The sequence below is a fragment of the Galendromus occidentalis genome, unplaced genomic scaffold (genome assembly GCF_000255335.2).
Source record: "Galendromus occidentalis unplaced genomic scaffold, Mocc_1.1 scf7180000077477, whole genome shotgun sequence".
NCBI lineage: Eukaryota > Metazoa > Arthropoda > Arachnida > Mesostigmata > Phytoseiidae > Galendromus > Galendromus occidentalis.
Genome location: NW_003805465.1, coordinates 2087551 through 2229560, shown reverse-complemented (window position 1 = coordinate 2229560; position 142010 = coordinate 2087551). Strand labels below are relative to the sequence as shown.

General features: G+C 52.9%; 4 protein-coding genes across 4 annotated transcripts; 2 read left to right on the top strand and 2 right to left on the bottom strand.

Annotated features, from left to right (window-relative positions):
* The first annotated feature begins 48227 nt into the window (after positions 1-48227).
* LOC108864489 (protein O-mannosyl-transferase TMTC3) lies at positions 48228-76674 on the top strand. The gene is made up of 16 exons (XM_029111984.1): positions 48228-48269; positions 48311-48613; positions 49617-49835; positions 49993-50101; positions 50428-50511; positions 50874-51039; positions 51177-51426; positions 51598-51746; positions 65182-65265; positions 68351-68488; positions 71558-71786; positions 73928-74083; positions 74596-74756; positions 74938-75061; positions 75359-75544; positions 75833-76674. Exons 1-16 carry the CDS (start codon positions 48228-48230, stop codon positions 76088-76090), a joined length of 2658 nt encoding a protein of 885 aa, XP_028967817.1. The 3' UTR covers positions 76091-76674.
* A 13459-nt stretch (positions 76675-90133) lies between these two features.
* Positions 90134-93658, bottom strand: LOC100897602 (pre-rRNA 2'-O-ribose RNA methyltransferase FTSJ3). Its single transcript, XM_003745074.2, has 9 exons — positions 93579-93658; positions 93256-93442; positions 92979-93165; positions 92618-92781; positions 92264-92466; positions 91127-92136; positions 90815-91023; positions 90486-90716; positions 90134-90360 (listed from the first exon to the last, which is right to left on the bottom strand). The coding sequence occupies exons 2-9, from the start codon at positions 93433-93435 to the stop codon at positions 90178-90180; spliced, it is 2367 nt and encodes a 788-aa protein (XP_003745122.1). The 5' UTR covers positions 93436-93442; positions 93579-93658; the 3' UTR covers positions 90134-90177.
* Positions 93659-99624: 5966 nt separating this feature from the next.
* Positions 99625-108375, bottom strand: LOC100897453 (acyl-CoA:lysophosphatidylglycerol acyltransferase 1). Its single transcript, XM_003745073.2, has 7 exons — positions 108018-108375; positions 102221-102406; positions 101958-102098; positions 101353-101514; positions 101042-101191; positions 100749-100915; positions 99625-100575 (listed from the first exon to the last, which is right to left on the bottom strand). Exons 1-7 carry the CDS (start codon positions 108078-108080, stop codon positions 100254-100256), a joined length of 1191 nt encoding a protein of 396 aa, XP_003745121.1. The 5' UTR covers positions 108081-108375; the 3' UTR covers positions 99625-100253.
* A 14409-nt stretch (positions 108376-122784) lies between these two features.
* LOC100898569 (uncharacterized) lies at positions 122785-132755 on the top strand. Its single transcript, XM_003745163.1, has 6 exons — positions 122785-123058; positions 128323-128560; positions 130725-130888; positions 131467-131567; positions 131729-131870; positions 132403-132755. The coding sequence occupies exons 1-6, from the start codon at positions 122950-122952 to the stop codon at positions 132753-132755; spliced, it is 1107 nt and encodes a 368-aa protein (XP_003745211.1). The 5' UTR covers positions 122785-122949.
* Positions 132756-142010: the final 9255 nt, after the last annotated feature.

The window sequence follows — 142010 nt, the reverse complement described above, 5'->3', positions numbered from 1 at the left end:
CGCGAGAGCTCACTTTTCATCAATCTGGATTCCGAAGATGAAGACGAATACTATAGAGGACACTGATGGGATTGAAAATCTGCTCATCCTGTGCGAGATGAACTCTGTCCAATTGCCGGGGCTCTCTGACCGTAAATACGTCGTGCACGCGTCGAGTGAGGTCAGTAGAGGCTATCGAGCCAGATCTTCGAAATGTACGGTTGTGGGCGCCAACAGTCACGTGATGTCTACAGATCGTCATTCAAATCATGATGATTTCCGACGAGGCATCGGGCTCGACATAGGCATTATATCTCAATCAAACAAATCGACGCTCTATCGTGAGGAATCGTGTGAAATAAACTGTGCAAGGACGAATACGTTCAATGCGACCGATGGCTGAGACGGAGGCACCGAGAACTTGTGTCTGACTGAGTGAACTGGAATCAGCAGCAGCAAAGAGGAAAAGTCCAATTGAGAGGCGGAAATCTCCTCCAGAGTTTTAGCCAAGGGCTTACACAAACTCCGACTGCTCCTGAGCAGTGACGGCTAACGACAAAGCACGGCTGAACGCTCGAAAAGTCCCCTTCGTAGATTTCTTGAAGCGTTTAAGCGAACAGTGTAGGAGTATAGCAAGCAAAGGGGGTTCGGCATGGCTCAGCTGGTGATTCCCAACTTAACGTTCCCACCGAAAAAAGTTCGTGACAAGATTTTTATTGACTCGGAGGAGAAGAAGAAGCAGAGGCAGCGGCTACATTCATTGACTTATGAAGCAAGCGCGCAGAAAAGAATTTGCATTCGAACAATGGATGCCGGTCGGTCGCTTGGCGGGTCGGTCGGTTGGTCTGTCTGTCGTCCTTTCGTTCTCCTCTGTGCCCTGGTGCATCGGCCGTTTGCTTGCTCGACCGCATTCGCGGCATTTGTTCTGCTCTCGGATCAACATTGACGATATTGAGCGTTGTTGCTAGTTCGCTCGACCAGAAGAACAACATGGTAGCGGGGTACACATGCATTTACCGGATATCGACAAACGGAGGCATCTAACCACTTATTGCGAGAATGCGGCTCGAGTAAACGCGCTGGAATTCACCGAGTGAACGCTTACGATTCCGGATGTTTCCGCGATATCACGGAGTAATGGGCGGGGAACATCGAATCGTTTCGAATAGCCATGGAACGGAAAGCGTACATTTGGGAGGATCATGTATTTTGGAAGTTCCCGAAACCGCTCCCATTCTGGGCTCTCGAGGCGTATTCTGGCGCCGCCACCGCGCTGTCGGTGTCATTGTTTACAGTAGACGAGCGCTTAGTTAGCTCGCTCGTTTGCCTGCTCGTCGCACGACAGCTATGTATGTACGAAGGTGGATCGAGGGAAGAAAAAAAGGATGAGTGGCTGAGTGAGTGTTCTGTTTCTTTTCTCAGGAGTTCATCCACGCGAGACAGCTGCTCGAGACGCGCCACAAACGTTCTATATTAGTGTCAGTTGCAGCATCGCAGCTGCGAAAAGCTAATTGAGGTTGCTCGCCTCCCTACCCCTGTCGGTCGAAGAAAACTACGACGACGCTTGCGGTGGCGGCGACTAGACCGACCTCGACGTCGTCGAAAGCAGAAGCGGCGAAGTATCCACTGCGCTTGCAGAACGAAAGGCATGAGGAGAGATGACGACAATGCACACACACACTCGCGCGGTCTCCTTCACAAAAGGATGAACTGATGGGATGATCTTGAAGAAAGGGCGGCTACGGCGAGGGAGGAAGGTTTACGGGTCCCTGGAAATGAAGGGGCCACGCGGCAGCTCCGTCAGCGACTAGACGCTACTGTGAGGACAGCAAAGTTAGGAGGAGGAGGAGGAGCAGGTGAGAAGACTAGCGTGGGGGGAGGGAATAGCTCACGCTTCTGAGGCGCCGACTGCAATGCTCCGGCTGCAAGCCAGGGAGATCATAAATCTTGAAAAAGGTGATGAATGAAAGCGGCGGGAACGTTCACGCCGCTCCCGCACTAGCCGTCCTCGTTGCCGGCCCGCATCATCCGGACGCCGCTCTTCGTACGACGAGGGGGTTGCGTTGCTTGCGGTTCCATCTACCCGAGAGGTTAAACGCTACCCGTCGGCACGCTTAGCCTGAGCCGACCTGATTCGTTTCGGTCTCGAACTTCCTGCCGGTGTTCGGGACATCGCTCTCATGCCCACCGTAGAATCAGTTGTCGTCGTCGCGACTCGCGACGGATGCAGAGGCCTGAGAGGGAACGCTGTGCTGGCGACAGGACGTCGGGACGGGGCGAGACAGTGGCTCGTTCACCCGCTCAACGTGACCCCGGGGGAAACAGGAAAAAAAGACGCAAATGCAGTGATTCGGAAGGAGTTTGCTTCGTTCTCGGGGCAATTGCTGCTGCTGCCCTGGCTATTTTCACCATTTGGCCAACCAGCGAGCGATTCACAAAAAAAAACATTTTCTTGGCTGCTGTTTCAAGCTCGGTAGCTCCCCGCATTCTTGTTCCCCCTCCTCCATCCTCCTCCGAGGGGACCTCCGTTGTTGCTCGCCACTACGACTTCCACTGTTACTACTGCTAAGTTCCCAAGCCCTCGACTGCGTCTAAGGAAACTCAGACGACAATAAGCGTTCCGCGAGCAGGAGCCGCTAGGCTTCACTGAACGTTCTCAACGGCCGCGTTCTTTTCGTGCTCCGAGCGCTCTTCTCGTTGGCATGTTGTCCCTGGACCCTTTCCTTCCGCAAGCAGCCTTGAGCAGCCCTCTGCCATCTGCGGGCTCCCGTCCAGACCGAGTCTCGCTCGACCGCCCGAATCGAAGGGAAACAAAATCAATCCGATGAATCAGGACCAAACTCAATGCACACTTCTTTCTGTGGCTCTGCGTCGAATCGGCTGGGAACGAACGCAATCATGAACGAGGAAAGAGGACTCGGTATCGAGCAGAGCATATTTTCTGAATCAAACTGGTATAGTCAGGTTTTTCGACCTCAAGCTCGAAAATACGCTCTTGAGGGGGAAACATCAGGAGAAAAGTCTGGACGGAAGATATGGCCACTGCTGTATCAGCAGCAAAATGGTTGAGCGACCCAACTTCAAAAATCAGCTCGATGGCAGCTCCTTCGTTCCGTACCCCAAGTATGACCGTTCCGCCCCCTCGCCCTCCCCGTTCTCCTGAACTCACCCGCTTGCTCGGCTAGCCAGCTGAATGGGTGGGTCAGGTTGAATTCCAGCATAGTTGAGTGCATACGGATAGCAACAGAAAGTTTAGGCCTCCTCTGAGAAATGCATTAGACCGCCGCTGGCGACCACAGCGGCGACTCTCCTTCGAGGGCAGAGGAAATAGATGGCAAGTGAGCGGACCCGCTCGCCAGCCGATCAGCGCACTAAACAACCGGCGGTCGACGGGAGGAGGGAGCTGGACGATGGCTATGGGAGGGAAGTGCATCCGACAAAGAAAAAAAGGCAATTGTTTAATAGTTACCCCCATTGAATACCATTTGCAGCTGGTTCAGATGCTCTCGCCAAGGGATCGGACTCCGGCGGGGACTTCACTCTGGCCTTCCTCCCTTCTAGTGGGAGCGGAAATGAGCAAAGAATTCGTTTCTTGTCCTTTGTCCTCAACCCTCGATGGCCCCGCAAGGATCGGACTCGCACCGTCTGGTCGAGCACGGAGCATTCGAGAGGGATTCCTCTCTCTCAGCGGGAATCACGACGCTACTTTCCGATGGAGATTTATCCCCTCGAACCGGAGAAAACGTGGAGATCCTCTTGCATCGGTGATGAAAACCCGCGGGACCGACGTACAGCAGCTGGGCTGGAGGTGCTCGATACGATATGAGAGCTCGGTGCCAGAGCGACAGAATGCTCTCGACCGGCACTCAAATAAAGTGGCTTGAGCCTTACGAAGTGTGTCCATTTGATCTGCGCAATTGTCCGATCAAGAGAGCAAGCATCCGCAATGAATAGGCAAAGAGCTCCGGGTCGATTCCCCGGTCGACGCGCGTGGCCATTCCACATGGTCACGACAATGTCCACTCGATATTACCGAGTTTTGCTCTAGATCCCTACAGCTATCGGAGCTGGGAGAAATGTTCCCGATTCGCGTTCATCTATTCCGTCGTTCGCTATGACATTCGATCGCGTAATTAGCTGCAATGACGCGACCAGAGCGGAAATCGGAAGATCCCCCGTCGGCTAGTGCTCTCCCTGCCGGACTCTCTCCGGACCCTCCCTTACGACCCTCTGAATCTGGAGAATGACGACCTATCATCAAGATTGTCGGTGCCGAACACCTAGCTTTTCCATGTGAAATTCGCATGAGCCTGTATACTTAATATCGACCTCCCCGGAGCGAGACAGGAGCAGCCCTGGAGAGGAAGGAAATTTCGCTCTCTCATAGATCTGCGTTCTCAACCAGGAATTCGATCCCAGTAAACAATTAATTGCGATAGCCTACCATCGGCCGGAAGCTTACGTTTTGTCGGAATTCCTCAAAGTGGGAGACGGCCGGAATATACGATTCCGGAGTCTGGGGGTGATTTGCAGCATGGAACGCTCTGGACGAAATGAGACGAAATGCCTAATTGTTGCAGAGAACCGATTCCAGACGGGCAAACCGACGGTTGGAACGACCAGGCGCAAATGACGCGAAATCGGACGTCCTGGGGTCGAGAGCCGCCAACGAGGCGTTCCTCCCAGTCACCCGTGAAATTTTAATGTTTTCTCGCCAAACCGAACGGACGGGAGAGCAGGCCACTGCCTCCGCGAGCAATGGAACGCTGCCGAACATGATCGCATGCGGTCGTTGGAGGGACGGCTCGGCACCCTTCTCCATCGGAATACCTCTATGGCTCTCCGGGCAGCCCCTTCGAGGAAGCCCTCCAGGGAACCGTTCGCGGAACCCCATCCGGGAAACCCTCGAGAGTTCTCCCCCTCGCGGGGTGTATTCCGTCGAGTTGCTTTTCCCCGAAAAGTCGCCGTTTCGAAAAATGCCAGTTCTGCAGCCGCCATGCGAAGTGCCGGAGAAAAAGTGTTATGGCATCGTTTTCGCGCGATTAAATGCCATCGAATTTTCGGAGCACCCGAACCGCTCATTCTGCTCTGGAGCAGAGTTGTAACTCCGAAGCATCGACGATGGTCCGACAATGGAGTGCGGGTAACTCTGCTCCCTTCGAGGATTTGATTATTCCAGCAGCTCTGGGCTCTCCGAGGCCGAGTCTTCGCTAGGAGACTGACCTCTCGTTGGACGACTCTGTATTCGATCTCGCGTTCCGTCCCTCCACGTGTCGGATGCCAGAAGCCCTCATTCTGATTGTATCTTTTTCTGAGAGTCGGCTATAAAAGTTTCACGGCGCTCCTGCATTCTTCATCGTAAACGTCATCTTATGAGCATTACGGTGCGTGTATAATACACATGGGCTGTCAAACATCCACTCCCTCTTTCCGTGGCAGGGGAGAAAATAGTGACCGATAGAAGATACTGACCGAGTATCTTCTCTCTCATTCGCAATTTTGTCAGATCTAGCCTCCGTCTACTCGAGGCAAATCGCATGTATCGGACCGGAAGCGAGACTAACATGTATGCGAGGAGGGGGACATTCCAAAAGAGGAGAGATGCGTTCAAGTCGCTCAGAGCAGCATTCGAAACACTTTGAGTGAAAACGTGAGGGAAAGTTGAGGGAGCTCGAGAGCGAAATTGAAGAATCTCGGGCAGTGTACAGCTCTGGCGGAGGGCAACTCCCGCCGAATAAAATAACGCCAGGAGTATCCCTCACAAACACGGTGATATAGACGGTCAGGAAGGGGAGGAGGCTCTGTGAGCGGAGTGCAATACCCTCAGCAGCATCACTCCCTTGAGTGGTCGAGCGTGCTGTTATGCGGGTGGGTTTATTTGCCTTGAGCTCGACTTCATCTATCGCTCTTTGCTTCATTCTATTCATATTTTCGCTCGTCTGCTCGCTCTCGGTGCCCGAGCACCCACACCGAGCCTCTCACCAAGTCTTATATTCGTTCTTTAAGGACGGTAATTCCTTGATTCCTTACCGCTCGAGTTTGGAAGTAGACGGCGAGGCGTTTATTTTATTCACCCTTCTCCATGGGAGCTCAGAAACCACCGCTTTCTGAGCAGCCAATCCACGATCCTAAGCTACGCCATGGCTTACCGATCTTCCCTCAGAGAGCCTGCCCGTATCATTTGGGCAGCTCTAGTTCATCCGAGTCGCAATTTATAATTGCCCTGAGGTTCGTGCGGACATCGGAACGATTGCGAGAGCGCATGAACTTTCGGGGGATCCTCTTCCGGCATCCCCGCGTGATGTCCAGGAGGGTACAATCTCCCGACCGGCAACCCAGTCCCTGTCCTCGAAGGAATGCCGAGCGCTCTCTTCCCTGATTCATCGCAGGAGCTCATTCTAGATTTTCGACCCTGTAAGTACGGAATACTGCGCGTGAGTGAAGCGCCCGCCTTGGGAAAAACAATCCTACGATTTACCGATTCCGCGCGCTTCCGCCCGAGAACGTGGTGTTTCCAGTGCCGCAACACATGTATAATATGATATTCTTGCTTCTCATTTCGTATGATAATTAAAATTCGACGGGACCCCGTCCAGCCGCCGAGGCTGATTCCGTGAGGCGGGAGCTGCAGCAGCCTGACATCGGGAGCGTCAGCAGCAGTCGCTGAGGAACATCGTGTCTCATATCTGGCGCCAGAGTGAGCAATGAGAAAACCTGCAATAGAGGCAGCCGAGCCCACCGCGAGCTCCACGGCAGCAAACTGACGGTCCCAACGAGAAACGTCTCCCGCAGGCAGGGTGCATACGTCACCGGGATCGGCAAGGTCTGTGATGAATGCAGCGGCAACAAAAGAGCTCATGCGGTAAATGCAGAAGCAAGGTTTCGCTGACGGGGCGGCGGCGAGCTGCCAATCGTTCTCGATGAGTGCAATGAATATCTCAAATGACAGTAGGAGTTCCTGAGGAGACATCTTGCATTCGGTTACTGCGTTGGCAGGCGGGCTGATGTCCTTCCTGAGACACTCCCAGGCGCTGACAGGCTGACTCAGGCGGCTCCGGTTTAGGTCGTGTGAGTACGCGTTATCTTCGAACGAAGCACGAACGAGCAGTGAGCGACTTCATTTGTCTCCACACTCGAGATAACAATGCTCGTGGCCGACCGGGCAGCCGCCCGTCCGCCCGCCCGCCTGTTCTATGGTTCGACTGTCTGTGAGACGACCCCGAGCGAAATAGAGCGAGTGTGTGGGGAGTACCAACTCACCAATCTTCCAGCAGTCATCCAGTCAGTCAGTCAGCCAGTCGGCCCACCAAGCGAGCTCCATCCGCTCATGGCTCGTGACCATATATCGCCTCGTTTCCTCTCGGACACTTCTCTCGGTGTTTCCCGGACTCTTCCCTGCTCCATGCGGGTTCCGCCCCCGACCAACGGGCTCGCTACCGAGAGAGTTCTGTTTGAGGAGTCGCGGTGGCGCGCCGCTCATCGCTGCCACGGGAGCGGCACGACAACTACTACAAAGTACTTCATCGCTCCATGAGTTGCTCGTGCCGAGCTGAGCCGTTCTAACGAACTGCGATGTCATCCTCGGCACTAATGTCGTATGACCTACTCGAGCGGGCCAAATCCCTACGCTGATCCCTACGCGTTTCTGTCGGTTCATCCCTTTTTGGACGAACTGTCGGACTACGGTGCATGCTTCAATCCCTATGCTACTCCTGTGAGGAATTCGAGGGGAGCGTTCTGCCCCATTCAGGGGCCTTGTTTCGGTTAAAGCCGCCTGTCCGGATCTCGATGGGCGTGTCGGCGGTCGTGAAACGACGTCGGGGAGTGGATAAGTTGCGAAACCACGGTAGGATGAGGGAAGCCCGCATGTGCGAAACTTTCGGAATTGTGAAAATCGTTTCATCTTGGCAAAACTCGATACCGGACAACCCATCTGAGCCGCTCTGTGGGTTTGTCAAGGATCGACTCAGATCGTAGCCCTGGTGAGAAATCGCCTGCGATCTCGGAGGAGGCATTCGTGCACACGTTGCAATACAATGTGTTGAGTGATGAATCATCGCTCACGGAGCCGTCCTTGCGTGAAATGCGATCCGCGGAGAGCAGCGAAAAAGCCCCGTTCGACAGAGTTGCGTCAAAGCTCCTACGGAGCACTTCCTAGTTTTTCCTCTTTCGATGAGTTTCCCCGACGCATTATACTCGTGCTCGACGTACTTTTTCACTCTCCTTGTCTCCCACTCAGACGCTGTTCCCCCTGCGCCGGTCCTAGAAGCGAGAAGCCATACATTACGACGATGGGTGATTCGTTTGACTTTCACCTGGGGGGTTGTTCCCTCCTGTTCCCTTCTCCCTCTCTCGTGAGCTGTGTAGTTTTTCAAACTGGATTGCTCGGCTTGTAGACAACGGGCGAGATCCGATGTTTCGTCTATTCCCATTCCACATGCACCTGCGCCTCATTTCTACGGCACCCTCTCCTTTATGCTGAGGAATCGCCACGAATCGACCTGAATCGCACGGAAATCACTCGATCTGTAATCTCGTATACAGGGGTCCCAATGAGTCGTCTTGAGGGCTCGAACCGGCGTCTTGTGGAAATTGGCGGGTTGAGAACATCGATCTGACTGGGTATCTGAGGAAATCGAGTCCGATTTTACTGCAAATCCGAGGGAATCGGATGCGACTTCCCTGCTGCCCGCCCATCCGTCCGAGGTCTTCCCACGCCTAGGAGGACAGGAGGACGAGAGATCTGGTTTGATATAAAAATGTTCAACAAACACTCGACCCCCCTGCTTCGAAACACAGGCTCGCGGAAGCTCTGATTCCGCCCCTTGGGCTCTCGACATCGTCGTCATGCATTCGGCGTAGTGTAATTCAATAGCAGGAGGCCCGATTCGGGCGAAGAGCGGGCACTCCGAGGAACGCGGCGGTGAGGAGAGCGGCGAAGGAAATATTATACATATCTACCACTAGGAGCAACCACCAGTTCGGAGAGGATTGTTTGGCCATCTGTTCAACGTTTTGCTCCTTCTCAACGAGGAAAAGCCACTCCGCCCGACGAGGGTGGTTGATAAGGTTTGTGAGGTTTCGACCGAGATGGTGAACGAGCGAATCGTCACGGAAGGCGGTGAAGCCATTCGCTTGACCCGCGGAGTGAGTCGAAAAAATCTGAGCGAGACGAGCCATAGGGAGGCAACATACGACTCCTGTCCTCCTGAGCTTGTGCCCTTCAAAGAGACAGTGAGAATGAGCGGAGCGGGGATGGAGCAAAGCAGAGCAAATCACGCGATCGGCTTTGATCTCTACCAACAGAGCGATCGGCGACCCGGCTCCGAGTGCCAATTATAGAAGTCTGCTTTCGTAGCTTCTCAAGTCCAAAGCGAACGAATCTCGGCTGCAACGTCAGCTTCCGGCTCGTCGGGGTGTCTCCGTTCACTCGCGTCGAGGTCGAGATCTGTCACCGGAGAGAGGATGTCGGCAATGATTGGAAAAAAAAACTAAACAACTAATTCGAGCTTTCCTAATTCCAGGTAAATATCGTATTGATCACGATTCCGACCTTGGAGATACCCGTGCTGAGAGCTCCTCAGCAGAAGGCAGCAGAAGAGCTGCGAATCACGGTACAGGGTTTGGAGAGTGAAACTGGGGCTCAACACCACGAGAGCTGTGTGCGACTTCCTGAACTTCCGTGAGAAGTCGACGACGGCCTGAGTGTCGGAGTTGAAGTTTCAAGATCGTGGATACCGAGCGGCGATGAGGCCCTTGAGCCAAGTCGGGGTGAATAGCTTACAGCAATGGCATCATTTGTGAGAGCGAGCTCGAGAGAAAAATCAGTAGTAAGAAGAAGAATTGTGTGTTCGCGCGCACTTCTTACGCCTCTTGAATTTCCATCCAATCACTTTAATGGCGGTTCAGCCTGATTGCCGCCGCAGGCGACGGCAGTAGCGGCGCAGGTAGTTTGGGGGGCAAGAGAACCGAAGATGGGGGCGCGGCTCAGGGAGTGAAATAAAAAAAGACGAAACGAGGGGCGACGAATCGAGAAACAAGGACGAGACTGGAAGCAAAAATTCCAAATAATTTCCCTCGTTGTGGCGTCGAGAGAGACCTCGTTGTTCTTGTGTGTCTTCTTTTTCCTCATTCGTTTTCATCCCGTTCTCGTTGTCCTGTGCGTCGTCGCCATCGTCGTCGTTGTTGTTGTCGTCGTCGTCGTTGCTGTTCCTCCCCTTCGAGTGCTTGTTTCTTCCTGCACGGGTTCGCGATGGCTGGCTGAGTGGAAGATTGGGGAGGGATCGAGGGGACGCGGAGGAGTGCCCCGCCCGTACGGAGCGACTACGGAACGGCGGCAGGGGACGGAAGCTAGGAAGTCGACGGTCGGGATGGCTGGTTCCCTCGTTTTCCCTGCTTGCTCGTTGTCCCAACGCGTGACTAATGGTGTGGAACCTCGACAGCGGCGACGAGAAAGACGTGTTTGTAAGTACAGTCTATCCTTGTTCGCTCCTCCTTCCGTGAGCTCCCTACGTTGGAGAAAACGACGACGTCGACGACGACGACAACAACATGAACGACAACATCGAAGACGACGACGACGACAACGATAGAGCAGAGGGATAGATATCTGAACAACGTCAGGAAAAGAGGAGGAAGAGAGCGCGGGATTTAGGAGCGGGAAGTCAACACAACCGCCGACTTCATCGCACCGAGCAGGAATTGATGGAGGCCGACGACAATCGGCATTAAATCAGCTCGTATTTTCCGAGGCGGCGCTCTCCTGTCGTTGTTAGCCAACGGGATTCCGGGATTGCGTCACAGGTTCCATCAATTACGTGTGCTCCAGTCGTCGCCTCGGTCTCGATTCGAGTACGGCGAAGTCGGAGTTCCTTTGAGGGAGCTGGCGATGAAAGAAGCAAATGAAGCAATGAATGAGGGAATCTTGCCGGAATTAGCTTCCGAATCGTATGAGATTCTCGAATCAAGTCTCATGCACGAGTCTGACGAACTAATCCGATGGAGCATGAAAAGTTTCCCTGGAAGGACGTTGGGAGTCGAACTGAGACTTTTTGGGACCTCAAGGGAGTTTCCAACGCAGAGAGGACCAGAGGATAAAAAATCACAGTTTTCCTCTAGGACGTTCTGTCGGAGCGTCTCCATTTTGTCGCATTCAACTCGGTCCCATTCGGTCGGAATCGCTTGTTCCGTGGCAGGGTGGGGACCTGTGAATCAATCGCGAAGCATCTGACTACCTTCGATTTTCTCGACGACAGACTCCGAAAGCCGAGGACAGTCGTTTAATAAGAAAATGGAGAGTTCGAACCGCCTCCCGAAATCGACGACACATCGGCTAGGATTGATGCCTGAGACTCGCTGAACAGAGCGAGCGAAAAGCGGACGAGAGAAGAGGCGGCGCAGGGAGAAGAATCAGGTGAACGAATGACCCGAGGGCGATCGTAGACAGCAACAGAATTGAAGCCGAAAAGACTCGCGAGGAAGAACACGCTGTCGGAATCAGTCTCTATCCCTTTTGCCGAACGGAGGAGGGGTGAGGGGAATGGATCGGGAAAGACAGGGAGAGAGAGAAAATTCGTCTCTACCGCGAGAGCAAGCTGGGCCCGGGGGTGTAAGTCGAGGAGTGAGCGCTAGTCCTCAAAACATTACATCCAGAGATTAAGTAATCCGAGTAGCTCGAAACGGAAAGTGGGAACTCGAAGGAACGCCTATCTAGTCGGGTAGCTCGCGGAGCGACCGGCGAGCGGTCGACGAGCTCGCTGAGAGCCCGGATGGGTCGGCACGATGGGTCGACGGTACGAGCACAGAGGCCATATGAGTGGCATCGGAGCCATTCTCAGCTTGCCCGTCGAGCAGTCCTGCTGTCTGGCTCCTGCAGTCCCTGGGGACGGCGTCGAGTAATTACTCAGCAGAGCCGGAAAGCCTTCCTTCTTGGTTCGTTCGTTCGGAATGACCGAGCTCGGAATTGAATCACTGTCGGCCCTGGTTGCCTTCCTGCCTAACTGGTAACTCGCTCGCTTATTAGTAGTCGGCTTTGCAAGGGTCTGCTCGCTCGTCCGCTGAAACATAGTATCGCTCTGCTGTTATCCGAAATGTTTATGACCTCTACTGCCTAAGAGACTTGGGAGCCGCGGAGTTGACGGCGATACGGCAGCCCCGGCTCTCGAAAACGCGTTCGAACCCACGAACGTCCCGTCCAACTCATTCCGGGCCGCCTACGTCCGAGAGAATCATACCGGAGGACTCATGGCTCTCCATATCTTCTCTTGTAGAGCTTTCCTTCCCTATGCCCCCTGACGTCTCTCTCGCGAAGTATGACGACCCCCAGTTCAGCCGGTCTCCGGCGCCCAGACACGTGACACGTTCATCGACACCTGGCTCTTCCCTGACGGCATCGCTCGTGCATTCCGGAGACGCCGGATCGAGACAGAAGGGCTCGATGATGAATGATTATAGAGCGACGATGGCGGCGAATCCATGCGTCACATTAGTGCATTTTGTTTACCACTCACGGAGAGAAACGCAGAGAGACCGAAAGCGAGGGGGAGTGATTCATATGCACGCGAGTAGCTTGCTCAGCTGCTCCGCTCGTAGGCGTATGGCAGAGGGCGACGGCGGCGCGAGCGTTGCTCAATAATTGCGCAGCCCTTTGACAGCATCTCACGTCGGAGCCCGCCGAAAGCGAAGGCACAGAAAACGATCTGCAAGTCATGCTTGGATCAGGCATTCATCCCGACGTGACCGAAATGGCACGCTCAGAGCAAAATTGCTTCCGATCTCGGCATAGGGGCTTTTCGACGAACATTTTCGAGCACGGAGCCACAAGCTACGCGCTCGGCCCTGACCGCTTGTTGTCTTCGGGCGGCTCTGAGGGAGTCCCTCCGGATGTATCTCCTCGAGGTGCCGAGGCTCCAGATTTACATCCAGCCCGGTATTCGCTCTCACGAAGAGAGAAAAGGAAACGGAATCGGATATAAATAAAAACACCGATTCGCTGGCCCAATCATCGACGAGTCAGAGTGTTCTTAGGTTTGGTCTGATTGCAAGGAACGTGTTCGTTCTCTCGGAGACCCATAATTGGCCATAATGTCCGAATCACTCGAAAACGATCAGGAAAGGCAACTCGGGGAGCTCAGACAGGAACTGAATTGACAGCTGTGGCAACTACGGGACGCAGCTCAGGCCATCAACTTCAATCAGGTGGTGGGGTTGAGCGACGAGCTTCGTAAATAATTCCATGCGTTAAAGACAATCTTCGCTCCGTGTCTGTCGTACTAGGGAGAAGACTGTAGTTCTTTAATGATGTGTCCTGGTACGGTGTAATTCCGAACAAGATGAGGCGGGAACAGGTGGACAAGTGGGAGCCGTGTTAGAACTGCTCAGTGGCCAATGAAGAGTGACGAAGCAAAATAAACTCCGCATCGGTCGTGTCGGTCCAGGTCGTCGTTCAGCCAACCTCTCTTTGTACTCACCGCGTACAACAGGTCGAGGACACGGAGCAGCCCGAGAGTGACACGACGCTCGGGATGTGGATGAGATCGCTTCGTTCATACATATTTCACTAAGCAATCGCTCCGAGCAGCGCGGGCTAGCTCCCATCCGTCCATTCGGGTATCAAGGCGCCTGGTCGCCGGGAAAAAAGTCCCGCGCTGTTCCCCCCGTCTGGTCGGAGTTTTATTTTTCGCGGACGAAAATCCAGGCGTCGGTCTGCCGTCCGGGCGAGCTCCGACTTCTCCGGTGTGATTATCTATTTTTCCCTCCTCGCAGGCGGCTTTTGTTTGAGTTCCTCCTCAAGCTGCTCGGGACTAGGTGGAAGGCATTTAGCGATGCTTTCCGACTGGTCGGCCTGGCTGCCGGTCGGTCGACTATGAATTATATATGAGCCTGGCCGGAGCTTCCATCGTTGGAGCAACGGACCCTAGCTGCTTCTTGTTAGGCAAATGCACTTTGTATACAGATTAACCAGGCACCAACCCACAAACCAACCGAGCGAACGGGCAGGGGACGTACGGACAGGCGGGCGGGCGGGCGTCGGTTGGGCAGTCGGCCGAGCGAGCAAGTGGCCAACCGTCGACCTACACACTGCCACCGCCACAATAATATACCGCCAAGGCGTCCGCCATACCTTGCAGAAGAACAGCGTCGAGGAAAGCAAGCAAAATGCACATGGATAGCGGTGTAGGGCTCGCGGCACCGATGCGCTCATAGAACCGCCATCTAAGCAGTAATTTGGTCTGCCTTCCGCAGTTCTCGCGCATTTTCCGCGCCACTTAGGCTCTCAGTTACCGAGGATGAAGAGCAAAACGGAATGCCTCCTGTGTGTCTTCCATCAGCAGTGAAAACTTCGAAAAAGTCCACTTTCGGCAGTTCTTCCTCCTGCTTTTCGTTGCCGTCGAGTCCGTGGGACGCGTTTGTGCTCGAGGCCTGTGGGCAGAAAGATTGACAGCTGCCATCGGAACGGCCGTACAGCAGTTAGATATTGTACCAATCATCATCATCATCCATGCCGCCGACACCGCTCCGTCGATGATGATTACCATGATTATAGCTCGATGAATAATGAACTCGTGGGCAGAAGTATGCATCGACGTACGCGTAATCGGCATTCGTTTCGCTCGCAAAGGTATCGGCGATATTATCGCGTGGAGAAGCATTCCTTCTCCCGTTGGGGCAGAGGGAAGTTAGCCCCCACGTCCCGTCGAGCTTTCTCATTCCTCTATGCCTGGCGATCCGACGAATCCGATCAACTGGGTCCGGCTCCCAATTCTCAAAGTGACTCGAATGTGTTACGATTCGAAGCGATAAAGCCCTGGCTGCATCCCCGGAGCGATCGGGAGCGCGGCTAAAGTCGCTGTGGATATTCTACGGATCTTCTGCATAAGTATACGAAGAGCCGAAGGACCCCAGGGCTATTTCCCTTACGCGCTACCTGTCGATCTGAGCTCTCGTACCGCTCATCCTACTTTCTTATGACGGCGTATCTGATCATCATCGTCTTTTCTGCAGAAAGATGATGCTTACGCCTCGGGCGACGTGGGAATATTACGGGGCTTTCGAGTGCATTCAACTATTCCGATTGAGTCGACGAATAGAGACGGGAAAAAACGTAACGGGGAAAAACTACGATCCTGCCGCCGCTCGTGTTCGTCGGCGGACTTTCGTCGACCACGAGACGGAACTTCGACTTCGGCGAGTAAATTATGAATCGCTGCATAGAGCGCACCCGTTGCCTACCTTAATCTTTCGAATCCAGCGACGGGTGTTCCAGTGCTGGAGGCGATGTTATGCCTGAACCTGCTGAATAAGTGCTGACTGCTGTTCGGAGTCATCGGGGTATTTGTGCTGTAGCTTTGATCCCCCGGCCGTGGGGTCGTAGCTTCCCGCGGTACTTCCTGGAGAGAGTTCCCCGAAGCGGAACCGCGCCTTATTCGGTAACGAGTCGCCGAAAACTGTTTCGTATACAAGTTGCTTTCGGGGGAGTCATCAGACGTCATTGGGCCCGTTTGTCACGACTCCGATCGATTCGTCTCTCTTCATTTTTGGTGGGCATCCCCGCAGCACGAATAGAGCTCGCGAAAATAACTCTCGGTCAACTCGCGATCAAGGTAGGACAAGTCCCTTTGCCTGCTGCAACTCCGCACATAGATCCATAATTGAATGCAGACCTCGACTTAGGAATAATCGATTCGCTCGATGCTCCCGCGGCAGGCGTCGAGATCGTGATCAATTAGTCTCTCGTATGGCGTCCAAGCTTTTAGCGATGCAAACAAATTGACGCGGTACCCCAATGATTACCAGGTAGGGACCGCCGTCGACGCGCCGACCGACGGGCCCGCGGAGGACATGCTTGATGAGTCTATCTCGCTCCGTGAATCAAGGTACGGGCTCGTCTAAATTCGGAAAAAACGTTTGGACTCTCCGACCGGTGATAAATCCGAAACATCTTTCGGGAGACCTAACATTTTGACGGGCGCGCCGAGCGGGACGTTTAATGCTGGACGTATTCAGTTTGACCTCGATACACAGTATTCGTATAGTAGGCTGCGGCGCCGGCGTAAGGTAGCGGTCGTTCCAGACCGATATCAGAGAGAAAAAAAAAACACTATTAGACTGACTGAGTTCAGTTTCGCGCTCCGTGGGTCGGGGAGCGTGAAAGCGGGGTTAAAAATGCGCGCATGCTTTACGCGGCAATCCATCAAAAGCGTGTACGGCATGAAAGTGACGTGAAAACGCGAGAGTCTAAAGTATTTGGATATATCCCTCGCGTGAGATGACGCTCAGAGTTCTCTACAAGCTCTCGGGACGTGCGGTGTAGCCCTAAAGTTGGATATTCTTTGAAAATCTGGTCGAGGGAGGAAATCACCAGTACACAGTACTTGAACCGATGGCGGTACAACGGCGACGACATCACCGCAAAGGCACTACTGGTCTGTACGTTAGATTGTTGGAGAATTGTTAAGAGGCAATGAGTCGGAAAGCTCGCTGCTCCTCCTTCTCGCTCGAGTTCTCTCTATTCGTCACCGCGACGGCTTTGGTTCCCATTGTCAGTTGTGGTGACGGCGGTTACGTTTTCCCTGCTGCGGCTCGGGAGAGAAAATAAGAACCGGCAGTCGGTCGCTCGTCACATGCTCGCTCAGTTCCCTGCCCGCCCACCCGCTCTTGAGGGAACGAGGTCGGACCGCGCTCGGTCGGGACCGCGTGCGTGCTAGCGACGTGTTGAGAACAAGATCTTCACATTGCACAAAGAAACTGTCGGAGCCGCGGGCAAGCAGAAAAAAACCCTCCTGTCCGTGACCTTATCGCCATCGCTGTCGTTGTTGTTGTCTCGCTGGCTCGGAAGCAGCGGCCATGAGAGATTTCTCCGGGAGTTCTTCAATCGCCTCTGGATTGGCTCATTACGAGAACAAAACCAATCATTTTCCGGCGGCGACAAGAGATTCAGAACTCGTCCGTTGCTGCAAATTGCCAGGCTAAGCGGTTGAGTGGGCATGGTGACACTCCGTCGGCTGGGGCTCACGTTCCGAGCACATGACCTTCGAAGGCTGCGAGGGCTGTCTGGGGCTCACGTGACATTCGCCGGTGAACATTCAAATCATGTTTCCATGGTTTCATAATTCGTCGAAAGTGTGTGCTATCATCTGGCTGCCCAAAAAACGAGTGATCTATCCTTTGACGCGGATTGTGTAAGCCCTTCATGGATGGCGCTCAGGCCCCTATGCCAACGTATTTTTTTTCCGGTTTGAGTATCATGACAGAGTTTCATTTTTTGGGGGCGTTCACGATTGCGTGGGTCCATCGTCTATGATTCCAAGCTCGAGATTATGTCACCTTTCGGCCGAGCTAGACCTCGCCAATGATTACCGCAGACACCCCGAAGCCCTCGCAGACGAGCAATGCTGATTGTAATCAGAAGTCTCCACTATAAGATGCAGAAGCATAAGTTGCTCATGATTCGCTGAGGGGTTCGGTCTCCCGTCGCTTGTAGTATTGGGGTCAGGCCTACTCATTCCAGCGTTGAGGTCGGCGCAAGAGAACTGTGGAATCTTCTCCGAGAAGCGCTGTTGCTGCTCCCGCAGCTGCTGCCACCGCTTCTACAGCGTCAACTTTTCAGTCTACCCGAGCTGGAGTGACACTCCCGCCTTATGTGGAATGTGAATTTTTTCTTCGCTGTTCGCAGCAACGTTCAACACTTGAGCCTTACGCTCAGACTGGTGGGAGAAGTTTCGAAAGGAGCTTCTCGCAGGAGAATAGAAGCTGGTCATTGGGGTGTTGAGGCCGTGTAGTGGTGAGAACAACGCATTGACTGCTGAAAAATTGGGACGATTTTTCCTGTGGGTCGAGAGAACTGCTTGCTGCTCCGGGTCTGGGTGTGTGTGTGTGGAAAAGAGCAAAGACAATGCCATTTGTCAGTAGACCGCTCTCGCCGCTGTGGTTCTCGGCTCTTGTTCTCTGATGTAGGATAGTTTGCTCCGTTGGTGTGGTCGCTTGCTGTTTCGTAAGCTGCCCCTCCCTTGATCGCAAAGTGCCCCTCCCTTGAAAGCGAGTTGCTTTCGAAAATACTCTGCTAGGGACGCAACTTTCTTGCCGCTCACGGCGACAACGAGCGTAGGTTTGGGGTGGTTGCCCGGAACCACCCACGGCACTCAGTCATGTATTCAAACTTGATATGGACCAGCCACGGCAGGGGTACGCGGATGTTGCGCCCTGGACGATCGCGAGATTTCTGAACCAATTCCTTAGTCAGCAGAATCACGGTCGCGGTAGAATTCCGAGAGATTTCGAATGCGATCGGAATTTCGCCTTTTGCTCTTGGCTCTGCTCTGTCTTGTCGTGGATGGCTGCCGTTTTCCCGAGAATGCCCTCACTATCTTTGCACGAACGCTGCTGAGGAAAGGAGGGAGCGAGGCCATTCATTCTTATCAGCGGTCCGGTAGAAACAACGGGCGAGCAGAATCTACGAAAGAAGCGGGTCAGTCAGGGATTCTCGAGGAAACGATGAGTAGCAGACGAGTTAGAGGGAAGTGGAAATAACGAAAGGAGTCGAGTTTCAACAGATGCGATAAAATCCGGAATGAGCTCCGTGAGGGCTCAAATCCGACTCGACGCCGCTTACGGGGAAGGAGGAGGAGGTAATGGAAATGGCGCTCGAGGAGGTCTTTCCAAACTCGTTGACATTTCCCTCTTGCCCCCAACTTTAGCGATATTAGGTGAGACGAGATATTTCATGAAAATCATCGATCCGAATTTCGGTCGAGCAACGAGGCAAATGGAGAGTCCGTGCCGAAATTCGGGTGAAGTCTCTCCGATGACGTCCACCGCTCCCGTCAGGGCGTCGTTCGCTTTGATAGGAGGCGTTGTCACCCGTCAGAGGGTCCAAAATCGAAACAATGCGGAGAGGAGGAGTGGATGGATGGTGCCAGGCAGGAAACGGGTGTTCGCTCACTGATTTTCCCTCGAGCGCTCCGGCATCCTTCCGTTCTAGGCGCCTGCCAGATTCTTGGCATCTCCACATTCGATCTTCGGCTCGCCTGGCGACACCACCCGGCCGACGTCATCGTTTCTCTTGTCCTCCATTCGCTCCGTTTGTGCACTTGAAGAAAAATGTGTCACAATAGTCGCAGGAAGAGTGTCGAGCTCCTTGACCCTAGCTCTCTCGGGTCTCCATATTTCGGTCGCGCTCTCCTCAACTCTCGGTCGAGCTCGGTTATCTTCACTGTCTCATCTCGTTGCATTTCGATTCTCCTGATTCGTGTCATACTATGATGAGCCTCAACCCTGAGCGCTGATGAACAGCAACAGGGGTAGAGTATCGCAAGAGAAGAATATTCCTATCGTGTCGTCGTCGGTTGCACGACGGTTTTGCTATCGACTCGCTTCTGCAGTAGTTCCTGCAAGCTTTCACTCGCGGTGAGCCTTGCCGGCACGTTTTCCTTCATCTATTCGGTCTTAGAGCTTCGACGGATCAAATATCGAAGATTTCCCGCAAGACTCCGTTTTCGTTTCCTGCGGAGTCTGAAGCGGGAGCTCGTTGGACGTCTGTTCGTCAGGCAGACTGGTTGTCCTCGTTCTCGTTGCTCGGCGCCATCCAGCACTCCGATTTCTTGCCTCACCGATTCTCGGATTCTTTCCCCCTGAATCTAGAGAAAAGGATTCGAGTTAGAAATCTCTTGGCTGTGATCTTGGAGAGGCTCTCGAAACCGCGAATCCATCGTTTTCGGTTGACAAAACAGTAAACCGTCGGCTCTTCGTCAGTTTATCGTTCTTTGCTTCATAGCTCCATGTATTTGGGAAATTGAGATGTGAGCTTGCTTGTCTTGACAGCTTTAGGCTCGCTAAGGGTTATGCACGGACGGGACGCGGGTCTATCAATACCTTTCAGCCGCTCGGCTTATTGTCAGCATTAATAACGGACGGAGACCAATATTAATGCTTGCTCGTCTCAGCGCAGACCGGACTGTTTGCTTCCCTGCCCACCTTCTTGACTGCGTCTCTGATGACCGGAAGACTCCATGAATGCTCTGCCTGACGGACAACGAGACTCGGGAGACTCAAACGTCCGAGCATGCCCGCCGACCTAAAACTTCAGCCGGTCATACCGGCTCCGATGTCCACCCGAGAGTAGACTGGTGACTGACCGAGCATCCAGCGGGTCGATGCACCAGACAGACGAGCCGCGGGGGAGAGAGCGAGGCAGCCCGGTAGCTCCCGTTCCTTCCGTTCATTGGTGGGTTCTTCGCAATAAAGATGAATGTCCGCAGCGAGAATGACGAGCCGGAGGTCTTTGTAATAGCTCGCAAGGCTTATGAGACAGGATATGAACAGAGGCCTCGGTTGCATGCCCCGACACCGGCGGCGGGAGCTGCAACACCAATATCCGAGACCCGGACCGCAAGAAAGCTGAAACTATGGGCTCAAGCCGTCCGTCGGTATGATCTCCCCCGGATCGTTGTCCGAGCCGATTCCCACCCCGATTTCTAACGGTATCCGCTCAACGCGTCTCTAACCCCTCGATTTTTTTTCCTCCGAGGGCCAGCCTTCCCGAGACCTAGTCAGACGAAATATTCCATGGCGCTGGAAATTTCCATTGACAATCCGGTGGAATTCCATCCGGTCTGTCGCCGAGGCATTGTGTCGGAAGCGGCTTTCACGGACCTCACTTTGTAGCGTGCTTTTCTGCAGCGTCCTCAAAAGGGCAATCCAGGACGTTGACCCGCTTTTTGAGGCAGTTTGACGCAGTCTCGGAGGGTCTGTCGGAGGCTGAGGCGGAGTGTGCCGAGGCAAAGCAAGGCGTTACCCCCGGGCTAAGCAGCACACCTCGCGGAGGAAGTAACCAATTTTCTCGCCGTTCTGTCGCATGGGCACTCGCTCCTTCGCGGAAAAAGCAGCGGACAGGCCGAGCAGAGTACAGGGAGCGCCGAGTAGCTGAACGCATATTCCAAAATACACATCACGTTCTGTCAGACCCGCGAGTCTCTCGGCATTTTTTTTCGTGGCCTTCAGTCCGTTCCTTCAATACCATTGCCCGGTCATCGGAAAAGGGTCGAGCTCGGTGACTCTATCTCGCTGCGACCTACGAACACCATTCGCCCGATTCGGAGGAAAGAATATATCAGAGGAAAAGGATGCGATCGATGGCGAACAGGAGCTCCTGAGCATCTCACGATGGGTTCCCGCAAGCAAGTCCCGATCAATTAGATCGTGATATGAATAGTCGGGAGAGTGATCGCTGAAGCGGTTGAGGCTGCTGGCTGGCTTCGCCAAGACATATTCCTATCGGTCGGGATTTTTGAGGCTCAGCAAAATGCTCGCTCGGATATCGATGAGCTGGCGTCTGCGTTGTTCGGCCTTCGGATGCACATTTTTTGTCTTTGACGGCAGCGCTGCGGTGCTCGTGCTGCGGCTGCTCCGTCGGCGGCTGCAGCTGATAACAGAAGCGCAAGATATTCCACAGGCCATACATGGCACGGCCTGTTGAATATCAATACGTTCGGCCGAGATAGGGCGGCAGCAGCAGCAGCAGTTGCCGCCACCGCAGCAACCTCTTCGTCGTGTCCTTACCCCGTCCCTCGCCTCCCCCCCCCACCTTCAATTTCCCAATCGTCCGTCAGACGTGCGACATTCGTCAGCGATAGTTTTAGCGGCTCGTCGTCCGGTCGCGAGTTCGGCTGCTAGTTCGCAGCGCCCTGGACTTTTCAGAACGCACCGCGGCGGTCGGTTCATCTTGACGTGATCCCATGACGCTGTGATTCCGTATATGGGGGCTCTGTTCGAACGCAAGATCGAATTATTCAATGCCGCGTTCTCGTATTCCGTCATTCGCGTTGGAATCGGCAGAAATAATGGCTGGCTCGCTTCTGTGAGCTCGCCAGCCAGACGGACGACCGAGCGGCCAGATCCGTGTCCGACAATTCAGCCACTCCAAGCGTTCGTTTGCCAGCTGCCACCACGTATTTTATGCAAATGTCGTCCTTCTCTGTTTTCTGCTGCTGGTCCTTTGTAACGTGCAGACGTACGTTGTCTCCTCCCGTTTCTCATTCTTGGCTCTCATGTCCCCGAAGAGTCGGCCTCGGGTATTTGACCGAAAGCCTGTTTCATTCGTTTTTGACTGTGAGGTCTCAGCAGTCGCTTCGGTCAACTCGTTCGCTTGACATGCGAATCAGGACTCGCCTGGACTGCGAGGAATTAACTCGCTAGCGCGATTGCTTGAAGTCGAGGATTCGACTCAGAACTTTTCCGCTGCCGGAATCTCGTCCGCGAAACTGGCCAGTGCCGTTTTCGGAGTTATTTGTCGGATTGCAGATTGCTCGAAGTTGGCTTCGGACATTTTGTTGACCCTATCACCGCGGAGAGCGCGGGGATTGTCGACTCCATCGCCACCAGCTGCTATCGGCGTAGATTTGATGAAGACCTTCCTGTGAGGGCCGCGCTCGAAAATCCGCGACGGCGACCGTCCCGACTACGTTGCGGTCTCGGCCGGTTGAGCTGAGACGGAGGACATTTTATTTACTCCTTCATGAGGCCGACCGGCTCGCCTCGACAAGCGTCAATGTCGACAGGCGTTTTTACGACCGGCTGGAACAATCGACTAATGCCGAATCCCTGTTCTCATAAAAAGCCTGTTTGCTGGTCCGTCCGACATTACGAAAAACTACACAAACCAGTCGGGAAACAAAGGGATCGGCCGACGACTTCCTGCCTATCTGGAGGGATGGAACTATCGAGTTAGTATTGAGCGGAACCCTTCTCTCCAGTTGCCCCACGAAGCACCCATCGATGATCGGAAATTCAGCGAGTGATCCACTCGAGGCCCTTCTCGCTGACTCACGAACGGAATCATGAGAAGCGGAACGTGGAGAATTCTATGGCAACGAGCCAGCTCCAGTGCTCCCTAAGTAAGATGTTTCGGCCCAAAGTGGCAAATCGGCGTCCGTGAGCTCGGCCGCAGACTGTAGAGGAACGCCAATATATTATTCGCCGCTAGCTCATCCCGGCCACCGAATAGTGGTGACCTGAGCCACATATTAAAATAACGTCTGCTCCGCGTCCACAGTCTCTCTGGCCGCACCTCCGGTGGTGTCCCCCGTCTCTGCGGGGAAGTAAAAATATAATATCTACAGAGGAGCGGTCGAAGAACGGTAGAGTATCGAGGACGTGGCGCGCCTTAGCGCTTCGATCCTCTTTATAGCAATCTTGGATTGGGGACATTCATGGTCTCGGAACGGCATCTGAACGAGTCCCCGTCGCGAGGAGCGCTCTTAGGGAAGTCAACACTCGACTCTTCGCCTTGTGCGAAACAGAGCAGCTTCGGATGCATCAAACGTATTCCGCCTCCGTGAAACATACTCCGGGCGAGATCGACCGAACCTACTTACATATATGTAGGATAATAATAATTCAGGTCATCTAGGGGAACGATGCAATATCCATCAAGATGGCGTTGCTCGCGAAGCCCTGCCTCGCAAACCGAAGGTTTTGACTGAAGTGGCTCGCGAGGGAAGTCGGCTCGGACTCTCGTGCGATTCGCTTAATGCATGAGGCTCATAAATTCGGCCGAGTCGACTTCGGGCCTCTCGATGCACCTTTACGGCACCGTTAACGTTGCGCGCTGGCCTATCGTTGCATGTAACTTCCCGTCGTCGTTTTTCCCAAGAGAAAACAGCCTTGTGTTCCGTATACCTATCTCCGCTCTCGTGTTGCCATCGGCAATTAAGCAGCAAGCTTGATGGAGCTACTTCCTCGACGTTATGGCAAGAAAGCTGGACGCGGCTGTGTCGACACAGCGACTATTATTCGCACCTGTCTCGTGTGACCATGAATCGTGAGTCGAGCGGCGGCAACAGCGGCGATGACGACGACGGCTATTCCTTTTTTATTTCATGCATCCACTCCCCGTTCAGAGAGGGATGAGGACGCGGAGATTCGTCAGCACAGAGATCTCTTGGGCGCAGGGCGAACAAAATAAGATTTTCTTGTTCGTCCTTTTCGTTATTGGACTTTCTCACACAAGATGTGAGTTTCCGTGGTTCTCTCACTCAGCCGTTATCCCATCCCGAAAGTCGTAGAGCCCTTCCGAGTGACGCTGGCCGTGGCCCAGAGACCACCTCGACGGGAAATAGAATTACGCTCGGCTATGTGAGGAAGTTTCCTGCCGTGGCTTGCTGTGGCAGTCCGACCGATGCGCTTTTGTATGAACGAAACTTTGTTCCAGAACTGCGCGAATCGAAGACGCCGACACAAGAGCGCAAGAGACTGGCACTCACAGGCTTGACTGAGTCGAGGAGCATTCCCTCGGATAAGGCGAAGAGTTGGAATGCTGGAATGTGTCCAGATTTCTCCTTGTGAAACTTCACTGTGTACATGCACAGCAGCAAAGGCGCTATTCGTCCCATGGTGGCGAAGGGAAATTCCGAATCCACTTCTTTTCTCTCGTGCTCCGCTCCCAAGTCTGTACGTTCCGCTCTTACTTCTCGTGTTTTTTTTTTCGGAGCATCGGTGTGCACCCCTGCTGGAGTAAATGCTCTCGGCTCTCATTGAAACACTGGTGTGCTGCTCCGACCAGATCGTAGGGTCGCGGTACGAAGTTGTCCGGAGAGGAGGTGAGAGCTCTCGGGTATGCTCTTCGCTCGGGTCTAGTCGAGGCGAGAAGGGGGCTAGACGGGAGAATGTCTTCTTCGGAAAGAGAAAATCAGTCGAAGGGGCTGCGAACGCGTTCCTGGCAAGGTGACTCACGACCAGTCAGTGAATGAGGAGAGATAGAGCGGGGGTGTCTCCCTAATAGGTGCACACCAGTCGTCGCCGTCGTCGTCTCCGAAATGTGCTCGGTTTCGTCGCTTTCTCTTTCGTTCAACTGCCCGTGAAGGGAAGAAGTCAAGCATCTCATTGCATCGCTCCTTGTCTAAGGTTGAGAAGTTTTTAATTCGGACTCGTGCTGCTCCCATAGCTCCCGAGCACCCATCCAAACGGCGACAAGCGCTCGATAAGAAGAGAATCAATTTCTCCCGGGGAATCCAACGACCTCAAGGCTCAGTAGTTTCACGCGTCCCATGCCCGAGCAGTACCGCCGGGCATTAAACGCGATCGCGAGAACACCGCATGTGCCCATATTGTGAGCCGCACATGTATGGAGGAGCTAATGCTACGCGAGGGCTTTCTCCTCGGGATAGCACTCCGGTGGCTCGTCCATTTTTGTGAACGGACTATTGAGTTTGATCCGTGGGGATCTTACGCGAACATCCGTAACGTGACCATACTACACGTACGGCCGCGCTTAACAGCTCTTCAGAGGAAGCTAAAATATAAATGACGCCAAGCCACACAAGGCTTCAGTGAGCGCGCTTTGTAAAACTCGCTATTCCTCCCCCGAGCAACGGGACAAACCCGTGACGCGTTTCCCGTCCACCCGACCGAGCTTTTCAGTCTTTCGGCCATTCTCATATGCCGATTTCCTCGGGGAAAAGCTTCTCCTCATGAAGAAACCAAACGACCGGCGGCGGCGGCGGCGGCGGCGGCGGCATGGGATGAGCAGAGGCCAAGTAGTCTACGGGGTGTCTGCGAGTGGCAGAGGAATGATGGATTGAGCGGAAGGGGCCCGCCACGCCCAGCTCCTGACCCATTTCACCCCTTTAGCGGAGTTAGCCCCCCGGAGGATCCCGGCTCCGGACTAGGCCTACAAACCCACCGTTCGACTGAGCGACCTAAGCCAATCGAGGGCTTTCCTCAACAACTACGCTCTTGGAAATCGAGTTGGAGCTCGAAGCTTCACGCCCCCCTTCTCCCTCGGCTCGATCGAGTTGTGTTGGTGTCGAAGGATCCGTTCAGCTCCTCGACTGCCTCCGAACCGAGAAGAAGAGATTTGTCGCACGATTCGAACTAGTTTGATCGATGACGGAGGCACCGGTGACGAATCGATGCCACATCCGCTCAGACCTCAGAGTCGCCGACGGCCGGGTCGTTTCGCCGGCCGGCCGGTAACTCCGTTCGCGGGAGTGACCTCGAATTTTCGGGTCGGATGGAAATGCGAACGAATGCCCGATTCCGTAACGGGACATGAGCTCAAGTCATCTGCTCCTGACGAAAACTTCCTCTCGAAGCCGTTCTAGGCGCGCATCTGATGGATTGTTCCATTCTTATGCAAAATGAAGGAAATCACTTATGGAAATTGAGTGACCGGAACCTGGGGATACCTACGCGTTTTCGGCGACCCTGTGTTGAAATCGAGAGGTGGAACAAAGCCAAACTCTGCACAAAGCATTTCTTTCTCAGCTCGTCCCACCGTCGACTTGTCTGGCTATGGTTTTATGCAAGGCGAAAGAATCTTACGAAACTCTAAAGCGGGTTTGTCTAGTCACGGGGCGGCTTCCGCTGAAAGGGAACGGCTGGCAGGCATCCCGATAGAAAATCCGTCGTGGGAGGCTTCCCGCGGAAGGGAGAAAAATATCAGATACAACCGCGCGCCATTCACTCTATCCATATCTCGCTAAGGCGGAAAGACAGACGGATGGCGCAGGAATAAAATAGGATTGGAAGCTGGGGTTCACCTGGTCGAAAGGAAAGGTCGAGTTCGTATCGCGACGGGCTCCTTCCGGGGAGCCAGCCGACCGGCTGGCCGATGGGCGAACGACCTTGATCGGGAAAAAAATTTGTTCCGTCCTCGGTTTTCGTTCTTTTCCGCTCGCTCCGACGTAGGAGCAATGAGACGACGCCGACGCACGTATTCGCCGCGGTTCCATGGGGTTGGCTGCAAGCGATAGCGAGCGTGTGGGCGACCGACCGACGACCCTGCGGATCGGAACGACAGCCCTTCGAGTGCTTCGACCTGCTGCCGCCGCCGCTGTCGTCATCGTCAGTCGGAGCGAAATCGGAGAATGGGTCGGAGTCTTTTCGATCCCGATCAGGAATCAGTGTGTCTACCGTCGGCGGGCACCGTCTGGAACCTGTTTTCCACGTACGTATTGACGCGGACCCACGCTTCCTTAGGCTCCTCATCGGTATCGGCGGTCATTGATTGAATTAGTACGTGAATGGCATTTGACGCACGCTGGCGTCAGATCGGCATTGAAGAGCTCGGAGCGGAGGCAGCCGACCTAGAAACCTGTTCCGTCCTCGGACGTTTCCTTGTGAGCACGAGATCCTCGTGCCTTGCGACGGAATGCTGTCCGATGGTATCCCGCCGCCTCCCGCATTTCGATGGAGGTTCGCTCCTCGTTGCGAAACGCGGAGCGTCTACTATAATGCTACGGTTACGTATGTGCATCGCTTGCGCTACGTACCGTGTCATTCAGATTCCAGAAGGAGCCAGCAATTACGGGGCAACGCTCGCTCGACGCAATAACGCGGCTTGAGCCGGAGCTCGCGGGGTCCCACCGAGGATCGATGGATGGTCGGCTAATATTGTTCAGTCATAGCGTGATGTAGTTCCTTCATGAGAAATTATCGAATTCCATGCTCTGCCCAAGTGCGTGTGTATCGATGATGATCAGGAAGGGACAACGACCCGGCAATACGGAGGAAGGGAGCAAGCGCGGAGAAATATTAATACAGTGTATGTGGGAAGCACTGCGCATGCATTCCTCAGAGTTCGATATATTGATTGCGTTGAGCTCGCCCATCGCCAGCGAACGAACGAACGAATGATTGAGCCCTGCAATCACCGATAATGCTACTTTCGCACTAATTGATTGTCATACCGGGAGCCACCCAGTCGGCTGAGCGCCAATGGACACATCGCTCGGTTTGATATTGGATCGCTTACGGGGAGAACGTACGGCGCAGGCGGACGAAAGGCTCCGGACCATGTCCTGGTACGGCTCGCGGCGAGCGTGATAGCGCCTCGAGTCTTGCATCCCCTTCGATCGTCTCACGCACCCCGAAAAAGAAAAAAAATAGGTCTAAGTCGAACTTCCAGCTGATTATCGTAAAAGCTGCAATAATAATAGGCATGACCGTACGGCCCTCTCCGGGTTTGATCGCTAACCCGCTCGCGTCTCGATCTACGATAACGATCGCTTTCGGGTACAGTCGGAGCTCGAAGATGTCGATGGTGTGCTTGTCGAGCCGGGAAAGTTCGTGGTAGAGAGCCGGACTGCGCGCTGAGAGGCAGGCAAGAGCAGCTCGTCGAGGTCGGGGCTGATAGAACGGAAAGTAAATTGATTTTAAAAAGTCTACTAGGTACTAAGACACTAGGGCACGGCAAATAGAATTCTCCGGGCACGCCTGGACTGACTAACCGGCTGACTGACTGAGCGAGTCACTGAGCGAGTGGAGAAATCGCGCCGAGAGCACGAGCTGGACGAAATAGAAGGAGAGCGAGAGTAGACTTTTCAGTCAGCTTCTGAGGTCGAAATGAAATAACATTAGTCTCTTTGCTCTCTGAACAGAATTGAAGAGACACACGCTCAGACGCGAGGTTTGCGGAGGCGACTACATAGGTGTACGTGGAGCTACGAAGGGATCGACATCGCAAGTCGGAGGGCGTTGAGAACCTTGTCGGCGAGCACTTGTGGGGGGTCTTCCTGATCTCGTTCGTTCCCATCCCTGAGCGAGCTCGAGGAGCAGGAGTGGGGTTCGCGGCGCGAAAAAAACGAGCACGTACTACGTGGTACCATTTCATAGTCATGGCGGTCCCGAGCTCGAATTGTTCAGATCGATAGTTCCAGAGCGTCTGAATAACCGGGAGGAATCGAGGTGAAGAAAATATCCCTATTCAAGCGTTCGATAGTCGATTATATTAAGCCCAGTGGTCTTACCCAATCACAAAACGGGTCTCAGACACCGACTTGGCGGCACTCACAGAAGAAGAGTGCGGATGACAGCACGAGCGGCCGGATTGGCGTTCTGTCAAACGCAGAGATCCGGCAGCAGTCCCGCAGCTCGGCCCGGCTTGCGACGCGCGCAAAAGCATGGCCCCGAGTCGGGGTCGGCGCACCGAGTCCGTCCGAAGTATAATTACGATTATTATGATTATACTTAATGAATAGGTGGCTGTCTGATCTTGTTCCTCTTCCTTCTCTCCATCTTCATTATTCCGGTCGTCTTTGCAGTCGACGATGGGGGAGAGCAAGAAGCGAGGGCAGCCGCAGTGACTCAATGGTAATCCGAGCAGATTCTCTCGTAGCCTGCCATCCGTAGACTCGCACCCTGCCCCTCTCATGAACCCGCTAATTCATCCATTATTTCTACGAGCATCCATCCTCTAATTCATTCATCCCTTCCGTCGCTCGCGGGAGAAAGGAAAGCGAAAACCCCGGTCGAGGCGCTAAGACAGGGATTAAGATCTCGTCGAGGGCCGACTGCTTTTATCAGACCCGGCAGCTCCCGCGGCAATGTCGTCCATCTTTCCTGCGGATCGTCATCCTGGCTCGGAGCTTGCTCCGACTTCTGCAAATACAGGCGCTAGGTAGGCGGGAACGAATAGTGCAGTCGATCATGCGTCATTTGTGCTTGAATTCAACGGGTCGTCAGACGTCATGCAGCACTCTTTACCTTCGGACCGTTCCGCGTGACGAACATGGCGAGCGTAGAGCTCAGCAAGGGGACGGCGTCCATCGCGGGGGGAGATTCAGAATGTAGAGTACAGACAAGAGGCAGAGCCGAGAAAGGGGGAGCCCGCTGAGCGGAATAGAGCCTTTCCTCCGTGCACCCTCTCTAGTTCGACTTGGGTACTTGCTACTGACGGATGAACGGACGGACGGACTGAGATCTTCAAATCGGCTCACGTCCCGGTGCTGAGCGACTCGCTCGAGTAGTAGTATTCAATGCACATTGTTCTTCGTTTGCCTGCCGCTTGTTCTTCCTCCCAGTAGAAGGAGTCTTCCCAGTGCTGTGTGGCCGTTCCCCCCGACTTCGGTTCGGATTCGTCGATCCGGCCAGAAACTCCTAGCGGCGTACCGGCGTGGGTACATATTCTCCTACATGAAATGATTTCTCCCACAAACAGAATATTCTCCCGTCACCGCGTGTGTATTTCCTCCAGGGAGCAGATAGGGTTGCGACCGAGCGCAATGATTAAGTTTAATCAGCCCAGGGGCTCCAACGCCACGAGTCTGAATACGAGTCGCGTCCGAACAGCGAGGGCTACACAACAACACCCAGAACATAATCTCTTGCTTTATCGAAGAAATCATTCGTCGCAGATTCCCGATTGTCCTCCCGAAAAGAATTTCGGTCTCTGATCGCATATTGAGATGAAGCCTGCTCCAAACCGTTCGTGACTTACCATCAGTTCATCCGGTTCCATTGAGATGGCGCCGAATGTTCACCACCCTCAGCCCCTCGGCTATTCCTCGCCAAATCGCTGTTTTGTGAAGGTCCCGTCGAGGAACCTTGTGATGCTTCGGTCACTGTCACTTCCACTAGCGTTATGGCGAGGTCTTTTCGACATGGCCCTTTGGGGTACGGACGACTTGTGGGTTGGTTGGTTGGCTGGTCCGTCGGTCGGCCGGCTTCGTGCTCGCTCACTAGGTCGGTGTCTCGTTCCTCCCTCGCGGCGACCGCATCCCCTGAATAAAACACAATGGCTCGACTGCGTCATTCCAGGGCAATGGAAATGTGAGCGAATAGCGGCACACAATGGAAGAAATGCAGTTGTAGGCTTCAGCAGTCAGCGGCTCTTTTTGACAAGAAGCTTCCGGAAGGAGGTTCTCGTGCGTCGAATCGTCCAACTCGGTCTGTCAGCGATGCGTTCGCTAGGAATGGGCCATCGGCTTAGAAATAACACTCCATAAAGGAAAAGCAATAGACTAAGGCGTGAATTGTGGATTCCTTACCTTTCGAGAACGGCTTCGTGTCAGCTCTTCCGAGGGCATCTCCGAGGCTGTGCTCTCCCCGGAAGCGAACCCGTTGAGCAGAAACCTCTGAGGTCGAATCAAGAAAGCATCGTAGCACGCCGTGGCTCTGAGCCTCGATGTTTGTGCGAATTATCGAATCGGCGGGCGATTCCGACTTGTTCTGGAATCAACATGTTTGCTCCGTTCGATGCGCGAGTGTGTCGGGATTCGGCCGAAAACAAAAGCTCATGAGCAAACGGACAGAGAACCAAGAGGATGAATCGATAAACACGCTGGGCGGTACTCGACGCTTGAAATTGGTGCGTCGTCCGGCCGATCCTCCGCTGAATTTTGACGAGGGACAGAGACAAATTCGTCTAAGGCCGTCTCATCGAGTGGGAGAACGATCTCGACAACGGATGAGACTTTCGAGATCATCGAAGACGCCGAATCGCACGGCGCGGCCGTGATGTTCATTTATCTGAGTCCATTTGATCCGTGGAGCCATTCGGACCTAAGTTCCACGACGTCGATCCAACGAGGGTTCCTCCGGCGGCGTGTCGGAAGGAAATCTACGAAAGCATTCACGAGTCGACCGAAAGAACTCCGACTCCCACCCTAGGGTCAACCTTCGGAAGGCAGGCCTCCATACGGTCGAAGGTCAGTTGCAGCTCGGAGTCGGAGGCAAGACGGGGGCCGCCGTGGCGAGCAGCGCGGGTGGCAACAGTTGGCCGGCAGAGCTGCCAACAGATCAATGGAAAGAGTCAACAATTGGACACAATTTCTCTCCTTCCGTTTCGCCTTCGTCGTTCGCTTCTGAAAGGAGCAGCGTCGTTCGGCCAGTGCTGTCCGAAACTCGCAAGGAAGTAACGACCGACGTAGAGAGAAAGTCAAAAGGGAGACGGTAACACTCCCTTCATCCCGCCTCCGCTATCTGTTCGTTTCTAGAGCCTCCGCTGGAGGAGACTCTGCGTCGTCCGTGCCACAAACTGTATCACAAGCCAGGGAGATCGAGCTCTGCGAGATCAACTCCTTTATTTTCGGTTTCTTCCACTGTGAGTGAGTGAGAGAGGGAGAGAGAGGGGACTGCGGTCGCGGTATGTCTGCCTTGCCTCCTGTCTCCTGTCGAATGTAACTACCTCGAGAAAAATCAATTTCTGAGCTCACAAAATTATCGTTCGCTGCGGGGTTCGGGTCCCAACGGTGATCTAGAACGCCCTCCCCTTGAAGTATCAGTGATGTCACGCGGAACTACCTTGTGTCTCAGCCGACCGGTGGAGTCATAAACGGGAAGAACACAGCGACTCCCTCTGATCACTCTGTGCGATGCCTCGCGTTTCTTCTATCGATATCGGAATATCAAGTGCATGGAAATGCTCTCTTGTTTACTCGGCAAATCAATACTGGAATGCAATCGATTTTGTCGAGAATTCATTAATAGCCTGGGTACGCCAAGCCACGAGAGGCTACATCAGGGCTTTTTGCAAAGGGTCCAAAAAACTCCATCGGATTCGCGCATTGTTTCGAGGGTAAGGCGCAACTACATAGAATGTTTTGTATTGGAGCCGTGGAACAAGGAATAGCGGATTGCTTCCATCTGGAAAGTTGTGGAAAGTGACGGGCTCTCTCAGCAACTTACCAATGTTCAGGGTCTCGCGCCATTGGAGCTCCGTTCCATTGCCATTCGTTCTTCTCTCGAGAACAAAGTGTAGCGGAAAAACCAGAGTCCCAACAGCCGGAGCAGCGGCAAAAACGGAGACGAACGGCGGACGCTCATGTAAATTGATCGTACTCCTCGGATGTGTTCCTATGCGACACACTGAAAGAATCGACGACAGAGATAAATGGAGAGAAAGTCGTGCCCCGCAGTCCAACTGTTTGGCTCTGGATGCTGGGAGCCCGAACAGTACTCCTCGGCAATACATCGTGTCGCAAACGCGGGAACCACAGGATGGACCATTCCAAGTTTCTGGTTCAACTCGTTGGAGAGTTGCATCGTCGAGCTGTAGGAATATTCGTCCGGGGACGGAACCGAGATCGGCAAGAATTGTCCCTCTCTCGTGTCTGTTTTCGAGCGTTCGGGTACGAGCGGAGCACAGCCGAACGATGGCGGCGACTGGCGACACGGCCACACAGGGTTTTGCACCCGCTCACCGGGGTAGTGGCGGCAGCCTCTAATTGCGAACATCAATCTGCAGGCGGCGGACGGACTGGTGGCGCAGCTGAGACAAATGAGAGTTCTCGTCGTCGTCGTCGTTGTTGCAATTCTTGTCAGGGGCGGCTCCGTATGCGGAAAGAGGCTACGGGAGCTCACGAAAGTGCCCTTCCCGCTGCTGCTGCTTCTGCTGTTCCGGGTGTCAAGTTGTCGGTCCGACTACCGCTCGCCGATCCGCTGCCCTCCACTTTCAGATGGCAAGTTGGGCTCTCGCAGATCTCGCCCCGCTGCTTGAGAGATCCCGGACCGGGAGCCGAGAGGGGGCCTTTAAGTTGACGCTGCGATGACTCTGGAGCTCATGCAGCTGTGTCCAATATGACTCGGCAAAGGCGCAAATGCCGTGTCGTGTTGACTGCTCCGTCGAGTTTCACGGAACTCGCAACAGTTTCCGTGTGGCTGCCGTACAGCTGCTTCTCGAGTATTTTCTGAGCAGCAACGATCTTCCCCGTCTGCTTGCTCGGGGACGAGAAGATTTTCCGCGTCATCCCTCTCGAACGCGAGCTCTTAATCGCTCTCACTGCGAGTTTCTTCGTTTGGAATTGCCTCAAGTGTTGCTTTGCCGACGTGGCGGCGATTGAGTTTTCCCAACTCGACTCAGGGGGCGTCAAGCTCTGGTGACGCGCTCTCCTGCACGAGTTGAAAACGATGAAAGAAAGGTGGGACGTGTCTCTGTGGAACTCTGATTTAAGCCGAGACCCCGGCCAACATATTTCGGCTTTCGCGGAGCCCAGCTCCACAGCTCCCCAAAATCGGCGGAAAAACTTGATCGATCGAGAAACTTTAGCTGTTAACCTCGATGATATATTCGTGAGATGAGAATCTTGACGAGATCTAACTTCTTCGCCTCTTTCAGGAAATGTTTCATCTCCTAAAGTAGCGGAAACGCAAAGGTGAGTTCTATGCAACTCCCTCTTGAGCTCACAGAAAGACCCGATTCCGGACCCATGATGCTTCTTCGTGGATGAAGTGTCACCCTCATTACGAAACTCGGGGTACACGGCCAGTACCCGGAGACCTAACTCTCGAATTTCACCTCTCCCCTTTTCCCCTGGATCGGGAATGTGAAGCATGCGCCGTCGCCTAGCTCCCTTCTGCATCTGAGAACTGGACAAAAGCTCACGTTTAGTAAGTGTTCGGAACTGATCGATTCCGCCGGCTCTCCCGTGCTCTTCCCGGAGGGTTCATGGCTTTTCGGACGTAAAGCGGGAACGAAACCAAAGAAAAGCAAAAATAAGGATTAGAGCAACGATCCGATTACCTCGCCCGCGAGCGAGGGAGCTCCACCCAGCTTGTCTTTGGCCTTCACGGAGCAAAACGCCCGCGGCACTAAGGATTCGAGGTGAAAGGCTGGAGAGGGAAAATCGCTCGTAAGACGTTTGCATACTCCATGGAGAGGCGGGATTCCCTCTGCCACAAATAGGATCTGTCGCGACAGGCAAGAATTTCCGCCATCTTCCGACTTCTGTGCTGGGTCCATCCGCTCTCCGCAGAAGTTCTTTACAGGCTCGATATTTGCTCCTAAGATGCGAGATCTTTCTTCCTAGTGCGCTCTGCCTCCTCCACTAAAATGTACCGACACGAAGAGGGCTGTGAATTGTTCAGTACGTCCGTAAAGGATTCGTTTACAAGCTTCTTCTGATTAGAAATTCATTGACCTATAATTCTGTCGACCAGGCTCTGCTTGAGTCACTGAGTCACGGATCTCGCATCGTTGAATTCCACTGCGTAGCCCCTTGTTAAAGATATCGATTTGACGATAGATCATTCCCGGGGAACTGATCACGACCCTCAAGCGCTCCCTCGGAATTCCGTAACTTTTGTCCTCCTGAGGGCCCGATCGAGCACCGGATCAGGGGTTCTTGGGTTAGACGTCGCATCATGGTATTGATCTTCCTCATAGCAGGAGTGAGCTGAATTCGTTCCGTGATCACATCTCCGATCGGGATAGCTCATTATAGATTCGCATTGGCGATATGTCATTGAATCGATTATCATGAACCATGGGCTCCGCTCCGGCTTTCGTGAAAGGAAATGGCTGAGAATGTGTGTTTTTTCCCGGATGTGAGCGAGCTCGGGACGTACCCGAGAGTTTTAATTCCTTCATTGCTAAAGCTGAATATTGAGAGGACAGATGGGGAAAAAATGGGATCTCAGGTGCTTCCTCGTACTGATCAAATATCTCTCTGACAATGGAATCACCGATGAGGGACCAAAAAAAACGACTGCGAGCCTAAGATTCCGAGATATACAAGGGAAGAGGAGAGTCAGGACGTTTGTCACATGGCCCAAGGGATGTCTTGTCGGCATCGTCTGTGGAGCAGCTTCGGGCAGAACAGGGGTGGAGGAAAGTACTTGAGGACGTGGGTGCGGAGGAACGATGGGACAAGTGAAGACAAGCAAACGGACGAATCGGGTGAATTATTGAGCACATGGATGATGATCTTCGCTTTCGAAGGTTTCTTTCTTCCCCGCCTGGCTTATTCCTCGGAGAATGCTTCCCGACTAAGGAGACAGCCGATCCGACTGACGTTTGAGCTCGACGACATGCGATGGACTTCGTTCCCCCAGCTGCTTCTAATGCTTCCCGGTCCCTCGTTCGTCCCCATCTCGCTGCGCGGAGAAGTCGCACTGGGACGTCACTTCGTCCATGAATTCACTCTGTTGACGGATGCTTCGAATTCCGAGGGATCGCCATCGATCGTGAAGTTCCCCCCCCCGGCCGCTCGAATGGGAAACGAGGGGGATGCGAATATATCCAACGAGAGGACTCTACCGGTCGGGTACGGTATGACGCTTCGCTTCTATGGGGAGATTGCTCGGCGAATTCTTAAGCTTGTCGTCTAGATAAACTCGGCCGGGCGATCGATCGCTCAGGTCGGCGGAGGCAAGACGTCAGCAAGACGGGAATCAGTCCGATCGACCCGCAGCGGGTAATCAGAGATGTTATGGAAAGCGTAGATACGGAAGGTGCGTCATTGACTCTAAACGTTCCTGAGGACGGCATCGACTCCTTATACATATGAAGAGAGCTTCATAGAGAGTTCCAAGGACCGAACGGACCAGCCCGAGGGATTAGCGAGAATGTGGAATGAATTTCCGATTTCATACGATTTTCCTGCGGAGGTCGATGGAGTCTTGGGATCCTCGCTGGTCCGGAGAATCCCTTTCGGAGGATTGTGATTCGTCATATGTAGGACTTCGGAGTGACTGTTCTCTCCCTTGAAAAAGCCAAGATTGAATCACAAAGGTCGCGAAGGAATCAAATCTTTCCTGCAGAAAGAGGAAAAATTTGGATTTGGGATCTGGCTCAAGACCCAAGGACTGGGAGGCGTGGTTCGTCTAGATTTGTCCTCGATAAAACATTTTTCCTCCGCCCAAGACGGAGGTCTCGAAAACTATTCATTTGACCAAGGACAAAAACACGAGGTGTGTCAAGCGTTGTTGTCAAGATTGCACACTGTGAGGTTCCCTTGTCAAACGGAATGCTTGCCAAGAGTCGGAAACGAGAAATTGTGAGACACGAGAAGGAAAGAAGAATTCAATTTAAGCCTTGGGTGTACGACGTCACGGCCTCGTTTCCGTCGACGACGGAGACAACAACTGCTGCTCCTGCAGCGGCGGCAGCGGCGATGATGATTATAGCGACACAGAACAAAAACAATGTCCTCTCCTGCTCGTTCCATTCTCCTCCATTTCTTCGACTGTGTGTTTGTTTCTGGGTCGACGCCGTGCGAAGCGGCACTGCGTGTAAGGAATGCTCCTCGTCTTTGCTTTGAGCCTTCAAACGAATATTAAAAAGCAACAATCTTTTCCTTTCGAGTTCCTCGCGAGCTTTCTCGACGCAGCTGTTGTCGCAAGTTTCCGCTGGCTCCTGTATGGGAGCTTGCACCCTACGCCCGAGCCTGCCGGCCGAGCGCAAGATTCTCTCGTTCGGCTCGTCGTATCTCCAGTGCTCCATCAGAATAATTGACGTTCATCGAACGAACTGAACTCATATCTGTACGGTGATGCTTTGCATCAGGATTCAGCGGGGATTCACGTCAAATTCCACGAATAAGTGAGAGTGACTAATGCGCTTTTTGCTTTAGCTACCCTCCACCGCTATTTATATCCGACCGACTGAGAGCTGCGACAGTTATTCTTGAACAAGACCCAGAAGTGCTGGCGCGGAGGCACCAACTTTGACTCGTATTCGCGAGCTTCGCTCTTTGAGGATGACCAGTCGCGAAATTTTCCGCGGGATCCGGAGCCGCTGGTCGGAGCCCTTCGGTATCGCTGCAGTGCACCCTCGTCTCTGCTCTTTGCCTTCATTACCGATGTCTTTCTCTCAACCCGCTCGGATCAGTCCCAGCTTTATCTTTGCATCCGTGTGCCCGCAGCGAAGATAGCCGAAACGGATTCGCTCGTTTTGTTCGTAACATTCATAGCTTAATAAAAGGCTAAGGCTCATCCTCCTCTGTTCGCCTCACGATAAGCTGCTTTGCGAGTCATCTGCTTTTTTTGCGGGGTAATTCGCTCGGATCGTCTTCTGCCACGTTGATTCGGGTATAGCGTTTTCGACCAATGAGACTAATTCGGGGACGACAGAGCTGCGCATCGGTGAGCAGATTCAGACATCGATAGCTTGCAGCGTGATGTGCGAGAGCCTCTGCGCGCATGCGGACCCGGGCATGGGCTCTTCCGTTCAGTAGAACTCCCTCCGAATTCCTTTCGTCTGCACGCCGTCTTCGAATACCGCAATCCGAGAGTCCGTCGTCCGGTGAAATTCGATTCTCAGTCGGCTGCTCGTGGATTCTTGACAGACTCGAAGCGAGACGGCTTCCCTCGGACCGAAGGCCCGGGGACATGTTGATGAACCTTTTGATGTCTCTGAATGTCGTTACGCACTCGGACGGTGATGTTTCATATCTGGCGACATGTCCTGGAGGTTCCAGCCGCGTCTCGTGTGCGGCATTCCCATCGCTGTAGGCATTTCTGTTGAATTGTTGGAAACGGGATGAACGTCCGCGTTTCTCTTTTCCCCACTCTCGTTGATGAATCCACCGCGTGTCAGAACACGACTTTGCAGAGTTCTCCTATCCTGAACGGAGCCCACAAACAGGGCGGCTCGTTTTTTAGGTCGACGACGGCTACGTATTCGCTGACGTGTCTCGCAAATTGAATATTTTACCAGGTTAGGAGCGAGGGCGCTGCAGGACTCATTCAATGAGTGACTGAGCAGTGGAATGAGAGGATATGAGCACGTGGCCTCGCAGCTGCTACCGTTCGACGGGCTCGGGCAATAGTTCCAGGGGAGCGGAGGTCCTCCGCGGAGGAGTTTCAAAGGTTTGGCACATCGGCAAACTAATTTCCTCTATTCCCTGAAGACTGACTACTGCGAAGAACAACGTCCATGAACCAGCCACTAGCGGCAGAGACATCGGCGTCATCGTTGGGGTCCCGAAGGGGACTTCTTCCGTTGACTCTCTCATCTGTTTCCCCCCCCCCGGCGGGATCTGCCCAATCTTGCGCCTCCAGATGTCGTCTACCGTACGCAGTTGCTGCCTCCGCGCGACCGAGCGACATGTACGGCGGCGTCGGACAAGCTCCGTCTCGATCTTCGTCGGCGGCGGCGGCGTCGTTGTTCTAATCAACGGAATTCTATACTCTCTGCATAATTCAACTGTGTTTTGTTGAGCGCCACACGAGGCTCACGTCACGTCGTATCGAATTCCCCACCAGTCACCCTCTCCCCCCCTTCCTTCGCTTTGCTGAAATTCCGCCTCGGCGGTGAGTCCGGGAAAAACGTGGTTGCGAGACGATGGTTCTAGGAATTCGGGGAAGCGATCATTACGGGAAAGTTCACCGACCGCGACGGCTGAGCGGAGCGAACGCGATCAACAAGGGATTAGAACGATATTCGTAGATGGTGCAAGTCGTGACTAAATAATGGGGAACTTTCTGGTCGGTTATCTCGCAATTAAGTGACTCCGCCGTGGATCAGCGGATGCTTTACGCCTCTGTGGACGAGACAACAACCACAGCGAAGCGACCCCGACTATCGGTGCGAGTGTCGATGCATCGGCTCCCCGAGCCGCGTCGAGTCGCGAGCTTGTCCTGGACTGGATAGATTGAGCCCGAATTCACCCACGGTGACCTTCAGATCGCACGGATTTTTATTCTGTGCGACAATGTTCCCCGAACGCGTCCCACGAGCTGGACCCTCGGCTCGATCCGTGAACCGCGACCGGAACAAAGAAGGAATTCGAGTCGAACTCCACTAAGGACCGCGTGTCCTCTCCGTCACAGATCGCGCATTGTTAGGATCGATCCAAACAAAAGAGGAATGAAGGGATGCAGCTACAGCTCAACGAAAAAAAGCATGGACGTTGCCTCTAGTGGGACGTGGCTCGACTCGTTTCCATCCGCCCTTTCAACTTGTCTTGTCCGCCTGTCCGTCTCATTGCCTCATGGCGGACGACGAGGACGACGACATTTGAGAGGACACTGCGACGTCCCGTCGTCGCCGAGTCTTCGTCGAAGCAATCCCAAGAGCTTTGTCTTCAGTCGTTTCCAAGTATTCCCCTAATTGTCGGCTTTGAATAGGCTCTCGCTGTCTCCGTTTCCTTCTTTCTATCTGCCCGTCCGTCCGCCTGTCTGTCTCTCTATCGTGACGGAGTCTGCCAACTTGGGGCTTCTCTTGTGCGTCCTCTTTATTCTCTTTCTCCGCTCTAGAGTATTCCTTACAGACTTACCAAACGCCGAAGCTCAATGAAGACGAGAATTAATTGTTAGAGGTCGGGGGCACCCAGGTTCGAGCGGCGAGCCCTATCGAATTCATGTAGGCTCACATATCCATCGCCGGAATGCTGCGTGGAGGATGGTTCAGAGAGAAAACTTTCGGTTTTATCGTGTTGCAAGAAATATAAACTTGTGAGAGTGTATTTCGTTCTCTCTAGTCCCGAGAGAATCCCACAGACTGCAGGCTCGGATACCGTGGCGCCCTCACGACCCCGCTGCCAGAGACGAACCTGCTCTGCACGACTGAGAAAAACAAGAGTTACCGGGAACGATTCCGAAGCGCTTAAAGTGTTCGGTATTGTTGTGCCAAGAATTATAATGAATATCTTAGTGACGAGCCTCCCATGGCTAGACGCATTTAGCTTTTGGTTCGCATCGTACGAGCTATTTTCGAAACTATTCGAGAACACTCCTCCACTGAAACAGAAATAGAAGCGACAATCGAATTCTATTTATCTTGAAAGAGCTCTATGTTCGGCCACGTCAGACGCGTCTTATCTGAGCCCACAGACTCCGGCGCGCGGCTCAACTCGGTCTTCCGATTGTGACAAGGACAACTAAACGACGAAATTGAAATAATTAAACAAAAGCTCAGCGCTCCGATCGCAAGCCGGGTTTCGGATACAATGGCGGCAGAGGTTGCGATTCGACAAGCGGCTTAGGAACAAGTTCTCCGCTGTTTTCCTCGTCGACTCAAGTCTACTCCACTCCGAAAGTGCACCGTAACTCAGTCGAAGTTAAAGCTGCCGCTCCATGGTCGCTCTCCCTTCCGAGGCACTCCCGTCGGACTAGGCCTGGTCGCTCTTTCACTGCGCGGATGGAGGCTGAATGCCTCACTCGTGCCAAACGTCGTGCCAGCCGAGCGAGGGGAGTGACTGTGAACGAGTTAGTGACTATGAAGCACGAGAACGATCCGGGGTGCTCTCCGCCGAGGGGATACGGAGGAGCATTCATTATTGCCGCAAACTTTGCCGGCAGTAGACGGCCGTCCAACCCCGTCTGGTCGCATCAAGGCTCTGTCGGCGGATGGCCGAACCGAATAACACTTTAAATTATATCCGGCGGAGAAGACCGACAACTAGAAGCTGCTGCTGCTGCCGCCGCCGCCGCCGCTACAGTCCATGGAGGAGAGCCCGGCTCGCTTTGTTGCTTGCTGGAGGATATTAACTCGTTGTTTGCACTCCTCCTGCAGTCAGCCGTCGGTCCGTCTATCCGTCCTTGTGTCCCCCGATCGTCTGTTCGTCTGACTGTTCTCTAGTCAGTAATGCAGGCTTGTTGGCAGGCACAGAGGCAGCAGGCGGACGGGCGAGTGGGCTTCTGTAGGATTGTCCCAGTCAAGGAACTATCAGCAATGGGGGAACTTTTTGCAGTCAGACCTCTCCGCTGGCTTGTTCTAACAGCCCCTAGAGATTGGTCCGCAGAATAGGTCGCCCGGCAAGGACAAACCCGTCTACAAGCTAGGAGCGGTTCGAACAAACGAACGGAGGACCGACCGGGGCGTCTGGGAAACGGAGTCCATCGAACTGATCCTCCTCCCCCTGTGTCCTACTGACGGTCGGACGGTCGTTCTGTCAGTCAGTCAGTCAGTCGGACGAGCGGCAACGAAATTCGTGCAGACAGACCAACATTGCGTGCTTCTAATTAACGCGCGGAGCAATTGACCTCCATATCCTGGCCGTGCCAGCGACAAGTCGCCGGGGTAGTGGTGCTGGTCTGTAATGGAAGTGAAACCCGCGCTCCGTCAGTCCAGCTAGCCGTCGGCGTAGCACCATCCACTTTTGCGTACATTGTCGACGGACGGACGAACGTACTATAGCTACGGATGAATCCGCGTCGATTCCGGCTCGTTCTCGGAGCCGTTCATTTCGCTCGAGATAGAGGCACGAGAGGATCTCAAGTCAATTCGAACGTTCCCATTGGCACCCTTTGTCCGTCTTTGTCGATGTGTCGGTTGCTAGGTTGGCAGCAGATGTTCCGAGAGGCGGATCCGCTCCACAAAAGTATGAATATTCATCAAGCTCGTTGCTGGCCAGCCTGCCTGCCAGCATTGCCTCTTCGCTAGGTCTAGCAACCAATCAACCAGAGGGTTACCCAGTCAGCTGGATGGCTAATGTCGTTACGTGTTGACTTGATGAATAGAATGGGGGCGTCAGCTGCTTCTCCGAACGATGCAGAGTGGGCAAGAGCCCGAGCCCTGGATAATAGGAAATCCTCTTTCGCGAGTTATTTTCATGAGCTCGATTTCGATCCTCGCTTTTGAATAGCCAGCAATCAATAAGGGATTGTGCTGGGAGGGGACTTGGAATGATTCGGCCTCGAACACTCTCAACGAACTGAACTGGAAATCCGTCGTTCACTCCTGCTCGATGCTCGGAGGGCCGAGCTGCAACTTTCCACTCAAGGAGCGCGAGTATTCCTTTTCAACTTTATTTTTCCCTCGTTTTGAGATGGTTCTTCTCTCCTGAGCTCTGAGCGCTTCGGCTCTGAACGATGGCTCGAACGAGCCTCGCTTACTTCGGTTGGCTCCATCGGCACGCTGTTGAGGAGCGTTTGAAGGAGAGTGAACGCATTTAAATAATGGCGAAGCGCTTGCGTCGGATGAATGGACCCACCGACTGAATTCGACTCTTCCCCACTCGGAGCTCTATGCCTGTTCTCCAGACAGGCGGACGTACAGGCAGACAGACAGAGAGACTGACTGACTGACGGACTGCCTCGCTGGCTGACTGACTGCTCGAAGGCGTGCTGCATCTCGGCGGTCGACCGCCATAAGAGCGGAGGTTAAAGAAGAAGATCACCGAGCTTTTTTTCCCTCTTCTGGCGCTCTGAGTTCGCCGGCAATTCGTTCTACGTCATGACGCACATGCACAGCCTCGAGAACGAGGCGAACAGGCACCATCCTACGAGTCAGCCGACCGGCCATTCAAACGAAGCGGTCGGACGCAAACGAACGCAAAACTCGAACAAGTTTCTTCCGCCTCGAGTCAAGGCTAACGAGAAAGAGTTTAGTTCCGTAAATGAAAAAATTCCATCGAAATAGCTCGGTAGAGGAAGGCAGGCTATGCTCCTTCCACTCGCTCAGTCCGCTGGCGCGAGAGAAACTGGGGAGGTGAATGAGCGACAGGATCCAAAATACGCCTAATTACGCACGTCGCTCCTTTGTTCGCAAATATGTACGTTTCTCGTCTAAACAGTTCCTGTCACCAATATTGGCTCTTGCTCGACTCGACAGATTCCGCTCGTGGCGACCGACAGTACCATCAATGGGAGGTCCAATCTTGCCGTTTCTTCTACTAATCCGCTGGTAAAATTCCGAAGCTTGTCTCTCGGGAAGTCCTCACGGTATCCCACCAGTGCTGGAGTCGCGAAGTCTGCTCTTAAAGCTCCCGACTCCCGAGGTCCAGACACTGCGACTAAACAACTTCTGTTGTTAGGTCTGGGGAATTTCCTTCTGACCTCGACTTCGAACTTTCCAACTCGGTATCTGAGCAACAAGCTGAGTATTTCCAAATGAAGAGAAGGCTCGGTTGTTTGGCGAGCCGCTGCTCCGGAACTTGGATGTTACGATGAGATTCCCCGTGCTCGGGTACTCGGGATCAAAGGCCTACCCATCCTCCTCACCTTGGCGATTTTCCCTGTTTTGTCGATATCACAGGCGAACGCTTTTGGAGGAGGTCAGACAATTCCCGAATCGATGATGCCGAGTCGTCTATCTCGTTTTCCCTCCGGAGAACGCTCCGCGCTGAAAAATCCCCGTCTGACGCAGTCGTTTGTACGGATTCGCGCGATCCTCAGCGATATCAAGGAACGGGACCGATAAAGCAGCCCGTCAAGGACTGTCACTCTATTCCTGACGTGAATGATCTGGAATAAAGATTACTCCGCGTCTATTCTCTTCACGCCGAAAACATCGCCATATTCTGCTTTCCTGCTCCCCGAATTCAAAGATCCCCGATCGCGTCAGTATTTTCCCACCCGCTATTCTGTGTACCGTTGCGCAACTCTCGCGAATGCGGAGGGGCGACACCAAGCAGATGAAAGCGGCGAAAGATCTTCGGAGGGAGCATGTCAGAGGAGAAGCGAAGTGAACCTACGGCGAGGAAGTGCGAGTTGACAGCGTGGCATTAGCATCTCAATGAGGGCTCATGCTCTCTGAAGAAGGGACCCCATATTTGTCAACGTCTCCCCACTCGACCTCCTCTCCAGCACGGTATTCCGGGGAGGAGTTCAAACTTGCAGCTTCCTGTAGACCCAGGTCAGAATCCCTAATTGAATGATATTAGGCTCCTAAGGGAGCCGAAACTTGGAGTGACCTGAAGCTTTTCCTCGGCGGGCTGATTATTTTCGGTGCTATTCGGAAAACTTCTCTGAGCATCGACACATTCCCGTGCACTTGTCCTGTGGACCACTTCCAGCCTTAAGGACCAGCTCCAACCTTTCCGAGCCGGTTCCAGCAATTCGTGGTTTGACTGGCAAGCTAGAATTACAACCGAGGTCGGTGGGTCCGTTCGATGCTCAATCGTGAGCGAGTATGCTCGCATTTATCTTTATTTTTTGGCAATGTGGATAGAAATCGGATTCTCTAGAACACGCCGATGACGCACGCAGGCACCATAAATTTGTCTTCCTGCGTGATTTAGACGGACAGCAGGCTCCGAAGCGAGGCCTTGTCCGAGGCCTCTGGGTCTATTGGTTCTACATATGTGTTTCAATATCTCCAGCTGTTTGGGTTACACCTGATTCGATTCTGTAATGCGCCACAGAGGAAGTACACACCGAGGTGTTGCAAGACTTCCTCGCGATGTTATCAAGGACCCGGTTTTCCAGCTCGGTAAACTGTAAACTCAACTCGGGGAATCAAATGCATAGATCCTGCGCGGTTCATTCGCGATTCGCTCGTGTTTAGATTCGACGGTAGGTCTTAGCAGAGGTATATCACCCCGGTGATGAGGATCAGCACTTTCGCTTTCGTTTTCGTAGCGAGCGAACACAACACCGTCGACGACATAGTGATATTGGCCAAATATTTACCCTGCCTTGCGGAAGACCGAGGTATTAATATCATCGCCAGAGCTGCCGCCCGGAAGCTTCCGAGACAGACCGACACAAGGCTACTCGGTCGCTCCTCGGTGTGCGCATGAGGTGGAGGGATGAACGCTGTCCGTCTCGCTATCAATTGCTAGATAAGTCCGACTCTTATCTTAATGGTGAAACACTTAATTATTTGAGCGATGCCATACCCCAGCCACCTAGCGTCACGGCAGGCCGAACAAGCTATGAGCGGAACCCGCTTTCGCAAGCGTCTCCCATCGCTTCACGCGAAATATATTCCCATAGGGGCCTAGAGAGAGAGCAGAGTGTTGGCGATCGAAAGTCTCGTTTGTCAAAAATTTGATTGATACTGCGTTCGAACGCTCACAAGTCTCACAAACCGATCCATTCGTGTCAAGCTGCGGGAGCCGGTCCACAGACCCAAACACAGCGCGTATCCACTGGCGGGGGTATCGTTCCAGGCACGTTACGCGTATTCATGGATGCCGGGAACTTTTCCCAAAGTTCCGAAGAACTTCAACCCAATGTCTACCGGGGCTTGACTTTTTCGGTGGAAACCACGGGCCGGCAGGCGATGTTCATGATAAGAAGCCCTACAATGATTCACCTCTGTCTTCTGTGCTAGTGGACTCGACGTCTTCTCATATTCTCCGGGTCTTTGGGGGTCGCGGGTGTAGACGGAGAATCCACTTCATGTGTATGTGCTGCTTGACCGGACCTACGTAATAGCGGACACGCACAAACGCCATTCATTGCGTCGAGGACACGAGTTACGTGTAAGAGGAACAGTCTAACTGCCGAATTCGGACGGGACCGTGCGTCCGTCGGTTGACCAGTGTGTTGAGTGTGAGGCGAGGAAGCCATCAATCTAGTCTGACCCGTCAGCTGCTCGAACCGCGCCCTGAATCCGGCCATAACGTGTCCCGCAAGCACCCGCAACTAACCTGAAAACTCCGAATCCCCGTCACGGACATCACACGATTCGCACGCTCTGATTTCTTCACACTGGTGTGCATTCAGTCATTCGGGCGGTCAGCCCCTGACAACCGAACGTAATGAGCTGTTGTTCTAGTTCCGCTCAGAATTAGATGCGTCGAACTCGGCTCGCCAGCAGATGCCGAGCACAAGCGAGAGCACGCGTGATTCATGTAGATTCGGACGGAATCTGCAGTCAGTGGTCGAGTGCTCTTGGGGAAAAAAGAGCCTGAACCTTGAGCGCAATAATTTTAGCAGCTGACCACCACGGAGCATGGCTACCATGGCTCTGTTCCATCGGACCGGATCTCTTTTCAATGTGTGCTCGACTTTTTACCATAGTCTGTTGACATTTGTCATCTGCTCCTACGGCGGAGCTCCGTCGACCACGTGCCGACCGAGGGTAGGGAGGTGGTCGGAGCGGGGGCCGCCTCAGTGTAGTGGCTGTCCGGAGCCTCGCAGACAGTCAGGCGAGCGAGCGGACGGGCGTGCAGACCGACCGGTAGACAGGCAGAGACAAAGCCGGGGTCAGGTAGGGCTTTCACGCTACGGAGAACACGCCGTCGACGAGCTGAAACCTGTGTGGCACTAATGCGGGTCGGCAAGTGGCTCCGTTCTCAGCCTGGACAAATGAACATTATACTCTCTATCTCATCTCGCGATGTTTCATTTCTTCAATAATTCATTCCCTCTCTCGCCTGGATGTCATCCCTCTGCCAGAGCGCAAGGGGCGGGGGGAGGGGAAGCAACCGCCTCGACGCCCAGTTCTACTGGGGGGAGCGGAGTCCATGGATCATATGATAGTATCATGGACAAATCCATCGGTAGTAAACGTATAACTCGACTGGGCGGATTCAAGATCGGCGTCGGCATCGCACGGATTATTATCGGACGCTACGGTCGTCCACTGAGAATGAATTTTCGCGCCGTTCAGTCTCTCCCTAAGAGTGGACGCTGCGGTGAGCTGTACGCTTTAGAGCGACGGTGCCGGTACCTAGATGAGTTCCTTCGTCAATTTTCTCGCCGAAATTCGATGCCGCTCGGGATCGAGAACGTTGTACGCGATCGACTGGATCGAGGTAACTCTACACCGCTCTACCTACCGGAAGGAGCATGGCAGTGATTCACAAGCCGAGAGCCGACCGGAGTATTAGATGCCCACCGAGGCTCGCCTGCAGGGCCTCGGTCAGCGGTATAGCACATCTAATTTGTCTTCCTCGTGACGAAATTGCTGTTGCCTCTCTTGCCAAGCGAATTAATTGTTGTCTCTCCCTTCGTCTTCTTCCCATCTCATTTCCTCACTTCCATGGCTCCACTGTTTACTTCCTACGTATAGGATTTGTACACGGATGGAGCAATACGAGTGAGTGTCATGGCCGGGGCGGAGGCCAAGTTGGCAGAACGGCCTGCCACGAGCCAAGTCCTGTCGGAGATGTAGCCTGGCCGGACGGGTGAGCAGGAGCTCACCAGCGAAATAAGGAATAGTAGGTCCGAGGTGGGAGCGCGCATTGGAGGAGCAAAACCGGAACAGCTCTTCGGTTGCTTGCCGCGTCCAGCATGGTCAGACCAAGACTATTCAGCAGCGAACTAGGCGGACTAGGGCTTGAGAGAGATCGGGAGTCGGAAGAAGACGCAGAAGGAACAAAACAAGACCCACATACAACAATCCCAGGTTGGGCTCTGTCCATAGCGGAGTAGCGACCCGATGGGAAAAGCGTAGCGAAGCCGGAAAAGGTGTGCGGTAGACAAGGGCAAAGTGTGGCGGACCAAAGGCTAAACTAAGCCCTCAACGGACGAGCACGCAGTGAGGCAACTTTGTGGCGAGGATATAGCAAAGCAAGACAAGCCACTGGCTCGGCAATAAGGAGTATGCGTGCAGTGTGCTGCTGCTGCTGCTGCGGGTAAGAACGAACGAGACTCACTGGGAGAGAGAGGAGGGGAGAAAGAGACGGAGAGGAGACGAGATCCATTTAGGAGAGGATCCGAGTTCCCATCGCGGCAGAGAGGCAAGCGGGTCTAGCCTGTCCGAGGGCGGCAGACAGCGGTCGGATCGCGTGATACTTTCGAATTCATCAAAGACTTCGTTCGTCGGCTCCTTCCGTTGATTCCGCCTTTTGCTCCTCATTTTGGATCTCTTCCCCTCGTACGAAAGGGACCGAGCAGTTGGGTAACTGTTTTCTACTTCATCAAATCGAGAGCCAAAGCTTTTCGAGCAGCACTCTCGATCCTTCGCATTCTCGTAGAAATGAGAGCTGCATCATTTTGTCCGAGCGCAATATCGAAAAAAAAAAACGCGTGATTGAAAAGAAGGTGACTAGAGGACCGGGTCGTAATTTTTTGACGACGAGTGCGTCAATTATAATTTTTCCATATCATCCATCTCCGAATCGCCGAATCAGCTTTATAGTATACGCGGATGATCTTATGGAAATACAAGATTTAGTTACATTGGCTTCTTCCCGGCGATGGATTCGCCCCAGACTGTCGACAAAATGGAAGAGATTCACGTGAATACCAGGAAATAACATCCTCCCCTTCCCTTTTCCAGATGCCTGACTGCTTGCATTCAGGAAAGACTTGGCGGGTGTCACCCGCTTCAAGTCGGGCCCCTTCCGAGGGTTCCAATTCCTCACGCTGCAGTAGTCCAGAACCAGCTCCAGACGAACCTTGCAGGCATCGGACATGGGCGAGTCTGATCGCTATCGTCGCTGCAGTCGTGTACCTCACAGCCACCCCCGGAGATATGGTCTATGATGACGTCATAGCCGTCAAGGAGAACCGCGATATACGCCCGCACAGCCCCATGCAGAACATCTTCAGAAACGACTTCTGGGGTACCCCAATCCAAAAGGTAAGCAGTGCCGTCTTACTCAGTCAGTCTGTGCAGCTGATTACTTAGCACATACATGTGTATTATTTATCCGCCTCACGACAAGCTGCGATACGCAGCGTATCTTATGAGCACATCTAGTTCGTTGCGATTGACTTGGACGTCGCAATAAACGGTAACAATGGACAGTGCTCGAAAAAATATTTGTGACAATGGCGGCGTTTAATGGCGCAATTAGAGGAGCCGCCGAGGTTTAGAACACGAGCCGGAGGCTCGTTGGTCGCGAGCTCAGTCGCTTGCAACGACAGGGCCGATGTGACTTCGGGACGCCGGTGGAGTTTTTTCCTCTCCGCACGTGGCCTCCTCTCTCCTCTCTTGCGTAGTCTCCCCTGCTCGCTGGCTTCTCTTCAGCGGTAGTAATTCCATTTCCGTTTTCCCAGCCACCGACGAATGCTTCAATGCTTCGGCAAGCGGCATAATTTTTTGCTTTCCGTTTCTCTTTGCGTTGTTTATTGCCTCCGTCCGCTACAGCTTGGCACGATTACATCTCTATTTGTCATTAATTGCCGCAGAGCACGACCGAAGTGTGTGCCAAACGAGGTTCTCTACGGGACGTCGGCGGCACCGTTAGCGGTATACATATGTACATGCATGTGTGTAAAAATATCCTCCACGACTAGAATTGATGCCGTCGCACAAGTAGCGAGCGCTTGTCTCGGAGCAGCTGCGTCTGTGAGCGTCGAGTCTGCTTGTATCGATAAATCGGTTCGCGTCCATCCGAGGCGCCTCCCCGAGCGCTTGCGCACAGGTTCTGCAGATCCTACAGATCGCAGATTCCGTCATAGGTTCCTGCGTCCGGAACCCGGCCGGTTCTGAAAGCCCCGAGGAACTAGTTTCGTATTCATCGAATCACGCCCAACCGATAGGACTGAGAATCAGAGAAAATAAAAGAGAACATTGATGTCGAAATGACTGCGACGTTGTGGTAGCCAAGAATTAATTCATTTCTCCACCCGTCTTTCAGGAGCATAGTCATAAATCTTATCGACCCCTCACAACGTTGACGTTTCGAGCCAACTACTTGCTAGATGGACTACGACCCATCGGTTATCATGCGGTCAACGTAGCTCTGCACTCTGCTGTAAGCGTACTCTTCATGCGTTTGTGTTTGATGCTGGTGAGTACGCGCACGGCGCGTGTTGCAGCTCTCCTGTTCGCCGTGCATCCTTTACATTCAGAAGCGGTAAGTTCCTTCCTCCATCGTCCCTAATGGGGAAATGACCGATTTAAGGGAATGCTCGTCTCTGACGCTCGGCTGGTCAAGCTGCCGGTGTCATCATTCATGGTTACGATAGCGGGAGACTATTGAGGAGAATTAAAGCAGGCATGGCTCTTTTCAGGTTGCTTCGATCGTTGGTCGGGCGGAGTTGCTCTCGGCCCTCTTCTATTTGTGTGCCTTAGTCTATTACATCGGCAACGACCATGAGAACAGCTATGGAAAACTTAATGGTGAGTATTGCAATTCATCAAGAGCTCCAAACGACGAGCGGCTCACGCCATCGTTCCATTCTCTCCTGGCCCCCATGTGTACATCACACGACTATAGCTCCCCCATACCCGGAACGCTTCAGTACCATCCGCTTATTAAGGAGATCTGAAGGTCCATCTGTCGTCTTTCGAAGTTTCTGTGCTGATTCATCGGAACCCTCAGCCCTTAGCGGAATATTAGCCTTCTCGAAACGACTCCTCTCAGCTCCCCCGCACACGGGTTCTGAGAATCGTCACGAGTTCTCGGTATCGAATGGTTCAGATTTCTAAGACGGCGAATTTTTCAGCTACGCGATGGCAGTATTACTTGAATACAGCCTTGTTGTCCGGGGCCGGTATGCTGTGCAAGGAACAAGCGATCACGGCGATTGGTGAGTGGTTTCGCTAAAAACTTCGGCAAAAATACCATTAATAGAAAACGACCGCTTTCGAGGGGCGGCTGCGGTCACCGATGTCGACGACGGGGTCCGCGTCTGCAGACTGTCGAGACCAGAGACCCCTACTACACGTGTCTCCTACTTAGTCTGTTTTTTTGGTGGCTGACCCAGCCAATTCGCGGGTCGCAAGCTTCGAGGGAGTAGTTCTTCGAGTACGTCGTCCGGATACTCGAGCGAGAAAGAGAACGATAGAATTGGGAAAAGAGCTAGTAAGCAAGCGGATGGTCGGCGAGCTCGGCTGGCGAACCGAAGGGTGGGTGAGTTTTGTTGTCCATTAACGCTAATCGTTTCTTCAGGGGTGTGTTGCGTCTACCAGGCCTTACGTATCCGCCAGAACGCCCATCGCTACGAGAGTTGGCAAACGGCGGCATTTAAGCAGACGGCGGGGCTTCTATCGACGGCAGTTGTGATCCTTGCGTTTCGGTTGTCCATCATGGGAAGTCACATCCCAGCATTCAGCAGGTTCGTGCGCCGTTTCCCATCCCGATTTTCCCCAGCCCTTCGGGAAGTTCATGAATATCCTTGGAATAAAAACATATCAGACTATCACGCTCATGACGAAGAGCTGGAGCTAACCTGCCTGTCCCTTGCCCTCCCAGTTTGGACAACCCGGTGTCTACGATGGGTGTTTGGGTGAAACAGCTGACGTACAATTATTTGACATCTCTGAACGCTGCGTTACTCGTCTTCCCGAGTCAGCTCGCTTGTGATTGGACATCTGGGAGCATCGTGCCGGTCACCTCGCTGTTCGACTGCCGGAACGTTTCCACGTTGATTGTCTATAGCTTCATTTTCTTCGGCGTCCGGAGTTTGCTCGTCGCTAAGAGACAAAACACCGGAGCGTTGATGGTGAGTCTTCAATCGTGCTCTGGGTTCTCCGACGTCGCGCCGGCGGCGTCGAGATTGTCCTGAGGCGACCGAGGACAGGCGACTAATTCCCCTTCAGGAGGGTGGATCGTGAATCCTGAACTGTTTCTCCGCACACGCTAAGATCTCAAGCAAGATATTTCTCATTTTCAGGCGGTCGCAATGGCTGCGATTCCGTACCTACCAGCTTCAAATGTATTTTTCCCTGTTGGCTTCGTGATCGCCGAACGGGTCCTGTACTTGCCAAGTATGGGATTTTCGTTGCTTGTTGCTCTTGGATGGAACAGATTCTACTCATCGGGGTGAGTGCTCTCAAGAAAGCATGAGATATTCCAGATTTCTCAAAAGACTACGATCTCCTCAACGCCGAGTCGGCTGCGGGCTCGGCAATCGCACACAGAACGCGTTTCCTCGGACATCTCAATATCGGAACAGATTTCCATTGTCTAGATGGGGGGACCTTTTCCGTTCTCCGACCGAGATCGAGAAGGAGGGAAGAAATGGAAGACTGTGTAAAATCGATACCGACCGGTGGAATCGAAGGAGAGTTTCGCTGAGAGACGAAGGGGAAGACAATCAGCGGCGCTCGTCGAGAGGCGCCGCCCTGCGGGGAATAATGAATGTACCTAATTGCAAGGTTAAGCCGATCGTTCGTTTTCAATTCAAGTTGTCACGCAGCCCATTTGTTCGGAGCGAAACTGCAATCTCATAATTGGACGAAAACGGAGGTAAAACGAAGCTTTTGTGCGTCAGTCACGCAGAGCCTGTCGAAGCCAACGGCAGCATCGTGCAGATGGTCCGCTGCCGTGCTTCCGCGACTATCCTGGGCTCGAGGGAGACTGTGAGGGAGCAGAATTCGCAGCTTGCGTGCCCCGTCCGACCGTTGAGGGACGGTCTCGCACCTCTCCCTCAGCGGGAGCACAATGATGATGGGCATATCGAGTTGGTTTTCCCAACGTGAGGCGCGGCGACCGACCGACGGGCGAAATACGTTCGTCGATGCAGCTTCTCGGAATCGAATGCTAACGGCGATGCTTCTCGGAGGGCTAAATGCTCCGTTCCTCCTGGGTTAGTCGTATCGCAAAAGGCGGCAGCGGCAACAGCAAAGGGAGCCCGAACACTCTACCGTTCTTTCGGTGCAGACCTATTACGGAAAGTTTGGTCCGTTTCCTCGCCGCTTTTTTCGTCTAAACGTCCGCCAGTTTGCCCATCCGCTCACTCGGTCGGGGGCTCTCTGCGCTCGTCTACCCGTTAATGGAATGCTGCTGCTTCGTTCGAACTTTATCCTCCTCCTCCCCCCTTTCCGGCGCCCCGTGTCTGTTGGGCTAGTTCTGTCGGTTCTTCATCTCTCGCAGTCTAGCTCAGAGCTCGAAGCTCCGCTATCCTCTCACTGGGATAGTTTCCCGCGCATTGTTCGGTGGGAGTCGGTAACAGCGTATTACTGAACGCATTCTGTCCCGACGAATCCGGAAGGGCAGCTGCCTGAGCGCTGCACATCGCGTACCTCCAGCGAAATAATTGAATTATCGTAGGGGGAGCCTTTCTCGAATTCTCGGAGGAGAATGGAATTCCAGATCTCGTTTCGCGAGCAACTCACGTAACAAGTCGGTTTTTTCTTTCTGTTTTCCGCGCAATGCCGGCTCCTTCTCCCGAAGGAGGAGGAGCGGACGACGTGTTCTCGGCGCGGATGGAGCCGCATCTCAGTTCGTCAAGAAGGAGAATTCCGATTTGAGATTGCGTCTGCAACCTCAATAATTCCTCTTCTCCGAGGGAACTAAAATAACCGAAGAGGATATCGCTGGGAGCTCACGGTTCAGACTCCGTCTTGGGAGGAGCGAGGATACTTCGCTCTTCCGGCGTGAGATATGAATAAGCCGATCGTCAGGCTGCTAATTCTCTTTTTCTGCATTCTGCTTCCGAAGAAGGCCGGTCCGCTCCAGGCCCCAGTCTTTGAACGCGAGCTGAGATCCCTCCGAGAGCAGCTCTCCCCCGACGTCGATCGATCGATGGGCTCTCGAGTATGGCTTCATCGACTCGGAGTGCAGCAACGCATGGACTCGAGTCTCTCAGGGAGCATCACGGCGAGAAAATACACGGGAGAGAGTTTCTTGCTCGAGAGAACATGGAGCATCCGAGTGTGAGCGCTGTCCCTCTGTCCTTTTGATGTAAAAGCGACACAGGCATGTTCGCGATATGCGGTCAGCTGGGTGCGGTGGTGGCAAAGAGGAATAGCATGCTCCTAGTAATTCCTATATTTGGAGGAGGGAAGTAGTCGCGACGTGTTCTTCAGTTTGTAAGGATTCGGAAAGACTTTAACCTGTCTTCTCTCTCTTTGACCATCTCACTATGGTTCTGGTGGAGGGTGGTTCATGCGGGGCCCCGTTTCTGCTCCTGCGACGGCTCCTGCTTAGCACACGATGGAACGGACGGTAGCAGAGACATAAAAATGTCCCGAGTCTATCCCGCATCTCATTGAGAAAAAAAGAAGAAAGAAGAGAGCCGTTGCGGCTGCGGTCGGGCTATGCAAACCTGACAAATCCAGCGGTGGTTCGAGCAACCAGAGTCCTGAGATAAGCGGCGGGGATCACGAGCGCAAATGACCCGCTCTTCGACTAAGACTCTCAATTGACAATCAGCCGATCTGCCGTAGTCCCCAATTAGTCCACAATCTTCCTCGGCGAGCAATGTCCTGTTCCGAAAGAGGCCGAGAAGGTTTCACGGATGTTGTGGCCCCCGGCATGGAATCGGCGCACCGATGTACCGGACTGAAACGGACTCGGCAATATTCGCTGCGAAAATCTTAATCGCGAACGAATTGGGCTTCACTCGCAGAAACCGATGAGGGTCCCGGGAAAAGTCGACTAAATCCGCGAGGCTTTTGTGGTTGCTTCATTTAGTAAGTGTGAATGGACGGAAAAAATGGTGCCGAAAGAAAGGATCGAAGCGAAGGAACCGTCGAAGAGGAAGAGGGCGGAGTCTTTCTGCCAGCCAAGATGCGAAATCGATAACGGGTTCTCGCCTGCTCGCCACGCTATTCTCAGAGTGGAGGAAAAGAAGCCAAAGAAAACTATGGGACCGGGCGGAGAAGAGCGGTGACGGCGAGTAGATTGAGGAAGCGGAGGGGAATAAGGAAAAAAAATGGAAGAAAGAAAATCCGAAGCTGGAACGAGGCTCCGACGGCGGAAGGAACTGGGCTGGGTGACTGAGTCTTCCGAAGAAAGGCGACAGAGCGAGGTCTCAAGTTGATTACATTTTCCCGCGGGTCGTGCCTCTGGAATGATTGCGAGCAAAGTCGCTCCGAAATGCGATTCCGTATCGGCAGTACCTATGAATGGCCAGAGCAGCAGGTGTTCCCTCGGAGGTGTCCAGCGGCGGCGCGAAGCATCTGATCCGAGAATTCTGGAGAATATATAGAAGCCTCCAGACAGCAACGCTGAACGTGAATTCAATCAGAGGATCTCGCACTAGTTTTCGATTTTTTGGAGACGTGACGGCGGCAACCAACTTCACTTGCCTTGACGCCAGCCCAACCTTACCGTGACATGTCGCAGAACACGATGACATCCGGGGATACGAGAAACAGACAGAGAATTTCTTCGAAAATCCTCGTCTGTTCTTCGAGATGTTCTTCTGTTCGACCTTCGACCCTCCTTCGAACGGACCGATGCGCAGAAACAGGAAAAGCGCGCTGTGTGCCGAAAAGAACGCCTTAAAGGGCGAGCAGACAAACGAGCCAGAAGGGGAACATCCGACAGGGCTCTAAGCTTAGACGTCTGCGCGGAACACGTTCAATCCGGCCGTAGAGATATGACGCAGCTTAGCGCTCGTCCTACCGCGTCTCCTTCTTATCCGTTTTTCTCAAAGCTGGTTCTTCAAGTCGTCTCCCGGATTTTTATACAGCACTACGGGCAGTCTTTAATGTCGTGACAAAAAGCACTTGGACCTCCTCGTCGACATCGCCGCTCGTCTCGACCTGGACTGCGCTCCGAGTCCCATATCCTCTGCTCGCAGCGCTCATCGCTCATCGAACCTCTATCTGTGTTTGCCGCAATCCATCCCGCTGTATTCGAGACGCTCCCCAGTCTGCGTGTCTCGCCGCGCGTGGATTGGAACCGATCCGGGGGACCCCCAGCTGACGCGACGAAAATGACGCGATGAGAAAGACGCGCGGAAAATGTCGCCAGCCGAAAATGACGCGGGATTGCTGGACTGTCTTATTCAAACTCGGTGCCGTCTGACAGCGGTCGAGCCAATCGTATCCCGGCCCGCAGCCCTGACATAGGTTTATAGCCGAACAACATCCGGAATTACGCATGCATTGATCTCGCGTCATTTTGGGTTTGCGGCATCTCCCTTCGTCATTCTGGATTCGCGTCCTTTTCCCTGCGTCATTCCCGCCCGCGTCATCTTCGGCTCGCGGAATTTTCTTCGCGTCATTTTCGTCTCGTCATTCTCGTCGCGTCATTTTATCGTACAGCCGAACCGATCAATTCAAGCTCGATCGTACGGAGACACTACTCGCAGACGATTCCGACTAGTAAGTTCGAAATCCGACTCCGAGATTTCCGAGCGAAGCCTTGCGCTGCTCCGGCTGCCGAGCTCCGCCAGCACTCCTTCTCTTCGTTGCGGGGCATGAGCAGGCGGCCTGCGAGCACCGCAAACCTAGAAATCTTATCGGAAATCCTTAGAAAATCGAACAAAACGGCCAGGCGTCGACACCGATCCCCTCTCTCGCAGCAGCGATGGCTGTACCCTGCTCTTAATAGATTCTAATCTCACTGTCTGTGCAAACAGAGAGTTGGAGCTCTTTTTTCTCTCAACTGTTCCGGACCAGCGAAGCTAAAGGAACTCGTGTCGTTTGCAGTGAGTTCCTCTTCAGGTTCAGTGTTGTCAGTGCTGACCAGCGAGGCTCTTGATGCGGTAGTGTTGCTCGTCATGGACTGGTGCCAGACTACTTCCGGCTGTTGTCACTCGGACGAAGTGAGAGCACTCGAGCTCAGAACCGGCTTAGGAACCTACGTGCAGGTCTCCCTCCGGAGGGAAACTCACGCTCGGATCCAAGCCTCACGTAAATCTGACTGTTTGAGCTCGGAATTCATACCGTCACATGACTAACTCCACTCGAAAGACCAATTATTGTGAACAGATCGTTCGGGTCGCTTTTGCGGATTTATATGGAGATAAGCAAGGACCCGACGCGGATGGAATCTATTCTCGTCTCAAATGAGTAGCCGCTTGCGGGTTCGTTGCTGGGGTCGTCCGGCGCGCTCGCGATGCTCGTCCAAGATGACCATTAGACGTGCACGGTCCCATGATTCCCGTTGATCGGTCAGTGAGCTCGGCGGCCTGCGGTTCTGTACCGAGCACCGCTCGCATGGTTCGCGGTAAAAACTAACCGAAGGGATGTTTTTGCCGCTGGGGACCGTCCGGAGTTCCCCCGCTGCTCCTCCTCATCTGGCTGCGTCGGATGCGGCTAGCAATAGTGGCGTAGAAAGCGGCGGCGGTGGCGGCTTACGCGGTGATGGAGACGGCGAAACGGCCGCGGTGGAGCTCGTGAACTAATTCGATTTGCGCGCCCGCCAAAGAGGGCTGAGAGGACTAAAACAGAACTATGGCGTCTATTAACGCTCTCCTCCACTCTTCCGCCGGCACGCACGCGCGCTCGCGGCGTGCTGAAATTCTGCTAAAGTAATGCTGGTGCTGCTGGTTAGCCGTCGGTTGGAAGCGGTACACGCTGGCGATTAATTTGACGAAGCATCCACCGATCTTTCCGCTCTGGGTATTAGAATCGACCGAGGAAAAAACGGCAGATACACAACGGTGAAATTCAGAGAGTTCTCCGCTGGTATCAGTCATCGTAGGAATATGTATATCGGATCAAACCTTCCTCATCTATTGAAAATCGTTCCCTCCGAGCTCAGGAGAGCATTATATTCGGATCGATTGGGAGCGGATGAGAGATTTCATCCTGGGATTTCCAGAATATTACCAATGTAAAATATCCACATCGATTATCGGTGGTCTCGTTCAGAGAAAAAATGTACTCCCCCGCGGCACGGACATTCTCTTGCTCAAGCGGTCCGAGCCCCCACCCGGTGTCGTAGTGCAGTGTTGAATGTTGGATGTTAGCTTTGCCCGAGCGTCATAAAACAATAAAAGACCGATTCCAAAGAGCCATTTTCACATTTACCGCCGATTATTGCCGGGCCATATCAGCTTGCCCGGGTACGCCTTGAATGGCATCTTGTTATATTGAGCATTTTATGTCTGAGTGAGCGGCGCGGCCCATGTGTTCGCACAGCGGTCTCCGTTTGATGCTCTCCTAGAGATGGGAGTCGGGAGACCGTACATGGATACACGGTTGTCCGCAAGCAATGACACGATTCGAGCATGATGGAATCCGCGGGCTCCGGGGTCTGGGCTCCGAGGGTACGGTAATCCAGATTTCTAATTAAATTCGAGTTGCTCCCAGTTGAGCGGATTTGAGAGTTAATAAATCTTTTTTTGGGTGCTGTAGATACTCTGTTCCCAGAGTTGTTTATGGCATCGACTGTTGCTCCGCTCGAGCTGCGGGAGGCGGGGGTAAGGAGGAGAGAGTGGAAGTGGCTCTTTTCAAAAGAGACCACCACGAGCATCAGCGGCGGCATCGGCGCGCTGTCTCTCTTCGCACGAAGCTCGTGCATCGCATCATGAAAAGATGCGCGACCGGGCGGGCAACTGGGTATTTCTGAATGATTATGACGCATTAGCATTTGCATGGCTCGCTCGCTGGCTGGATGGAGACGGAAGACTGCCGACGCCCCTGCCGCCAGTCTTGTTTCGTGGCGGTTGCACGCCGCGTTCCAACAAAGACACTCGCAGCATTTCTAAAGCTCCCTTCTGTGTTGATCGCTTCAATAAACCGTAGGCTACCGGCTCATCATCCCGAGCCTCCGTCCCGCTTGTCCGTGAGCTCACCCGTCCGAGCGGATTACGACTCGATGAGCAGTGGGGACCGCCGTCGAACAAGTTCGGTCTCAGCGACTCCGTTCACGTTCGGTTTATTCTGTCGATCCGGCTCCATCCACGGAGTGTAAACAATGTGCTGCCGCACACGAGGCAGAATCCATCCCGGTGCTAACCACATCCATACATCTGCTCACTGTGCCTCAGCTGAATGTAAATCCGTGTGCGGGAATCAGCGGAGCGGACGCGTTGGAGCACAACCTGCCGCCAGATTAGTTTGCTCTCACTTGTCAGCCGGGTCCTCCCGAACAGGACACATCCGCTGTGGACGTCCAGCTGGGATCAGCTCGATATTCATGGGCGTAGGATGCTGCTCCCCTGATATTAGCACTACGGGAGCGGGAGAAACAGAGCGAGGACCGCCGTGGTGGGTTAAGGCTGCCATCAAGCGAAACTCTCAAGGAGTATCGTTCATGCAGCTCGGCGACCACCGAGTTTGCTGCCTGTCGACATGCTCTGACCGAGTGACTAACTTGGTAGCCGTTGGATGCAAGGCAAAGACAAAGAGACCCACCGACCCACTAGCGGCCAGAGGCGGTTTTTGCCTTTTCCTCATTAGCATGGAACGTGCTCGACCTCTGGACTCGCGGATCCGCGTCAGAGTCCTCTCTGATCTGTGTCAGTCGCGAGCCCTGGGAGAGAAGCGGTATTCCGCTCCCGCATGGATCGAGAGCCGTCAGCCTTTGTAGCTCTAGCTCAAACACATTCACACTTGACGGAGCCTTCTCATGAGAAGCCTCCTCGAGCAGTTTGGTGCCATCGAAGAAAGGAAAAAACCTATCGTTGGCATAGCCTCCCCAGTTGTTGATGAGGAAACAGTCAAGCGTATATGATGCGCCCGGTTCCCGGCACCGAAACCATTAAACCACAGTAGATTGGAGTTCGGGAGACGGCGAGGATGTGCCGGATGGACGGTCCCGAGCAGTTTGAAGAAGTTTCAACTTTGAGGATCATCGACGTGATCCCGGGAACTCTGCGCGGATAGGGTCCGAACGACACCGTGACACTAATGCAATGCCACGGATTTTTCCCGATACCGGAGAATTTCGAAATTGACGCAGAGGGATCAACGACAGCGAGGTTCGCCAAGGCCACGCGTCCGCCCGCCGCCAACGCTGAGGCTTTCGGATCGCTGCGTAACAAGTTCTGACGTGCAGAGCTCCACGGAACTGTGCGAAATATTTGTAACAAGCTGTCGTAACAAATTTTCCCTGGGCCCTACGAAGAGTTTGTGGTGCCGTTGTTTCTCTGTCATCTTCCTCAGCGACTTTGAGGGGACCTGAGCTCCCGGGGAATGAAGAATAGGAGCGGGGGAGGGGGGGAGGAGTAGGGAGAAACTTCTTGGATGGTAACCGACTGCGAGTGGGTATACGACTGTCGGGATGCCAGGAGGCGGCCGGGCGGGCGAGCAGGCGTCTGTCGCAGTCAATTACGCCGACTGTCTTCCTCCGTACTGATCCGTTTTCAAGCGTCGTCGTCGTCCTCTCCGGAAACGACTTCCTTGCTTTCTCTCGCTCGCCCGTTCGCGTTTTCGTTAAGCAGTGCCAGCCATGGTGGCGAAATTGGGAAAGTCCTTGCTCCGACGTCGTCGACGTCTTGTCGCATCTCATATCCTCTGAGCTGCGCTCGACGACCCGCCCCACTTTTTTTCTGTCTTTTATCTCAAGTTCTCGCTCCGCGCAAACACAGGCTCAAAGCCCGCCAGCAGCAAGCCGGCGGCAGCAACTGCGCGAAGCAGTAATTCTCCTGGTAGCGGTATTTTTTTTTGTTTCTTCTTCTGCTGCAAATTATTTGGGGGGAAAAAGGGGGAAAATGGAGAAGCGAGACCTGAACTCGGTGGAACGAAAAAGGGAGGCTCTTGTGAAAACATCGCGATCCATCTCGGCTGCACGAGCCTCGCGGCGGGAGCTCTCCGCGACCACGGCTCTCGACGCTGCTTTTAGGTCTACCAGGATTATGTGTGTCGACCGTTTCATAAATAGGGAGCAAGTGTAAGCCGCAGGTGTGAGCTTTAATTCTGCGGTAGCTGCTGTTTCTCGCGCCCCCAAGCCCATCTTAAATCACGTGGAGACGCGAGGACGAACCCATGCTGCGAATTTCTTCTCAGCCGCAGCCCGGGCAGCTGCAAGCCACGTGTGTGGGATCTCAGGATACAATCCAGGGAGGGAGTGGCTGAGCGCGCAATTCCGTTGACGCGCGTTGTCTCGAGAATTCCCCACAAGCTTCAAGCGTCGGCCATGCTTCTCAAGGTCGCCGCTTCATGCAGCATTCTCGTCATCTCATTCCAAAGACTTTCGCAGCCCCATCCGACCCGAACTTCCGGGTTCGAGATCGGCGTGCACCCATAGAAACTCGGCTGAGGGCTCGTGGAGCCGAGCGGTGAGAGTAAGCCGTCTCCAATTATGCGAGAAACGGACTTGATTTGGTATCCTGCCTTCGCTGCTGCCTCTGCTGCTTTTACATTCGCCAATGACCGCTGACGCGGCCGCTGCGGTCTGCGATGTAGAGCTGGACGACGGAGATGAGAAATCATGGAACGAGCTGAGATTGAACAAATGAGACTGTTTGAAGTGCAGTTCTGGAGACCATATTTCCTCTTCTGACAAGATCATCATAACATAGGAGAATGAAAGAGATCCTCTAATAATTCTACTCGAGGATGAAAAAGCGTCTCACTTTGTTCGTGGTAAGCGAGAGTCTCCCGCCTCTGAGAACATAGGCGCGAGGCTCGACAGAAGGCTCCAACTCTCAGTCCTCGTGTATTATTCGTAGCTCCCAGCCCCGGTCCCCCTATGGGCGAGCAAAACGTTCCGAATGCGAAGGCAGAGCTCTCTCGGAGTCCGCCATGGTCACTATACAAGATCCTACTTGCGCTCACAAGTATGTAACAGTGCCGAGTTTCCCTGACGAGCTCGGGAAGTTTCCTCCGAGCAAGGAATCATCCCGAACGTGTTGATGGTTCTCCCGTCGCTGGGAACTCTCCAGCGTCGCACTCGGGCTCGTACGGCTCACCTTGTTTGTTCCTTAGCAGCGACTTGCCTGCAGATAGTAATGATGACGTCCGAACGTACATAGGGGAGAGGGAATCTCAGCAATCGCTTCTCGGCCAGCTGTTCATTCCCAACTCGTTCGAAATCGCCTTTTGTTGTTCTCACGTTCGCTCCTTCGTCCCAGTTGTTTTTTCCCAAATCATTGGCTGCTGAGGCGAGCGCAAGTTCAGAAGCTCTGTACGAGCCATACCTTTTCTTTCTTCGAGCCGTTCGACCATTGCACTTGACGACAGCATAGATTTTCTTCTTCGAAGCACCGAGCTCGCGTCTCGCTATTTCCCCTCGCGCCACTTCCGCCTCTCCCTCCTATTCCCACTGCCCGGTCGACTCTCTCCATCTCCGCAGTCCTTCTCCGCTCGTTTTCTTTCTACGGTGCCCAGGAACGCTGGATGGAACGGTGGGGGCGGCACTCGCTGGCTCCTGAAGCAGACGCGCACATACAAATCGGAGGCTTTTTATCGCCAGGTCGGTTATCGAACTGTTCGTTTTGACCGTTTTCGGGAAGAGAGTGTATCTTGCCGTCCGGGACACTCTCGCCCTTTCGTTCCGTGGCGAGCCGAGCGATCAGCAGACAAAGTGGCCTTGCCTTACGAGGATTCAGATGCCTCGATTCGTCACCTGAACGGGCGCTCCCTTTACTCGTCCCGATGCTGTTTCACGTTCATCGCACTGTGGTCGTTTCAATTTCACAATTGTTAGAGACGGATGGAAGTATTCCGTCCTCAAGGTTTTTGGCGTCGAGTTTGACCGGCAGCGTGTTATGCAACCCGCCATTCAACCATTTGTTCGCGGAGGGCAGGAAAGTAGAGCTTTCAGCGAAAGAGAAAACAGAGAAACTTGGCACCGAAACATTCGACGTTCATAAGAACAACACTCGCCTACGCCTGGCTGCTTCTCAGCTGAACGTCCCCTCCCAGTAGGTGCTGAAAAGTCGGACAAACCTTTCTGCAGGCGAGTTCTTGTATAAAGAAGAATAGACGTATTCTCTTTTCGGTCCTCGGTGATTTTTACATTTATTCGGAACACCGAGAAGCAGGCGTATTGAATCCTGCTCCCTTGTGAAAACCTCTCTCGTTTCGATGGACTTGGTGGGGGGAAAAGTTTTTCGACTCTCTCAGAATGACGGAGGGAGTTCGTTTCAATGGAGCGACGCGGCTCCTTTGGGTTCCGAGCCTCTGAATCACGAACATACTGATCAGAACGTCGGAATTGTCGGCTCCGAAGCGCTAATTAAAACCTGTTTATCGGCCCGGTAGGCTTCGAATTACCCGAATGATAGGGTGCCGCGCGAATATCACCGGCTGTCACCGGGTCTACTCGCCGTATGAAAGCCCACCGAGTAAGTATGGCAGCTCTGGGCTCGCTCTGGGATAAGGGAGGGTATCGGCGATAGAATGGGACGCCCCGCGGACGGACGGACGCACGCACGGAGCATTCATCTTGCTCATGCGTTCGATTCAGGTGGAGGAGGCGCGGGCCTGTCTTTTATTGTTTCGGGTCGGCGGCAGGTTCTCTCTATTCCGGTTCAACAAAAGACGAACTCTGCAGGAGATAGCACGACTCACAGAAGATATGTTGCCCACCAAGAATACACCCGCTGCTGGTGGCCTACTTCTACGGCTCCATCCTCCGCCTCGATGGATGTTTATAGCCGTGAGGGAGAAGCGACGATGTAAATGAGTTAATCGAGGCCTTCTCCAGACAGTGATGGAGCAGCGTCATGGCAATTTGTTACTCTTCGTACGCCACGGAACCATCCGACATACGAAGCACGAGAATGAGACGCAGGCTCTCTAATAGAGTACGGAACAAGTTTACCACAAGCGTCCCCAGTCAGCCAATCGCTCGCTTCCAGCCTGGCGGGGGGGGCGACAGCGCGCGAGCGCCCGACGTCCGACCAGCGAGAGCGACCACCGACCAAAATCCATTGGATCATGGCGGTCGAGCCGTTACCGCTGATGAATTAGCAGGCCGTGGCGTTTTTCCACCGTGGGACAGGGCCTCATGAGAACCCTGGAACCCGCAGCGCTCCCAGACAGCGTGCTCGCGCTCATGTCGAGCCTGCATCAGAGTACGGCAAGCGGTATCGATTGACGCGTAGATGTCCAAGGGCACGCCGACGCGACGATCGGGCGTGACGCAAAAGCGGATCGGACCGATTGTGGTCGAGGGCGATGGCTCATTGCTGAGCCTCAATCGGTGTCCACGGCCGAGATACCCGAGCGAGAGTTCGCCAGTTTTCGCCAAGAGTCCCGGCGATGAAACTGCGTGAAGAAGGGCGCGCCTTCTGTCTCGAGCACTCTGACCTCCGGAAACGTTCCGCGCGACGGAATTAACGCTCTCGATGCAGACTGAAGGGATAAGGGGTTGCTGCCAGCAACGGATTAGACTTCGCAGCCATAATCAGACTTCGTATATGTGTACGTATTATTGTCCGGAACGAGGGCAGCTAGCGGAGTCTGGCAGAGCTCGGGGGCAAATCTCGTAATCCCTCTGCTTGTGCTCGTGCCGAAGGGATCCAGAGTAGCAGTGTGTTCCTGTCGTTCGTCTGTTCGTATTCATGAGTTCTCTTGCTTCCCAAAGCCCTCCCGCTCATCCCCGAAAGAGCGGACAGGCACCCGGAGCCCATTGCTGGACCCTTACCTGCGTGCGAAAGAGCACGCCGAAGGATACTCGGCCTGTGCAGCGGTCCGAGCTCGTCGGTGGTCTCAGAGGTCTTGATTTGTTGGTAATCCTTTGCTGCTGATTGTGGGCTGATGAGGGCCCACCAGACAAGAGAGGAATGGAGCGGCCGGCGCAGACCATTTCTTGGGCTATACTTCGCAGTCCTGCTCCGTCGCAAGCCGTCGACCCGTGGCTCTGTGTGGCCGTCAGGGTTACGAATGTGCCCATCTGCTAGTAGTCGTGAGAGTCTGGAGGACGGACTACAGAGCTTCTCCACGAGACTTTCCCGGGTGTTTTATTCTAAGGTCCGAAATCGAGCCTCGCAGCAGTAGCCTCCGAGATGGGACGTACTATGTGATGCGTTCCGACTCACGGGGAATATTCACCGACGTTTTCGCTTCCGCATGAATCGCGGACGAAATTCGTCGATCGGTTTTTGTTCACTCCACGGAGCTGGAATACACGGATGGAGGGGCTTCGCGAGTTGAGCCGCTCCGAAAAGACACCCCATAATTTAGGTGAAACCTTTCAAAGCTGCTCAACATATGAGCGGTAGTGCCTGATGGTATTCACATGCAGCCGACGTGCTATTGCATTTCGTGCATCATTCGCGGCAGCGCTCGCAACTTGCTCTCGCGCATTTTCTGCTTGAGGAAGCAGCTACCGGGTCCTTGCGTCAGTCTTCTTACCCCCCGACACGTTAGCCACGAAACTAGCGCCAACCCACGTCGTCGCGCGCCGCAGCAGTACGAAAAAGCTGAAGCTTTTGTTAAAACTCGGGGAACAGTTTGCATTCGGAGCGTCGAAATGAAACTTTTCTGTAGGTACTCCGGCTCGAGCGATCTTGAGTTCACCTCAAAACCGACGGGAGGATCGAGTTCCGGAGTTCACCCTGACGTAGATACGATCGCTCGTATCTTGGTGAAAAGTCCATCGCCTCGATGAGCTTCAACAATTAGGTATGTCTTGCGTCAGCACCTGCATCAGTTCATCGGATAACCTTCATTTTTCTTTCCAGTGCTCTGCGGTCCGTCTCCGTGGCAGGAATCACGATGCTCGTGGTGACTCATTCGGCTAAGACAGCTCTCAGGAATCTCGATTGGTGAGTCCCCCCCCCGAAGGAACTTCATTGCGTAATTGAGGAATATCCGAGACAGAAAATGAGAGCTCCGTGATTAGGTAGATAGACCCTCGCACTAATTAGAAGTTTTGGAGTTCTACGATTCCTGTGTGGTAGCCTAACGATGAGCTGGCGGGTCGGATGAGAACTAGATCAGAAACTTTCGCAAAAACAGAAGGAGCAGACAGACTATTGGTACCTTTGTAAAGACTCCATGCGTGTCTTGGCATCATATTTCCGGAATCGTCCAGAACCATTGGACGCGGCTCGGAATGTCCGCGAGATCGCATGCATTTTGAGCACCTCTCGAACACTGGCTCGAGCTAGAGTCGACCCCCGAGGCTGTGGCTCAGAGGAATTGATTTGAATTCGTTTGCTATCGGCTCCACCGATGTCAATAACAGCTTGCGACAAAATACCGATCGCGTTGCCGAGCCCTGTGGACGCGTTTGAGCTGCACGGGTGTGCTCTTCTCGGAGCAGCTAATGAATTTCCTCTCCCCTCGAAGACTCGTTCCTAAGTCGCCGTGTCCGAGTAGAGTGCAACAATAGCTCCTCTGGTAAGAACGAGTAGATTACAACCAGCCGACGCGGTAGTCTCGTAAATTCAAGAGGGCCTGAGTCGCGGCAGACATAGAGTCGGACAGACCGACGGACGATTGCGCAGATCAACGGATGGAGAACATCTTCGAACTTAAAATTAAATTCCTCCGAGTATCATCATCATCATCATCGCTGGCCTCTGCGGGTTACGGAGGACAGTGAGGGAGCAGGGTGGAGGGAGCGAGGACGGACAGAGTCGGCGAGACTAATATTCTCGTAATGGAGGTCAAAGCCATTCTAAGTCGGAATTCCTGAATAAACTCGCGTCCGCCCGTCTGCTGATGCGAGCGGTCACTCGGACGACAGCGATTGGAGTTCCTCCGTGAGCTGCTCCTGCCCTACGGCCCCTTTCCGGAATGAAATCGCCCCCCGAATTCCCAGATGACTGTAAACAAAGGAGAGACCCTGGAGTCAGATATCTGGACAGCGTTCCGAAGCAGGAATTCGTCCCATGGGATGCCCAGAAACCCAGCTGACGATAATCCTCTTGCGACGGCGGCCACATAACGTTGGGCAGCGATGTCAGCAACTGTTATGGGTAGATGAGAAGAGGTGTCGTCCATGCACAGAAACAGGACTTCAATCATCTCTCCCTCGTTCAGCCGGAGCAACAAGTTCAGCCGAGAGGATCTCTCTTTCACCGAGATGACGAGCCTCCTGACCGTCAGGGACCCGATTTGAGTAAAAACACTCCCGGGAAAGGCTTCGCGACGGCCGCCGCAGAGACGATTATTTCCATAAGTCTTAATTCGGTGGGACATTCACTTTAATGTGAGCCCTCGCGCATAAACTCAGAGAACGGCGACCGGGCGCTCGACGTTGGCCTTCGGGGGTTGCGGAGCCTCGAGTTGACCATTAGGCGGCAAACCAGATTTTCTCTGGTCGTGCCCGGGCCTCCCGAAGGGACATTGAATCAAAATTGTTCTTATAAATCATTCCGTCTTCTCTGCTCCCAATGGCCACGAGTCCAGCGCAGGCCGGACGGGGAAGCGCGGGGGCGGACGCGAGACGAGGCAAGTTGAGATGGCTGGGCGACGGTGGAGGAAGCATTTTCAAAAATATGCATGGCGTGAATGGTGACGCCATATTTCACCGACGAGAACGCCCAGTTCCGCCGCCGGAACTCCTAGTCGTTGTCCGACCCACGACGATAGCAAGGACTATCTCTCACTCAGTGTGAGCATTTTAATTTAAAGGACTCCCTATTAGGTAATACAGTCGAGTTATCTACTGCAGGACGGGCAACCCAAAGACTATTCCACGCCTCCAGCTATGGGAATCGCTCCGCTTCGAGATGAGTTGTGGTCCACGTCCGTGACGCGATGCTTCAAAACTGACCCGACTCGGCTGAGGAATTCAGAGGACCGCGACGTGTTAAATTGATTCCCTTAAAACACCGAGGAAATCGTCGAAGCACATCCGGGCTCAGCTTTTAAAGCGAAAGTTCCGCTGATTCGCTGCTTAGCGGAGACGGGAATCAAGAGCCGAGAAATCGTAGCCCACAACTGCGCGTCGTTGCGTCCGCGAGACGCTTTGCAACTCGACACAATGATGTCCTGAGAGGATTGTTCCCCGATCGGTGGCTGGACTTCAGTGGGTTCCGCCCGTCTGTCTCCCGCGGTTCCCTCCGGAGAAGCCGAGAATCCCGAGATGCATTCATCAGTTACAAAACTTTTGAGATCGGATACGAAAACGTCCGCTGGGCCGTTCGACCGGTCGGCGTCTTCCCGCGAGTCCGCATCCGATTCTGATACGACAGCGCCGCATGGAGATGAGAAGAGCGCTCTCGCGTGAGATGAAATCGTGGGTGCCAAGTAGCGAACGACATCTGAACTAGAGATGGCAAGAAATAGAAGAGTGACTGCGAAGAAAAAGTGGAAGAGAACAAGAAAGAGACGACTCCGAAAGGGAAGACTAGCGGGCGGACGGACGGACGAAGGGATGCAGAGATGGGCGAGCAGGCAGGCGGTCGGTCGGGCGGACGACGAAGACGACGACGAACATCGACAGGAGTGATGGATGGCTCTTAGAATTGAGCCGGCACCCATACAGCGGAGCCACGGCGCCAGTCAGGACTTCAGCATGCTCAGTTCTCGTTGTTCCTCGCTGTCTGTCGTCCTTTGCCCATCGATTCATGGGCTTCTCCTCCTTCTGGGGAATAACGATTTTTCCTCCGACTTTGCCGCCGTCCGTGGCTGGGGAGCGGCTGATCGGCTTTTTTTCTTCCCTCGACCCCCGGAAGAACAAAAATTGTAGAGGTCCCATCCTCTCTCTTCTTGACGCTTACCAGTGTCATTTAAGATGATATTCTTCTAGTTGACTGGTCACTCCACTGAACCGCGGCCATCCGTTCCTCTCCGGGCCTAAACTTGCTCGATAAGAGAATGAGCCCAACAGCCTTCTTCGAAAGCTCCCGAAGAATTGAGGTTTTTCGAACGTCCTCGACTAATCTTCACCCTTTTCAGGCAATCGGAATATCGTTTGTATTCCTCGGCGCTCAAGGTCGTTCCCGGAAACGTGAAAATGTGGAATAATCTGGGTCGTTTCCACGAGAAAAATTTCAATATGCTCGAAGCCTACAACTACTACAACCAAGCCATGAGGTGAGTTCTTCCCGAGGGCCCCGGGCAGCTGTGAGCAGTGGAAACCCCGCGGGTTTCGACCAAGAATGGATGTCAATGTTGGAAGCACCGATCCCGAGCAGGAGTGATGAGTGCGCTGTCGGATCGGAGTCTGCCTTCAGACGCTGACGCGGTTGGCACCCACGCGGCGACGGGCTCACGACATTAGTCAAATAGATCCTCTCTAATGAAAACAGACAGCTGAGGTCACATCTGCGATGTTCGCTGTTTTAGGAATCGAGCCGACTCCCATTCTAGACTGAAAACACGCGCGGTCGACGTTCGCGTGAACCGAATTCGTAAACCTCGTCGTTAGACGCCGCTGAGAGTATTTCGATCCCCGTTCAGCGAACTTGAGACCCCGTATTTTTCCATCCCGAACCTCTTCATTGGCGAATTCGCAAGGTTTCCACGGTACCGTTCGGAGCGAATGGATCGCAGCGGACCCCCCTCGCGGTCTCGCTCGCTGTGAGCTTTTATGAACGTGTACCTTCAGCCTCGGACTCGCGATCGTCTTGCAGAATTTTTTCTAGCGTGTGGTGCAGAACAATATTCCCCTAAAAGCTTCCATGGGAGCTCCTTCATCCAACTTCAAGCCCGCACGCATCATCACCATGAAAGGATTCGCCGGGCGTAGAATCTCAACCGATAGCGCGGGCCCGGAGCGATATGGTAGCCCACACGTCTTGCATAGCGATATCATCAATGATTTTCGCTGCTATTTTGGAACCCATGTCGTGTCTCGCAGTCCCTGGCAATTCATTTAATTGCCGGACTTTCTGACCGTCGAGTGGTTTTTCGATTCCCTCGCCGACCGCTGGCCCTCGGCCTAACTGTAAAACAGCCTAGCTTCGAGAGACTTCCACGGTATCTCATCACAGATCTCGAGCACGACGCGCGATTCATACTGGTAGGTACGCTTTACGACGGAACGTTCGTGCGAAGAATAAGTGCCCTAACGCTTTGTTGCGCTTCATGCTGGCCCGCGATTTCCAAACTTGCTGATAACGCCTCAAAGCCGAGTCGAGTTCTGCTAGGGGCAAAGCGGAGTCCATCATCTAGGCAGAGCCTCCGCTTTCCGAAGGGACGCTCCGGATCGATCGCGGGCTATTATACGTGGGGTAGACAAAACACTTGGCAGCCGTCAAGCTGAGACTCAGGGTATTTGCAGACTGCGATTCTGCTGCGGAGAAGAAGGTTTCTAATCACCGAGAGGTCTCGCGAGAGCGAGGAAAACCAAAACCGTGCAGCGTCGGAGGCTCTTGCATCAATAACCGATTAGACGTCTCGAAAATACGCCGAGAAAAAGAGGCATCGACTTCTTTCCACTCGGAGCTCCAGCCTGCTCGCTGTTTGTGTGTGCTGCTCTCCTTCGAGGGGCAGGGAGTTTTGATCCGAACGAGGATGCCGAACGAGAGCGATACCGAATGATAATCATCAAAGTCACGTGGCTCGTTTTGTGAGGGGGAGCTTTCAACAGAGCAGAATTGTTTTTGTATGCTCGAGCCTTATGCTGGTCCTTTCACCCCTCACGCGGCACATATGCACCGCAAAGCATGCGGCAACCTCCCTTGAACTTTCCTTTCGGGCATCGCCATCGGACGCCTGTTCGCCCCAGTTCACAATTTTCCCCCATTGTCATCCCACGGCCATGCTATCTTCGGGTCTTTCTATCTCCACCCTTGGTCGTTGAGACGGGGTTTTAGGTTCTATCCCTCCCAGCATCTCCTAATCGTGTCCATCGAATTCAGCCCGACCACGCGAAGCCTCTGAAACCATGTTTACGGTCTTCGTAAAGGCACGGAGCCTTTCTCATGAATGAATATCTAGATGGACGAGCATCATTATGAATCATTCATACATGAATAAAGACTGGTGTTATATTGACCTGTCGGTGGATGCGGCACATGGGCTCGCACCCGTCGGCAACTCAATCGCGCATGTTGGTCGAAGGGTTGGTCGAAGGGTCGGTCGCAACCAGGTCGCCTTCCCTCCCCACCCCTCATTTTTCGCCAGCCGCTGGACAAATGAATAGATGAACGAATAGATGGATCGTTGCCAGGCTTCGCTGGAGGTTGGGGAGAGCATGCTGTATCTGTTGTCTTTATACATTATTCATTCACTCAGCGGTCGCAGCTGGCGTCTGGAACAGACTGAAGTCCAGGCTCATGTATTGTGGAACTACTATTGAATTAGCCTCGGACAGATGTAGCTTCGGAGGGATTCTAGTTTGAGCCTCTGGATCGGAGTCCCCCCCACATCCATTCGACTTCCGTTCCCATCACGGAGGAAGAAAGGATATCATATACTGGGTACCTCGGTCAGCGAAGACAGAAAGGAGCTACTGAAGCCAGGTACCGCGGAATCTCAATCCACAGCGAGTTTCCGTCCGACGGTAACGTGCCCCGACTGCGAACAATCCACGGTCAAGTCTACGACTCGCATGTGCCCACCTTGTTCTGAGCGGGAAGCTACTGGCTTATGTTGATAACATTATCATCACCGCGCTATCTTCATGTTCTGGGTTTACGACGTTGTCGTTATTATTGCAGTTGTTCCTCTGGTGGTTGTTCCTTCTTGGAACGAGGAGGCAGCCAGGTAAATAGCTGCCGACAGAGACAGGCCGCTGTATGGATGCTGAGATACAGAAGTGAAGGGCAGCACTTGGCGGGTGAGGAGAGTTGCTCGCTGCAATTTCTCCTCGCGCCTTGCCGTACTCGGGGAGAGCTGCTCGGACATTTACGGCTGTCTGTCGGCTTGTCTCCCGTACGTAACGTACACCAGTAACCTCCAGGGCTAATCGTAAGCGAGCTACGGTGCGGGAAAACCGGCGCCCACGTCAACCGATTAGCGGCTCGTCTGTCTACCTGTCTTGACGGACGTTGCGAGAATTTCCCGAAAGGCCCCACCGAGAGCCTCACCAAGATCCTTCGAGCACAGAAATCGTGCCAATCAAAAGCGAGAAACACTTATATGTCATTTCTTCCTCGAATAAGAATTAATCTTCAATCATTAGGCAGAGGTTTATTATTTCCCTCTCTTCTATTCCAGACTGCAACCCGGGGACGTGCGAGCCTATCTGAACATGGGTCGTCTCCTGACCATAACAGGGAAAACTGACGAAGCTGAAGAAATCTACCAGAGGGCGAGAAGACTCATACCGACTCCGAACCAGTCTCTGACGAACCGAGTCACAGTCACGCAATCCCACCTGCAAGTGTTCCTCAACCTCGCCGTACTCATCGCTGCCAATGAATCGCGGGTCGAAGAGGCGGATTATGTAAGTCAGATTAATCTAATCTCTGAAAAATGTAGTCCAAGGTCGAGGCGCGAGCACGCGCTCACGCGCCCGGAGTCCTTGTGTGTGCTGTGAACGACTCGCTCTGACATTCGCTGGCCAGGTACGCATTAAGCTGATTTGCGAACTGCGATGGACTTGGACCCTGAAAATTGCCGTCGGGCTGTATCCAGGAACGATTTGAATCCGTTTGTGGAGGCGGCATTACGGAACGCTTCATGGAGCGTCGAGTTATCCTGCGGATGCGGAGCTCCATGGGAGCTGGAATAATCCCGCGGCCCGTTTCGATTTGAACGACTATGGTAGTCTTACCGAACAACGTTCCGAGTGCCACGAACCGAAAATCTGGCTGGAGTAGATCTCCACGCAAAACTGTCAAAATCTCTCTGGTCGAGGCGATTCTAGTAAAAGAGACGCAATTTCATCATTCCGGTCCATTCTCGGAGATTCTAATAAATGTGTCTCTTTGACGAGTCCCAGACGTCTTGAATTGTCGAGACGGTCTTCACTTCATATTTCTGGCATCCTTCTCGCTGCGCTCTCACCGTTCTAAGGGATCCAGCCTCTGCCCTCATTCCGAGTACGACCTCTCGGAGCTTAATCCACGCCATTCTGAGAAAATGAGTTTCGTGCATACGACTCTTTCATTCTCGGAAGCTTTGGAGGGCACGTGAGGGACCTTCAGGCGGTACGCTGTTTGCGGACCAATCTACCCGAACAGGAATAGCTGACACGATTCCACTTGGAATCGGAGTACGGCGACGAATTTTTAAGCACTTCAATGGCTACGAGTAGAAAGGATTCAGGGCCCACATAGACGTGCTTTCTACCCAACACTCGGTCCCGAGTAGTGGGGAGTCGTGTCAACATCTAATTCACCAGTCTCGTGATTTTCGTCGGCTCTAGTCGATTTTCGACGCAGCCGTGTTAGGGAGCTCGGAGAATCTTCACCGGACGACGGCGTCGTAACCTTCATTCGTGAGATCTCGTTCTCACACCTGTTCGCTCGATTCAGGCTGCCTTTCACTTCGTTCCCTGCATGGGAGCAGCGTTGGGTAGAGGTGCCGTATCGAAGTTCACCTTTGCTCTTTGACAGCCCGGGTAAAACGACCACGTTGGTGGCAACGGCGATGATTAAGCCAGAGCCCCGTGTTGACAGCATGCTTCCTGGTTAAGTTTGTACTACATAGTTTTTGCTCATTACCCATGCCGTTGGCCCGTTCCTAGCAGCTCCTGTCGCCTTCGGTGTTCCGATCGTCCACGTAGTCTACGGTGTTTCGTCATCATCGACTACGCTGTCGTGGGTTGGCTTCCCTCATCCATAGCTTTGTAGCTTGAAGTCTGCCTTCTGGTGCTGCTGCCGTCGCGAGTACTTCCGTGGCGTGCAGCAATCTACTCGATTCTAATTGGCCTCTCCGTACTTGTCGTCGCTGTCGATGCTGTTGTTGATGCTCGCAGCGTTTTGCAGTGGTCGTTGCGGTAGGGGAGCTGCTGTCGGTGGCAATCTCGACGGCAATCCTACCCGACGAGCGATTGAAGCAAGGCAGAGAATAAGGGAGGCGAACCGAAAAGCGGCCTCGCAGGCAGAGGGCAGGCGGCTGGGCGACGGAGCAGCTCATCAAGGACATCTGCCACCACGGGGAGGTGTTGTTGTCACCGCTCCCCCCCCCATTGCTGCCGTTGTGCCCCCCGTCCGTCCCCTTTCGCCGTTACCGCATGATTAGGAGAAAACGAACGTCGCTCCATTAGGCAGCTGTCGACGAACTTTGGCCCAGAGTATGTGTGTTCATGTGCTCGTCGCGTTTGTCTCTGTATGTGTTTTCGGCTGTGAGTACGGCGTTCGTCTCGCTTTGTCGAACTCTGGGCGCGAGCGGATGCTCTCGCGGTCTTAGCCTTTATTTAACGCGGTACATTCATGGAGCTCTTCCCCCTTGATATTTCCGTCGCTTCTTGGTTTTCCATTCAAAACACCAAAGATAAAGGCGGATGGAATCGGGGTCGTGTCTTCGCGTCGATATTCCCTCTCTCAAAAAAGCAAGAAAAGGAGTGCGCTCCTCTCCGGAAGGACGACCGTGCCAACGTCGGCTCTGAAGGCCACGGACTCATCGGATGTTCCATTCCAGTTGTTACGCAAGCTCATCGAGCTCCGATCCGACTTCACCGACGCGTACCTCACGAGGGGAGACTTCCTGATGCGACACAATCGAACAACCGAGGCCGTTCGAATGTACGAGAAGGCGGCTTCCATCGATAAGGACAACCCGGATACGCATTACAACGTGAGTACTTCTTCTTCTGATGTGCTTTTCCCACCTGTACACTCGCTCAGAGTAACGTATCGACTGAAAATACTGGGGCGTTGTTTCACGGGTCCGAAGAAGAACGAGCGGCTGAAGCTCGCCCAGTCGGGAGGAAACGCAGGGTTTTTTCTATTCTAGCCGGTCTCGCTTGCTCGTAGTGGGGTAATTTCTCCTTCGCGTGAAGGAGAGGGAAATAAATGTTCGGTAGGCATTCGCTCTCGTTTGTCTAGCTCTCGTGTCTACTACCCGGCGAGTAGCGTGTTGTCAGCAATGATGACGCTTCTCCCTCCCTTAATTGGGTTAACGAGAGCAATAGCAACGGCCTACCTGCGTCTATGGCGACACGTTCGTGCTCACAACAACCGTGGCTGACTGAAACGGAGGCGGTCGCGTTGCGTTCATCCGGGAGAACCGAGAGTCCCATATTTTGTACTGACAGATCGAATGGAGTGTCACTTCGCTGACACGGGTCGTTTTCAATGAAATTCCAGCTCGCGGTGATGTTCATGGACCAAGGCCGTAACGAAGAAGCTCTCTCGTTATTCATCAAAGCGCTGGAACTCGACCCGATACACGAACCGTCACTTGTCAACTCGGCCCTCCTCCTTCAGGAATCGGGGCTCACGACAACACATCCGGCCATCAACCAGAGGTATGAGGAATATGCGGATGGAAACGACCATTATAATTTCGCGATCGGAAATCGTTGGGTCCCCTGGCTCTCCTTCCCGGTCCTCTGGCTCTCCATTCTCGGTTCCTGCATTTCCGAACCCGAGATTTTCATCGGAGGGGAAGTTGGTCTATTTTTTCCACAAAAAAACGCCATATTTCAGAATCCAACTGATGCAGCGTGTGGAAGCCCAGAGCCCCGAGAGGAGCTACTTCAACCTGGCGATGTTGGCTCTCGACAACAAGGACTTCGCCACGGCGGAAGACAATTTCCGAAAGGCTATCGAGGTATGTCACGGAGATTTATTTTTCTTGCAGTCTAAAAATGGGAAAATACACTCGATATCCGGCCGCAACGACGGAAGATCGTGGTTTCGAGCGCAGTATTCCCTTGTCGAAACGAGTTTCGACCGCGACCGCGGGTCCGGCCCGTTCGTGTGCGACATATGATCATCATATTCCTAACCGGCCGAAGCCAGACAGAATGATAACAATATTCATATTCACGGGAGACCCATGCGGTGGGCTCTTCGACTTTTCTATGTGGTAGTTTTTAATCCATAAAGGCACATAATCTGTCTGCAGATCAAATCAGATATGCGGAGTGCGCTGTTCAACCTGGCGTTGCTTCTATCGGAACAGCAGCGCCCTTTGGAGTCGATGCACTATGTGGAGTCTCTCCTCAACCACCATCCGTTCCACATCAAGGGACTGCTGCTTCTCGGGGACATCTACGTCAATTACCTGAGGGACCTGGCATCGGCCGAGGAGGTAAATATTTGACAAGGGCCCGCGTAGCATAGCTCGACGACGACTGCGGCGGCGGCGACAACGACGGCGATCATATCGGCTGGCTGGCGCGCGTGCTGGTCCGCAGGCCCACCGGCCATTCCCTGCACGAGAACAGGCTCGAGTTCGCGGTGGCCGTTGCCGGATGCTGCTGGGTCCGAAACGGGCCGGCGATCCGACGACCTTCGCTCAGAAAAGTCAATCACTCAATCAATCGTTCAATCTGTTTCCCGCAGTCCTCGTTTTGACGGCGCCGTCTCTTCGTTTCAGTGCTACCAGAAAATCCTTTCGGTCGACCCCAACAACGTCAAAGGCTTCCACAATCTCTGTGTCGTGTACGTCGAACGCGGCGAGCTCAGCCGGGCCGAGGGCTGCTTCCGTCGGGTCGTGTCCCTCGACCCGAACGCCGAATACGTTCAACGGCACTTGCAAGTCACTCAGACGCTGCTCAGAAACAAGTCGGGTCTCGAGCCGAGCACGGAGCAGCTCCTTCAGCCTCGCTTCGTCACCCACGTCAGCTATCGCTGAGAGCGATCGATGGGCGGGCGATTGGTTTGCGGATCAATCAGAAACTCGAGAAGACGGCGGGCATTTGTTATGTCGAACTTATTAGTCCACAGTGTATAGGCCAAATGACATCGACGGACGTTCGAACACCGAAAAGGAAGGCAGGATTCAAAGTGTAATAGGAACGGCTGCTCCCCCTGGGTAGAGGGAGTCGCGCCCGGGGACTTCTGTTGCCCTCCCCGCGGTCATGTTCTCGGTCGCAGCACCTCGCTTCGGAAAAACGAGAAAATCTAAGGCAAGGAAGCCTCTCCGATCGTATTTTTCTGCGTGTTCGTGATCTTCTTGGAAATTGAGATGCGTAATCTTCCGTCGTGACGGTAGCGGTCTACGTTTCGAGAATTCTTGGTTTCCAGCCTTGAATTCTCCCATCGGAAATGCCGCCGATCGCGCCAAATGTTCATATTATCTCTCGTACTCGGTGTGTATATATTTGTGAATACTGCGAATGTAAATTCTATTTATTGATGGAAGAGAGCGAGTGAAATACGGGAGAAAGAATTGACTCCATATTGATATTCTGATATTAATAAAAGTTATATATTTCTAAATGTGATGAAGATGCACCTAACAGGACTGTGTTGTCATTGTTCCTAAATAATTAGCGGAACTGGCACTAAAACCATCCCCTCAAGTGGTCAGGTGGAGCTCTAGTCCGAACAATTAGCTCTTCATGAAAGTTCGTCCTACTCAATTTATGATTGAATTTTCCCAACGTGTGCGATGCGCAAAAGCTACGAAAATAGAACGGCGCAGAAACCAGTCAGTGCTCGGAATATTTTCTGATGCTGGGCTCGAGCTCGCGACCTTCCCGGAGTCTCCCGGAGCACAGAGTCTCTTTCCGACCCCCCGGACCGTCTTGGCTACGAGAGCGGGCATTTTCGGCGCATTTCCGCCGATCTCGCCCGATAATTTCGAAGCAAGGCATGGAGCTATGGCCTCCTGATCGGTTTCGCTTTTTACGTGAAATTCTCCCAACGTGGTGCCCAGCGTGGCCTGGAATCGCAGAGGATTTCTTCCCGGAGGTTTGGATCCGACCGATCAACTTCGACCGAATTTGCTCCAGCCATAAAATTGTGCATAACTGTGAAAGCTTCTGGGAAGACTCGACTCACGTTTGCCAGAACGGTAAGCACCCACGACTGGATGAGCGTTTCCGTCTGACTTTCTTGCCCGCTGCCTGATTCTCAACGTTCTTATGGAACCCGCCATAAGCATAGAAGCTCTGAATCAATCAGCTCTTACGTCCTAGCCGATCCTATCCAGACTAGCGGAGCAAGTTACAAACAGGCTGCGGGACACGCGAACCTACTCGCCGCTTTCCACCACTACAGAGGCATTGATTCCACCGTTTCGCTTTTTCCCTGATTGGAGATGTTCCGGGATCCACGTCTCGCAGAGCTTGTTTCCCAGCAATTCAACGGCTCCCTAGCGCGAATATATGCCAAGCCTACCTCCGGCGGCACCTTCGACCGCAACAGTTATACAAGTCCCGGTGGTGGTCTGAGCGGAGCAGCTCGCAGCTCTCAGTCACGCGATGCTGTCAGATTTTGTGTTCGATGAATCGCAAGAGCGTCTTCTATTTAAAGTTTGAGCAGATCTCTCATACATACCGTGTTCCGCTCGTTGCCTGATGAACGACGACTATTCGGAGCTGTTCCAAAATCAAAGCGAAGCCTTGTTGGTCGCATCCATTCTTGATTTCGGAACCGTCCTGAATAATTCGAAATGCATGTAAGAGCTGAAAAATTTCCTCCCTCATCCTCAGACGGCCTCCATTGTGACGAAAATTCCCGTAAATTTTTGACGTCGGGATGAAACGAAAGCTTCCCGGGATGCGATTCCGTCGCAGTCTGCCATAATTGCGTTTCGGAGAATCGTTTGAATGAAGATGTAACTAGCTGGAGGGGAAACCGACCGCAGTGGAAAAAAGCATGATGGAAAATTTTGATTGAAGGCTCTGCGACTGAATGAGGCCGAGTTTTCTTTATTGAATCTCTGCGCCAGAACAATCACTCATCTTCCCATGCTCCTCAATAAATAGATAGAGTATTCGCCTAAAAAGATAACGAGAATCACGGATCCTGGATTGAAACGAGGAACTCGACCGCAACTCACATCGATTCTCTAATTCGTCACCGCTACGCTGACGAAACCCGGAACAGAAAGAAGCTGCCCAAAGAGTCGTTCAGTGATACTGACAGCTCTGAGCGCGATATGTTTCCTTCGAGCGTATCGAGCATCTTCTCATGAATTCAAAAATTCGAGCGGAAGTGCCACCGAGGAGGAAAACGAAAGGTCCATGACATGCGTAACACAGAAGAAATCCCAACCAGATTCGTTGGTTTTCGAGCTTGTTCGCCACCAGCCCCAACAGAATCGTAGGAGCTACAAGGTTCGCCAAGAGCACAGCGAAAACCACGTTCCGGAATTCCAGACTGGCAACGCTCCGGAGCACGGTCACCTCGCTCTGACTTCTCCACAGGCGCAAGATGCTCAAGAATATACAGAAATTCGCCACCACAGCGTAGGAAACCGCCGGTAAGAACGCGTACCAGCCCGTCGATGACGATGAAAGCAAAAAGCACAATGATCCACATCCGGAGCAGCCGCGAATAGAAAACGTGCTGGATTGCCATAGGAGCACCAACAGCGTGCAACCGGCGCTCACGCTTGAGAATAATAACGTGTACAAAAGGTAGCCGACGAATGTTTTCGGGGTTTTTCCACTGAGCACGGAGGTGTGTTGCAATCTGTATCGCACTTCGCTGAGGAGAACATTACTCCAGGCAAAGCTGGCCGTAGTGCAAAAGTGGAATCCAAAACCGATGAGAAAACAGAGAATTCCGTCGGGACAACCGCGGCTCGATAAAGATACGTAAGAGAGGAATTGACCGCCTAAAATAGCTGATACGAGACAAACTGTGATTTCCCCAACGTACGTGTACCGACAGCTCGATAGAGCTCTGACTGAAAGTTCCCTCCTTCGGTCGGGGATCAGGGAGCTTAGGAGAAGGGTTGCGAGCAGGAAAGCGAGAGAGATATGGATGAAGGGGAATTTGCTTTCAAGGGAATTGAATGCCGCTGGCAAATTCGAAGCATAGGCGGTAGCTTCCGAGCACCGACTTTCAGAATACCTGGGGACATGAATACTACGACACATGGATTTCCAAGGATCGTAAATCTGATTGTCACCCTCACAAGGGTTATCGTCACCGGTCGAAGGGACAATCAGGGGAAACCTGTCGGCTTCGTGCTGGTCCGGGACGATGCTCCGATCGGGGACATTAAGTATTTCTGCGTCGAGAGGACACGACAAGTCACCCGGTAAACGACGCTCGCAGAGAGCGCAGAACCTGTTGCGGTAAAAAAGTTTGTCGCAACCGGATGCGTTCAGATCCAGAGTGGGCAAATAGATAAGGTCGCACATTATGGACAACTTGTTTGCGACGTCGGCATTGGGCGCCTCGATGGTGGAGCTTTCGTTGGCGCTTATGACTTTGCAATCCAATTTGGTCGAGTCGGCATAATCAACATATGGATTACATCGGCGAGCGAACTGTCTCCGCATCCTGAGTCCGTTACCGTAGGGGAACAAACTTTTCGGAGGCATCGTGACGAAAGGACAGTCCAGCGCTCGATCGGCCCGCTCCGTCCGGTCGTCTCGCGGACACTGAAGTTCGACCCGCCAGAACTGGACATCGTCGGCGTCGTCATGACATCGAGCGCAGAAAATGTTTTTATATGTCACCAGACTTTTACGAGATGTCACTGCGACTCTCAGCAACGGGTCGGTCGCAGCGGTGGAATCCGACGCCGAGCAGAGCTCATCGAGAGGGCTGGTGGGCCGCGAGTGTTCGTCGTCGTCGTCGTCTTTGTCGACTGGGGAAGGACACTGAGCCACCATGAAATAGGCCAAGCCCGACTCGGTTCGAACACAATGGAGCCAGGTCAGCCGGTCGCGCGAATATTCAATAGCGCTCAGTGAACCGTAGTCTTTTTGGAGTTGACTGATCTTATCCCAACAACAATCGCCGTAGTGCACGCACTCGTCCTCACACGAGCACCGCACCACCTCGTCGACGTCGTCGTCCTTGTTCACTTCGTTGCCGTATAGGTTGTCGACGAGATCCTCTTCGCTCGAAATATCGCAGGAGAACTGTTGATCGTTACAGTTGAGTTTCTGCGAGAAGGTCGCGTTTTGGGCGAAGCAATGCGCTATTCTTCCGTCCGAAAACGTGGAAGGGCTCGAGACGTTCCAGACCGAAGAGTGAGCGTCGGCAGACACATTGTCATCTCCGGGATGGGCATTGTCGCTTCCATTTCCGTTGTCCAGACTGTTATTGTTGTCGTCATCGGGGTCGGGGAAACGGTCGAGGCTCCGTCGATTCCGCTTCTGTCGCCGGCTTTCTGGAGCGCTCGGGGACGATTGATTCCAGAGGAAGGCCTTTTCGAGAACAGCGAATCGCTGCTGGAGAGGTCCAGGGTCGTTACGGTGCAGGAAGGCTTGCTTCGGTGAAGTGCTGATCCTGCGCAGAATTAGCGAATCGCTGGAATTCTTGCGCACTTCACCTGCTAGCCGAAAAAACGACCGTGGCGAGTCTGCGGTGAGCTCAGGCTCAGGGTCGCCGTCGCGGCCCGTCCCCCATTCGGCGGGTCCGGTGGCGGGCGGTTCAGTCGAACGTCTCACGGTGCGATCTCCGATACGGTTACTGAATCGTATCACTGGCGGCGGGACTGTGCTGGTACTGGAGGGTAGAGGGATCACGATACGATACGCTGACCTCGTAGAAGTGCTCGGAGTGGAGGAACTACTCGGAAGAGTGCTCCCGAGTTCAGGCGCGATCGACGAAGATTCGGTGGATCGCTTAGGCACGGATAACACCGGTGAAACCGTCGGGACGAGCGTGGCAGGGGATGCCGATTCGTTTGTGGGTGTAGGCATGCTGTCAAGCTTAGAAATTCGATTCCCCGCGGGTCCTACGAGCGACGGCGTCGGCGGCATCGGCGTTCGGAGCTCAGGTGACGAGGCAGAACTCGCGTCGACGTCGTCCTCGCCTAATCCTCGATCGAGGGGGATCGACGGGAACACTTCGTCCATAAATTCATCCTCATCTCGAATGCTCCGACCCTGCTCGTCGACGAACACTCCGCGCGGTATGTCTTCCCGGGATCCGTCTATGACGAAGTAACGCGGTTCTCTCGGCCTCACCACAAACTGCTTCCCGTAGAATGCGGGTCGTCCGCTCGGGCGCGGCGGCCGTGGCGGAATCCGATGAGCGGGAATAGGTTTTGCGAAAGTCGGCGAACCGTTGAGAACAGGCCACACCGCATTGGGCAGCCGATGGTTGTACATGGGCGGCGGATTGTAGAGAATCGATTGCATTATCAGGTTGTTGGCGATTTGGCGCTTCTTCTCTAGCTCAGCGCCGGCGTCGCTCCTGACGTTGCTTCGGGCGTCTCGACGTTTTCCGAAAGCTCCGGTCAACAGTCCGAGGAGCATCTTGTAATTGGCTCCTCCTCCGACCAGAGCTCTTCCGAGAGCCTCGTCGTCGCCGACTGAGTTCGGATCGAGGTCGAAGCCGATGGGCTCGAAATCCATGCGGCGTCCTATACGGCCGTCCCGTTCGCGCTCGTTCTGGTTATCCGCGCGGTCTTCCGCGGAGAAATCGTAAGAAGGTCTCCGGTCGCTCGGTTTCTCGACGGTCAAGACTGCGGACACTTCATCGCTGTCCTTCGCTGCGATATCAGGATGGATGGGAGAACTCGACACCTCATCGATCGCGACCGGAACTTCTGTGGGGGGGATCGGTGTCACGATGAGATATCCTTCATCCGAAATCGCATCATCGGTGCTATTGAAATCCGTGAACGATCGATTGAAACCTGTTGAGCCCGAAAATGCGTCGTCGATAAGCTCCGGCTCCGGCCTTCCGTCGGATAGCGCCGCGCCCCCGACGACCGGTTCCGTAAGATCTGCTGAATCCGGGTCGAGAGCCTTCGGAGTTCGGGGTCGCTTCGGGGGCTGAGCGGCTTGCAGGAGATTGTTGCTGTTTAGGAAATGCATCATGGATCGGATGGTGTTTGATATATTCGGAGTCTGGGCCAAAATATTTTGATTCTGTTGTGCGGCCGGTACCGGTGGCTTTTTCTTCTTTTTCTGCGTCTTCGACTTCTGTGAATCGCTCGGGACTTTCACCTGCTGCGCAGAGAGCTTCTCTTTGGGCTTCGACGGCGATGTGGACGACAATGCCGTCGATGACATTAGCGTGTTGTTGCCGCGTATCGGCAGGTTCTGGTAACCGTAGAAGGGTGCGGTGTTGACTAGATGAAAGTGCGCCGGAACTTGATAGTAGGGCACCTGATACTGTTTCTGTGGTGGCTGCTGCGCTTTGACCGGTGGCTTCTTCGCGGTGTCTTCATTGACAACGACCGTTTTCGTCGGTGGCACGGAGTAAAACGCCGGAGCTGGCCGGTGGTTCAGGAGTTGTAATAGCGGGATCAGATTGCCGAGCGCCGCCAACGGATTGAGCGGCGGCGGTGGCGGCGGCAGAACAATTTGCGGTCTTTGATATGACGCCGACGCTACAAACGAAGTATTTTTACTGAGTTGTGGTGGTTCCTTTGTGACTGAACCGCTTTTGAGGACTTGTCGGCTGTTTGATGATTTTTTCGGCGACGTCTTCCGCTTCTGAGACCTGGCTGTCGATGTCTCCAGAAAAGGTGCAGGGGTCATCGGAACTTCGGTGGTGGACTGTGAACTTCCGTCGTTGGATTGTTGTAAGTCCAGATCGAAATCCTCGAGGCTGTCGGATACGGTTTCAGCTGAGGGTTTGGCCGTTGTTGTTGTCGTTGTTGTCGACGTGGTGGTCGGGGACGATGCTGCTGTGGAGGTCGCTGGAGCTTTATGGCTCGAGGATAGTTTGCTAGGAGAAGAGGACTTTGATGAGTTGCTGGTGGTCATCTCTGCAAATGAAGCGAGGTGAATGTTTGCAGGTGGATGAGGTCGGTGCAAAAACTGGTCCTCGCGCAGCACCATGCTCCGAGCAACGAGTATCAACGGCGGTCGCTTACTTTTGGGCGGCTTCCGCTTCGTTTCTCGATGGTGCACGAGTTGAGAGACCGGTCGGACGATGCTCTCTGACGCCCCGTCAAAGTCGTCCTCATTGTCCTCGTCAACGGGATACGATGGTTTCCTGTCGGAGGGGCTTCGTGAAACAAGAGGGTATATTTTTTTGGCGGGATGGGGGAGGGGGAAGCCGGGAATTCCTTCCCGTCGAGATGGAAAAGGTCTGTCGAGAACAAGACTCACTTGGCTCTTTTCGAGAGGACCGAGTTCCATTTGTCTTCGTGAGAAGTGGACTTTTTCTGCTGGGACTCGCTTTCTGGCTTCCGTTTCGGGGGTTTGAGGCGCTTCTGGTGGGTCGTTCCCTCTTCCGAGATCGATATCGGCGGAGCTGTTGTGAGAACTATCGAATCTGAGGAGGGCGATCGGAAAACATTCGTTCATCGTCGACATTTCTCCCTTTAGGAATTTCTCGCTCCCGGTCGTACAAGAAGCAATAAAGTGCCCACGGTTGGTCTACATCCGAGACAATGCCGGCGAGATCACTCCTCTCAAAATTTCGATTTCGCTCCTTGGCTACTGCCTAAATCAAATGGGGTCAAATGGCAGCCCACTGATTCGGCATTCGATCTTACCTTTAGAGCCGCTGATGCCCTTTATTAGGTGGCGCGCAATTTCCGTATGTTGTTCGGAGCTCGTTTCCCCGCCGGTAAGTGGCAATCGTCCGATATCTTCGTCAGCGTCCACTTCTAAGGGTAAGTGCTCCTGTTGTTGCTGCTGCTGTCGTTTACGATGGTAGAGGTTGAGGGCAGCTAACTGATCCAAGATCTTTTTGGTCTTCTCATCCATAAGCAGACCGTCGTCGACATTGTCGACGTCGTCGTTTCCACCGTCGTCGTCAGTGGTATCGGTGTCGTCGAATGCCTCGAGCTGACTTTCGGTCGAACTTACCTCGAAGTTTTGATGTTTGTCAATCGAACTACTTCCCGCAACAACAGAAGGTGAAGAGTTCGACTCTTGCGCGGAAGTTGACGGAGCCGTTGTCGTCGACGTAGTCGACGTCGTAATCAACGGAATCGATGTCGTCGGATGCGTCGCCGCCAATTTTGTTTTGTGCTGGTGTTTGTCGTTGCCTTTCTGGCCGACATGCGTTTTTCGATTTGGCTTACCACTTTGTGCGCCTTTCTTCGGAGCCACGTTGCTGAATGTTATGCTCCAGTCGCGTGCGCGAAGTGGATCCGACTCGGAACGCCTCTCCGCATCGACGACGTGCGGAGATTCGTGCGATGCCGCCGTTGCTAGAGAATCGGCTCGAAACTCGGCTTTCGGGAAATCGACGTTGCGAAGTTTCCCGATTCGGCTCCGCAACGAGTCCAGATACGCAGACGCTCCAAATATTTTTTTCCCTCATAGCTGTAATCTTCGGGAAGGAGTTCTCCGATTCGCTTATCGATGACAGGTGTTGTCGTCGTCGCCGCCGCCTCCGACGGCACCGCCGCAAAGTTCAACTTTCCGGGATCCAACTCCAAGCGTTCCGAGACCTTACTGACGGGATGTTTGGATTCTCTGGTCGTCGTCTGAGAAGCGATCTCCCAATCTCTCGGCTCCAAGCGGGGTTTGGGGAGCGCCTTCGCGGTGTGAACTGTTGGCGAGGTCGTCACAACAACTCCCATCTGTCGGGCAATCCTCACCAGAGACTCGTGCGAGTACGGATCGAGCTCGACGTCGTCTCCGACCTGCTCCTCCAGTCGGAGCTCATCGAAATCCGGTTTCCGATCGCCTTCACGTTCCACAGCGGCTCGACTCGATCTTAGGAGCGGGAGCAGGGTGACGGTCAGCAGGAAAAGCTTCATATTCAGAAATTCATTCGGGTCGTCTCACTTGTGGCCGTCGTCGCACGCACTCTTCTGACACTACGAAGGTAATCAGCTGATTCTTAGCCCCGACGTCGGGAAAAGTCGCTGCGAGGGTGGAAAGAACGGGGGGAAAGTGACTATGGTGGCTTCGAGGCGGACCGGGGAAGCGATGAATCAGTCTCATCTGCAAGACAATATAACACCGTCGACGGATGCGAACACGTGTGATGTGGAGCGACTCGGGTTCAGATATCATACTCACTCCTCGGGAGCGACGGCTCGTGTTCGAAGCCCTGATCTGTTAGACTGGAACCGGATGTCGGAGGCGGACCACTGCCGAGCGTCGAGTAATCGAGAGGTATTTCGGTGACTTCACCAACAGGAACTTCCTCACCGTGGAGAGATATTAGGAACTGCAGGACATACGGCGGAGCTATTCCCCGGAGCGAGATCCGGGCTCTGTTCTTTGATCTAAATATAAATTCAGGGACTTTCATCAAGACCTCTATTGTCCTTCCGAGTGCCTCGCGGGAATATGTAAAACCACTGTCCGGCTAAGGTCCGGACCGAACCATTCATTTCTTGGGAAATCCATGAGGAGGGCCCCGCCAAACGCCTCGGAGAATGCTTGTTCGGATCTCCGACTCCGAGTACCGCGAGTCTCTATGCTGAGTCTTCGATACCCCGTCCTCGGGGCCGCTCGGAGCCGCTTCTGAAACCTGACGTTCGCCTACGTTCGGATATTCTATCTCTCCCCGTCATTACCTAAGGGAGTATGATGTCTAATATGCAGCGGGTAGAAGAACGCAGCGACTATTTTTGATGATAGCTCTTACGAGATGCTCACGTTCACATACGTCGCGTCCATACGACGGTCTACAAGCTTTGCATGTCTATTTCGAGAATCCGCCTCACACGGCATTAACAGAATTTCTAAATCCGTCGCTCTGCGCGGATAGACAGACTCTGATAAAAACAAATCGCGACCCGGTAGCGATCGGTCCCCTTCTTTTGAAGGAAACGATCCCCCTCGGGAATTCATACGAGCTAAATCAAAACGGGCAGACCGAGACCGAGAAGTTAGTCAAGGAAAGGATTCCGCCATCCTCATCGAGGCAGAGATTTGAGGCTTCTACCCTCGCAGTTTTTTAATCAGAAGCGATGCCCCTTCGGGAGTAGCGGCTTCTCCTAGCATTGCGATTTCCCCCCAACGGCGCGCCGTCGAAGATTCCGGGAATCGAGGGAAACTGCCCAAATCTGAGAAAAGGAATTTATTCCCTGCTCAGAGACACGACTGAAAGTCAAACACAAAGAAGGATGCTTGAGGGTCTGAAGAATGCTCTCGAGCTCTCGCAAGTTCGTTTTTTCCGGATGCTATTCATCACGATGAGAAATTATTGACCGAGGAGGCTAGAGTGGTAGGCGCAGCTGTAGTTGTTATGTTCGAAGCAGCTGTCCCATCTTTGGAGTTCGAGGGAGCCATTTGAATGATAATTATTATGTACGACAGCAGAGCACCGCCCATCGTCAAGATGAAATTCCTCGAAAAGTTGAAGAAGCTCCAACCTGTAATTCGATAACATTCGTCAGTCGCGGCTTCGATAATAATGAGACAGTTTATTGTTCGATGGTGACTCGAGTGATTCGTTGCTAGCGCTTGAATCGCTGTGATCAGCCTTGCGTGCGGTACCGTGTAATCAGGTTTTGGAAGCGAGATTTCTCCGGCGGGACATCGACCGCTTTCTTGGTGGGCACCCATACAGAATGGGAAAGTCGATTATGATGCAAATTCGAGCTTATTGTGCGTGGCTATTGGTGGGCTTGGCACATGGATGCGAGTCACTCACTCACCGCTCATTGCCACTTCTGGTTTATTCATTTGGGCCACAAGAAGATGCGCTTGGGAGAAAAGCTCCAGATTCTCATCGGTTGGAGGATGGTTTATCATACGGTGAACGAGCATCGTACACGAATGAGCGGTTTCGGTGAGCTTCGCTCCGAATATCGACAATGACAGGAACAGAGCGAAATAATGCATCAGGTTGATGAGCAACAGAAGAATTTCATTGGGACCGTCGAAGTCTGGATCAGTGGCTCGGCCATTGAAATATCTGCGAAGAGATTCTTTAGCTTTGACGGAACACGGTCGCTCCTGAAGCGCGCGTGTGAAAGTGAAGAACGAAGGAGAGCGTGTCTCTTCCCTGAGCAGGAAATGGGATTTCCGATATGAAGTAAAGCGCGAATGGAACACTCTCATGCGTTGGCTTCGAGGACACGGAGGACGTCCGTCTCGGCAATTACCCCGCGGAACAACTGAGAGGGGGAGAACAGCGAGCAGAGGGAATCCTAATGAGCTTACCTGGTAACTTCCAAACAAACCCCGATGACGAATAAAGCCGTCCAGAAGAATGCTGTCTTTTGGAAAAGATCATCACATTTGAGGACGCATTTGCTTAAATTGGATTGCAGTCTTCTCAGAGCTTGCAGATCGCTCAAACTCATCTGAAACACAACGAACATATTGGAAGCTCGAACTCATTCCCCATTCTTTGCCGGAATCCAGGCGGCAACTCCTGATATCCCTCAAGCAACGTCGATACATCGTCCATTATTATTATTCCCTCGGGGCTACTCGCTGAATAATCGCTAGAAGTCACAAGACCCCGCATCCGATCGTTTTCGAGGATTCGCTCGATGGTCGCTCTCTATCAGATGACCACTCCGGTGGGACGATTCGCTGTGGTGGCGCCCGAATATCAATGCAGGGCGAAGCGGATACATCGTCCGATGGAATTTTATGTCGGCTGAGCAAAACTGAGAGATAATCACCCGCTCCGTCGCTCGATGCACGTGGAATCTCGAACAGCGGCGACGTTCATTTCAGTTCATTTGAGATGCGTGCACCGTTGAAGCTCCCTCGGTCGTCACTCATCTCCGCGCGGTTGATACGCATCTTGAGACTATTACTCCACGAAGCGAAGGACCGTGGTTCATCCTGCGTTGCCTCGCTATATCGATGTGTCATCAGGGTACCCACATTCATCGTGTGTCCCAAACTCCGAACGCGTCGATTCCGCTGTGATTGAACTCATCAGCCCACGAGCACCATTTGGGATCTCTTACTTGATCCGGGAGCACGGCGCCCGAGACGCGTCGGGACTGCGACAGTCGAAGCCGTCTACCCCCCCGATAACCTTTCATGCTACATCAGTCGACTTTTGGAGCGGCATTCTTCGATTTCCTTCCCATCGATGAATGTTTTTACCGTAAAAAAGTACTTCCCCCCCCCCCCCCGGACTAGAAAATGCTGGGCATGCCCCTGCGGCACTGTGATCCAATTGTCGGTGGAACTATGGAGACATATAGCTCCGCATCGATAACTCACCAATAATTTCGAGTTTTGGGACTCTGCCACCCGTTGTTGAACTATCGTATTGTAGCAGGCGAAGAGATGCTTCTGATAACTCACGGCACTCAGATAGAAGGCGACCTACGCAGGAGAAGATTATGCTCTGATATCCGTTTCCATACGCTACCTCTGAAGACTCAGAGATGATCGAGGCAAATGTTACGAAACCGTTCAATTACCAAATAAAGAGCCGACGCAAACATGAGGGGGATTCGTAGGACGACGTCGACGCACAGCAGGATCGATACAGCTTTATGGTCCCACGGTTCGAGGGTGATTCCGCACCAATGCCGGACTTGATAATCGTGGTAGCCGTGTTTCGAGAGGAGGATAGATCGCAATTCGATCAGAAGTCGGAACACGGAGTAAAGTGTGCATGACACCGTAGTAGAGATACACGTCCTCCGAACCGTTCTGAAATGTTGGAGCCTCGATATCAGGCTCGAGATCGATGGGACTCGGCCAGGGAGTCGAAGGTCATCGGTGAAAAAATCTGCATATTCCGCACGGAAAATTCGGCGCAGCGTCGAAGCGAACGAGGGAACCTCAGGAGACCGACGGCGAAGGGCCCGAGTAACTCACTTCATCCGATCGCTCGTGATTGGATATTTGCTGAAGTTGCATAGGAGCTGCGAGATCTGGGGCTCGTTGACATAAAAAAGATCGATCGTCAACACGGTCACAGCGTTCCTCATGAACACTGATACAGTTGCCCACAGCTGCCGAGTCCCGATCGCGAAGAACACGGACAAGAAGCTTATCACAAAGTAGAAATGAATAGTGCTCAGCAGGAGAACGCTCCAAAAGGTAACACTCCGCGACCTGGAATCAGAGAGCGCGATCCATCCAGACATCTTGCCGCAACCTATAGCCTCACGGTCCACAATTGAGAACATCGCTCTAAGAGATTTTCAGAAACTTCACCAGAACGAAACCGCGTTGGCTCCGTTCCCCACGCGAACTCGAGCTCACCATTTGTGTCGTTCGTGAGGGTCTGGGATGTCCTCGGAACACTTCAGGAATTTCCCACGCCAGATTCCGACCGCTTTCAAATGAAGCAGAACCACGCTGAATGTCTTGAAAACTTCGTAGCAAGGTCGGTGGTCGCTGACGCTCAGAGCGAGACCGCTCCAGGACTCGCCTGGAAAAACCTTCCTCTTCGAAGACTGTATGGTAAACACCTGACTGCGCGGCATGATTCCAACGTCCGGCCTTGATATGGCTCGTCGAGAGTTTCACTTGACCGACGGTCAGCGAATGAAAAAAAATTCTCCAGCGGATTCTATGCCCCGGTCGAGTTTTACATCCGTCATCACTGATGCGGCACGGTGGGCAGAAGTCGATCGATGCCGAGGCAAGGATGATGAATGAGGCCACAAGTTCAACTATTGAGTACGAAGCCCCTCGCTGACAACGACGGAGGTCGCGATGGAGGTCCCGTGCCGACGAAGGTCGCGATTAGTTTTTTGAACTCACGCCTCATGCTTGAATTGATTCGTTCTATCTGGGTATGCCCTATAGGAGACAGGACCAGATCGTGTTTCGAATGTGATTCGGATGCACGCGGAGCCCATCACTCGCGGAAATGTCGTCCAGAATGTATCTCCCAGGGAATTCTATTCGAAAATTCGCTGGGTTCAATGAGAAAATTTCATTCGAGGAATCGTGCGGTGCTGTGTAAACGTGTTTATTTACAAAGGCCAGCGGCAGTCCCCGAAACCTATTTCCGTTTCCCTTTGCCACCCTTCTTCCGACCCCTGGTTTTCTCCTTGTTCTTCATGGAGCGGAGGTCTTTCTTCATCCTCGAGTCGACGACCTTGTATTTGACGTTGCCCTTGATTTTCGGAACCCTCGTGAGTCCTTGGAACTTCTTCGAAACAACATATTTCACTTCCTTCTTGTCCTGCAGAGGAGAATTATCAGAATTGGGACTCCCTGCCAGTTCGATCATCACATCTCGATACGCGCAAGTTCCAGGTGAGCTGTCTCACTCGAGCATCGCAGGTGAAAAGTGAGATCGGAACGAACCTTTTTGAGAGCCTTCGAGTAGATTTGTTTCAGGTTTTGCGCTTTTTCCGTCTCGCTCATGTCTAGGCTGCCGCAGAGATCCTCAGCTTTCTTGCGGGCCTTGTCCATCCTCTTCATGAAGCGCCGCTTCTTGCGACTCTTCGCTTCGACAACCCTCTTGATCGTCTTGACGTTGACTTCCTTCAAGTCCTCGCGATTCCTCCGTAAGCTTTCGGAGCTGACCTCGGGCAGCTAGGGTTGGATCAAGAGTTAGATTCGTGAATCATTGCGAGTAATCAGAAGCTCTGAACCAGCAATGGGCCACGAATTAAGCCTGACCGTATCTCTACCTTAACGCAGTATTTCTTTTCGTCGTCCTTGAACCACGACGGCAGGTTCTCTCTATCGTCCGACATGTATCGGTGGAAGCCTTCGTTGAAGAGGTCTCTCCGACTCTTCCCGCTCTGGATCAGTCGTTCACCCAGAGCACGACCATAGGCGTCCAGCATGGGGATTCCTTCCTTCTCTTTCTCTTGCATCTCAGTAACGATACCCAGAGCTGCGAGAAGAAGCGGAACCGTTTTAACTCAACACAAGATGATGTGAAGCAAGGGGATAAGAGGATATTTCCCTTTCTAAACTCAGATACGAAGGTCACATACCTTTCTTGATTTGCGGTTTACGCTGTTCTTTCTCCTTCCTTATTTCGTCAAGCTCAGCTTCGATCTCATCGATGTATTGCTGTTTTTCTGTCTCCAGGACATCATCGTATTCGTCGTCTGAAGAATCCACGCCATCCTCCTTCGTCTTCTTAGACTTCTGCTCGTTCTTCTTCTTCTTTTTCTCCTTGAGATCCTTATTTACTTCGTAGCGGACCCTTTTCAAACTCGGAATATCCTCGTACAGATCGTCTTCGTCGATTCCGGTGAGATTGGCGCGGCTACTGAACCACGAAGCGGCCTTCTCTTTCCTGCGATCTTTCTCGGTCCCCATATCGGTCACGATCCGACTCGGATCCACGGTATCCTCGTCCTCGTCCCATTCCATCTGACCATCAGAATCTGAAGCTTCGTCGGCGGTTCGTTTCCGGCTGATAGCCACTCCACTGGTTCCGATCTCCTCCAAGTCAGAATCGTCTGAGAGACAGTCTCCATCCTGCAACTTGCGTTTCCTCTCCTCGAGAGTCTTCAACTGGAAAATATCCTTGTCTTCCTGAACGATCCCCTCGTCTCCCTTGATGATCATCTTGAGATTGAGAGCGTCTCTGGTCTTTTTCAGCTGCCTCAATTTCTTCCGTTTCACCCGCTTCAGCTCTTGCAGGGCGTCTGCGTTCATCTGTTGAACATGCTTGAGAAGCTTCGTCTCCTCGTCGTCTTCGTCCTCGTTGTCGTCGTCCATTTCAACGTCTTCGACGTTCTCCTCCCCGTCTTCCTTCTTGAACTGCTCGTGTAGCTTCCTACGCCATTGGCAGAGAGTCTTCAGGTCTCCCTTCCCGAGAACTTTGATGTCCTTACAGTACTCTTTGATGTCGTCCGTGGTCAGAGGGTGGTTGAGTACTCGCTCTGAGTCCAACAAGATCTCGTGAACTTCCCCTAAGAGTTCCATGAAGTTGACCGATTTGATGAACTGCATACACGGGATGGTTTCGTACATCTTCGCGCCCTCTTTGTACCTGGAGAACGGAAAACCTGTCGTTCAGAAATCCCGCGATATGACGGTGGACCTGTTGGATATCGAACGCGCGAGTGGGTCGAACATGGTCAGCGGCTGCGGCGATATCATATCGAAGAGCAACTCACCCCTCAGCTTTAGGTTTCTTCAGACTGGCGGCGCGCTCGAGAACATTTTTCGCCGCCGACTCTTGGGAGATGTCCAGCTCTTCGAAGAGATATTTAGGATTGAAGAATTTGTCGTCGAGCTTGTCCGGAGCCACAAAACCTTGGCAGACGACGAAAATCTCAGCGGATTCGTGACGAGAGGCTCTCGGTTTGGTCGCCGAAACCTGGAACAACAAGGATTTTATCCAGCGCTATATCCAGCGTGATGTACTCTTCGTCCGAGGCATGCAAACGGTCCTCGAGTCGACGGCATTGACGCCTCGATCCGTGAGGAAATTGGGTCGGATCGAAAACGCCCGCTCGAAAGCCACCAACCTTCCTGAAGAGTTTCTTGAGTACCCAAATGAAAGCATTATAGTCTTTCGATCGGAAAACCTTCGTCACGAACCATCCTCCCTTCACGAGGAATTCAGACGCCAGCTTCGCGGCGTGTAACGATAGACAGATTTGTGCATAGGCATCATGGAGCCAATTTTTACCTGGAACGAGCGTCATGGTTGAGAAAAACAGTTCCCGCAAGACCTTATCACTTCCGACCAACCATCGCACTGATCAATCAATTTATTGACATCGGCAGAACCTCGAAAACATCAACCGTCTCTGTCAGTCATCAGTTCTTGTAATTGAGGTTCCCCTGCATGTTATTCCAGACAAACGGGATCCGGGTGACACTCACCGACATTCGGAGCTCCGTCGTTCAGTACCACGTCGGCCTTCCACGTCTTCAGTTCGGTTCTGAGTGCTTTCCGACATTCTGGGGTAGTTATGTCGTGCGTAAGGCCCACAACATTCGGTATGGGCCGGATCGGAACCAGATCGACTCCCACGATGAGCGACGACGCGGGCATATACTTTTGAGCGACCTAAAGGACGATGAAGACTCTCTTAATGCCTCTCCTTGATTTTTGTTCCTCTGTGGTCCGCTCGAGCGGTGTCAGAGAGAGAGAGCTCACTTGAAGCCATCCTCCTGGTGCAGCGCACAAGTCCACCAAGACCCTGGCTCTCTGGAGAAACTCGAACTTCCGATTCAACTGAATTAATTTGAAGGAAGCTCTGCTGCGGTATCCGGTTTCTTTGGCGAGATGGTAAAACTTATCACGACGCTGCTTCCCTGTCTTGGACTTGACGCCCATCTTTACCCTGGAACAGAACGCGGGAACCAGGCGATGAGTTACTCTGTGCACTCATTGACGCTCAGGGGGAGATTGTCTCGCTGACATTTTCAGTCCCGTTCAGATTTTCGTCGTCTCTGCTATCCGATGTCGTCGGTTCTCACCCTTGCAAGAGGCTAAGTCCTCGATTACGCTTGCTTCGGAAAATTCCCCGCCTCAAAACGAATTCGTCGAGACCAAGTCGACTGCGCGAGGGAACACGTGCATGTGTTATCGAGTGAGGGTCGGGATCTACCGTCGAGCGGACATAAACATAAGTGGTTGACACGGAAGCCGGCGTTCTGTCGCCGCAATCCACATCCGCTAGGTGGAGTCTACCTCCTCAGACAGGAATGAGCAACTACATTCGACAGAAAATCGCTTCTCGTGGGGCATTGAAAATATAGCATTTACCCCCATGGGTGATATTTACCGTGAGTCAGCTCGCTTCAAAGAGAGAGGGGCTTACGAGCATGGTGTTGTGGCGCGGTTTTTGAAAAATCACGGGGAGCCGGGGAACGACGTGGAGTGTGTAGTTGTCAACACTTCTGATTTTTTGAACAGGGGAAATCTCCCGTAGATTTCCACAGAGGCTTGGAATCATTCCGAGTATAGAGCGGATTGGCGTCCCTGATCGTCTGAGTGAGGCGATGCTTCCCGACAGAGATACTGTCTCTCAGATTGACGTTGGCATGTAGTTTCTCGCGGTCATTCGATCATCGAAAAACCTCGAGACAAGTTTTATTGGGAGAGGACGAGAGGGGTATATATACTGAATTTGTAGAGGGTCGCTCTGCGTCTTTTTGTCTCATCTAGACGGCAGGGGTCGGTCGACCAACATCTTCACCGACGGAATCATCTTGATTCCGAGTACCTAGTACCATTTCTGCAGATTCTGGTCCGGCACTCGATGAGAACGATGTCCAAGAAGAAATCAGGCGGTGAGTGCAGCTTCGCTCGCGACTTAAGTATAGTAGTGGCCGTCGCGGTTCTGAGTAGGCGACAGGTCAGCTTTTCAAATGACGACTCCGGAGGTGCGCGAGCTCGTCCGCGGCGTAGCAGGAGAGAAATTAACACCGAGCCGTCCATAGAAGAAATTCGCCTCCTTCGCCGATCTCCAACGATGGCACTGCCTGCATGCAGAAATAGCTAATTGTTGATCAGGCGACGGCCGTCGTCCTCGCCGGAGGGAACCGAGACGAAGAGGAGGGATCTTTGTTTTTTGGAAGACGTTTCAGGCTCATTCTCGCTTCCACTACTATATGAGAGCGGAACCGTTTCTACGCCGATTTTTTTGCAGAGCAACCAAAGAGGCGACTTTACTTGGTGAGCTATCATTGTACGCCAATGTCTCGTTTCACTCATTCACTATTCGTTCATAATTTTCCCCGAATGTCATATGAGCTCTTGGGTTTGTACTCACTCAGAGAGGTAGGCGACTTCATTCCTTGTTGTTTTTTGTTACGCGTCCTATCGCAGATCGAGAAGCTGCATGCGCATCGAACGTATAGAGGCGAAACTCAGTACTTGGTCGAATGGAAAGGATATCCCATCGAGCAGGCCACTTGGACTTCTGAGAGGATCCTCCTGGAAGACTGCCCGCACGGAGTCGAAGAGTACCTCAGGAATCCAGCAGTGGGTATTCGGCATTTTCTTCAATCAGGGCGCGGAATGAAATTTCAGCAGAGGCCATACCTCGTCCGACATCGTCTGATTGATTCAATGGCTGGGATTCTGAGTTCTCCCCTTCTCGTGTTTCTTGTTGAATGGTTCGATGAAAATGGGCGACAAATGCGCCTTCCGGCTTAACGGATTTTATTCTCGTAGCCCCGGATGACGAAGAAAGAACTCATCCTCTCGAGGCGCTCGGATTTTCCGCGGAGGGCGGAAGAACCGTTACGGAAGCGGCCTCACTGCCAATCCACAGAGTCCAGACTACAATCCGTGAGCAGTGGATGCCCTCAAGCGGATGTCGCTGAGAGAGGCGATGGCGATTGTCCAAGACAAACCTCTAGTCAAGAAGTTCCTCCTTATGAAATCGACGAGGCGAATGTATGATTCTGTTTCTGAGTTGTACTTCTGTGTTACTTCATCGCCCCGCGTGAATACCGTGATAGGCTTACGTACAGTCAGGATCTTGTCCCCCTAAGATTACCCCTCTTCCAGGATGTGCGCGATAGTCGTACGCAGTCTCCGATCAGCGTCACGTCGATGGATTTGCCCTATGCTTGCTCCACCATGCTCCGATTCCACAAAGCGATGAAAACGGCGAGATCCCTCATGGCTGGATGTGATTTACAAATACAATGATACCAAAAGCCGCTCGACGTCAGGACAGCAGCCTAGCGAGCCTGTGCTCATCGCCAGAATCGTGTCATTCATGAGCTGATATAATTTACAATTCGGTAATTGTGTCACTCATAATCGTCTCTTTGTTCTTTGGTCGGATATACCCGCGCAATTTCAATGAATAATCTTGCATGAAGCCCGTTCGAAGTGGAGAGATCTCGAAGCATTGGCCGTAGAGTTGAGGTTCCTCCAGCAGCTATCGGCGTTTATTCCGTCGATACAATCGCCATATATCTCTTATGTGCGCCTCGACGTGGCGTTGAATGGAACCAATTCGCGGAGTCCATGGAAATCGGAGGTATCGACCACGACTGTCGAGCCGAGGGCCGAGGGCATCAGAAATCAGTCCAGGTCGTCATTCTGCATTGTCACTTGTAAATATCGCACTTCACCTGCAATCTTGGAATCCTGGTCAGACGGCGCCGGCGTCGACATCGAATTTGTGATTCACTTCATCTATCCTCGAGCCGATCTCGAACGCTCCCTTATTCACCAAAAACGAGTGCTCGGTGTCTTCGGGCAGTCGGAGAGAATTTGACAGAATGCTTCCGATCTTTGGAAGCGCGACGAGCTAGGCGGTCCATCATCCCAAAAATCCACTGAGTTGTCATCGAACCGTTTGTAACATACTCCTCCAAACTCGTCCGATGAGTCTCTATTCTTCGGAGTTTTATGCGATTATATATTTTATTCCTCTTTCAGTGCCCAGGTACGATATCGTGCCAAGACCTCTAAAGGTAAGTCTAAAGGTGAGATAAGATCGATACTATGAACAAAGAGTCCGATTTCAAAAGTCAGGCAGGTCATGATTAGGTGGGTCGATGCAGGAAAATCGAAGGGATCACGACGGGGCGCGGCCGAGTTGACTTGAATCGTTGCATCGTTGGTACGTTCGACGCAGAGTTGTGCCGGACGAATCAACTTGACTTGGGACATTCATTCTGAGTCACGAGCCGCGAGTGTGCCGGAGTTCGCAACTTTCGAGCGAGAAGAGAATGGTGATATCTGTTCTGTGGGAATATATTCGTCATGTCGCCCTTCTACTTGAGTGGAACACCACGGAAGCGGAGACGAAAAGCTCGCTGAGCGTGATCCCAGAGGCTTCTCACTGACTCCGTGGATGGGCAGCGGATTGCTCATACCTACTTTTCATACGGGGCGCATCGAGACTGTCATATTCGATGGCGCTCATGTTTGAGCGTATGTCGCAGACTACATGATAGACGCTTCTTCCACAACTTTTCCAGGTGCAACTTTTCATATCCTAATATGCTCGTTCCTCGACCGCTTATCTCCAGGGCGAATATTGGTGGGGAAAATGAATGTTTTCAGTAATATATGAGATGTCCAGTCCCGCTCTTGGAAAGGTACCCACCATTCGGAAGCCTGACAGCTGGGACCGGGAAATGGGATGAATCTGCAATATACTAGTACGGACTGCCAAGAATTGTGGTAGATTCGACGATGAACACGGAGCCGCTTGATCGGGCTCTCGATGAGCATATTCTCAGCCACAGTTAATCAGCGCTCTGATCTTCGGCGTTCGGTCTCCGACCCTACGGGAGAATGCCTCAGGAAGTTCATCATCGCATTTCTATAGAGGAGGAATCTCTCCCCATCCTCGCATGGATGGGGGTTCCTCCGAGGGCAACAATCGCTCGAGCGTACACCATGTCCTAAATTGATCAACGCACGACCCACGTGTTCCGTCATGGAACTATCTGACAAGCCGGGAGAACCGGAAATGTGTTTTCCCTCGGATTTCATGTCGTAGGTGCATGCACGAAGGCACTTGCGAATGAAGCTGTTGACTCATGCAGCGCAAGCAGACTCTGAGTCATTTGAATACTCGTTATCGAGCTTTCCCCGATGTTTCCAGAAAAACGGAAATGTCGCAGCGAATTCTCTGGACTGAAATTCGCATGTGGCATGCTGTTGACCTGCCTTACTCTCAACAGCTCTTCGAGCGCAGACTGTGATGAGCTGGGGATTTTTCCCCGGAGCCGACGACGGATATTTTTGTGTGTTTGCTGCGTAGCCGAGAGCTGAATAAATTCTTCGTCTGACTCGATCTCACGACAGGGAGCCTAACACTCTAGCCGAGGGCCCAACAACAGATCTCGATGATTGAGCAATCCACTCACTGGGCGCTATGATCGAGGATTGGATCCAATCGAGGAGATTCGGTTATGTCTTTCATGCCCGCACTCCAGAAAAATCGTTGCTCATTATTAGGCTAGCTCAGTTCCTGCGACAGACTTCACGTCGCAGCCGCTGAGTCCAAACCCAGATCTACCTCCGACGGTCTGCTGAGAGGCACACTCCTTCAGCATTCAAGCAGATGGATATCCAGGTGAGTGTTCCGTCTATACCCGGGACAAGCTGATCTGAAAGCCGCGCTCAAGGCGGCCTCGGAGCGGCGAATGCGGAGTTTTGAGGGAACCTGATCCCGGACCCCCAAAATCACATGTTCGATTGAGCGATCAGCCTGAAATTCCGATGGGACGCGCTCCTCCAGGGTATGCTTCGTCGATTAGTGATCAGAAAACTCCTCGAAACGGTCCTCAGACTCGAATTTTCGGCAAATATCTACTGGCAGATCCCTCTCGGACCGGGAGGTCTTGAGACAGCCCCTCGCACAGGGAGAGCAGCCGACAAACGCACCGTTCATAACGTACAGGCAAGCGGTAACAAGGTGAATATCACCACGTTCCTTGTTCCTGCTCCAGTTCCCCGTAGTTAAGTGAGTGGCATCCAGCCGGAGTTCATCCGTCAGGCAGGAAGCATTCGACTCGCAACCTCTCCAGAGCACCTTCAGATCAATCCCGCGAGGCTCTGCGGATTCATCTCCCTACTTAAGAAACTTCGCTCCCTCCCGAAAATTCTGCGGTCTTGGCCTCGTTGCGAACGAATGGAGGAACGTAGAACCCGGGAACAATATCCAGTCAAATCCCGGATGCATTTGCGGGTGACTTGCTCTCCGAGATGCACGGGATCGATCGCTCACAAGACAAAAGTGCGCAGGGCATCGACGGAGTAGCTCGTGGGCTCTATCTTCCACGCTTTCCATGAGCAGCTCGTTCTTGGTTGGCGAGGTCCACCGCTACAAGGAAGTTCTTGCCAGCCCTAATGGGCCCGGCTACGGTTTCTGCATTCCGGGCATGCAATCGCCATTTTCAAGATCCTTCATGAAGAATGGAGAGCATCTGGCTTCAAATCGACGTCTGTGTCATCATTCTTGCTTTTCCCTATTCAGTCGCGGATTTTAATGCTCATAGGCTAAAACAGGAGGAAAACACCCGGGCTCGGAGAACGTATCTTTCCTACTTGGAAGGTAAATCGTGAGGGAGTCGTCAAAGGAATGAGGAATTAGCCGATTGGGAATGCGCTGTGCCTCCTCATGGGGAGAGCAGGCTCGAAGATTGAGCCTCTAGTCTCTCAATTGATGAGCTTCTCCTTGGTTTTGCTTCCGATAAACGGAAGACTTCCGACTCAGGCGTCAACGTATCCGTGTCTTGAGCTTCGCACGCCGTGGACTCCCAGATAGCTGAGCCACGAAATGAAAGATTTTCTGTTATTGCAGACAATCTGCGCTCCAGCGAGAGAGTCTCTCATCCTGACGGCATTCCAGGAAAGGTCTTCAGTCTTCGCCGGGATTCCTCTCGAGGGCGTAATACATCGAATCAGGAAAAAGAGGAGGGAAGTGGAGGAAGCAGCATCAAATGAGAGGCAAGACCAGCTGTTTTCGAAGTCCATTCCAACTTTGTTCTCGGGAAGATATTTATTTACAAAAATCATCGTATATACAAACAAACTCCGCTAAATCTCTCTGCTGCATCTTCGACTTGAGCTATCGAAAAGACCATTCGACTCGAAATATAGAGCGCGTCATACCAAAATTGATCTGTTCTCTTTCACGTTGTGTGTGACGCGGATCGCCTCTCCCGAATGGAAGCTCTCGCGGTATGCGAACCGTAGGTCGGTTAAATATCATCAGACATGAGAAGAATGCCAACCCGCGATCACGCACCTCCTAGGGGAACCCATGCATTCTCGTCGATCACAAACTTGTCTACCGCCCGAAATCTGAACTCAATAATCTGGGAGGAGCAGAAGCACAATGCAAACTCCTTATCACTAAGACCGAAGAAAATCGGGATATCGATCCTGGCCTCGTCGAAGTCTCTTCTCAATATTTCCCTCTCTTTCGCTCTACGCGCTTGCCTTCTTGCTCGTGCTCGGCTCAGGAAATGAGTTTACGACGTCAAGCTAAGTCTTGGAAGTTTTGATCCATTCCGTTCTTCGATTCGAACAGCTTTGTAACTCCAATGCTCGACTATCACAGCGGGACTAACCGTGAATTGTTCTTTGAAAATCTCAAGTATCATCGTTTTCATTCGGGAGGACCGTTCTCCACGCTAAGGAAAATTCTTGTTCGCTTCTTTCACCATTCATTCGAAGAAGTATGCTTTCGCCGATCGGAACAGTGCCAGGTGGAACAGTGAGGACAGAATCCACAAAATGTTCACGAAAAATACCCATGCATGGTTTAGTTGAACGATCCGAGGCCGTTCTATCCGAGTTTCTTGCGATCGTCTTTGTTCAGCATCCGGAGTCGTTGTGATCGAGGGCTCGTCCTCGGTTTGCGAGCTCGGAAACTGCCCGTGCTCGTAGAAGTGTTTCAGCAGCTGCTCTTTCTCAACCCACCGCTCATACATCCACGTCGTCAGCTTATCTGAGTCATCGAAGGGAACGTCCTTCAGAGCGAATTTTCTGTGGGACGGACAGAAACAAATAAGAAATCATGAATGCCTCCTTCTTAACGATACCAACGATGGGTGTCAAGAGAAGCATATCCGAATATGTGGTCGATACCGGGGATGGAAGACCTTGATCCACAGCGATTGGAGTTTCGCGTAAGAGGAATAGAATAATTATTCTCTCACCGATAATGGAAGTAGACTGAATGGGGTTTTCTGTAACCCGTCACGATAGCCAAGATGTCGAGGGGTCTCAAGGGAGCCCCGGGGTATCCGATTGTCAAGTCGACCAGGTACTCCATGGGAGCTTGACCCTTGAGATACTCTTTGTCCGTCAATATATCCAAAGCCAGCTGTCGAGGGAGGCGAATCATTAGAACACTTCCGAAAATATGTGCAACTAGGAGCTAGAACGCGATGCCACAATGAAAAACAAGATGATGTCATTTTATTCCATCGATCGTGTGGTCGCCTAATACCTTAGCGGCTCCAACACGAGGCAGTGTTACATTGTCGAGTTTAGGGAAGCCGTTTTTCGAAGCGAAGCGCTGGCTGCTTTCCAGACGCTTGCTGAGGAAGCCTCCTTCTGGGAAAATCACCATCCATTGGAGTTGTCGGGGTAGATAAACCTGTAAGTGCGAAAAAATTATTCACACGGATTACACCAGCCTCAGGGCGCGCCCAGCGAGCCACCGAGGACAATAACGAGAGCGGTAGGGGAGAGCGCCTCCGGAATATGAGACCTTTGAGAGCAGCGGAATCGTCGGGATCGAGGAAGGGATTTACTGACCTCGAGGAGGTGTTGTTTGAAAGTATCAAGCTGGGATTGTCGAGTGTCTTTGCCTTGAGTAATGAAGAAATCCCCGTGTGTCATTGAGACAAAACCAAAGTTTGTGTACTTGAACATCGCGTCCATAACCCACATCACATTATCACAGACATACTTCTTCACCTGGAATCGAGAAGAGAATGAAGCCTTCAATTGGTTTCCGATCGCCTCATTTGGTGGACGAACGGTACTCTCTGCTTACAGCAAGCGCTCCTTCGCTCGATTGCTCAATCCAGAACGGCTCTGAGCGAGCAGGAGCAGATGATGCTAGTCACGATGTGTTCAGCTGCCGCATGCAAGAATCGATCGTTCGCAATCGAGATGATCGATGAAGAAATGCCCCATCCAAGGATCAAGCGTCCGCAAATTGTCAATTGGAGCGAGCAATGAATTCCTTCCATAACCCCTTTCAAACTCAAATCACCGCGGAGCTCGGCGCCGAGGTCTCGATGAGCTCGCTAATGCGGGGGACAACAGCACCCGCAAATAAAGTCACAGAATTGACTCCCTCTGAGATGAATATCGATTAAGATTGAATCAGCCATCTCTATATGACCCCTGCTCACCTGGAAGGACGCCATAAGGAGCGGGACGTCGCCCGTACTTTGGTGGTTAGCGATGAGTAGCGTGCGTTTGTCATAAAGGTCTTCGATATCATCCCCGACCTCGTGAATCTTGTACCCGGCTGAAAAACTCCAGTAGCCAACCTGAGAAGAGACAAATTGTCTTAAGATATCTCGTGCGGAAATCGGACTCGCTTGCTGAGCATTATCTTCCATCTCTTCCGCACAGAATCTAGAAAGCCTCTGTCTAACACCGAAGGACTTACCATGAGTAGCAAATTCTTGTAGAGGATTTTCTCAGCCCAGATATACAGTCGCGTGTCTCGTATCGGGAGCATGAAGGCCCACATCCAGATTAGGTATGTTGGAATACAGTAGATGTTGTTGACAATTACGAACGCTACTCGCAGAACGCATTGCAGCTGGGCCATCATCTGCGCCACCTGCATCTCCTGCAAAGACAACGGAATTCTCTCGTCAGCCTCGTCCTAGTTTCTGCCTTAGACGAATGCACTCGATGACTGGATCTGAGGTCGACTTTCTTATTTCTGCGTCAAGCTGAGTCGTACAGGACGGCAATGAGGAAAAGGGAGAGTGTCTAACCAGGTGATCATCCGGAATGAACTCTCGTAGATGTTCTTAAGAGGAACGGAACGCTAACAGCAATGTTTTCGATGGTTTTGAAAAATTGTTAATCTTTGGTCGGAAGGTGTCGAGGAAATATCCACCAAAGTCGGATGCAAGTGATTATTGGAACGAGGAAAATTTCTCCGCGACCGGTGTGGTATGATTTCCTCCGTTCTTTACGCTCGAAAAATACCAGCGAACCTCGTTGACCGATCCGGCAGAGGATTCCAAGCAGCAGGAAATGAACATTCGCAATCAATTCAGCTCAAGAACTCCAAATGCATGATTTAATGAATTTCATGATATAATCCGGCTGCGATGCAAAGCTCGATCTGCCTGAGGATTTTCTGAATTCTCACAGAATTTCGATATACATCTGTAATTTCACAATTCAGTCAAAGAATCGATTTGATCGAACTGTTATGAACGTCCTTCGGATAACGTGCTTAGATTTCAATACGCGAAAGAGTAGCATAGCATGGTGGAATATTTACTGGATAAAGCGATCATGGGGGCAACAGCTCAACTTATTTTTACAGGACCGTTGCGCGCGGAGAGTAAGTTTCGCTCAGCAACGAGCAACATTGTTTTTCTTCCCCGACTTCCAGCGCGTTGATGATGATGTCGACGATCATCATCCGCCGAGCTTACGCAACGACGATGGAAGGGGCAGACGACTCTAGCCGCAAAAGGGAGCTGAATGGTGTTCGCTTTCACGGTGAGCAGGGTGTGATCTATTCCGGGCACGAGCGAGGAAGCGCGCAATCTATTTTTAAATCGGTTCACGTGGACATCGATCAGAACCGCGGATCGCAGACACCAGAAACGGTCGCGGCCCTGACAGTTGTTTCTGATTCAAGTTTCTTCATGATTTCCTCCCCGGTGTCCTTGGAAAACAATCGAAGCGCCGGTCGGTTCTGATCGGCAGACGGACTCAACTTTTATGTCCATCCTCCCGAGCAACCGGAGTAAAGGGCTGACAAAATGGCATTTACTTGGCTCTAAGGAGACAAAACCGCTCAAACTCTGAACCGTGACCCAAGACGTAGTACAGGACCCACGATGATTCCCTCGGCGATTCAAGTCAGAATCGTCAGTCGCAGCAGCGAGAATGAAAGCTGGAAATCTTCTCGAAATCGTGAGCAGTCGGTTTCGATGGTCTTCTGTCGATTTCGTTTCCTCAGAATACGTCGAGACCCTTTCCGTCAGATTGTTCTGCACGGTCGATGTCAACCAGATGGTCGAAGTTGCGTCACCCCATTCCTACAGGTTGGCGCTTATCTGGGCACCGTCATTTGCTCGGAAGCCAGCTTCTATGTACACGAACGTCGAGCTCCACCCACAGGAGCTAAGTGTCGCTCAAAGGTCGATGAAAGCCCCAGTCAGAGAGTCCCCGTCCTTGCAGGGGGAGGCCATCGATGACTAGGGTAATTGTTGTGAAGACCATAATAGAGCCGAAGCCGATAGAGTCGAAACGGTTGGAGACTCACGATTCGATTCGAAGAGGGCGAACGAGACTTGCATGAAAATTGGAGAGAGCACTGTCGAGATTAAATATTCTCGAGCTCTCAACACAAAGCATTCATCAAATGATATAAAATCATGTATCCGAGAACCCCCGAAGAATGAACGGCCCCGCTGGATGTTCCAGGTCTTGAAAAAATCATTCCGTGCAAAAATTGGCATCCACGCGATCCGCTGTCGGAATGGAAGACCAATCCGGAATCCAGCTCTGGCCTACGAACTTGGGAAATCAGTGAGTTTCGATTTTCGACCCGTTCCGAAAAATTCATGCCGAAGCTATGACCTTTTGCGGGAAAAGCTGCGCGCCCAATCGGTTGACAGCCGTAACAATGTAGTAGTGTTCTTTTTATATTGTAGCTGTCGTTCTCGTTGTGCCAGCTTTCCAAGTTCGCTGAGGTCCGCGATTTGCGTGTTCGCGGAGCATCGTAATTACATTTCTGAGTGGCTCAAGTTTCACAACTTCCCTGGAGCCGCAACGCAGCAAGTGTAAGAACGAGCAAAAGAAGAGAAGGCAGGCGCTTCAAACGTTGTCAACCTTGATACACTCCGTGAATCTGCGACGATGTCTAGGGCGGGTCGGGTTAACGCTCCATTGATTCCCTTCGGAACTCTTTCGAATTTTCGCAATTTTCCACATGTCGCGGTTTCTCTCGAGTCGCTCACTCAATGGATGCCTCGAGTCGGAGGAAGGACGGCCGGAATTCCTAGAAACAGAGCCAAGCGTTCCCATTACGCATAATTTTCGTTTCGTGTAGACCCCGATCTTAATCGGATCACTCGTTGTGATTACTCTTTGCAAGCGATATGGTGATGACAACATCTCTCGAAACCGAGTGATCAGACGATCTTGTTGGGGCGCGACTCGGATCCGTGAAGAATCCGGGCAAAAATAACGGGAACTCGCTAAGGAGTGTGAATGATTCTCTGTCCATTCGATTCGGTGTCGAAGTTTTCCCACCCAAGTTATCCGTCTTTATGACCATCATTACACATTACACAACGTGTGACCAAATACTGATCGAGGGACTTGTGGCGTGCATTCCAGAAGTTGGTCAACACCGAACAATTTTCTGGAAGACCTAATTCGTCGATCAGCCGGGCCGCACCAAATTATCACGGATCAGTGAGTGTTCCCCGTTGATCTGTCATTAGGACAGTGAATGATTTCCGGGACCTTCCCAGATGCCTATTGCCACATGTTTGGATCAATCGACGTGATACTGACTGTCCGAGACCTAGTACGGCGGCCATGTCGATAGGAAGCCCCCTCCCCGTGTATCTTCGAATTCGCGGAGGCTGACGTTGACAGAAGAACTCACTCGCTTTCGCAGCGCGGTAGCCCACGTGGGAAGCCGAGGGGATGGGCGGAAGAGCGGGGTGACAATCATGTCCTACTAAGTCGAAACTTTTTCACGATCGAACTTTTCCCCGAATCAGGGGAGCCCATGATCCTCGGGTTCTCTACCAGCGAACTCCGACAACGCCGCCGATCCGCGGGGCCGCTTAGTGCAGACCACGGGTTATGCGGGACCGACCACATGCAAGATGGGATAACGAACACAGCAGCGGCAAATATGACCTTATCTCAGGACAGAAAATAGTGGTAGCGAGTCAAGGCCGTAATGAAGTGTTCAGTTAAGCGTTTGACGACGACGACATTCGTATAACGGCTGCTACCATTCGGGACATATGTATGGAGAAGATCAATAGAAAAGACCACGAATTAGTCACTGGACGCGGTTCCTGAATGAACAGCGTGCACCTATCACCGAGGGCTCCGCGAGATGAGCCGGCATCGTCGGCATTTTCTCAAGCGTATTCTAGCACTTTTCTCTAGCCCTTCTGGCAGGACGACCATGCCGATGTTTGTCCACAGGATCATGGCTGATCGTCGCGACGAATTCAAGTGCCGAGTTGTGTTTGCGGTGAGGCCGCCCCGTAAACAACGCTCACGCACCAACACTTACGCACGGCCGCTCTCATGGCAGCGGTACTAGGGGAAAATGGAAGTCCCCGAGAAAAATAGCGAAACTCCCGTAAGAACCGTGATTTACTAATTCGCAACCTGGCAGTCAGGGCAAATCGATGGTCTTGGACCTTTGGACAAGACGAACGGAAACCACTCGTTGACGATATTGGTCAACGGGCACCTTCGGGATTGTTTTCTGTTGCTCTTGGGTCATCTGTTGCCCAATACTCGTAATGCGCTAGCGATGGTACTTCGACGGCTCAGTGCCATCAAAAATATCGTTCCAGTATATCTTCGTATCTGTTTTCCTCGACTCAAGTAAGTAAAACACGAAATCGCTAAACCCTGACAGTGAGCAATCCAAAAGAAGTGGCTTCCACCAATGGGCAGATTCGAAAAATTTATTAATAAGTCCATCTTGACGCGAAGTCGCAGAGAACGCTAACGCTCATTGGAAGACGTGGAAATCTGGAGGGTCCGTCGATCTTTTTTTGCTTATGTTCCCCCGAGTTATTGGCTATTGGCCCAGAATTCGAGACATGGCGTAATGCATACGTGAATCACTCGAAAATTCGATTATTATGCTTCGCCAGTCGAGGAAGTCACAAAAGATCACTTCCTGTCGAGCTTGGAATCATTTGTAGAATCCTTAGAGTTTTTCCAGACGTAATGACCGTCGAGCGCCGGTCCAATCAAGCCAGCGGCTGTACAAAGCTATGATTTCGCCAGCAAGCGCTGCAGGGATCTCTGAGCAAATCCTTTGAATAGTCACATCTGGTGAGCTCCATCAGTCGGTCGCGCAGTCTCCAGTCTCGAACGAATTAACGCGAGTTTGGAATTAGAGCCAAGTCGGTCACTTTCGGAGAACTCACGCAGCGACAGCGGAGAGTTTGATCAAGTCAGTCCGCTGACCACCAGAATAACGTACGATTGATCGAAGTGAAATCAACGAAGTGAGACGACACGATTGGATCTACTACTTCATCGCAACCATCGAAAAAGCGAACACGGAGCGTGATAGAGAGCTACGATTCCTTACGCTCGACTATGGCAATACGCCTTACCCCATCGGAGCTCTATGATGCAGATCCTGTATCGCGAAAAGAGCACCGATTCCCCCAGATTTCGCGGCTGTCTCGATTCGAGGAAAAAGAAACCGATGTCTTATCGATAGAGGTTCGACCGAGACGCTCGAACAGCAGATTCGAATCAGGGGAAACTCGTTCCAGAGATTTCCAGCAGTTTTCTGGGCTTCTCTGCTCGCTCCCCATGACATTCCCAAATGCAATTCATCGGTAGATCGAGGTGCATCACAGAAAACTAGCTCTCCAGAGGGAATATCCAGAGCGCGCCGGAAATCGGCTTAAGAGTCGCTCATCCGACGCTGATCTTAATCTAGAGAGTTATCGAAGAGACTCGATCGACGAGCATGGACAATCGTCCGACTCCGAGAAGAAACTTGTTATCACGAATACTATCCGCACGGCTCGACGGCTCCGTGTCGAAGCCTCCGCGGGTCACCAGCCGGTGCCCGGGTCGAATCACCACACAGCCCGCGTGATCAGCCGATCTCGCGTTGCGCGTACAGCCGGATCGAGAACTAAGATTGGTATCCTCAGGCCGCTCGTGTCACAGCTCATCTCGAGCTATCAGCTGGGCATTTCGGACCGACTCGGGACTAGGGCGTAACGTTTGAGGTGCGGAGACGATTTTCTCTTGCGTCGAGCAGATCGATCGACCGCGCTCCGAAGTGACGGAGACCCTCAGACCGCAGAGGAAACTTCCCCCACCCCGTGCAGACGCTCAGCTCCCCTAACGTCGTTAGGGCCATTAATGTGGTGGATGTCGCTCGGAGGGATCCACACCGGAGAACAGCCGAAAGACGCCGGCTGGTCGGGCGTCGTTGTCGACGGCCACGGAAGAGTTTAGGAGGAGTCACATACCTTTTTGTTCCTCCATTGCCGAATATTGTTCCGGTACTGGGCTAGTTCCACACCGCGAATCATCTCGTCTGCGTTGCGTGGGCTCGACACGAATCGGTCACAGACTCCACTCCGTCGGGTCGCTCTGTCGCTTCACCAGCTCGCCCGGAGAGATTTCACTATTCCACTTTCTTTGGTCGCTATCCAGCTTGCGGCGGACTTCACCGGCGATAAATACTTCCACACATAGACACGGAACCGGCCTGAGTCGAGACGACGGTCTCAATTCCGTCCAAAGGGGAATAGCTTATCCAGCAGCAAGGAACGAACGAAAGAACAACCAACGGACGAACGAGCAGACGCGCTTCCAGCCGCATGTGCCAAAGGCGATAGGAGGGAGGACCGCTGCTGGAGAGAGGCTTGAAAGGAGCAGCACGCTCTCTCGAGCTCTTCACAGAGGCGGCAGCGACCGACTTCGCAAGCAGGGGCGATTGTCCGAACGACAACGACCTCGGAGCCACTCCGATTCAATTGACGTATGCGTGGAGTTTGTTCCAGCCACCAGTGTTCTAATCCCGATGACACCGCCGCGGTAGTCGCTCGACACTAACGCAGGTAGCGCTCAACGGCCGTTGTTGTTGCCGCAAACTTCGTTGGCGAGGAGAGTGAGCGGGACGACGAGTGAGTGAAGGGAACCGCCGCCGCCGCCGCTGCCGCTACCTCGGCTGCCATCGCTGCTCCCACACCACCACACACGGCTTGTAGAGGGCTCTGCAGTCGTTTTGTCGTCATCATCATCGCCTTCAGCTTCGGCGGCGCCGGCGGGCTTTCGAAACGACTACCGGACTAGAAATATCCCCCGCCCGTAGATACCAGGAAAAGAAAACCTAATGGCGCCAGGCGACCGTCACAGTTGGAGATGTCACTCTTTCTCAGAGGTGGGCGGAGTTCCAAGACCGACCACCGGCGATCAGCTCCAGGAAGCGCGCGATTCGCTCCAACTCCGAGCTTTTGCAGCCGTACGCGCGCTCACCTGATCGTGTGCGGTGGCGCCGCGGTAATGGTCGAGGCGCCTCGGCTCGTTTCCCGTCACCTGACTTCTTGACAGGTTACCGAGCTCACTTCAGGCGGTGACGATCACCATACCTGAATCACTGTTTGTTCAAAGCGGATCACACTCTGCCGAAGTGTGAATCGAAGGCTCGCAAAGATTGGATTGCCCTGGACTGATTATGCAAGCGGATTTACATTTATCGCATCGATTCAGGAGAAGAAAGAGACCAGGAACTCGTCGGTTTGGATATGAACGTTCGTCTCCACGGACTTCCGGCCTCGAGTCTCTCCTAGAAGTAGAGGTCCACGTCAAGATAGAGGCGCACTCTCCCTGAGGCACATCAAGGGAGATTCTCCGGGAAGAGCTCGGTGGTCGTACGGAATCGGAAACTGATTTTCGAGAACGATGTTGGTGACTCATCTTTAGAGTGAGATATTTTGACGGAAATCGACATCGATTACGGTGCGCAGTGCTTGTACAAAGTTATACATATAATGGGTATTATACAGTCAGCTCCTTCCGATTCGTTCGATCCGCGCCGCCTCACGTGTTCGTTGCCGTCTAGGCACATGATGGCATTCGACTGAAAATCCCCAGGATCGGACTGAAGCTGGATTTACACATCAGCTCATTACTGTGAGACCTGAGCGAGTCTCAACTTCTCTCAGACGGATCAGGCTTCGAGGAGGGAGGCTCTTGGAATCACTATGGGTCTGACCCCATACGCAATTCATCTCACAGCCCGAATGAATTTTCTGCGAGAATGGAGAGATGAATGATGGATAATTCGATTGAAATATTCTCTCATCTCAGTGAAGACGGTTCGGGTGCTCCGGGATTGTAATCCGCTCTTGCTACTTAGTCTACTGGATTCCCCGCCCTCACCGACACCTGTTTATCGCGCTGTCCATTTTCAAAAAGCCACGAGTCCCAGAGGTCGGAAGTAATAATCACAATAATTCTCTGGAGCGATAGTCAGTCGATGAGGACCATTCGACTGCCCCCGTTCCAAAAGAAAAGCCTCCGCCTAGTCTTCACCTCACCAAGCGCAGCATCCATCCAGGGGTATCCTTCCTGAGCTCTGTTCCCGCGAGATTCCTAGAGGCGAACAACATTCGAGTCCGCAAAAACTCCTATGCCCAAATCTTCAGTATTCCGCGCTTCGGAAGCCGTCGAAGCCGCATGAAGGCTCTGACGAAGACTTGCCGTCAGGGCAGGGATGCGCGCAGTAGGCAGCGGAAAATCTTCATTCTGCAGCCGGCGCTCATTCGCGAGTTCACTGGAGTGCGAGGAAAGTAGCGGAGGTCCGATATTATCTGGCAGCCCACTGAGCCCGGGGAATCATTTTCGAATTCGCGACGAGCGTCACGAGCACAAATGGAGCCACGCAGGAATCTTCAGCGCTCCTTACCGAAGAGCGGCCTACGTGAGCTCGTTGGCGACGAACGGCGGATGAACGCTCTGAAACCTCAGCAGATTTTCTGGACATAAGGAAAAGTCGCTACCCGATGCCAGATAATCGGAAGAGAACCGTTCGAAAATTTTCTTCAGTGAACTATCTTGAGCTCCAATTTTTTCCGCCCAGGCGTTGCTCACGCTTTTCCCCGCCATCCACCTGCCTCGCCAGGCTGATGCCGTTGTTTTGATGGAAAGTCTGTTCCAGTCGACCGAATGCGGCGCAGCAGTCGCACACAGTGCGAGATAGTAAGTCGATTCATCAACAAAGGACAAAAGCCAGCGGGAGAATTCGCCAGTGCCCACGTGTTGATATGCTGAACCGCAAGAGCCCGATTTAGCGGAGCCATATCCCCTTCCTCTGCGGGAGCTTCGACCCGACTCGAACTCTGTCAGGCTCGGAGAACTCACCAAGTATCTTCCGAAGCAGGGGGACGCAGGGGATTCTGTAAAATCTCTCCGGAAATTAATTGACTTGGGGAGACCCGTCAAACTTCCCTGTCAGCAGTGTATCCGACAGTGTCAAAGTGCTATCAAGATAATGAAATGAGAGCAGCCTCTAGCAGCGAGCATCGAGGCTCCAAAAGTTTGCAGTAGCCAGACAGGTATACTCAAAGATTCTTCAACTCACCACTGGCTCGAAAACTTTTTCCCAGACAGATTCCCTACCTAGCGGTGTCCGGCCTTGGTTCGAAAACGAGGAAAATCCGAGGCAACGGACCTCTTCGGCCGCCGATCGGTGATCTCTACGGGTTTCCTCAAAATATTATAGTCATGGTCATCTGATCAGTCGCAGTCTTCGAATTTCGGCAGCTGTTTCCGCGGACGCTTGTTGCTTCAGCGAACCATAGAATGAGGTAAGAAGTCGTTCTTGGCTTGCAGGTCTAGACATCCGAGACTCCGGTGAAAGAGAATTCGAGCTTCGATCAGATCGATGCATTGATCCACGCCATCAATCACGGTTCAAGCTGTCTTCTGGCTTGCAACTGGAAGCCAGCTCGTCGCCGCTGTCCAGGATTATTTTTCTGGCGGAACGTCCCTCCAATCGATTCCTGAGATACAAGAGATGGATATTCTCTTCGTTACCGAAGGCAATAAGCATGGCGAGAGTACGTGCCGCGGCTCGAAGGTTGCTTCCTGGTTGAGATTGAAAGGCTCCTCAAGATCTGTGCACAATCGGGCCATCATCGCAGATAGAGCCGGAAATCGTAGGACGAATGCCGCAAGGACCTCTGCCGCCACCGGTGCAAGATAAGGCTTCCCGATCATGCGCTGCCGTCAGAATGTTCTGGTGATGGTCTTCAATCCGTTCGCTAAACAATTCAATGTAAACAAGCTCTCTGTCTGCGGTTGAACGCGCAAAAGTGGGCCAATGGAAACAGCCATCCTTGAGCGAGATTCGCTTGTTTCTTTCCCGCACAGCTTTCGGAACCACCGAGCACATGTTCTCTCTAATTGGAGGAACGCACGGCTGCTACCATATGATCGAAGCGGAGTGGTGGATAAGCCGCGCGGGTCCCCATTTGCGGACGACGGTACGTTCGTCGGCGACAACAGTATCACTCACCTGTATCGGAGGAGGGACTGCGTGGTGTAACACACACCGGCTTCCCATAGAGAATTCACTGGCGCAGAGACGCAGCAGCAGTGGCTCAATTCGAAGCCATATTCCACGACGACGACTCAGCTCGCGAAAGAGTCTCCACCGTTGTTGTCGTCGTCGTCGATATCTGTACGAACAGAGAGATCCGTCGGCGGCTGCTGCGGAGACACAGAGAGCCTTGCCCAGATTCGGTTTATACGCTTGTGCGTCGTTTTTCCTCCTCGTCCGAAGCGGACTCGACACGACCCTTGATCGTAAGTATGTCGAGTCCTCTGAGATACGCGCACAAACCGCACGCGAGGCGGAACTCTGCCGAAATGGAACCTATTGACGGGAGAGTGAAGAAGATGATGTCGATGATCTTTGCTGGAACTCTGAATCGAACCGGGGCATCCCTATTTTCCCGGAGTCCTGACTTCCAGCTCGGTCGCGGCTCAGAGCGTTGCGGCGTCGAAAGCTCAGATCAGAGCTCGAACGGCCCTAATGCGTTGGATCACCACTTCGGCGGGCTATGGAGCCCTCCCTCATAGCATATTGTCTCTGTCGTAAGAGCGGGGGAAGCCGCGGATCCTACCGACTGAGTCTCAGAGAATCCAAGCGGTTCGGAAGGGGCATTTGTGCCGCAGACTGTCGAAATTGAATGATTCTCACTCTGTGCAGAGTAGTACCTTCGGCGAGACTTGTATTTCAGACCATCAACTGGATGGAAGTTGGCAGATGAGCTACGTTTAGAAAATTCACGGACGGAAACTGCGGTCATATTGAGGGAATGCAGTATAGGGAGCGCTCCCTTGGATTGAATGTATGATATGTGGAGGATATTACGGATTTCGTTTTTCCGGGAGCTCCCACTGATCCATCCTTCATTCGTCGATACTATTGGGGTTACTCCGATGGCAGCCGGAACGGAGCTCCCAAGTAGATTCCCCGGGCCTCATCGCTTATCTAACACATGCATCCGCATCAGGATAATCCGTGCCTGCGGGGCTGTCGGACCGTCGAGACGTCCGTGAATCGATGAAGCGGGAGAATTGTAACTCTATTGGACCTCGGCAATGGAACACTCTAAATAAGCCGCCGGTAGAAATGTCCGGGGGGTTAGTCCTCAAACGGCGAAAGGGTGTATGTGACTCCGGCGAGTAAGGCTGAGGTTCGAATGACTTCAGTCATGTGAAATATCTCCATAGTGGAGCCTGCTAGAAATAGGAAAGCTCGCAGCGAGGAGCGTAACGGGAATGAAACGACGGAACGGGCAAACGGGGACGAGCCAACCCATGGTCAGCTCGGGGACGAGCCAACCCGAGGCTAGCTCGGAGATCACGTTGATGACGCGCCGCTTGGGCTCTTCATCCTCTCGTGAGCATCAACAGCGACGGCCCGGGGATTAGGCTCAGTATATGATACACTTTCATTACAATATGCGCGGAAGCACCTTTCGACCCCACTCACTCCCGCATTGGAGTCCGAAGGGACGTGGAAGCCAACATCGCAAGCTCCCTAAGGACTCGAGCCGACGAAACGGGTTCGCATTCGGAGTTCATCAGTAATAATCGAAAGCCGGCAGTAGAATCGCAGGTCCGGGCTCGGGTATCAGTTGTCCAAGAAGATGGTGATGACAACTCCAGGAGAGTTCCCCTTCTGGACGTTCCGTCAGGAAGACGCTTCCGAGAGCGAGGAGCCCTATGTGGAATGGAATGGAACCGCCGCTCGGAATCATGATGGCCGGATTCCGCGGCTGTCGCAAAATCAGGTACATGTAGCGGTTCGCTAATCCTCAAGTCTTTGCACAGACAGCTTGCCTCGATTGCTGTCCGTCGCCCCGGTTGCGACAGGAGCCGTATCAAGCACTCTCACCGTCCTCCGCCTGCTTATGAGCGCTCTTGCGACAATCGGGACCTTATCGTGACGATAACCCCGGCCAGGAGCCCTTAACCTCTAAGGCTCTCCGGGCACCTCGACGTCAACCAGCTCGCGTGATAGCCGATTGCGCCTCCGGGGTCATCGTCCATACGACGCGCTCGCTTTGCGCAGCATGGTCGACTCCGAGATCTGATATGGGGACCTCATCGATATGTCCAATGACCTCTTCGACGTCAATCAAGGGCGAGGAATGTGTGTATGTACAAGAACAGAGGTTGTAATCGAGCATTACCGTGACCACGCTCATCCTCGTTTTGGGAACGGTTCCGGCTGTCTTTAATGACAGGGCCCGTTTCTCGCCGAACCGATCAAATTCGAACCAAAACCAAACGTCGTGAGTCTCAGGATGGTGCGAGACTTTTCAAGAGCGCTGGATGAGAAGCCTTCACGATGCCATACAAAATCCTTTACGCATCGAGCGTGTCACTCGCATAGACTCGCTCGAGTCGAAGCCGTTCATCAGCGCCCTCGGTTTTTTCAGATCAGGGCTCGAGGCTAGCTCAGGCAGGATAAATCACGAGCGAAGCTCCGTTGGATCATTCCGGATCCATCTCAGAGGGACTTCCCCTTTCCTCATCCCCTGACACCTGAATCGATGCGGTCAGATCATCGTCTCCGGAGGGAATTTCGATGTGACTAGAACTCTATAGAATCGACGTTGCCGGGCTAGGGGCCCAACGACTCCGTTCCCATGCCGAGAGTAGATCCGAATCCCATCGAAATGCGGACGAATTTAGCCGGTGGAAAACGCCCCTCGTCCGCGCCAGTCCAATAAGCTTGCATGGAGACCTCAGGGGAGCTCTGCTTTCGCGAGCGGAAAAGCTACAGAGAACATCGACAGTTTAATCGCATACGTCTAACCAATATCCGGCGCACAGGGTACTGATGGGGCCCATCCGACAGGTTGGGGCCTCAGAAGACCGAGAGATGGGAGCTGATCCCTGAGCAGGAATTCCAGCCTAGAAGTTTCCAGCGACTCGAGCACTTGAGCGGAGCGTTATTCCCAGAAAGGCTGAGAAGAAACGCTGATCATTGATCTCCAACTCTTCGACTGTGGATGATTGATCCACGGAGTCCGGGATGAAGTTCCCGAATCCACGCGGAGATCCAGGCTTTGAACGATTACCTTCCTCTCGAATCGAAGGAGCAATGGGGCCCTTCTATCAGGAGGATCGAGAAGCACTTAATCGCCCTTATTGTTTACTCTCTCTTTCTCTTCGGATTTCACACTCATTCACCTCATTTACCTTCGAAAGATCCGCCGTACAAGTCTCGAAGGAATCAATCGGTATGAAAGAAGACTAAGAGGCCCGCGAGTCACAAACACGGCAGCAGTTTATCCATAGCATGGTGTTGGTGTCCGAGATCAGGACCAGCACATAAGCCGGTGAATATTGCCGATCATCGCGTTTCCCGCGCCAGACCGTATACTGCCGACGGAATGAAAGCATAAATGGCAGACCCAGGCCCTCCGGCGTAAAGATGCGTCATAAAATGCGGCAAGCCTAGCACGATGGCCGTCAGAATCTTTTTCATGCTCCGTGAACGGTGGATACCTCCGCGACGCCTTTCGAGCTAAGAAGAATCAGCGAGACACCTGATTGGATACTCGGGAAGGGGGGAGATTTCACGTTCCATCAGGCGAAATCCACTTACCTGGATACCTACTCCGGCTCGGAGAGTCCTCACCACGAGATAAGGCTCATTCTCTCGATTACGTTCAATCGCTTTTATTCAGGGAATAAGGGAGTCCGCTTTCGAGCCCGCTGACTTCTGGAGATAAGAATTTGGATCTCTGCCGCAGCCATACACCGAGTGATGAAATCAGGCTCAAATCAAATCGCCTCTATTCGGAGGGGGGAGAGAGTAGGTGCATTGTATTGCATTGTATACATAGTCTGGGGCACCATTGCAGGTGAAAAGTAGGCTAACCTCCAGGCAAACATATTTGCAACTCTCTTAGATCGTGCGTTGGAAATATGTGAAGTCTGCAGTTTTCTGCGGGTGTTAATTGGTCTGATTGTGACAAAACAATCAGTGAAACCGTTAGTAAACATGGTCTTGAAAGCCCTGCGATCCATGTCACCGAACAATTCCACTATTCCCTAGGCAGGTCCCTCCGAACCGATTGAAGTGAAAAAAAAAGAAAATCTATCGCGACCCTCAATCTAGGGCTTCTGGCGGGCGCTGTCGGGGTTCCCGCTTCGTGCGATTCAATTCTGTTCCCCCTATTTCCCACGGCGAAAACAGTGTTCCCCATACTTTCTTTCCAGTACCCCGCCTCAATGCCAATTCACGTCCCACCGTGCCCCACCTCTCCAAGGCTTCTCGGAGGGCGGGAATTGGCGCACACCGAGGGGAGCACTGGTCTAAAATTACACATGAATGATATACGACCCCGCTTATGATCCACGGAATTGAGGCAAGGTGTCTCCTTGAGATGCTGTCGCTGAATAAGAAGTTGTTTTCGAAAGCCCAGGGAGGTGAGGCGAAAATCTCGAAGGCGATACCTCAGTATGTAATTGCGTCTCCCCGAAGATTAGTGGTAATTATCCCTCCCAAGTAATTCATCGTTACCCGAGTGGAAGCAGGTAGATTCGTACTCTTCGAGCTGACCCTCCTCCTTCCCGTACCTACATCTGGACACGACAAGAGCGCCATCTGTCAGCCGAGGAGGAATCTCAATCCTCTCCACCGCCCGGACTCTCTCCCCAAGGAGTTCGCGCACCATTCCGAGCAAAGCCATGTGTCCGGCCGAGATCCAAAGTGAGGAAAAGCCGGCCGAGTCGAGTTGTTGAATTTGTTCTCGAGTGCCCTCATGTTCGGATAGTGCAACCTTCAGAGTTTCGAACTCTGCACGAGGAGTACCGTGATACGAGGAATCAAATGCTGATGGTGTTTCTTCGAACTGCACTAGGATTTCGCTTCGCCTTGCATAGGAATATTATCTCAAGAGGATGAGAGTTTGCCAGGACTGATAACATTCTACAAACGTGGAGATACCGAGTTCAGTAGATCTTCTCGAGGATTGAGAAGACGTCCCCATGCTCCGGTGGGTGGCAAGAAAAAAGTCCGATCATGGAGAAGCTCCACTATCGAGTTCTGTAGAGGATAGCCCACGACCCTCGATCCAAGGATTGCATCCAGGGATCTTTTAATCTCGCTTGATGATCAGAGTAACATTCCTAACGCGTGGGAGGATGCCGGCAATAAATATTCGATTCGAACAGCCTCGAAATTCGAAGAATGATAATGCGATCAGCCGAATCATAAGTCATCAGTTATCACTGACTCGCGATATCGGGAATCATTGATTCTGAAAGATAGCGGACTCCTAAGCAGCTTGGGGTTCATTTGTTTCTGACGCCGAGGCGATCCAAGACACAAATTTCTCGAGTTTGGGATCCTTATGTTTGATCGGAAGAGTCAAGAATCGCTAAAGGCCGAGATAACTCGAATTCAGCTAGGTGAAAATATCGAATGAGAGAACAATCCAGTGAGAGAGACTCCGAGGGGCCTCACATCCGTTCAGAGCAGCATTGAATGAAAGGTAGTGTCGTGGGGGAGCCTCCGGGGATCCTGAACGAAGGCTTCGCGCAGCGGATACACTGAGGAGTATCGCCTCAGCGCTCTTTCACCAATGAGCGGCGACCATCTGTCCCACACAAAAATGATTCGATGGTCGCCTCGGACCCACTCCCGAGCCGACAGTCTGTAGTCAGACTCCCTGTCTCTCCTACGAGACGAGAATGCAAGTTCGCGTTCGTGCCTGGCGCTATCGTGCCTGTCGCGTCGAGATCGAAGTTGATCGAATTCAAGAGAACTCCAGGCCCTAGCGGGACTGTTCTCGTGGTCATCAGTGGAGGGAAGGCTCTGAGCGTCGAAATGTTTCACATTCTCGACATATCCCGGAACTTGTCGATTCCGCTAATCAAGACCAAGATGGCCGGGGCCGCTTGCTCGAGGGGCCAACATTGTTTCTCCTCTTCTTGAGGTCTCTTAAGTGATGCCGCTCATCCTCGCCGAAGACTTCCTCGAGACTCTTGGACCAACCGCTGATGCGGAATTTTCGTCTCGAACGTCCCCTTCCGGTGGGAAACCCCCGTTCGTCCTCGTGTCGGGTAGTCTTCCGAGACACGGAAGCTTGAACGCTTATACGCTCAAACGAACAGATGGGCGCTCTTCTTCTGAAGAGATTTGAGGGAAGAATCAGATTTCGAGCTTATCTCCGCAAAGAAGTTGCGACATCGGGAGAATAAAGAGCTTGCTGGAACCTGACCGGAGCGACAGCTCTTTTCAACAATGTTTCAGATTATGTTGGAGGGGATAGGGCGAGACGGTCGATCCCGCGGTCGAGCGGCCGCTCGGCTGTCGTCGATTCTATGAATGAAGAGATTACATCAGTGTCCACTCGGCATTATAAACGGGACCAGGAGCCACGCGGGCGGTTCCATGCTGCGTCATCCCCTGTATCATACTTGAATGGCGAGATATGTTTTTTTGCATCCCCTTCCGAAAGACAGGGATGCTTCAAAGGGTCGGTCCACCGAATACAAAGGGGAATACTCGAAGCGAATAAGTGACCACTGTCTCTCGAGGACGAGTCCTCCTACAGTTCCATCTGAAGAAAATTTCCCGCGAGTCTTCCGAGAGCGGAGTCAGTCTCAAGTATCGCGGAACGAAGACCCCTGCGCTCGTTTCCAAAGAATCCAGACCTGCCTGATGCCGAACATTCTCTAACCCCGGGAAAAGGCCCCAGGGAGAGAGGTGGAGGCTCTGAGAAATTGAACCACAGGAACACAAGGAACAGATTTGGGCAAGAAAAAAGGGTCGGGGAGGGGTGAGCGCTACCACATCATGAATTCGTCCATCGACGAATGAGTGTAGACCAGCGGCTATTGCGCGGAGACTCGGCAATGTTCTCCCGGACGAAAAGCAGCGAGATTTTCGTTTCCGATTTGGAACAGCTGTAGGAATAGGTGGACCCCATCGCAGTCGATCCTTCAAAACAGAACAGCTCGGCTCCAGGGGAGTGTGATGAATTATTTGCATTCACACACCGAAAAGGAGATTCTCTTTCGGGTGAGGAAACGGGTGTCGTCTCAGACGCTATTCCTGCACTCTGTTTCCCATCGGTGTTCCTCCGTCTCCGGAACATCCACCGGAGGACCGACCATCATGCGAGTCGACAGGTGAGCAGAAAGGAAGGATGATGGTCTACCAACGCTGCCGATCGAAAGGAAAATCCCTGCGGTCAGTCGTGAAACGCGCCGGAGATCGTCCTGAACTCTGCAACGCGGCGTCGCTGTTGAGTAGTTGCAGCTTGCGAGAAGAACATTTTTCAGGGAGACCTTAATCATGGTAGAGATTAGGGAGTGTGATAACCCCCAATTTCCTCCGAGAGTCTCCATCTGGATCTTCCGCGGGGAATAGCCCGTAATAAGCATAGGCGATTCCTTGTGGTACATAATGTACATCGCGAAGAAGGGGTCGCTGCTAACGGGTTTTTGAGTGCGGACCTGTTGCCAAGCGAGGCTTCCTCCGATATACGCACAATCTGATGGAACATCGTCCCGCTGTATCGACTTAATTGAGATGAAGCATTGTAGCTCTGTTTGCTCAACGGAGGGAGGATGGAAGAATAATAAGTGAATGGCCCCGTGGGGTCGACTGGTCAAATCGATGAATACCGAGATGGGATTTGTCACTTGTCACTTAGAGGGTGACACCGTCTCCGACAATAAATCGAGAGGGCTTGTCTTGGCTCGGACGTTCCCTGAGTGACATTGCCGCTGTATATAATTGAGCTAATAATCACAAGGCTTCCGGGACGGCAGCAAGGGCACGGACACCGAGTGCCCTCACTGCTTCGACGACCCTATACAGAAATAAATACTTTTATATATATAGTTGACTGATCGACCCCATCTTGCGCGAGTTTGCTCTGCTTGGAACCATCTATCTTCATCTTGGGTTGCTTCTCACGTCCGATCCACTTGACGTCTGATAGAGGCGGCTTGGCAGACTGTTGAGAAGAGCGTCGTATCGTCGTCGTTGTCGTGGATGATGAGCCTGCCACAGCAGCTGGAACCGCTAGACAGGCAACCGGGACTCTGCGAGACCAGCAGTCGCTCACTTTGTGCGCGGTGAACGCCTAAGGTGCCCTCAATACGACCAACGTGGTTCAGGAAGAGCTCCTATGCTTCGTTTCTGAGGCCCCGGGGTCGATCCACAGATACGCCCCCGGCCGGTGGATCCCGTCGTCGGGCTCATTCATCCGAGCTTCTCCGATCTCTGAGTTAATCTGCTCTCGTGCCGGGGGTCATCCTCGAGTAAGCCGACGCACGCAGATCCCGTTCCCTCGGCGTCTCAAAGCATTCTCGAGGAATACTCCTGTGGATATCAACTTCATTGTGAGTTAATTTCGTCACCAAAGCGGTCGGCCAACCTTTCCGAAGATAGATCGGTTCTGCGTTGAGGGCCGAACCCTAAGCCGGGACCCTCGTCCCCAGTCGTAAGATCCTCGCTCTCGATTTGATCCGACTTCAGATGGCCAGCGGTGAGCCAACCGTCCGAGAGGTCGCGCTCTCAGGGCACGAGGACGTTCCTCACCAATGATATCACGGCGCACCCAGTCCGTCTACTCAGGCTACCTTGAGTCATTGGGCAGGGAGCAGGCGGTATAGCACTCGGATGATCACGGAGTTATCACTGCGGGTCTCCCTATCAGAGCCATCGTGGCCCCCTTGCTCTCCAGCGAATTGCCGTCCACATCTTGCTGTCGGAGCGAATAGGAAGGAAAAGCTTTCTCAGGAACCGATGAATCGATGTATTTCCATGGGAGCCGCTAGCGGAGTCCGAACAATGAATGTGTCTCCCTACGGAAGGCCTGGTCTCCGTTTTGCGGTAGGGCACTCTGTTCTGACAGCTCGTTGTCGTCTTCGGCGGAGAAAGTTTCGCTAGAGGCAAACTCATTCGAGCGAGCGAGAGCAGCCCAAAATTTCCATTAGCCCGACCTTGTTCCTGCCCGTGGTAATGGTGTTCACCTTAGCTAAGCGAAGATAAAACTCCGCTCTACTGAGCCTCTAGAGTAGTAGTAGTCTTCTTCTTCTTCACTTGACGACACGTTTTTCCCTCCGTTTCGAGTGGAGAGAATCGCGGTTGGACGTACGCTCCCCGACCCCATTTCGCCTCCCCATACGGGGATGTTCTTCGCGCATGAGCTATTCACACACGAGATTGCCTCCGGATCAAAATCAAATCCAACTCGCGCACGAGTCCTTTGTTCGCTGTTTCGGAGCGTCGAAAGCTCGAATCGGTTCCCGTCGAGAAAAAAATATCTCTGCGGTCAGAAAATCCCACCCGGACAGACCGAGATCGATATCGTGTCCGGTGCGTACCGTGGCTTTCGGCCGGTTAGAATACAATCGACTCAGAAAGTGGCACGAGACATTTTTTGAGCAAGATCGGAGCTCGGCCCACTCCGTGACGTCGAGATACGCCCCTTCTTCAATCCGGTCAGGATCAACCTACGTATCTTCGATTGGAGCCGATTGCGCCTTCAGACTCCGGACGGAAAATCATCTCCAAGCTCCCATCACTCTTAAAATCGCCACCACATGACACGAACCTCCATCCCGTATACTTACATCGATCGGAGGCCCTGAAACTATTTCGGACTATCCTGTTTTGGAGGAGGATATTTCGAGATCCGGATCAATTTCAGTGCACGAGCCTCGAGCACGCTGCAGGGTCACTGTGGTATGAAGGAACTCGAGGAGCTTCCGATTCGTTCCAGAGCGCGATCTGATTATTGGGCTGTTATTCTATGCGAACGCTACACGGGTGCCAGCTGCGACGTTCGAAGATCTCATGGCGCGAACACAGCGTTCTCAGCTAACGAATCCGGAGCTTCGGCTCGTTCAATCTATCGCCCATCTGTCATCATCATGAGAGGATTCAGGATGGCTCGGACCTTGTGATCATTTTTTTAAATTGGATGATCATCGCAAGAGGCTATGGGTTTTACCCTGGGAGGGATATCCGTATACGTCCTGGGTTTCTGTCCGTGGTCTGCATTATCGAAAGGAACAGCGGACCAAATGTCATTCCGTGCGACGGCCCTGTTGCTGTTCCAAATTCGGCTCCCGTGGCTTGAGCCCGTTCATGAGCGTAGAGATTCAGCTGCAACTTCTCGGTTCGCCTTCTGGGTGTGGAGTCACTCGAGATCTGAGGACCCGATCGTTTCTCAACGAAATTCCGTCTCTGCTGACAAATGAGCCGCGGAACAATATACGACTCGGCTCTCGAGCGCCAGACTCGGTGAACGTCTCCGGTCACTGATACGCCTTTATATGCTGTCGACGTTCGATGGCGTACAGTTGTATACGGAGCCAGTCGATGGCTTTACAACCCACGCGTGCCTGCGCAGGAACTCCCTCCGACTGTCGTCAGCAGAAACATCCCGAGTATAAATTATACATCGATCCGCCTATGGAAGCATAGCAGTAGTTGTCAGTTTCGTCTCTGCCTGAAAGTTCTCTTCAATATCCTCAACATTGTAAATTATTCATTCATTTCAGGTGATTTCAAGAGGCTGTCGGTTTCCCAATCGGATCGGATATCAACCTGGACAACACAGTTGATGACGAACAGCAACAGGAGCAAGAGATACTGAAGGGGTTCCGCTCGAGCCTCCATCGCAAAGGCTCCCGAATGTCGGCGAGCTCCTGGATATCCGAATGGGGGGCCATCAAAACACATGTTCCAAGATGATGATTGATTTAAGAGTCAATCTCAGACGGTCGTCGCTGTTTAGTCTTCGTTAGTGCTCATCTGTGCTGCTTAGGACGGTCGACGTGCGCGTGTGCTTTTGTTAGCTTGGATTCGCCGTCATTCGCTCACACGCAGCTCGAGGAAGAATGGCCGAACTTCATTTTCGGAGTCGACATTGTCCACTAGGGAAGGACAACCTGCCAAAGTGTTTTTTTGTTGGCCTACTTCTGCTTTGGGTCGCTTCACTCGTGCAAAGTGAGTACCTACAATAACGAAGAACAGGCCATAGGTTTCGGGTGGGGAGAAACATTTTGAGTTCTAATCGGGAGGGAAGCGGAATGGCTCTCGTTAGAAATAGGTCCCTATATACAAATCAAGTTTGCGTTAACTTCATTAGTATTCCACTCAAATTTGAAGCCCTCGGGGCTCAAAATCGTCGTCTCGAGAACTCCGACGTCCGAACTTCCGTGCGGAGGATCCTCGAATCGAGCGAGGAATATTTTCTGAGATCGCCAAGAATAATTGAATATTTATCATGCACTATTCATCTACCTATCTATCAGGGGTGAACGGTGGACTCTCTGTTCCTGTATCATCGCCTTGAGATGCCGCTCGGTGGAAGCTGTGTCCCCGGAAGTCTGGAGTGGCATATGCCAGCCCAGACCGAACTTCGACCGAGTCTCAAAAGAGACACGAGATTAGAATTTCTTCGCTGTGGCCGTTTCATTGATTGATGTCTCCGAACGAACCGCTATTATTAGACTCTGAAACGATCCGGCGTCAGGCGGGGAAGGGTTGAGGGGACCGGGGGACGAAGCTCGGAGGGGCATGGTGCTTGTTCGCCTCGGTGGCGCCAGTTTCGCGGCAGAATGATGCTCTTGAGGAACAATCGAAGTGACAGCGCGAAAACTCGGAACGGGTCTGTAGCAGCCTTCATAGAACAGCCTTCACAGCGGACAATTGATCAGATCGGCTCTACTCGTCAAAGAGAAACAAAGTTCAACATGCGGCGGCATTCGACGTCCCTCAGGGACCACTTTGGAGTCACCTCCTTACACAGGTTCGACGAGGGGACGCGAAGCGAGTTCGAGCGTCGTACTGTTATTCGGGGGAAAGGCGGGGGGAGGAGTTTGAGGAAGCGGTTGTCTCCTGGTCGGAGAGCGCATAACTCTTACTCTCAGCAATCCAAGATGAGCCGGAGCCGCATGGACGACTAGGGATTCCGGCTGAGTACGACTCGCCAATCGTCCGTGGAAGATTGAACCTTACTCGTTACCACCGCTGCGGACGATAGCCATTTCCGACTAGTTTTTACGCTAATGGATCTCGGAAGGGAGGGAGGAAACACGACGAATCGATGCTTCCATGCTCAGTTGGAGAAAGGAAAAACGCGTGAATTATTTTTTATGATCGTTTCTCAAAGTCTCTCGGAGACCAGGAGCCGGCCGAGCATCATACCGCGGCGGCACCACAGTGGTCGCAGGCCAGTGGAGTATCGTTTCTCGAATCCCGAACGGGGGAGGACAGCCGATGTAGACGAGGGATGTACGTACAAATCGGAAAGCTGCCTGCCGGCTCCGTCGGCGTTTGCGATGGACTTTCGTTGCATCCAGCAACACGATGCATCACGTTCAACGGCGCGCACGTCCATACATAGCAGTATATGCAGGGGCTGTTTGTGTAACTAGAATCAACGTTGGGCTTCCCGGCCCCTATTCCGTCCGTACACAGCTCCCGACGATCACAGCCGAACTCTTCGACCGACGACAGAATAATACAGCCTTATTTATATTGTCGGATGGGCCGTGCATTAGATGTTCATCTGACATTTTTCTCGCCATGTCGGCCCGGCTGTAACGTCCCGTGTACATACTCAATAATTCACGGCATCCTTTCATCATTGTTTAATACGACTTCGCGAGAATGCGTTCGTGTGTACATGCCCCTTTCATTCACTCGTCCTTTCGTGCTGCGCTCATTGAACTCGATGGCCGTTCGCATGGAGCCGTTTATCAAGCCGTACGGTCGACATACATCCAGTTGTGAGCGAGCGTGCTCGGGGGGTTTTGGAATTCCTCCGAAAATTCTCAAAAGAGTCCGGTGATCGGTAATTTTCCTCCCGGTCGTGGATTCTTGAGATTCGTCCCACACCGGACAGATCTAGCGGTCATCATTTTGCGGACGGGGCAGTGAAAGAATGACTAAGTGAATGAATGGGAGGAACAGAGAAGAGAATTCACCCCACGTTTACGGTCACTCATGCGCGCGGCACAGGTATTCGCGGAATTCGGTCATCGAGAGCGGGATCTTGGGACTGTAGTTCGCAGATAATGAGCAGAGGAGGCGGGGAAGTCTGCTCGTCGTCCGCACAAAGAGCCCACCGCATCCGCCAAGTGAGCTTTGGTGCGGAAAGTCCTGGAGATATTCGCTCGCCGTTCTCCACCCTTCGCAGTGGACCGATTCAGTCGACTCTCAACTCGAGGGCACCCCCGAGACGTTCCAATGTTACCATTGTTGCTAATATTGAGATTTGTTAGTTGACGATGCGGAGGGAATTTCGGAGAGTTCCTCCAACAGCCCAAACTCCGCAATGTCTGACTGAGCACCAGTTGAGGGCTGGAGGCAGTCATAATGGATCTGAGGAAAAATCCCGGATCCTGCCGCGCGAAACGACCGGGGCAAATATTGCGAAGAGTACCGACGTAGAAAGAAACAAACAGCCGTCACGAGTTAGGGTCTAGCCTTACGATCTCTCGCGCTATGTTCGAGCGCGGGAAAGTTTTCGGAGTTTGTGGCCAGCTTACGTCGCTTGGGGACTCCCATAGTGTAAGCACAGGCGCTCAACTCGGTCCCGAAAGGAGAGATCTCCGAGGACAACAATATGCGACGTTTTCATTCCTCGTCTAAGCTCGGTAGTCCAACCAGCGCGACGGGATCCTCGCGCGCCCCGACCGGGAGCCTCAGGCGCTATGGAGAAAAAAAACACGTTATTTATCAAGCGAACCATGTCTCTCCGAGCTCCTGAAGAACACATTGGCTGTTTTCTCGTAGCAAGGTTGGAAAGGTCTTTTTTCGAACCGATGGTCAGACGTTGGAGTCGGTGTTGTGTGACAGAATCACACTCGGAGCCGTTAGCGAGCCGGAAGCGATGACTGTGTTCCGAATCCAGTCGGAGAAGACTCGTTAAGTCCTAAATCGATCTCAGATCAGAAGCCGAACTCCGAGATACGAAGCGACCGGGATCTGCGCTCTCTCATTTTTCCCGATACGTACAGAGCTCCTGGTCTTTCTCATGCTCTCCTCTTCGACGTTCTCGGTTGTTATGTATCCGGCAACTCCAGGGGGTCTCCGAATCCGACTCCTTCCTCCCGGCATGAGAGCTCTTTTATTATAGTGCTCTCGTCGAATATCATCACGCTCAAAGAAATGTTCCTTCCGACCGGATATTCGATCACAAGGGAGAAATTGCTACGCGTCGAAGGAGCTCGTGAGGAACTTATCGATTCATTCGTTTCGACCCATGAAGCTCCTATTAGAAACAAAGATTTTCGGAGAAAAGGAGTGATTGTTAATCAACCGGAGTGGTCGAGTAATACCTATTCGAGCGCGTTCATCGACCATCCGACTGGTATGCCTCTCGGACGCCCTTTCACTCATAGATCATCTATCCATGTGTTTCGTCGATTTTTTTTCTCTTACTCCCGCTATATCCGTCTATTTATCTCTCTTTGTGTATCTTTCTCCCGATGGATTCTCTCCATCGTTGTCTGTGTACTTCAGCCGCAGAAACATCAGCGGAGTTCCAAGAGCTGACGGCCTCCGTCGCCGCAGCAGCAGCAACATCCTGTTATTGCATTAGGTGAACAGCCTTCTTGGGGAAGCGACCCTACAAGATTGGCTCGTGGGTTGCTCGCTTGCTTCGCTGGCTCCCCGGGTCCGGCAGCAGTAAAGGCTGTCGGGCGGACGGGCTGACGAGCTACTGGTTTCTGACCGTCCACGAGAATAATCTTATTAGACGAAGAAGCCGGCAGTCGGAGTTCTATCCTCCTCCGAGGTCTTCCTTTGCCACCTCGCTGCCGCAGAAAAAAAACACAACAAAAAGCTACGTTTGCCATGACCACTGTGTTGGGTCAGTCTGATCGGCCGAGCGTCCGGGAAAGAAAAGCAACGGAGTTCGAGAACGAGGTCATCACCTCACCCTGCGGGTAGGAGGCGGATGCGAAATGCTCGAAGATAGTCGAACATAAACTCCAGCCGGGATTTGCACACATGATGGACCGGCCCCGGTACTCGGAGTTCAAACCGCCATTGACGGCTGCATGGACGGTCGATATTCAAATAATCGCCAGGGTTCGTTGAGGCTTTGATGCGTCCCCATAAAAACGTAGGGGATACGCAACCGCCTGTGCCGAGTCAATCCCTGAGCGACCGAACGGTGCAACGCTCCGATTCAAAGACTGGGGCCTGAAGAGCGGGAAGATCGTGGTGGAAGAAAATGAACGACTGAAGGCTTCAGTGACGCTCTCCGTGCCAGCTCGCTCTAAGCAGATGAAGATTAATAGAAATAAATAAATGGGCGACGGCCACCCGACTTGCCGGTAGGCAGTCAGCTGGCTTTCGTTGCTCGTGTTCTCTTCGTACTTTGCCGGCTCGTGACAAATAGGGCTTGTGTAATGACCTGCAACACGGTCTGCATAGACGGCGAGCAGCCCGCCGGTCGACCGGACAAGCGGGCCCGGAGATTCGCTTGATGGCAACTTGGAGCGCTGTCAGACGCCAGCCGTTCTTTTCAGAGGCTGCTCGCGATATGGCTCTTGTCAACATTAGCAGCGTCGTAGACCGAACAGCAATATTCACTTCGCTCATTGACGCGGCCGGTCTGGCTCTGCGAAGCCCCAAGCGAATTAAGCCCAACCATCCGCCAAACGCACCCGGCGGTCTCCCCTCCGCGCGACGTCTACCTTCCTCCATCATTGACAAACCCACTCGAGGTTGATTAAGATCGATCATTCCCCCCATCACGAAGTCGTCCACGGAATAGATAGATAGATATTCGATTGAATGGACCCACGCGGGGTCCCACTTCCAAAATAAGCGACGACTTGAGCTTTAATCGTGATTCGATTACATATTCAGGACAGCGTTCGCAGTTTGTAGAGCTTATCTCATTTTCGGATAGGGTGATTCGACTAGAAACGCCTACTCAAAAAAATTACGTAGGCGGCAGAGCCCGAGCTGTTAGATTGGATCGCGCCTGTCACACAAGCTCGCTCATCTGTATCTTCCGTAAACCTTCATCTACGTAGGTACACAAGCTGCCGGATTCCCTCAACGGAACTGTCTCGTCACGTTCCTAGGGAAATGAGGACTTGGAGAGCTCGCCTGTCCCGAGCGCTATTTCGCATCGAACGCTTCCCAAACTCACCCGCCTTGGGCTGCCAACGACTCCTCCTTCGTGTGGAAACACACGGGAACGGCTTCAATGTGGGAACTTACGCAATTTTTTTCTTCCGTTCCAGGCGCCGCTGCGGTCACAGTGACCGAAGTTCGTTTACAGACGGATTCAGCGACGCAAGATCAGTTTGTCCTAGAAGGCGAACCGGCCAGTCTCGTGTGTTTTTTTCAACTGAAGCCCAATGAAGAAATTCAGAGAGTCACGTGGATTAAGGACGGGACGGACGAAGTCTACGTATGGAGACGAAAGTTCCAGCCTCTGGCCAGGCTCCTCTTTCAGGACAGAACTGATCTGTTGAACAGGTGCGTATAATATTCCACGTCGAAAACGAGTTCCAAAGTGAACTGCTCCCACCCAGACAGCTCTTGCTACGAATCTCGGACTACGGTCGTTCACAAAATCCTCGCGGCTACATATGCTGCAGAAGACTTCACACGAAGTTTGAAGGTCTTCGCCCGGCACCCTCCGCCGGAGGCGACAGTGGGACGGAGAAAATCTCATTCATTCGCTCCTGACGTTGTACATACTTGCTGCCTGATTGCGATGGTGTCTTTTCTTCCCGAGGCTTTGAGTCTCGGCATCCTGACTCCGCTGATTCATTCTCGGAGGGTCGAAAGGTGCTCTCGACGGAACTTATTGAACATTCGAGCGCTGTCTCCAGAGATCCCGTTATGCATGCAGGTACTTCATCATAAGCGGCTTGCCGTAATCCCTCCGCGCTCGGGCCTCCCGGTCGAACGGCCGAGAACGGTAACTCCCGTCATGAATTCGTCGTCGTCGTCGTCGTCATCTCTGTCTGAGCGCCCTCGGAATAGACTCTTCCAACCTTCGCCCCGGCATTTTCTCAAAGTATACTCAGACAGTGTAGATAAAGTAGTCTGGCAGCCATCGACATTTCCCGATGGCAATGATCTGCCGGAGTCGAGTCAGACAACGGAACGCTGTTTGGCAGAGACTTGTACGCGCCGTCCGTCTATCGGAACCATCCCGAGTGCTGCACGCTTCTCAGTCTCTGTAAAGAGGAATAGGAGCACAAACATACATTCGTTGGACGTACCGCGAACCCCAGAAGACAGCCCGAAGGCATCCGAGACGGGCGAGAATGGGAGATACTCAGCTGTTGTCGATGCCGGCGGTGTTGTTTCGTCTCGTGTTCCCTTGCTCGAGAAGCACGGGTGGAACACCGATGGACGCGTCTACGGAGCCGCCCGTACGAGCAGCTTTACTGAGGAGCCCTCACGAGCAGCCCTCACGAGCAGCCCTCACGAGCAGCCCTCACGAGCAGCCCTCACGAGCAGCCCTCACGAGCAGCCCTCACGAGCAGCCCTCACGAGCAGCCCTCACGAGCAGCCCTCACGAGAACCCGCACCGTTTCCCCTTTCGTCACTCAGACGCTCACTCGTCCCAGTGAACGCGGACAGCTTTGCTCGGCAAACGAGTACGGCGGGCGAAGCACGCTATCACGCGAGCTGTGCTCATCCCGGCTCGTTGTTGTTGTCGTGGAGAATTCTTTTCGTTACACGATCGTTGGTCGAAAAGTCCCTCTGGCGGACGCGATAGAATCTCCGGAAGGACCAGACTCGTATGCTCCGGAATCGAGCAGCCGTGCCGAGCACTGGCCGGCCGAGCACCGGCCGAGCGACGGACCGACCGAAAGGCGGAAAGAGAGGCGGACGGGAATGCGAGCGAGCGTGCGTGCATGCACGCAGACAAACAAACAGGCAGGCAGGCAAGCTGGCAAACAAGCCCAAGTGGAGAATGCGAGTCAGAGAAGCGACTCAAGAAGACAAGCGAAGATGGCAATGCAAGCGGACGAGCACTGGCGCGCAAAAAAGACAAATGAAAACGGCATTGGGCTCTTTCCGCCCGGAGTCGCGTTCCGCTCAGCGAAACCCCACGAACGCTTGTGGAACACAGCACTCGCCCTGCCGCCGCCGCGCCGTCACCACCACCGTCGTCGCAGTTTCCGCCGATTTCGTTGCTGAATGAAACGATATTGCACAAATGTTGCCTTTCTTTCTTTTCCTATCGGATTCTGCTTCAGAGAACGCTCGTGCATACTTTTGCTTCACTTGTTCCTCGAGCGCACAGACCAGCGACCCGGCCGGCGAGCGTCTTCCTCGGAGCACAAACGGACGAAGCGAGAGATTTTTTCAAAAAGTATACATCGCATTGCTCGATTCTTTGTCTCTGTGCGTGCGCAACGCCTCCTCTGGCAAGAGACAGGCTCCCGAATACCTTTTTTCCGATAAGGCCTCCGACGAATGCTTGGCGCACTCTCGAAGCTTCTTTCTATCGAGTTCGAGACGAACCTGACGAGGAAACTTCTAAACGCTGATGCTCAGTTCAGACTCAATTTTGCTGAACTTTTCCTCTTTCCGCCCCCCTCCCCAGCGATCGCCAGCAGCAGTTCGCCCGAACAGTGGGGCCCCGACAAAATCTCATCGTATCCCTTTGAACTTACAGATCACCATCATTTGTAAAGATCGACTACGCTCATCGGTCGATGCAGGGAAACTACACGTGCCGAGTGGAAACGGACAAGGGTGTCTCAGAAAACGACTTTTACTTGATAGTGATCGTCGACTCGTGCAAAGAAAAGTCGTGGACAACGTACTCCGACAGAATAGGTTAGTCCGCGAACGGCTGTTAGGAGAGGCCCTAGCCCTCCGTTCCGCTTAGCTAGCCATTGCATGTTTCTGATGTAAGTCCGAACAACGTTTCGCACTGCGCCATTCACTGCCCCGACGACGTGGTGTTCCTTTGTGCGACAAACCCATTCCCTACATGTGAGCCTCCAGGTGCAGTCGCGGATATTTTTGTGAGGATCTATTCCTCGCGACACGAGCGACAGGGAACTCAGCACGAGATGTCGTCATGCCTCGTGCCTTCTCCGTGATCCATCCCGTCTCGGTCTGACGAGAGGATCGGGCACTCACGCAGTGTTCCATAGCCCTTGAGAGAGCAGGCATTCGGGGCGCCCCGAAATTTTTCCCCATCGATCCGAATCTTCTCCAGCGCTCGTGCACCTGGGCGAATTGGGTTGTGCCGATAGGCACTGCTCCTTGGAACAGGACCCCTCTCGAGGCAATGGTCGTGAAAGCACGTAAATTGGGTAGAAAGATGCGGAAGTGCGACCGCAGGCGATCCGGAGTGGTTCGCTGTCGTCTCCACCACCTCTCTAATGGCTGTGGGAATCTTCTTTTAGGTTGCACCGAAGAAATTCGACTCGATTGTACTGGCATGTTTCCCAAACCTTCTCCTGCGTGCGGCGTGTACAACGAGGCAACGCAATCCTATTTGTCGACTGTAAGTTCCTCGCTTCCTCGCCCCCTCCCGTCATTCTCGGAAGCGATTCGACATAGCTTCGAAGAATCCGTCCGCGCCACCGGAACATTGCGAGCTTCCCTCGCGTGAGCTGAGGGATCTGAGAGATTTTCGACTTGATCCGACTCGTCTCGTTCCTGCAGGTACCTTTCGACACTGTGAAGCCAGTTAATGGAACATATGATGTACAACTGCATAGGATATTCAGGATCAAAGATTGGATCGAATACCGGAACATATCGTTTCGGTGTCATGTCATTGTTCTGGGCACTGAGTGGAGAACTGGTGAGTCGCATCGGAACGAAGGAAAACTGTACCTCGTATTTGATATTCATTTCGAATTTCGAAAGAGATTCCGCCGTGTTCCTACTCCTTAATAAAAGTGAACGGCTGGTAGGCACGTGTTGCGAGGATCACAAAATATATATTCGAGTTGTCGTCGAGAAGGCTTGTAGAAAGTGCATCGCTTCTCCGAGGGGGAGGAAACGAGGAGAGAAACGTAGATAAATCGCAGGAAGAATGCGCCAGACGCCGCTCACGGCAACTGAACCAAATAGGCCACGGTCGCTTTCCGCGAGTTTTTTTTCTTCCCCGAAGCAGCCCGATGTAGCGCTCCCACTCACTCAGCAGTAGTAGATCGCCGTTCTGGGCTCCCTGGTGCCTTCTACTTCTCTCAAACCCTTCCACTCGGAACTGAGTTAGAGCGTGTGCGCGTGTATTTTCCCCCCGAGGGAGCGGGTCCGCCACTGGTGGCCGAGGAGATGCAAGCGGCGGTACTTTGACATTTGCTCTTACGTGACCTTCGCCTCGCTTGCAGGAATGACGCACCGGCTCTTCGGCGATCCCGGCTGTTTGAAGGATCCTCCGGAAGTGAGGAACGGCTCGTTCAACCTCACGGGTGAACTATCGTGTTGGGGCACGCCGGCTGAAGGTGCCGTAGTCCAGTACTCATGTCCAGCCGGCTTCAACGTTCGAGGGCATTCCAAGATGGTGTGCAAGAACGGCACCTGGGTCGGGGTCATAGGAAACCGGAACCTCGACGAGTTGAACTATTCCCCGTCGGAAGTTATCAGCTGCGGTAAGTTTGCCGACCCAATGCCGCATCATTCTCAAATGTCGGTGGTTGCTCCTAAATATGGAAGCGCAGCACGCGAACGGAGCATCGACTGACAAAACGAAAACTCGTTTTGGGTTTCTCTCTGGCCTCGACTCGTTCGAAATGAATGTCAAAGGTCAGGTCGCTCCCTGCAAGAGGAAAAAATATTAGAGTAGATCTCCTATGTCTTCTTGTCAAACGAAGACGTCGAATCGGTGCCGGTACACATCAGGAATACACCCAGGGAGATTGCTTCTATTTTGAAATTGACGCATCTAACCATTCGTTCTGTTGTTTGTTTTCCCGTCCCGTGTTCAGTCCGGCGTAAGTGAGACGTCGCTATCTAGAGATTCACGGCACGTCGTACTGGCCACGCCAAACGAGATGCAACCTCCCGCGCTGTCCGGGAACTCCGTACACGTCAGACGACGTCGCCTGCTTTTTTGTTGCTTCTGGGAGTTCGCCTACCGAGAACTGTTACTGTTTTTTTATTGTTCCATTTCATGTAGCTGTGGTGATCACTATCATCAATAAACACTTTTCGTTGCGTTCTTCTGCGTCGTCCGAGTCGTTACTTTGTTTGCTCCGGATTTGTGTATTTTGGGTCACTCTCCGTCCCGACAGCGCTCTGGTTATCGAGATTCCAGGACGGTTCGATCCCGATGACTCATTGGCGAAGCTCTGCCCCGCTGCCCCCTCCCCATCCTGAATTCTTCTGCTCCGGTCGATGTTCCGACCCCTTTCCTCCAACGGAAAAATACTTTCGGCCACGAGAGGCGCAGTTCAGAGATAATCTCACTCGTAAGTGACATGTGATTCGTCCGGGAGCTCCAATTCATAAAGGCGATCTCTCCCGCCGATGTGGGGTGAGTCAGTGCTGAGCAGTTCCCTTCACTGGAGCAATTAATTTGCGGCACGTACCTCATCAACGTTCTCCACATTGGAGCCAAATAATTCTCCAGCTGCTGAGCATTGGGCCAAAGAAAGCATGAGAACGCATTTTGACGCTCCACTCTCTTGGGCGCCGCGTGATGACGGAAATTAATTAGTAGGAGACATATGGGTATGTGCGAGAGAATATTTTACTACGGGCGGGAGGTAGCGCGTCCGAATCGCCTGCATGGAATGCAGCACCTTACTCGGAAGTCATCGCTCTCGTCCCGCGGCGCCGATGGCGGTTGTCGCCGGAAACCCAAAAAGGACCACCGCATTTCCACGGAACGACGGGCGGGAGAGGAACACGGGCCGTGTTCGGCCGCTCCGATCGAAGCTTGATTGGAAACTCCCTCGGGATGTCGTTCAATACTAAGACGTGCCGTGGTCGCCTTTGTAAAAGCGATGATTGTCGCGTCCTGAGCTCGGCCCCTCCTCCGGCTCCTTCCTTCATCCCGTCCGTCCGTCCGTCCTCCTTTCGTCTAATGTTGCGGAAACATACGAATCGCTAATGATGAGAAACGACGACACAGTCGGCGAAAGGAAGAATCAGTGTCAGAGACAGCGGACAGGCTCCGACTTCCGCGGTGCCATCAAACGGAAATAGAAGCACTTCTGGAGAATAGGAAAAGACGCTCTGAGTCACAGGAATAACCTCTTCTCCCCGTAAGTACGCTAGCCGACTGCGGGGCTGCCCCTGGACGTCGCTCTGACTGAGTTCTCTCTGCGTGCCCCGGGCGCCTCGACAAGGTCGGCGGACATTGAAAGAATACTCCGCTGGAGCATTCTGAGCTCAGCCGTCTCTGGTCTGTACCCATAACATGTTTATCGTCTGGGAAGAAGCATCTCGCCAGTCAGCTCCGCCGAAACTCGAGAGAAGAGCTGGCGAAAGATTTCGCAGCGATACGCTTCGGCCACAATTCCCGACCTCGATCTCAGCGTTGGAAACTCCCTGCTCTCTCGACGAATTGCTGGAAAATTCGAGTCCCGGCCCGCGTAATGTTCTGCACTGGAAGTCGAGTTTTTGAGTTCTGCTCCATGAGAGAGAGCCGTCGAGCAAGCGGTTTTTCAATTCGAGGCGCCTTCCACTTTTTCCCGTCATCTCTGACGGGAGCGCTATCTCCTGACGAGGGAAGAGTTTCATATCAGGAGCTGTGTTGCTAGACGGACGAACGAGCAGTCTTGTCAAGTAGACGACGCGGCGCAGGCTTATCGGTCGATTTTGCGCTCGGTCAGACACCGTTTTTCAGATAGACTCGCGAGTCCCGAGTCTGGACAAATCCAGTGATTTGACATGCAGTCAGGCGTCCCACCCTTGCATGAGGGGGTTTGGTGCTTCTTCGCGCATTCGTTTGTCGCCTACGCAGGGGAATATTTTTCTTTAGTCGAAACAAAACGAGACATCATCACTAGACAGTATATAACAGGATCTTACTTACTTAGACGAGTGGAGGCCGGGAAGCCCGTAGGAGGAGACAGCGGTTGAACCGCTGCACAACGCGAGGAGCCCAAAGCACTGCCGAGAGGGCTCGAAGGACGTGCGGATCCCTGGGAATCCTGATTTTGTTCAGGTTCGAAAAGGACCGACCGACTTAATGAAATCACCTCGATTCTCGGCATGCTCAAAAAGGCTCCTCGTACCGCTCCTCAACCGAGGGTGGAAGTCAGTTTACTACTTGCCCAGAGAAGAGGATCTCCGTGCGTCGAGAACCCTCGGTATTTTCGTCGCGGAGGAGTCTTACCGATGCTCCGTAATAGAATCCAAAGAGCGGAAAGTCGAAGATGAGATGAGGGAACATCTTTTTTTGGCGCGCTCGAACACCATTAAAAGTTCCCTCGAAACATTCGAGAGATAAGAAGACGCTGAGGAAGCTTCTCCCGAGCGTCAACTCGATAATCAGCGTTCTCTCTTCGTTCTCGCTGGGGGAAGGTTCAAAGATATCTCACCCTCGCGCAATGAGGATGTGCGCGGAGAATAATTCACCTACGGTCACGCCGTTCGTACTATGACCTCAATGGCGACTCCGAATCAGAATCACGAGCGTCTTCCGTTGTCGCATGCATCTTCATGATGTGTCACGCTCGGCATGAGAATACCTCGTCATAATTCATTATGTCTCTCATTTTCAGAGGAGGACAGCGCATCGACGGCACAGATCTCGAGCCTATTATTACTATTGTGTTTGATAGTCCATCGAACATTGTAATGATGCTCGTGTTTGAGGAAAAACTCCATTCCCATTCCCAAGGTGAGTTACGAAGGGGACATTCCAGAAAAATTAATCGAGACCTTCTCGTTGCCAGGATCCGAGATTGTAACCTGGGGAGGTTTCCGTACTCCTGAGGGATAACGATGAGGGGACTCTCGAGAGCCACCCAGTGTACTATATGCAGAACCCCTATTTGCAGATCCTATATCTGACCCAGAGCTCTCGCGCCTGCCAGGGATTCAATCGCCTACAACGAAGCGTGTGTACATTGACATCCGATAGTTAATCGTCGTTCCTATCGCTTCCCGTCCCGATGTCGCCCCTACAATCTAAACTTCCCACTCGCGTCATCATTATCAAGTGCTACACCGACTCCATTCTTATCTGCCTCATGAAGTTCATCGTCGACCGCATGCACATAGACTCATCGATTTCACAAACGAGCTCTCGAACTTCGTCATTAGCTCGCTATCAGAGACTTCATCATCATCATCATCCAGGCCATGATCACTATCATTATCGAGATTCGTGATAGTCGATAGAACTCCACAGATGACGACAAGACTTCGCTGCCGTTGTCGCACGCTCAGTTTCCGATAGTTCTCAGGTAGACTTCCTCTGTCTCCGCTGTGGAAGAAACGTCGGTTGGATTTCCCGGAGCAGCTCTGCGGCTTCAACAGCAGCAGACGAGAGTTTCGCGCGCATGGATGTACATATATACGATACCTCGGACGTCACACAGACAGACAAACAGGCTGTTCATGGAACAGCAATAGATCCGAGAGTCTTATCCGGAGCAACAGCCAGCTCCGGGTGAGGACTAACCAAGAAAACATGAGTGAGCTAAATGCGGAGGGATGGGTAGGAAGCAAAGGTCCAGCTCAGCGAGTGGTTTCTTCGGGAAGGAAGTCTTCGAGGTACACTGGGACCTATACTGGAATGGCGAGACCGACTTCGAGCGCTCAGAGCTTGCCGAAAACATTCTCGATTCGAATGCAGTAGGTTCCCTGAGAGATTATCCCCGACGGGATTCACTCCTTCGGCTCTCTTAGGTGCACGACCCGAACTATAACGTTTGATACTGATCTGTATTCTGTAGAATCTGAATCAGCGGTATGTGAGATGCCCACGAGTTTTCGGATCTTTAGCCGCTCGTGCAACGGGCTCGCTACTGGTTCGTCCCATCACTGCAGAGAGACAAGTACCCCGGAGGAGAGCTCTCTCAAAGATTTATTCATGAGTTCGACGTCGGATAAAATGGAATTTTCTATTAATAAAATGGATAAATAAAGCATGAAAATGAAGATGTTTCAACATTTACCCCGGATGTCTTCTCATTAGCCGACCGCCCGGCAACCGACCGAGGATTCGAATCTCCGCGCAAAAGCTCCCGTTCCCAGAACATCTCTAGGAGACTCCTCATCAACCCCCGTGCGCCTATGCGCCACTCAGATGGGAGCTTCCTATTACTTCTATATGGAACACCATCAGATGGATAATTTCCTCAATTGTCCCACGTCGGAATATAATGATTCATACGGTTTCGAGAATATTTATGCGGACAGGGGGTCACAGTCCCGACGGCCGGTTGGCTATCAACATATTTTGTTAGAGACCTAATCCTGGCAGGCGTCCGCCATCAAGAGTTACCGCGTCATTACGCGGAACCTCGCCATTATGGGACGACGACGACGGCGGCGGCGGCCGTGGGCAGCAGCAGCAGCATCATCATCATCAGCGAAGTCAGGCTCAACACCAGCACGCGAGTGTGCGCCCGCTTTCAGGCAAGCAGCCGATATGAGCTCGCCCTCCTTCATGGGCTCACGCGTATGTATCTGCCACTCTAATCTATATATCCTTTGCCTTTCGATAATGCCTTGTGCAAGCGACCAAAGAGCTCTATTCTTGCGATAGGAGTTCTCTTCGCGCGCCTCGAATGCCTGCGCCCAGACATCGGACCGTCCCGATGTCGTAATTAAGGCACGCCGCTTATTATTAGTGCTCGCAAACGTAATCTACTCAATGCCGTGCATCGAAGCGACCCGATAAACAGCAGCCGCGCTCGCTATCTACTCGTCACAGGGAGCCAGATGCTGTTGGGTATCTCCGCATTTCTAATCCCCAGAACTGGTGTGGGCTCCGGTGCAACATCTAGGTCTCGCTCCTCCCCGGAAAAGATGTTCGAAAAATGAAGCTTCGTTTCCAGAGAGGCAACGGATGCCGACAACACAAATCTTTTCAAAAAAACTTGTCGAACTCAAAACTTGTTGCATTACCGACTGACACGACAGACATCCGCCTCGCGATTCTTATTCCTTCGCATCTGTCAGCTCTCCGTCCGCTCCTGAGTTTCTGAGAAACACGCTGCGCTGTGTCTTCCCGTTCACCGCCCACCCTCGCCACGTTCGTCTTCGATAGAGCTGCAGGACTATCTTTGGGATTCCTCCTCTAAATCCCCGCTGACGGGTGCCTTATGTGACCAGATAGCTTCCCGATATGTTTGATAGGGAGAGGGGGTCTTCCTTTAGTTTGTTATTCCGGGAAAATATCCTCAGGAACCGCGGATTGTCCTCGCTCGAGCCACGCGCTTTACTTCTCTTGAAAGCGTCCGCATTTTTCAAGAGGATTCTACCCGCCACTCGGACATTCCCTCGTGCTGAGATGTTATAGCGGGAGCTAATCTCTTTGATCCGAATAGCTCGGATCCAATATTCCGATGCACGGTCGGAGCGAACGTTGCTACCCGCGAGAGGAACAGAGCGAGAGAAACCTCCTCGTTGCGGGAAACATGCCTGCCACCGCAGTCAGACAAAAGGCCGGATGCATTTCGAAAAGCGCAGAGCCTCTAGCCTCATCTTGCATAAACGGGTGCATGCCCGTCTTATGGGAGATTTCAGAGGAACGTTGAAAGACAGCAGACGAGAAGTTCAGCCCGAGGTGTCACGAACAGGAAACGGAACCTTCGTTCTGTAAGTGCACCCCATCCGCCTTCTACTGCTCTGTCAGCGCTAACTGGCAGATCCTCATGGAGACCCACCCGCCCAGAGCCAGGGACCCACGCAGAACGAACGGGAAGGAGACGTCAACAAGCTCGCGGTAAGAAACCACTTTCCGGTGAGCGTATAATACAGACGGGCATAACAAGTGAGGAAAAATTACAAAAATGCCCTCGCGGGTCCGCGATGTCGACGGTGAGCTGGCGAACAAACGATGCATCAGGAACTTCCGCCGCCGGCTGCGCGAGTACCGGTCTTGTCGCTGGAGCAAGTCCCTCAAGTGTGCGTAGGGCGTAAAGCGTGCGTGACCACACACCGTTGTCGTACCTCACCGGCCATTAACATAAACCACGAGATTGAATCGTTCAACGCTGGCGGAAACGAGAATCTGCCAAAGAGACCTTCGCTCGGAATTGCCGATCCTGACCCTTGTCACGAGCGACCTCGAGAGAACCCTGAACGGAATGGATTTCCCGAGGAGCTCCCGAATTTTCTCAACGATCCGCATTCTCGATTATGCAGATTCTCAATTATGCGAATTCTCACTCGTCCAGAGCCTCAATTATCCGGAGTCTCCACTGCACGAATCTTCAGTTATCCGAACTATCAATGATCCGGAGCCCCAACCGTAGAAACCCCCGAAATATTCGAATTCCAGTACGTTGTTCGAATCCTCCTCCTCTGTCGGAATTCTACCTCGTGGAGGTGCGCAGACTGTACTCGCGTGGGACCAGCCACTAGTGGATTTCAAGGCTCGCTTCGAAGTCAAGTTCGCTCTAAAGCGTGACGGATTATTATCGGAACCTTATCGCTGGTCGATGAGCAGTCCTGAGAACGCCCGGAATCGTTCCGCGCCTAGTCGGTTCTATTCTCGAAGATTGGTCGAAGTCCTCATATGGATGAGACTCGACCAGGCCCGGCACCGAGCGACGGCACACCACCGAATATGGTTTTCAAATACGGTGGGTCTAAGCCGAGAACAGAATCGATTTTCGCTTCGATTTGCTCCGACGACATCCCCAGCCGCACCGCCTAGGGCTACTCATGATGATACAAGAGAGATTAAATTCTCATATTTTCTTCGCTCGCTACCAAGGGCGGCGAGCGGAGTTCAGGCATGAGCACGATTGAGTTGAGCAGAGTTCAGACGAGCGACGGCGAAGATTTTCCCGAGCAAACTCGACGGTGACTTTCAGAGGAAAATCATCTCTCGGAACGAATTCGCGGCTGGAGAGATGGACGGGCCTCACGGACCGAGACGAACAAGGATTCGTTCGAGGAGTTCCGCCATGCACACCGGGAACGCAACGCAGAACAAAACGGCGTCAGAGGCAGCGAAAGGAACTGGCTAGCTGGCAGGCAGGCTGGCTGGTTTGAAAGGCGAGCTCCCTACCAAAGTTCCGCTGAAGCATCCGGTGAACCAGCTCTGTCCTCAGCGAGGGGAGAAGGAAACCGACTCAGACAACTGTGCAGAGGCTGATGGCCGGCCGCCACCCTAGACAAAAAACGATGAGGGAGCTCGGGAGGAAGAAGGACAGCGCCTTCAGGAAATGGATTCTTACAATTAGAGAGTTCCGTCAAGCAACACCCGAATCGACGACTTCGGGCCCGGAATCCCCCGCTTGAGAAATCGGGCGAGCTCACACTCGACCTCGTTCGCAGACCTCGCGTCTCTGGACTTCCCACTTCTTATTCCCGCTGAATCGTTCGGCGTACTCAGGGTCCCGCTCGATTATTCGGAACGCGGCTCTCCGATGAATTCTGCGGCTCCGCGTGTGATTTTGAGGGCGTGGATGGTAAGTTTGACCGCAATGTCTTCGGAGCATTCCAAATATCTATCGGTTAGCGAAGATTCCCTCAATCCTTGAGCTGTTTGTGTGTATATCCGTGGTGAAGTTTTCGCAGTTCTTAGGTCTTCGCGAGCCGGATGCGGGCAGCCGCCGAGTAGGAGACTAAGAAGCCTAAAGCCGGCCGCCTACCTTCCAACGTACCTACCTACCTACGTCCCTGTCTGCTTGCTTGCTGGCTCCATTAGCCTGAGGCAGACACCTGCTACCTACGTCTCCGCCTGTCCGCCTGCCTCCTTCCCTTCACACAACTGAAGGGAAGCCAGCGACGGAATTACCCGTCAAGTGGGGCGCAAGAAGGAACAAGTCCGGGCCAAAAAGGCTCTTCTCTTCTAAGCTCCACGGTACACCGAGGAGCGGAATAGTCTACGCAGCGACTACGTCGACGAGCGGGCTCCTCGCAACATATACGCTTATTCCTCCCTCGATGAAAGGTTACGGCACAGCAGACCGGAGCCTCAGATTCAGATATTCCGCGCATTGTCGGAAGGGAGAGAAATCGCTTTCGCGTAGAGTTACGAAGCAGCGTCGAGGCTCCAGCTCCTCCCATGAATTTTGAAGCGATGACGAAACGCTTATGTGCCATCCCATGCGCAATCGGGAGCGGCGGGAACCGAATTCATGAGAATTCGCGATTCGCGTCGATTGTCCTGAACAGGGGCATCTGAGGCCCCGGGGACGACTTTTCCCACGTCGACCCGCGCACCGAGCTATCTAAAGCTAAGCTCTGCTTCGCTCTTGTCTCGCTCCCCGGGTATCCACTCTCTGTCCATTCGATTCTCTACCGCTAGACTTGCACCCTGACATTTCCCACTGTGTTCTTCCGCGATCGTCTTCTCAATGCCGTACGACGTGCCGAGAATCGGAATCCTCTTCCAGGCCTCGAGAACCTCCAGTCAGACGGGCCCCGTTAGAAACCGTCTGGAATCTTGCGCTCGATACTCTGCTGGTTCCCTGGGGTCGGGATCAGCTGATGGTCGAAGGTCTTGAGGAGCTCAGATACCTATTCGCGATCGGGTATTCCTCGTCGCGAGGCGCTCTCGATATCCAATTACATCGAGAATTTTCCCGGACAGGAGATGCCTTTTTTTCCGCGTATAGGTCTCTCTCGGAGCGCCGATGTATTTCGCGAGCGGGACAATCTGGAAACCGATATCGGCGTCGCTCGTGAGAAACGCTCAGCTCCGATCGGCTTACGCGCTATTCGGGAGAAAGAATTTCCAGCGGCCCCTTGGCTGGGAATGGCGACACTTGACAAACACCTCCCTGCTTCCGCGAGAATTCCATTCAAGCCCGAGCCACGGAGGGCCCAATTTTCTGCTACAATTTATGCCGGAACGTGC

Bases quoted from the DNA above. Each gene is read 5' to 3' on its own strand.
- LOC100897602 (XM_003745074.2), bottom strand. From the start codon at position 93,435: ATGGGCGTCAAGTCCAAGACAGGGAAGCAGCGTCGTGATAAGTTTTAC. The intron at 93,166-93,255 runs GTGAGCTCTCTC...ATCGTCCTTTAG, and splicing joins CACCAGGAGGATGGCTTCAA to GTCGCTCAAAAGTATATGCC. The intron at 90,717-90,814 runs GTAGAGATACGG...ATCCAACCCTAG, and splicing joins AAAAGAAATACTGCGTTAAG to CTGCCCGAGGTCAGCTCCGA.
- LOC100898569 (XM_003745163.1), top strand. From the start codon at position 122,950: ATGGCCGAACTTCATTTTCGGAGTCGACATTGTCCACTAGGGAAGGAC. The intron at 123,059-128,322 runs GTGAGTACCTAC...CTTCCGTTCCAG, and splicing joins GGTCGCTTCACTCGTGCAAA to GCGCCGCTGCGGTCACAGTG. The intron at 131,871-132,402 runs GTGAGTCGCATC...CCTCGCTTGCAG, and splicing joins GGGCACTGAGTGGAGAACTG to GAATGACGCACCGGCTCTTC.
- LOC100897453 (XM_003745073.2), bottom strand. From the start codon at position 108,080: ATGATTCGCGGTGTGGAACTAGCCCAGTACCGGAACAATATTCGGCAA. The intron at 102,099-102,220 runs GTAAGTCCTTCG...GTCTCTTCTCAG, and splicing joins ACAAGAATTTGCTACTCATG to GTTGGCTACTGGAGTTTTTC. The intron at 100,576-100,748 runs GTGAGAGAATAA...TCCGTCCCACAG, and splicing joins TCAGTCTACTTCCATTATCG to AAAATTCGCTCTGAAGGACG.
- LOC108864489 (XM_029111984.1), top strand. From the start codon at position 48,228: ATGGATTCGCCCCAGACTGTCGACAAAATGGAAGAGATTCAC. The intron at 48,270-48,310 runs GTGAATACCAGG...TCCCTTTTCCAG, and splicing joins ACAAAATGGAAGAGATTCAC to ATGCCTGACTGCTTGCATTC. The intron at 65,266-68,350 runs GTGAGTCCCCCC...CACCCTTTTCAG, and splicing joins GCTCTCAGGAATCTCGATTG to GCAATCGGAATATCGTTTGT.